A 144179-nucleotide genomic window follows, 5' to 3' on the forward strand; every position below is an offset into this window, starting at 1 on the left:
CTTCTTTCTTTCTTCCATCCTTCCTTCCTTTCTTCCCTTCTTCCTTTCTTTCCCTCTCTCTTTCTTTCTTCTACTAATTCTTTCTTTCTACATTTTCTCCCTGTTATTCTGAGCCGGGTGGATGAAAGGCTCTTGCTGCTGCAGCCAGGAGTCAGTGCTGTGCCTCTGAAGTGGGAGAGCCAACTTCAGGACACGGGGCCACAAGACACCTCCCAGCTCCACATAATATCAAGCAGCGAAAATCTCCCAGAGATCTCCATCTCAACACCAGCACCCAGCTTCAGTCAACGACCAGCAAGCTACAGTGCTGGTCACCCTATTGCCAACCAACTAGCAAGGCAGGAACACAACCCCACCCATTAGCAGAGAGGCTACCTAAAAACATAATAAAGCCATAGGCACCCCAAAACACACCACCAGACGTGGACCTGTCCACCAGAAAGACAAGATCGAGCCTCAACCACCAGAACACAGGCATTAGTCCCCCCCACCAGGAAGCCTACACAACCTACTGAAACAACCTTAGCCACTGGGGACAGACACCAAAAACAATGGGAACTACGAATCTGCAGCCTGCAAAAAGGAGACCCCAAACACAGTAACATAAGCAAAATGAGAAGACAGAAAAACACACAGCAGGTGAAGGAGCAAGATAAAAACCTACCAGACCTAACAAATGGAGAGATAATAGGCAGTCTACCTGAAAAAGAATTCAGAATAATGATAGTAAAGCTGATCCAAGATTCTATTTCCAAGATCCATAATCTTGGAAATAGAAGAGACAAAATGCAAGAAACAGTTAACAAGGACCTAGAAGAACTAAAGATGAATCAAGCATTGATTAAAAACACAATAAATGAAATGAAAAATACTCTAGATGGGATCAATAGCAGAATAACTGAGGCAGAAGAACGGATGAGTGAGGTGGAAGATAAAATAGTGGAAATAACTGATGCAGAGCAAAATAAAGAAAAAAGAATGAAAAGAACAGAGGACAGTCTCAGAGACCTCTGGGACAACATTAAACGCACCAACATTCGAATTATAGGGGTTCCAGAAGAAGAGAAAAAGAAAGGGACTGAGGAAATATTTGAAGAGATTATAGTTGAAAACTTCCCCAATATGGGAAAGGAAATAGTTAATCAAGTCCAGGAGGCACAGAGAGTCCCATACAGAATAAATCCAAGGAGAAATACACCAAGACACATATTAATCAAACTGTCAAAAATTAAACACAAAGAAATCATATTAAAAGCAGCAAGGGAAAAACAACAAATAACACACAAGGGAATCCCCATCAGGTTAACAGCTGATCTCTCAACAGAAACTCTGCAAGCCAGAAGGGAGTGGCAGGACATAATTAAAGTGATGAAGGAGAGAAACCTGCAACCAAGATTACTCTAACCATCAAGGATCTCATTCAGATTTGATGGAGAAATTAAAACCTTTACAGACAAGCAAAAGCTGAGAGAGTTCAGCACCACCAAACCAGCTTTACAACAAATGCTAAAGGAACTTCTCTAGGCAAGAAACACAACAGAAGGAATATACCTACAATAATGAACCCAAAGCAATTAAGGAAATGGGAATAGGAACATACATATCAATAATTACTTTAAATGTAATTGGACTAAATGCTCCCACCAAAAGACACAGAGTGGCTGAATGGATACAAAAACAAGACCCATATATATGCTGTCTACAAGAGACCCACTTCAGACCTAGAGACACATACAGATTGAAAGTAAGGGGATGGAAAAAGATATTCCATGCAAATGGAAATCAAAAGAAAGCTGGAGTAGCAATTCTCATATCAGACAAAATAGACTTTAAAATAAAGACTATTAGAAGAGACAAGGAAGGACACTACATAATGATCAAGGGATCGATCCAAGAAGAAGATATAACAATTGTAAATATTTATGCACCCAACATAGGAGCACCTCAATACATAAGGCAAATACTAACAGCCATAAAAGGGGAAATCGACAGTAACACAATCATAGTAGGGGACTTTAACACCCCACTTTCACCAATGGACAGATCATCCAAAATGAAAATAAATAAGGAAACACAAGCTTTAAATGATACATTAAACAAGATGGACTTAGTTGATATTTATAGGACATTCCATCCAAAAACAACAGAATACACATTTTTCTCAAGTGCTCATGGAACATTCTCCAGGATAGATCATATCTTGGGTCACAAATCAAGCCTTGGTAAATTTAAGAAAATTGAAATTGTATCAAGTATCTTTTCCGACCACAATGCTATGAGACTAGATATCAATTACAGGAAAAGGTCTCTAAAAAATACAAACACATGGAGGCTAAACAATACACTACTCAATAAGGAAGTGATCACTGAAGAAATCAAAGAGGAAATTAAAAAATACCTAGAAACAAATGACAATGGAGACACGATGACCCAAAACCTATGGGACGCAGCAAAAGCAGTTCTAAGGGGCAAGTTTATAGCAATACAATCCCACCTTAAGAAACAGGAAACATCTCGAGTAAACAACCTGACCCTGCATCTAAAGCAATTAGAGAAAGAAGAACAAAAAAACCCCAAAGTTAGCAGAAGGAAAGAAATCATAAAGATCAGATCAGAAATAAATGAAAAAGAAATGAAGGAAACGATAGCAAAGACCAACCAAACTAAAAGCTGGTTCTTTGAGAAGATAAACAAAATTGACAAACCATTAGCCAGACTCACCAAGAAAAGAAGGGAGAAGACACAAATCAATAGCATTAGAAATGAAAACGGAGAAGTAACAACTGACACTGCAGAAATACAAAAGATCATGAGAGATTACTATAAGCAACTCTATGCCAATAAAATGGACAACCTGGAAGAAATGGACACATTCTTAGAAATGCACAACCTGCCAAGACTGACTCAGGAAGAAATAGAAAATATGAATAGACCAATCACAAGCACTGAAATTGAAACTGTGATTAAAAATCTTCCATCAAACAAAAGCCCAGGACCAGATGGCTTCACAGGCGAATTCTATCAAACATTTAGAGAAGAGCTAACACCCATCCTTCTCAAACTCTTCCAAACAATATCAGAGGAAGGAACACTCCCAAACTCATTGTACGAGGCCACCATCACCTTGATACCAAAACCAGGCAAGGATGTCACAAAGAAAGAAAACTACAGGCCAATATCACTGATGAACATAGATGCAAAAATCCTCAACAAAATACTAGCAAACAGAATCCAACAGCACATTAAAAGGATCATACACCATGATCAAGTGGGGTTTATTCCAGGAATGCAAGGATTCTTCAATATACGCAAATCAATCAATGTGATACACCATATTAACAAGTTGAAGGAGAAAAACCATATGATCATCTCAATAGATGCAGAAAAAGCTTTTGACAAAATTCAACACCCATTTATGATAAAAACCCTGCAGAAAGTAGGCATAGAGGAACTTTCCTCAACATAATAAAGGCCATATATGACAAACCCACAGCCAACATTGTCCTCAATGGTGAAAAACTGAAACCATTTCCACTAAGATCAGGAACAAGACAAGGCTGCCCACTCTCACCACTCTTATTCAACCTAGTTTTGGAAGTTTTAGCCACAGCAATCAGAGAAGAAAAGGAAATATAAGGAATCCAAATTGGAAAAGAAAAAGTAAAGCTGTCACTCTTTGCAGATGACATGATACTATACATAGAGAATCCTAAAGATGCTACCGAAAAACTACTAGAGCTAATCAATGAATTTGGTAAAGTAGCAGGATACAAAATTAATGTACAGAAATCTCTGGCATTCCTGTACACTAATGATGAAAAATCTGAAAATGAAATCAAGAAAACACTCCCATTTACCATTGCAACAAAAAGAATAAAATATCTAGGAATAAACCTACCTAAGGAGACAAAAGACCTGTATGCAGAAAACTATAAGACACTGATGAAAGAAATTAAAGATGATACAAATAGATGGAGAGATATACCATGCTCCTGGATTGGAAGAATCAATATTGTGAAAATGACTCTACTACCCAAAGCAATCTACAGATTCAATGCAATCCCTATCAAACTACCACTGGCATTTTTCACAGAACTAGAACAAAAAATTTCAAAATTTGTTTGGAAAAACAAAAGACCCCGAATAGCCAAAGCAATCTTGAGAACGAAAAATGGAGCTGGAGGAATCAGGCTCCCTGGCTTCAGACTACACTACAAAGCTACAGTAATCAAGACAGTATGGTACTGGCACAAAAACAGAAAGATAGATCAATGGAACTGGACAGAAAGCCCAGAGATAAACCCACACACATATGGTCACCTTATCTTTGATAAAGGAGGCAGGAATGTAGAGTGGAGAAAGGACAGCCTCTTCAATAAGTGGTGCTGGGAAAACTGGACAGGGACATGTAAAAGTATGAGATTAGATCATTCCCTAACACCATACACAAAAATAAGCTCAAAATGGATTAACGACCTAAATGTAAGTCCAGACAATATCAAACTCTTAGAGGAAAACATAGGCAGAACACTCTATGACATAAATCACAGCAAGATCCTTTTTGACACACCTCCTAGAGAAATGGAAATAAAGACAAAAATAAACACATGGGACCTAATGAAACTTCAAAGCTTTTGCACAGCAAAGGAAACCATAAACAAGACCAAAAGGCAACCCTCAGAATGGGAGAAAATATTTGCAAATGAAGCAACTGACAAAGGATTAATCTCCAAAATTTATAAACAGCTCATGCAGCTCAATAGCAAAGAAACAAACAACCCAATCCAAAAATGGGCAGAAGACTTAAATAGGCATTTCTCCAAAGAAGATATACAGACTGCCAACAAACACATGCAAGAATGCTCAACATCATTAATCATTAGAGAAATGCAAATCAAAACTACAATGAGATATCATCTCACACCAGTCAGAATGGCCATCATCAAGAAATCTAGAAACAATAAATGCTGGAGAGGGTGTGGAGAAAAGGGAACACTCTTGCACTGCTGGTGGGAATGTAAAATGGTACAGCCACTATGGAGAACAGTATGGAGGTTCCTTAAAAAACTAAAGATAGAACTACCATATGATCCAGCAATCCCACTACTGGGCATATACCCAGAGAAAACCATAATTCAGAAAGAGACATGTACCAAAATGTTCATTGCAGCTCTATTCACAATAGCCCGGAGCTGGAAACAACCTAAGTGTCCATCATCGGATGAATGGATAAAGAAGATGTGGCACATATATACAATGGAATATTACTCAGCCATAAAAAGAAATGAAACTGAGCTATTTGTCATAAGGTGGATAGACCTAGAGTCTGTCATACAGAGTGAAGTAAGTCAGAAAGAGAAAGACAAATACTGTATGCTAACAAATATATACGGAATTTAAAGAAAAATGTCATGAAGAACCTAGGGGTAAAACGGGAATAAAGACACAGACCTACTTGAGAATGGACTTGAGGATATGGGGAGGGGGAAGGGTAAGCTGTGACAAAGCAAAAGAGAGGCATGGACATATATACACTACCAAATGTAAGGTAGATAGATAGTGGGAAGCAGCCGCAGAGCACAGGGAGATCAGCTCGGTGCTTTGTGACCGCCTGGAGGGGTGGGATGGGGAGGGTGGGAGGGAGGGAGATGCATGAGGGGATGTGGGAACAGATGTATATGTATGACTGATTCACTTTGTTATAAAGCAGAAACTAATAAAAAAAAGACACAGGGTTGCTGAATGGATACAAAAACAAGGCCCATATATATGCCGTCGACAAGAGACCCACTTCAGATCTAGTTACACACACAGACTGAAAGTGAGGGGATGGAAAAAGATATTCCATGCAAATGGAAATCAAAAGAAAGTTGAAGTAGGAATAATCATATCAGATAAAATAGACTTTAAAATAAAGAATGTTACAAGAGACAAGGAGGTACACTACATAATGATCAAGGGATCAATCCAAGAAAAAATATAACAATTATAAATATATGTACCCAACATAGGAGCACCTTAATACATATGGCAACTGCTAACAGCTATAAAAGAGGAAATCGACAGTAACACAATTATAGTGGGGGACTTTAACACCTCACTTACACCAATGGACAGATCATCCAAAATGAAAATAAATAAGGAAACATAAGCTTTAAATGACACAATAGACCAGAGAGATTTAACTCATATTTTTAGGACATTCGATCCAAAGACAGCAGACTACACTTTCTTTACAAGTGCGCATGGAATATTTTCCAGGATAGCTCACATCTTGGGTCACAAATCAGGCCTCAGTAAATTTAAGAAAATTGAAATCATATCAAGCATCTTTTTTGACAACAACACTATGAGATTAGAAATGAATTATAGGGAAAAAAACGTAAAAAACGCAAACAAATGGAGACTAAACAATACGTTACTAAACAACCAAGAGATCACTGAAGAAATCAAAAAATACCTAGAGAAATATGACAAGGAAAACATGATGATCCAAAACCTATGGGATGCAGCAAAAGCAGTTCTAAGAGGGAACTTTATAGCTATACAAGCCTACCTCAAGAAACAAGAAACATCTCAAGTAAACAATCTAACCATACACCTAAAGGAACCAGAGAAAGAAGAACAGACAAAACCCAAAGTTAGCAGAAGGAAAGAAATCATAAAGATCAGAGCAGAAATAAATGAAATAGAAACAAGAAAACAATAGCAGGGTTTCCCTGGTGGCGCAGTGGTTGAGAGTCCGCCTGCCGATTCAGGGGACGCGGATTCGTGCCCCAGTCCGGGAAGATCCCACATGCCGCGGAGCGGCTGGGCCCATGAGCCATGGCCACTGAGCCTGCGCGTCCGGAGCCTGTGCTCCGCAACGGGAGAGGCCACAACAGTGAGAGGCCCGCGTACCAAAAAAATAAATAAATAAATAAACCAATAGCAAAGATCAATAAAACTAAAAGCTGGTTCTTTGAGAAGATAAACAAAATTGATAAACCGTTAGCCAGACTCATCAGGAAAAGGAGGGAAGGCTTCCCTGGTGGCGCACTGGTTGAGAGTCCACCTGCCGATGCAGAGGACACGGGTTCATGCCCTGGTTCGGGAAGATCCCACATGCTGTGGAGCGGCTGGGCCCATGAGCCATGGCCGCTGAGCCCGTGCATCTGGAGCCTGTGCTCCACAACGGGAGAGGCCAGAGCAGTGAGAGGCCTGCGTACGGCAAAAAAAAAAAAAAAAAAGAAAAAAGAGGGAGAGGACTCAAATAAATAAAATTAGAAATGAAAAAGGAGAAGTTACAACAGACATCACAGAGATACAAAGCATCCTAAGAGACCACTAGAAGCAACTCTATGCCAATAAAGTGGATAACATGGAAGAAATGGACAATTTCTTAGAAAGGTATAACCTTCCAAGACTGAACCAGAAAGAAACAAAAAATATGAACAGACCAATCACAAGTAATGAAATTGAAACTGTGATTAAAAATCTTCCAACAAACAAAAGTCCAGGACCAGATGGCTTCACAGTTGAATTCTATCAAACGTTTAGAGAAGAGCTAACACCCATCCTTCTCAAACTCTTCCAAAAAATTGCAGAAGAAGGAACACTCCCAAACTCATTCTATGAGGCCACCATCCCCTGATGTCAAAACCAGACAAAGATACTACAAAAAAAGAAAATTACAGACCAATATCACTGATGAATACAGATGCAAAAATCCTCAACAAAATACTAGCAAACAGAATCCAACAACACATTAAAAGGATCATACAACATGATCAAGTGGGGTTTATCCCAGAGGTGCAAGGATTCTTCACTACACGCAAATCAATCAATGTGATACACCATATTATCAAATTGAAGAATAAAAACCATATGATCATCAGTAGATGTAGAAAAAGCTTTTGACAAAATTCAACACCCATTTATGATAAAAACTCTCCAGAAAGTGGGGATAGAGGGAACCTACCTCAACATAATAAAGGCCATATGGGACAAACCCACAGTAAACATCATTCTCAATCGTGAAAAACTGAAAGCATCTCCTCTAAGATCAGGAATGAGACAAGGATGTCCACTCTCACTACTATTATTCAACATAGTTTTGGAAGTCCTAGTCATGGAAATCAGAGAAGAAAAAGAAATAAAAGGAATCCAAATTGGAAAAGAAGTAAAACTGTCACTATTTACAGATGACATGACACTATACATAGAGAACCCTAAAGATGCTACCAGAAAACTACTACAGCTAATCAATGAATTTGGTAAAGTTGCAGGATACAAAATTAATTCACAGAAATCTCTTGCATTCCTATACACTAATGATGAAAAATCTGAAAGAGAAATTATGGAAACACTCCCATTTACCATTGCAACAAAAAGAAAAAAATACCTAGGATTAAACCTACCAAGGGAGACAAAAGATCCGTATGCAGCAAAGTATAAGAAACAATATTGTGAAAATGACTATACTACCCAAAGCAGTCTACAGATTCAACACCATCCCTATCAAATTACCAATGGCATTTTTTACAGAACTAGAACAAATCATCTCAAAATTTGTATGGAGACACAAAAGACCCCGAATAGCCAAAGCAGTCTGAGGGAAAAAAAAGGAGCTGGAGGAATCAGACTCCCTGTCTTCAGGCTATACTACAAAGCTACAGTAATTAAGACAATATGGTACTGGCACAAAAACAGAAACATAGATCAATGGAACAAGAAAGAAAGCCCAGAGATAAATCCATGCACCTATGGTCAACTAATCTATGACAAAGGAGGCAAAGATATACAATGGAGAAAAGACAGTCTCTTCAATAAGTGGTGCTGGGAAAACTGGACAGCTATATGTAAAAGAATGAAACTAGAACACTCCCTAACACCATACACTAAAATAAACTCAAAATGGATTCGAGACCTAAATGTAAGACCAGACACTATAAAACTTAGAAGAAAACATAGGAAGAACACCCTTTGACATAAATCACAGCAAGATCTTTTTTGATCCACCTCCTAGCATAATGGAAATAAAAAATGAATAAATAAACAAATGGGACCTAATGAAACTTCAAAGCTTTCACACAGCAAAGGAAACCATAAACAAGACGAAAAGACAACCCTCAGAATGGCAGAAAATATCCGCAAATTAATCAATGGACAAAGGATTAATCTCCAAAACATATAAACAGCTCATGCAGCTCAATATTAAAGAAACAAACAACCCAATCCAAAAATGGGCAGAAGACCTAAATAGACATTTCTCCAAAGAAGACATACACATGGCCAAGAAGCACATGAAAAGCTGCTCAACATCACTAACTATTAGAGAAATGCAAATCAAAACTACAATGAGGTATCACCTCACACCAGTTAGAATGGGCATCAGAAAATCTACAAACAACAAATGCTGGAGAGGGTGTAGAGAAAAGGGAACCCTATTGCACTGTTGGTGGGAATGTAAATTGATACAGCCACTATAGAGAACAGTATGGAGGTTCCTTAAAAAACTAAAAATAGAATTACCATATGATCCAGCAATCCCACTACTGGGCATATACTCAGAGAAAACCATAACTCAAAAAGACACATGCACCCCAATGTTCACTGCAGCACTATTTACAATAGCCAGGTCATGGAAGCAACCTAAATGCCCATCGACAGATGAATGGATAAAGAAGATGTGGTACATATATACAATGGAATATTACTCAGCCATAAAAAGGGACAAAATTGAGTCACTTGTTGAGACGTGGGTGGCTCTAGAGACTGTGAAACAGAGTGAAGTAAGTCAGAAAGAGAAAAACAAATATTGTATATTAATGCATGTATGTGGAACCTAGAAAAATGGTACAGATGAACCGGTTTGCAGGGCAGAAGTTGAGACACTGATGCAGAGAACAAACGTATGGACACCAACGGGGGAAAACTGCCATGTGGTAGGGAGGGTGGTGTGCTGAATTGGGCGACTGAGATTGACATGTATACACTGATGTGTATAAAACTGATGACTAGTAAGAACCTGCAGTATAAACAAACAAACAAAGAAACAAAAAAAAACAGCCTAAACTAAACTTTCTTTGGGTTATTTGTATGGAAATGTTAATATAAATGTTTCAGAAACTACATGAAATTTCTAAAAATCTTATATGTTCTGGTATAATGTTATAAGTCATAATTCTAGTTATTACTTTAAAATGTGTATCTCAGAAGTAACTAAATTTCCTTGTCAATTACATGATTATGAACTTTCATCAAATCTTTAACTGTGGTCATTTTTAAGTCTTTTGTCATTTACAGACAGTTCTGGGTGTACTCTAATGCCTTTGCAAAAATGTTGCTAGAAAAGGGTTTCATCTTCAAGGAATTCATGGAAAAGACTCTGACAAGTACAGGTTTCTGGTAACTGACTATACTGCTGAACTGAATGAATAAGCATTTTCAGAACTCTAATGGAAAACTGATGAATTCATAAAAGTGCTAACAAAAGATCAAGATGAAAAAAAAATTAATTACATGGGACTGAGTGAACTGATGAGGATGATTATAATTTTTGTGACTTTCTGTTTGAATAAAAAAAAATCCCACAAGGACTCAGAGGCAAAAAATATACAAATCAATTTTCACTGCCAAGTAAAGGAGCTGTTACAGTGGAGGATTACTGGACTGAATGTCAATATTATGACATAGTATGAGTGTGTTTTGTGTTTGGTAATTGCAATCACTGTTGCTTTTGTTGTGGTCATACATTTACAATGCTTGGTGTCAGTTTATTTATCTCTTGTAAAAATAAAATACAAAAAAACAGAAAGAAAAAGAATTCAAGAAGACAACCCCATTTATAATTGCATCAAAGGAATAAAATACCTGGGAATAAACTTAACCACAGAGATGAAAGATCTATACTCTAAAAGCTCTAAGATCATCGATGAAGGAAACTGAAAATGATATAAATAAATGGAAAGATATCGCATGTTCATGGATTGGAAGAATTAATATTGTTAAAATTTCCATACTACACAAAGCAATCTACAAATTTAATACAATCCCTATCAAAATACTAATGACCTATTTCCCAGAAATAATCCTAAACATTATATGGAACCACAAAAGACCCCAAAGAGCCAAAGCAATCTTGAGAAAAAACAACAAAGCTGGAGGATTCATGCTTCCTAACTTCAGACTATACTACAAAGCCACAGCAACCAAAACACTATGGTACTGGCACAAAAACAGACACATAGATCAATGGAACAGAATAGAAAGCCCAGAAATAAACCCATGCACTTATGACCAATCAATCTACAACAAAGGAGGCAAGAATATACAATGGAGAAAAGACAATCTCTTAAATAAGTGGTGCTGGGAAAACCGGACAGCCATATGTAAAAAAATAAAATTAGAACATTCTCTAAAACCAGATAGAAAAGTTAACTCAGAATGGATTAAAGACCTAAATGTAAGATCAGAAATCATATAAATCCTAGAAGAAAACATAGGCAGAGCACTCTGACATAAATCACAGCAATATTTTTTTTGATCAGTCCCTAAGGCAAATGAAACAAAAGCAAAAATAAACAAATGAGACCTAATTAAACGTTAAAGCTTTTGCACAGCAAAGAAAACCGTTGACAAAAGGAAAAGACAACCTACTGAATTGGAGAAAATATTTTCAAATGATATGACTGATAAGGGGTGAATACCCAAAATATGTAACAGCTCATAAAACTCAATATCAGAAAAACAAACCACCCAATCAAAAAAACAGGCAGAAGACCAGAACAGTAATTTTTCCAAAGATATACAGATGGCCAACAGGCACATTAAAAAATGCTTAATATTGCTAATCATCAGAGAAATGCAAATCAAAACCACAAAGAGATATCACCTCACACCTGTCAAAATGGCTATCATCAAAAAGTCTACAAACAACAAATGTTGGTGAGGATGTGGAGAAAAGGGAACCCTAGTACACTGTTGGTCAGATTGTAAATTGGTGCAGCCACTACGGAAAACAGTATGGGGTTTCCTCAAAAAACTAAAAATAGAACTACCATATGATCCAGCAATTCCACTCCTGGGTATATATTGGAAGAAAATGGAAATACTAATTTGAAAAGATACATGCACCCCAATGCTCCTTGCAGCATTATTTACAATAGCCAAGATATGGAAGCAACCTAAGTGTCCATTAACAGATGAATGGATAAAGAAGATGTGTATATGTATGTATGTTATGTGTATACACACACACACACAAAATGGAATACTACTCAGATATAAAAAAGAATGAAATTTTGCCATTTGCAACAACATGGATGGACCTAGAGGGTATTATGCTTAGTAAAATGTCAGACAGAGAAAGAAAAATACTCAATGTTATCACTTAAATGTGGAATCTAAAACATAAAACAAATAAATGAATATAACAAAACAAAAACAAACTCACAGATATAGAGAACAAACTAGTAGTTAACAGTGGGGAGAGGAAAGGAGGCAGTGGCAAGATTGGGGTAAGGGGATTAAGAGGTACAAACTACTATGTATAAAATAAATAAGCTACAAGGATATATTTTATATATAGCACAGGGAATATAGCCAATATTTTATAATAACTTTAAATGGATTACAAGCTATAAAATTTTAAATCACCATTATACACCTGAAGCTAATATAATATTGTAAATCAACTACACTTCAATGAAAAAACTAATCCTAATAACAATACTAATTATTATTCCATCTGATAGAGTGTCATTTTCCAAATAAAACTTTAGAATTAGTTGAATTACAATACTGTAATTAAGCATTACAGTAGTCCATGTGTTGGAAATACTTACTATTTAATAAAACACTTTTTAGCCCTGGGATTGAGTATACCTTGAAACTCAAAAGATGAAGAAATGTTCACTTTTATTGACATCAAACCATTAGGGTAATCAAATAAATGTAATTTTAGCACCTTGACAACTATGAAACACAAATAACAACTAAGCAAGGTGATGAAGGGGTTTACTAAAAAAGTAATCCTCCAGGATCTGTCCTGTGCCAAGGATAGAATTATTTAATATATTTTCATTTCTAACCAAATTACTGGTCAATAATTATCCATGTTAACTATGATGACCCTAAACTCCTAAAATATTCCAAAGTGCCTATTGAATTATTAAAGGAATCAAGGTATGCTTTTTTTAGTTTGGGTTTTATATACTCTTAATTGCATTATTTTTATATCATTTTTTGGTAATCGCTAATGCACATATATGTTTATTTAAGAAATACTGTTGAATGCCTTCTTTATGCAAGATGTGCTCAGAACTGCGGATGAAGTGACAGTGATCAATAATGGTGTTTGAATATTCTGGTTAATTGAGAATAATTTTGAGTGTCATAACACATTTTACTCCATCTCCCTGCCATACTGGATACAATGAAATTTGCTCTACATGGCCAAATATGTTAAATAAAAATGTAAAATTACCAGGATTTCCTTTATATTACAATTTTATTAACTTCGTACCAATTTCTAATCTCTCACCTCAGTGGCTACCTTTGTAACAATCAGCAGAATGTTAGCTATGGCTACTTTGCATAAATATTTGTATTTCTTATTGTTTACTTGATAATGTATTCTGCTTTAGGCTGTCTTTAGGCTTCTGTGATGGCGACAGGAAATTCATCTCTCTCAAATATGATACAATTAAATCAGTTTGGGTTTGAGTTGATAAAGGATAAACTGCTCCAAAAGGTAATACCAAATAGGATGCATTTACTTTTGGTCTCTCAGGGGAAAGAGAATTTGAACATAAGACCTCACCTCATGTTAGTCTGAAAAATGAGAAACCCATCCCATTTCCAGGTGTCATTTTTGTTTCACATACACACGGGTAACTCAAGGGACATGCCAAAATGAATTCAAATTTTTTAAAGCGGGATTTTCAATCATGGGATTTGGGGAAGAATGTGCCAGTGGGACAGTATACCTCTCTTTCTGCCTCATCCTTTACATCTAATCAACACCAGTGTTTTATGAATTGTAACTCCTAAACAACACTGGAACACACCGTTACTCTCCATCCGTATGTCACTTCCCTAAGGGGAAGCCACCCTCACCTCTTACCTGGACCTTCTCCTAACAAGTCCCCTTACACCCAATCTGTCCCCATTCTAAACTACTTTTCAAATCGCAATATCATTAATCTTTCTAAATAAAGCACAAATCTGATCATCCACCTGCCACCGTGCCTTCAGGCTTCCCTTTGCCTGCTAAGTGAAATTCAAATGCCGTAGCAAGGCATGTGAGTACAAGTCTTATCCCTTGTCACTAACCATCCCCATGCCTCTGTAGTTATACTTCATGCTCTAATTATACTAAACTGCTACAGCTCCATACATATTTATTTCCTCTCATCTATCCAGAATTTAGCACATGCTAGTCACTTTGCCCGGTACACCATTGACCGCTTCACCTTCGCTTTTTCTAATGCTCACTCTTACTCATTCTTCAGGTCTCAGCTAAGACAGCCTTCCTCCAGGCAACCTCCTCTGACTCTCAAAGACTGTGCTAAGTATGGCTGCTAGTTTTACCAGAATACTTTATAATTCCTTATTACCACTTAATCCCACTGTATTTTAATTGCCTATTTGTCTAGTTTTGTCACTAGACTGTAAACTCCATGAGAAGAATTTTATCTTGCTAATCATTACATCCTCAACCCCTAGTATAATGGTTCCAAATAATTTTTTGTTGCTAATAGACCTCCTATCTTATATCCACATATTTTTTACTTCAAAGAATCAGTGGCCAAACAGACAATCTGAATACGGGGGCACATTAAAGTTTGGAGGAGGTGGACTGCCACTTGGGTTATCTGTCATATCCAGAAACTCAATCAATAAAACTATATGCTATATAAAGAGCTATTTCTAGGAATTTTTTCCACTTTAGCAGTACAAGGCACCCACAGGAGCTTTAAAATTACAGGGATTTGCCCCTTTTATTACCAGTGTTGTACAAATTAAAAACATCCCGTCAAGGCATAGAATCCTCTCCACAAGATACAGAAAAGAAAGAAAACCATTTTAGTACTGAACAAGCACTAAACCAGATTAAAATGCGTGTCTCACAGGCAACCTGCTGAGATTACAAAGACAGAAAGAGATTCCACCCTATGTATCACCAAGCAGTGACAATGCATTCCATACATGTTCTTAAGATTAACCATAACTTGTCTTCCCATAAGAGGACATTACAACACCATTTCATATGCATTCTTTCATAGTTCATCCCAAATTCATCTGGCATTGAGGTAGCCATTTGTGTTAGCTAGTTGCCTTTGTCTGAAGGAAAAATAAAACTGCTATCACTAGGAGGAGCATTTGGTTACAGCTCAGGGAAAGGCATTCCTACAGTGACAGGGAGATAGAGACACTATATTCCTTGATGTTTACATTTCAAAGAGATGTTTCCCAGATGCTTAAGAAAAACACTCCTGGGTTGTAAAGCTGGCAAGAGGCTTACCTATTCTTTGAAAAGATCTACAGAGATATCAAAGAGAGAGAGAAGGATTCACAAATAATAGGTTTCTCACAGAAATATACTGAGAAAGGGAGAGGGAATTTTGCTCTTGGCAATGGGAAAAACCATTTAAAAAAAAATCTACCATTATACCAGTCAGCTCAAATAGTTAGGTAGGGCTTTGTCCCTCCTTAATAAGCAAGCCTCCCTCAGAGAGTATACTTTCTCTCTCACTATCTATGTATCTCACATTACAGAAAAAATGAATTGAGAAAGCCACACCCATGGTGTTAAAAAACATATACATGCTAATGAGATGTCCAGATTATATTACTAGTCCGGGCCTTTCCCTTGAACTCAAGACTCATACAGAGGAGATATTAAAATATTTAAAGATTGGTATTACCTGGGTATTGACAAATCAGAAAAGACACCAGCCCATGTTCTATGCAGGTGTGCTGTATAAATGCAACTGCCTAATCAAAATTAATAACTTAATTTTACCACTGAATAACTAATTGGTATCTTAAGTATAATGTGTCAAACTTTTATCCCTAAGCTGCTAGTAGCATAGTTTTCCCTGTACCAATAAAATACAACTCTATTGCTTGGGCCCAAAAAGTAGCATATCCAGCTTATCAGGAATCCTGTTTTCTCAAACTTAAAAACGTGTCACCAAATCTAAACGTTTCTTATGTCTCCACTGTTAAGACTCTAGTCAAAACTACCATCATTTCTTGGCCTGGATTACTGTAAAAGCCCACGAACCAGTCACCCTGCTTCACATCTTGTGCTCCTACATTCTCTTCTCCATACAAAAGGCAGAACAATTTTTTGAAAACCCAAGTCAGATCATGCTTCTCTTCAGCTCAAACCTCCAATGACTTCCCATGTCACCTGAGTATAAGTCAAAGTCTATACAATGGCTTACAAGCTCCCACAAGGCCTCCTGTTATTTCCGTCATCTCGTCTGCTATTACTGTCCTTGTTGCTTCCTCCACTATAACCACACTGGCCACTTGCTGTTCCTAAAACTGGCCTTGAGGGCTCTGAACTGGCTATTTCTTCAGTCTTGAACTCTTTCCCCATCTATTAGCATGGCTCTCTCCTCTACTAACATCACCAATTTTTGAAAGTATTTTTAAAATATATTTTTATTGAGACATAATTTACATACCATAATATTTACTATGTTAAAGTGCAAAATTCAGTGGCTTTTAGTATACTCACAGGGCTGTACAATCATCACCATTTTATAATTTGAGAAATTTTTCATCACCTCAAAAGGATACTTCACACTCTTTAAACAGTCACTTCCCTGTTCCTCCCATCTCTTCAGCCCCAGACTACCATTAATTCACTTTGTGTCTCTGTGGACTTGGCTATTCCTGTCATTTTGTACAGATGGAATCATATAATATGTGGCCTTTGTGTCTGGCTTCTTTCACTTAGCATCATGTTTTTGAGGTTCATCCAAGTTGTCGTATGTATCACTCACTACTTCATTCCTTTTTATGGGTAAAGATATTCATTGTATCTTGGATATACAATTGGATATACAATTTGACTGTCTATTCATCTGTTGATGGACAGAAACATTAACTTTTAAGTACTAAAACTGTAAGTTCAACATTAGTGTATCCACAATTGTAACTGGTAATGTCAAGATTGTATATGGTATAAACAGAATGCTGTGGAAAAATGGTATTTAAATTATTTGCCAGCAACTTTTTTTTTATAAAGTCCCTTCTAGCTCTTGTTTTATTAAATATGTGAATACAGTATTTTCATTAATCTCCTACCTCTGAGAACTTGTATTTGGGATGGGTTCAGCCAGATCGCTAGGATAGCAATTGAGTTTTCGGTCCATTCCTGTTAGAGTGGCCCACGGTAGCTGTAACCCTGGATCTGATCTGGAATAAGAGAACACCAAGGCAACACCCTCAGGAATTTCACTATCAGAGAAACAGCTTTGCCACAGTATTTTTTATTTTTATTTTTTATTTTTTTACTGTTCAAGGCCCTATTCAGTGTGGCATTCAACCCTGTGACAGACTTGTGTGCTGTACACAAGGATGGCTGGAACGTTCTGAGAGGTCTTCGTGACATCATGACTCTCAGGGATCCACCTACCTGGCACTGACCAGCACAGTACTCAGGGTATGTGGCCTTTACTGTCAGATGACAGCTTGGGAAACACCCTGGGCTACCTGCCTCCTTCCACTTCCAGAGGCAGTCTGGTTGCCTTTAGAGTTGAAACAACTTCACTCAGCCAAATTTGCTTAGGCTCTGGCCAAATATAATTTTGTCTTGAAGCTTTTTAAATTAATATTATTTACATATCATAAGGTTCACTGTTTTAAAGTGTACAGTTTAGTCGTTTTTAGTATATTTACACGGTTATGCAACTATCACCACGATCTACCTTCAGAATATTTTCATCACCCCAAAAATAAACCCCCTACACAGTAACAGTCATTCTTCACTCCTCTTCCCCAGACCCTAACAACCACTACTCTGCTTTCTATCTCTAAGGATTTTCCTATTTTGTATATTTCCTATAGATGGAACTTACAATCTGTACCCTTTTGTGATGTCTGAAGTTCACTCATGTTGTAGCATGTATCAGAATTCATTCCTTTTCATGGCTCAATAATATCCCATCATAACAGATATACAACATTTTGTTTACCTACATATCCACTGATGAGCATTTGATTTGTTTCAACTTTTTGAATATTATGAATAATACTGCTATGAACACTGATGTACAAGTTTTTGTGTGGACATATTCTTCACTTTTTTTGTTAAATCAAATATCCCCTTCTCAACAAAGCCTGCCCTAAACATCCTATTTAAAAATACCATCTCCTCCCTCTTCATGACATTCTCTATTCCTACTCTCTGGGCTACATTTCTCTAAGACACTTGTGACAATTTACTATTGTTCATCTTTCTCCACTAGAATGCAAACTACATGAAGACAGAGAATCTTATTTCTTTTGTTTAATGCTGTAACCTTGGTGCTAGAAAAGGGTCTTAAGCAGAGTAGATATACAATATGCATTTTTGACACTTTCTGTTCCCTTTGTTCAGGGCAATTAGTGCCCTCACTGCCCCCTCTATGTACATGCTTGAAAAGCCAATCCTGGCAAGGTCTCATCCATCTACTTTCCATACCAAAGGAATTGGAAAGTGTGTGTGGACATCCTCCAGATACTCTGTTTTCTAGACGCCACACCATACTCTCTTCTAAGTAAAATAGAGGACCTAGGAGTACCAACACAGGGGCAGATGAGAGGAGGGCACGTATCCCCCAACTTCCTAAAGAAACCAGTGTGAGAGAACTGTCAACATTACATGAACTGTATAATATGGAAGTTAAACATGTGGACTGTGGAGACAAAAGGCCTGGATTTGCCATACTCTGCTGCTTTTTAGCTGTATGACCTTGAGTAAGTTAGTTTCTTTACCTTAGTTTTCTCACAAGTATCAGGCATTTCAAGTAAAGAATATGAATAATAATGACAATAATTATACCAACTAACATTTAATGAGAGACAGTATAGTATGGTAATTAGGAGCACAGTCTCTGGAGCCACACTGCCTGGGCTCAAATATTACTACACTGCTTACTGGCTGCATGACCTTGGGCAAGTTACTTAGTCTCTCTGTGCCTCAGTGTCTATAAAATGGGGATGATAACAGTACTTAGTTCACTGGATTGTTGTTGAGAATTAAGGAAGTTTATACATGTAATGAGCTTAGTTCAGTGCCTGGCACCTAGTAAGTGCTCACTATACTTTAGCTATTACTACTGTGTACTACATTATACACAAAGACCTCCACCATGATTATATCCAAGTAACCCAAATCACTCTCGAACACTTTACATATGCTGTGCCAATAACAGAATGGTTTAACTCACAGCGAATTTCTATCTTCCTGACTCAACCGTGTCTCCCTAAGGGCCTATCTCCATAGCTCAAGTATCTAGGAAACTGCTTAGACTATAGCATGTGATAGAGCCTGGAATATGGTAAATAATGGATAAATGCTTGTGGATGGAAGGAAAGGAGGGCAGAAGGTAATAGGCTCCAGTCAAGCTAATAGTTGCTGCCCCTCTGTCCCAGAGTCTACCATATAAGCCACTTATTTTATATATGTCTTGTTACTCATGTAACTCTACATGTTCTGACTTCTTGAGCTTCTAGGCTTGAGGGCTAACAAAGGTAGCTGAGAGGTCTCAGAGGCTCCCGCCTCTTTAGCCATATATGTGCCAAGAATAGTTAAGTCTCAATGTGTAAGTTTCCCATCTATCATTTTACATCTCTAACACTGTTTTAATGGATGGGCTAAATGGGCACATCTTCAGTTTTCAATAAACTCATAAATAATGACACTGATCCTAATAAACTACTTCACTAGGAAACAAGAGGATCTGTCTATGAAATTTTAAGATAGATTTTAAATTACCAGGAGAAGGCTGATTTCTGTGATAAAGAAGTATGAAGTGAAACAGGTCATTTTATAATAAGCATGGCCAACATCTGTCAGAGTCATCCCAAGACAGAATGATAGGGCAGCCTTAATTTTCACATGATGGACTCAAAACTACTGGATACTAGAGGTCTTAGATCCTTTATGTGTATTTATTTTACATTTGAAATGAGCTGTCACTATCAAAATCAGATAGTTGACAGTTCCAAAGAAAATTGAACATCAAAAGCCAGGCAAAGAAAATATTCATCATCTTCTGAAGTTTCCCTCCCAAACTTGATTCAGATACTAATTAGCTGATACGCCATCGAAGCTTTTAGTTAATACTAAAAATACACCATCCAGAGAATTAAGTTTCTCATTTCTCATGAAAAAAATATGGCTGTGACAAAATATTAATGATCAGTGAATTGTTAAAATTTCAGGCCTCCAAACAAAATTTTGTTATTTTGAGGGGTTAAGAGGAGCAGGAAAAAAATGATTCTCTAACTTTATCTCCATAAATGATATCTACTGGTCCCCAAGCAATGCCAGGGCATCTACCCTTTTCATATAGCAGCACAAACAAAATATAAAAACAGAAGCATGTATTTTCCCATGTTTGACTATAATTCCCCTAACCTTCAATGAAGAATGAACAGTAGTCCAATAGTTTCAGGGTAGCAAAGAACAGAACTTCTGAGCTCGAAGTGACAAACTACAAACAGGAAATAATGTATATACTCACTGGATACCCTCAGGAACTCTGGGCTCTCCTGAACTTCTGAATTCAGCATTATCTTTGATTTGGGTATTCACCTACTACTCTCTTTGCCTAATCAACCCCTTTGCAACCCTCTTCTCTATGCCAACATTTTCATACATGTTGTAACACTTTTATACACGTTGTTCTCCCTGTGGGGATACTTTATTCCCTCAATTAAGTTAAATTACATCATTGAGCACCTACTCTGTACATAGTAATATGCTAGTCCCTGAGAATTCTGGAATAAATAGGGTATGGTCCTTTCCTAATGGAGACTCCAAATTCACATTGCCTAGTGTATGTCTAAACTACATCTGTCAATGTACTTAAGACATGGCTTTAGACTCCTGTCTCCCAATTAAAAGCTTTCTGCCACCACCTCCAATATCATTTTCACAGTTACACATTATGAATGTCATTTAATTTCTTTTGTTTACTTGCCACTTTGCCCTCATATTGCCTCCATGTGGGTCTATGTAACTGGATGCTACTAAGCTCTTCAAAGTGACTGACTAGTCAAAATACTGATTATATATATATATATAAGGACTGGGTGAATAGCACCAACTGGTTAACTCTACAACTGCTACAGAATTAATAAATCTCATGTAATTTTGGTTCTAAACTCAAGTGCAAATTTTCATATTGAGCAAAATAATAATTTATATCCACAAGAAGACAGCTGGTTTACAGTAAAAGAGTATTACATATGATGAATGAAAACATATTCAAGGGTTTTCTCTGGTTTACTGTATGACTTGGGCAAATCATTTCACATCTCTAAGCTACAATTCCCATCTCCATAAAATTGTATAAAAATATTGGCCTTATCCTCCTGTTATTTGGAATCGTGAGACTAAAATGAGCAATCCTGAAGTATATATAAATGTTCAGTTATTTTTCATTAAATATTATTACTGGCTTTTAATAAAAAATTATTACATTTCAATAATAACATTCCTTCATGGATTCTCTTCTATTGAATAAATTCTATTCTTTAAATATTTCTTATTTTATTGTATTACACCACGTTCCAAAAAATTCCAAATAAATAAGGTGATGATATGCCTATACATGTTTTTGTAATTAATCCAGGATCAAAGATTTCTTTTCCATTATCTTTTTAAAAAAATTCCTCTCTTTAACAAGCAAAAGCAAGCAAGATATTTCAGGTAATCCTATGTGCTGGTAATAAAGCTACCATATGTGACACATCTAAATAATAATTTTCAAAAATATATAATGTAATAAATTACCCTGATAATAATTTAAGTTTTTATGACTAAGAAGGCCATCAAGAATTGACAGTTATCCTTAAATTTATATGGAAATGCAAAGGATCCAAAATAATCAAAACAATCTTGATAAGAACAAAGTTGGAAGACTTACACTTCCTGATTTCAAAACATATTACACAGCTGCAGCAATCAAGACAGTGTAGTACTTGCATAAGGAGAGACATATAGACCAATGGAATAGAATTTAGAGTCCGTAATTAATCCTTGTTGATCTTCAAAAAGGGTGCCAAGATGATTCAATGGGGTAGGAATAGTCCCTTCAACAAATCCTTCTGGGACAAATGGCTATCCACATGCTGAGGAGTCTGGCTCCAGGCCAAAATCCTATATGTTATCTTTCAGGGCAGACCATAAGCAATTATAAAGGTTTTATCTGGCAGGCCTCATGGGGGAAAGCTGCCTTCCCCACACCACATGTGGTACGCAGCCAGTGTATTACAACCTCTGAAGGGAATTGCAGTCAAAGACTCATCCACTTGGCCCCCAACACTGGCCATGCTCCTATGCACATCTGTATTCCTAGCCCATGTGCCTCAATGGGACCTCCTTATCAAGGGTCTTATCTCCATCATTTAGTACTTTTCAACTCCAAGCCCTTCCTCTTCTCCCTCTCCTCAGCCCGTGGGTCCATGAAACAGCAGGAACCTTTTGTTTGACCTCTTGCTTATACTATCACAGTAAGTGAATAAAAAGGCTTTGATGGTTAATCTCAGTTTGGCTTGTTATCATAATTGACCACCTTGACATCTGGCAATTCCCGACACATGTAAAAGAATGAAGTTGAACCTCTAGTTCACACCATTTACAACCATTAACTCAAAATGGATCACAGACCTAAATGTAAGAGCTAAAGATATAAAATTCTTAGAATAAAAAATAGGTGTAAATCACCAGACTTTAGGTTAGACAAAGTCTTCTCAGGACACCAAAAGCAAAAGCAACAAAAGAAAAAAATAGATAAATTTGACTTTGGCAAAATTAAAAACTTTTATGTTTCAGAGGAAACCATGAAGAAAGTGAAAAGACAACCCCCAGAATGAGAGACTATACTTTCCAATCATATATCTTATAAGGGATTTGCATCCAGAATACATAAAAAAATACTTATAACTGAACAATAAAAAGATAAATAACCCAATAAAAAATGTGTAAAGGATCTGAAAACATGTTTCTCCAAGGAAGATATACAAATGGCCAATACGTACATGAAGAGATGCTCAACATCATTAGCCATCAGGTAAAATGCAAATTAAAACCACAGTGAAATACTGCTTCACACCCACTAGATGGACTAAAAATTAAAAAGACAATAACAAATGTTGGCGAGGATGTGGAGAAATTTAAACCCTCATGCACTGCCTGTGGTATTGTAAAATGGTTCAAATACTGTGGGAAACATTTTGGCAGTTCTCCAAAAAGTTAAACATAGAGTTATGATATGATACAGTGATTCAATTTCTGAGTATATAACTAAGAGAAATGAAAATATATTTCTGCACAAAAATTGCCCATGGATGTTCATGTCAGCACTATTGATAATAGCCAAAATGTGGAAACAATCTTAACATCCATCAACTGATTAATGAATAAACAAAATGTGGTATATCCATACAATGGAATATTATTCAGCTGTAAAAGGGGATAAAGTACATTCTACAACATGGATAAACCTTGAAAACATTAGGCTAAGTGAAAAAAAATCATAAAAGACCACATGTTGTACAAGAGTCTCTTTATATGAAATGGCCAGAATAGGCAAATCTAGAGGTATAAAGTAGATTAGTCATTGCCAGGGGTTGGATGGAAAGGGAAAATGAGGAGTGACTGTTAATGAATACAAAGTTTCTTTTTGGAGTGATGAAAATGTTCTAAACTGAGATGTGGTGATGGTTGCATAATGTACAAATGTACAAAAAACCACCGAATTTACTATTTAAAGGGGTGAATTTTATGGTATGTGAATTATCTTATAGGACACTTTGTGATTAGTATTAGCAAAGTCAGTCATTATAACATTTAACCGAACAATAAAATGCAGCTTAAGAGAGCCTAACAACTGACAAAATTCTTAACAAATCCCTCTTACTGTTTCTTTATTCATGTGCACACAAACCTTTTCTCCATAAACAGAAATCACAACTACTTATTGCTCTGTTTCCAAAATAGTATCATCTGAGCAGCAGAATGATATAATAAATAATGGGTTTCTACCAAAAAGACCAGGATAATAGTTCCACTTCTGTTACTTTGTAAGTACATATAAGTAATAAACCTCTCTCATTCCAACATCCATCAGAGAAACTGGAACCCTTGTATATTGCTGGTGGGAATGCAACAGCCACTGTGGAAAACAGTTTGGCGGTTCCTCAAAAAGTTAAACATAGAATTATCACATAATCCAATGATTCCACTCCTAGTTACTGAAAACAGGTACCCAAACAAACATGTAAGAAAGTTTATAACAGCTTATTTGTAATAGCCAAAATGTATAAACAACATGAATATCTGTCAACAGATGAATGGGTAAACAAATTGTGAGATATGTGTGTGTATGCAAACACACACACACGCATAAACCATGGAATATTATTCATCCATAAAATGGAATAAAGTACTGATACATGCTGCAATGTGAAAGGACCTTGAAAAAATTTTGCTAAGCAAAAGAAGCTAGACACAAAATGTAACACATTATTTAATTCTATTTATATGAAATATCTAGCATAGGTAAATTTCACCTCAATGGGAAAAAAACAGTGGGAAATTAGTGTCTGAAAGGATTATTTTGCCTAAAATATTATCTTCAAACACATCTTCTATGAAAATTATCTTCAAACACATGAATCCTTAGCCTCACATACCCTAAGACAGGCTAGATAGCAACTGTTTGAAAAATTGGTATCTTAGAATAAATTCTAAAACTGCTTGTGTGAAAATTTCATCCAAAAGGGAATGGATTCATGGATGAAGGGTGTGCAAAATTGCAAATACTCATTCTCTTTCTTGTACCATCTAAATTAATCTAAAACAACTGAATGGTTGTTGACTTTTTCTTTTTACATCCAGGTATTTTTCCTTTTATAAATTCACCCTTCCTTCTTTCCTTGGGTCCTCTCTCTCTCCCTCTCCTTTTAATATTCAAAGCAAAATCAGGACAAACAGAAACTCCCAGAGCTTCTAGGAAATAGACAAGGTCATCAGCTTCTCATAGTCAGTATAAACTGATCTCAAAAATATCCTCTAAGCAACTGTATATTTTCAGTTTTTAAAGCAATGTAAACCCCAGTGTTATCATTAAGCTAGAGTGGTAAACATACTGCACCACTCAAGTGCCCGTTTTCTCATTGGTCCATGTAAATAATGTATCAATCTATATAAAGAATTTAAGAATTCATATAAAGAAATTAACTTTATAATTTATTATAAATACTTTATATAATAATAATTATAATAAATGATTGTCAGTTTTACAGATACTGCCTTGTTATACCCATCTTCTCTATAAAAGTCTCCCAGTAGTTGTGATAAGAATTGCTCAGAAGCAATATGAAGCCCTTAATATTGCAATATAATATTACTGATATTAAAAATTATGTTGGACCCAGTCCCCTAAATCTGAACCCCTCTCCACTCTGAAAAAGGATGCTAACACCTTAGATCTAGTGAGCCTAACTGCGAACCATTAAATCCGGTACTAGCCAGAATGTATAAGTATGTATGCATGTTTTCATTTGTATATGTATCTACACAGTCCCTGGCCCACACTCTTCTAGCTACCTATTCCTTTCAAAAGCATCTGGTACTGTGAATGAAAGTGGACTAGAATAGTTTCAGCTCTGAGATGTGCTCTACAGTAAGAGCTAACTGAAATCTGCAGAACTGCAAGCTGTATACTAACTACTGGACATGAGCCAAGCTACATAGCGCCTCTCTCTACAAATTACAGGGAGAGAGTAGGCTTAAAGAAAAATTTCCTTCTCTAAAAAGTGTTTTAATGCTTAGATACCAAGGTGACAGGTTCCACAGAAATAGCAATAGGGAGATGATACCAATCCTGAATATGAAAACCCTAAGCGTGCAATTATTCTATCAGCCCACAGAAAAATACCTATTCTAAGTTGTCTCTTCTGTGAAAATATAGGGCAGGACTTGCTATCTGGCACTGCATTTTTATTTCACTTATCTTGGTACTACACTTAATGAAGAGAGAAGATTTGGTTAAGTGTGAAATTACAGTTATCCAACTGAAGAAATGCCTGCTGCTTTCACATATTACCAATTCCTGAAAAATCTGACAAATGTCCAAAGAACTCCCCACTATAATTTAGATAAATGAAAGTATAAACTTCCAACAACAATTAATCATATATATATATATATATATATATATATATGTAAAACATATATATGTAAACATATATGTATGCTTTTCTGGGAGAGAAAAGGTCTTGCTTAATCAACTGAAGGTGAAAAACTCAGGAGCCTACAATCCTCATTCCTTCTAGTAGTCTTCAGTGGAAAGCAGGAACTGTAATGGCTACAACTTGAGGTTTAGAGATACTTTCTTTAGTTCTCATGCCACGATCTTCCACTGATCATATGGCTACTGTTTCAGTTTGTCCAACCTGGTTAATATTATATTTTCAAAAAAGTAGGAAAGGGAAGAAAAGGGAAGTTATGATAATAATACACATCTGACATACACCTCTTTAATGATACATTTGTATCCTTCCTGGATGAATTTGAAGAGAATTATGATGAATGAAAAAGCCAATTCCCAAAAGGTTATATACTGTATGATTTCATTTATATATAACATTCTTTAAATAACAATATTATACAACGAATAACAGATTAATGGTTGTCAGGGAATAAAAAGAGGTGGAGGTGGGAAGGAATGATGGGAATGGATGGGGCTATATAAAAGGGTAACGTGAGGGATCCTTGTAGTGATGGAAATGTTCTATATCTAGACTGTATCAGTATCAGTATCCCAGTTGTGATGTTGTATTATAATTTTGCAACGTATTACCACTGAGACAAACTGGGTTAAGCACACATGGAATTTTTCTGTACTATTTCTTACAGTTGCATGTGAATATACAATTATCTCAAAATAAAAAGTTTAACAAAAACTCAATTGCAATTATCTTATCAATGAACAATAAAAAATTCAATTTAAAAACAATACTCTGGGACTTCCCTGGTGATGCAGTGGTTGAGAATCTTCCTGCCAATGCAGGGGACACGGGTCCAATCCTTGGTCTGGGAAGATCCCACATGCTGCAGAGCAACTAAGCCCATACGCCACAACTACTGAGCCTGTGCTCTAGAGCCCATGAGCCACAACTACTGAGCCTGAGTGCCACAAATACTGAAGCCCGTGTGCCTAGAGCCCATGCTCCGCAAGAAGAGAAGCCACTGCAATGAGAAGCCCGTGCACCACAACAAAGAGTAGCCCCAGATCACCGCAACTAGAGAAAGCCAATACCGAACAACAAAGACCCAGCACAGCCCAAAATAAATAAATAAATTAATTAAAAAAAACAATACTCATAAAGAGCATAAAATATGAAGTACTTTGGGATAAATATGATGTGCAAGACCAATACACTGAATACAACAAAACATTGCTGGATGAATTAAAGAAAAATTCATTAAATGAAGAGAGATCTTGTTCATGGGTTAAATTCAGTATTAAGATGTCAACTCTCTCCAAATTCAACTATACATTTAAAGTATTCCCAATCAAAATCTCTCTAGGATTTTATGTATAAATGGACAAGTTGGATCTAAAATTCATATGAAAATGTAAATGCAAAGGACTTAGAATAGTCAAAACATCAGTATTATGAAGCTATAATAAATAAGGCAGTGTGGTACTGGCATAACGATGAGAAAGATTAAAAGAATGTAATGTAAAGTACAGAAATAGATCCACACATAAACGGGCAACTGATTTTCAACAAAGGCAGTTCAGTGGAGAAAGAAGAGCCTTTCTAACAAACAGTCCTGGAATAACTGGATACTTACATGCAAAAATAATAAACAAGAAAAACCTCACACCATGTATAAAAAGTATCTTAAAATGAATCATAGATCTGAACATAAACCTAAAACTATGAATCTTCTAGAAGAAGACACAGGAGAAAAATTTTGTGACTTTGATTTAGGGAAATATTTCTTAGATACAACACTGTGGTATACAAAATTCTAGGATGCATGCCCAGCACAACTACCACTAAGATTTGTGGCCCCTGTTACACACATACCTTCCCCACTTATTCAATCAAACTCTTCTTCAAATCCCATTTACTTTCTAATCTATTCCAGTGTTGTTTCTATACTTACCCATCACTCTACTGAAACCACTTTTGCTAAGATCACAGACATCCCTGTTGTTGAATCTAATGACTCCTTTTGTAATTCTCATCCTACAACCTTTTGATACTGTTGGCAATCACCTCCTTTTCAAGGTATTCTTCTCCCTTGCTTTACATAAAACCACATTCTCCAGATTTTTCTCCTTTTCAGTCTCTTTTGATGGCTACTTTTACTATGGCCATTCCTTAAATATGAGTGCTCGCTCCTCAGGGTTCTGTTCTAAGCTCTTTTCTTACTGCTCTATATACTCTCCCTGGGTGTTTTCAACTCAAGTGGCTTCAACCACAACCTATACGTTGATGACTCTAAAATTAATATCTTCATCACAAGTTCACTACATTACACTCACATATATCCAACAACTTTGTAAATAATTCCAAAGTGACTTGTCACTGGAAAAACTAAATTATCATCACTCCAATTCCATAATTATTTTCCTACAGTGTTACCTTGCTTAGAAAATGGTTGTCTAAGTCAGAAACCAGGAGTCATTACTGAGTCACTGCCTGATCTCTATACCCCAGCCTTGGCTGATGCATCACCAAGTCTTGTGAACTGTAACATCAAAATCTCCTGAGTCCATCTTCACTGCCATAACACTAGTCCATGTTTCCATTTTCTTTCATAGTGATTGTTGTAACACCTCCTTAAATGATAGTACACCTCTCCTCTTCTCCTTCCACTCCACTCTGCCCTGCTAGCTGCACAGAGCTGTAAGAGTGAACTTTGAAAACATATACCTGGTTGTGCTATTTCCCTAACTTAAAACCATTAAATGGTTTCTCACTGCAAACAGTACTGAGTCTAATATATGGCTTTACAGTCCTTACTGTTTAGCTTCGGCTTCCCTCCTAAGTTTTACCTACTATTACTACTCCTACCTTCAAGCTCTCTGCTCCAAGAGTGAATTTTCAGTTCCTAAAGATCCTGTGCTTGCTCTCACCTCTAAACCTTTTCACTTACTGAACCTTCTACACAATCAAATTCATTCTTCCTTTCTTCTCTTGGCTAATTAGTACTTATCCTTCATGTCTCATCTACATGTTAAGCCTTCCCTGAGATCCAGGCTGAGAGGTTTTTCCTCTCTGTTTACATACTACACTGAACTTCTATCTTAGTACTGATCACAACATATTTGAATTTACTTACTTGTCTATATTCTACTATACACTATAAGCTCCAAGATGGCATGAATCTTGCCCTTGTTCACCATCAAACCACTAGAGTTTGGCAAAAATATCTAACACATAGTAGAGGCTTAATAAATATTTTCTGGTGAAACATAGGAGCACCTCAATACATAAGGCAAAGGCTAACAGTTATAAAAGAGGAAACTGACAGTAATACAGTAATAGTGGGGGACATTAACACCTCACTTACACCAATGGACAGATCACCCAGACAGAAAATTAATAAGGAAACACAAGCTTTAAGTGACACAATAGGCCAGATAGATTTAATTGATATTTACAGGATATTCCATCCACAAACAGCAGGTTACACATTCTTCTCAAGTGCACATGGAACATTCTCCAGGATAGATCACATCTTGGGTCACAAATCAAGCACCGGTAAATTTAAGAAAACTAAAATCATATAAAGCATCTTTTCTGACCACAACTCTATGACATTAGAAATCAGTAAGAGGGAAAAAAATGTAAAAAACACAAACACATGGAGGCTAAACAATACGTTACTAAATAACCAAGAGATCACTGAAGAAATCAAAGAGGAAATCAAAAAATACCTAGAGATAAATGACAATGAAAACACAACGATCCAAAACCTATGGGATGCAGCAAAAGCAGTTCTAAGAGGGAAGTTTATAGCAATACAATGCTACCTCAAGAAACAAGAAAAATCTCAAATAAACAATCTAACCATACACCTAAAGGAACTAGAGAAAGAAGAACAAACAAAACCCAAGGTTAGTAGAAGGAATGAAATCATAAAGAGCAGAGCAGAAATAAATGAAATAGAAATAAAGAAAACAATAGCAAAGATCAATAAAACTAAAAGCTGGTTCTTTCAGAAGATAAACAAAATTGATAAACCCTTAGCCAGACTCATCAAGAAAAAGAGGGAAAGGACTCAAATCAATAAAATTAGAGATGAAAAAGGAGAAGTTAGAATGGACACCGCAGAAATACAAAGCATCATAAGAGACTACTACAAGCAACTCTATGCCAATAATATGGACAACCTGGAAGAAATGGACAGATTCTTAGAAAGGTATAACCTTCCAAGACTGAACCAGGAATAAATAGAAAATATGAACAGACCAATCACAAGTAATGAAATTGAAACTGTGATTAAAAATCTTCCAACAAACAAAAGTCCAGGTCCAGATGGCTTACAGGTGAATTCTATCAAAAGTTTAGAGAAGAGCTAACACCCATCCTTCTCAAACTCTTCCAAAAAGTTGCAGAAGAAGGAACACTCCCAAACTCATTCTATGAGGCCACCTACACCCCAATACCAAAACCAGACAATGATACTACAAAAAAAGAAAATTATAGACCAATACCACTGATGAATATAGATGCAAAAATCCTCAACAAAATACTAGCAAACAGAATCCAACAACACATTAAAAGGATCAGACACCATGATCAAGTGGGATTTATCCCAGGGAAGCAAGGACTCTTCAGTATATGCAAATCAACCAATGATACACCATATTAACAAACTGAAGAATAAAAACCAAATGATCATCTCAGTAGATGCAGAAAAAGCTTTTGACAAAATTCAACACCCATTTATGATAAAAACTCTCCAGAAAGTGGGCACAGAGAGAACCTACCTCAACATCATAAAGGCCATATATGACAAACCCACAGCCAACATTACTCTCAAGGGAGAAAAACTGAAAGCATTTCCTCTAAGATCAGGAACAAGACAAGGATGTCCACTCTCGCCACTATTATTCAACATAGTTTTGGAAGTCCTAACCATGGCAATCAGAGAAGAAAAAGTAATAAAAGGAATACAAATTGGAAAAGAAGAAGTAAAACTGTCACTGTTTGCAGATGACATGATACTATACATAGAAAATCCTAAAGATGCCATCAGAAAATTACTAGAGCTAATCAATGTATTTGGTAAAGATGCAGGATACAAAATTAATGCACAGAAAATTTGCACTCCCATACACTAAAAATGAAAGATCAGAAAGAGAAATTAAGGAAATAATCCAGTTCACCATTGCAACAAAAAGAATAAAATAAATAGGGATAAACCTACCTAAGGAGGTAAAAGAAATGTACTCAGAAAACTGTAAGATACTGATGAAAGAAATCAAAGATGATACAAACAGATGGAGAGATATACCATGCTCCTTGATTGGGAGAATCAATATTGTAAAAATGACTATACTACCTAAAACAATCTACAGATTCAATACACTCCCTGTTAAATTACCAATAGCATTTTTTTTTACAGAACTAGAAAAAAAATCTTAAAACTTTTATGGAGACACAAAAGACCCAGAAAACCCAAAGTGGTCTTGAGGGAAAAAAACAGAGCTGGAGGAATCAGACTCCCTGACTTCAGACCATACTACAAATCTACAGTAATCAAGACAGTATGGTACTGGAACAAAAACAGAAATATAGATCAATGGAACAGGATAGAAAGCCCAGAGATAAACCCATGCACATATGGTCAACTAATCTATGACAAAGGAGGCAAGGATGTACAATGAAGAAAAGACAGTGTCTTCAATAAGTGGTGCTGGGAAAAGTGGACAGCTACATGTAAAAGAATGAAATTAGAAAACTCCCTAACAACATACATAAAAATAAACTCAAAGTGGATTAAAGACCTAAATGTAAGACTGGACACTATAAAACTCTTCAAGGAAAACAGAGGAAGAACACTCTTTGACATAAATCACAGCAAAATCTTTTTTGACCCATCTCCTAGAGAAATGGAGATAAAAACAAAAATAAACACATGGGACCTAATGAAACTTCAAAGCTTTTGCACAGCAAAGGAAACCATAAACAAGAGGAAAAGAAAACCCTCCGAATGGGAGAAAATATTTGCAAATGAAGCAACAAAGGATTAACCTCCAAAATTTATAAGCAACTCATGCAGCTCAATATCAGAAAAAACAAACAACCCAATCCAAAAATGGGCAGAAGACCTAAATAGCCATCTCTCCAAAGAAGGCATACAGATTGGCAAGAGGCACATGAAAAGCTGCTCAACATCACTAATTATTAGAGAAATGCAAATCAAAACTACAACTAGGTATCACCTCACACCGGTTAGAATGGATATCATCAGAAAATCTACAAACAATAAATGTTGGAGAGGGTGTGGAGAAAAGGGAATCCTCTTGCACTGTTGGTGGGAATGTAAATTGATACAGCCACTATGTAGAACAGTATGGAGGTTCCTTAAAAAACTACAAATAGAACTACCATATGACCCAGCAATCCCACTACTGGGCATATACCCTGAGAAAACCATAATTCGAAAAGAGTAATGTACCAAAATGTTCATTTCAGCTCTATTTACAATAGCCCGGAGATGGAAACAACCTAAGTGTCCATCATCTAATGAATGGATAAAGAAGATGTGGCACATATATACAATGGAATATTACTCAGCCATAAAAAGAAACGAAATTGAGCTATTTGTAATGAAGTGGATAGACCTAGAGTCTGTCATACAGAGTGAAGTAAGTCAGAAAGAGAAAGACAAATACCATATGCTAACACATATATATGGAATTTAAGAAAAAAAATGTCATGAAGAACCTAGGGGTAAAACAGGAATAAAGACACAGACCTACTTGAGAATGGACTTGAGGATATGGGGAGGGGGAAGGGTAAGCTGTGACAAAGCAAGAGAGAGGCATGGACATATATACACTACCAAACGTAAGGCAGATAGCTAGTGGGAAGCAGCCGCATAGCACAGGGAGATCAGCTCGGTGTTTTGTGACCGACTAGAGGGGTGGGATAGGGAGGGTGGGAGGGAGGGAGACGCAAGAGGGAAGCGATATGGGAACAGATGTATATGTATAACTGATTCACTTTGTTATAAAGCAGAAACTAATACACCACTGTGAAGCAATTATACTCCAATAAAGTTGTAAAATAAATAAATAAATTTAAAAAAAGACACATGCACCCCAATGTTCAGTGCAGCTCTATTTCCAATAGCCAGGTCATGGAAGCAACCTAAATGCCCGTCGACAGATTAATGGATAAAGAAGACACAGTACATATATACAATGGAGTATTACTCAGCCATAAGAAGGAATGAAATTAGGTCATTTGTAGAGACGTGGATGGACCTAGACACTGTCATACAGAGTGAAGTCAGAAAGAGAAAAACAAATATTGCATATTAATGCATATATGTGGAACTTAGAAAAATGGTACAGATGAACCAGCTTGCAAGGCAGAAATAGAGACACAGATGTAGAGAACAAACGTGTGGACACCAAGGGGGGAAAGTAGTGGGGGTGGGGTGGTGGTGTGGTGGGATGAATTGGGAGATTGGGATTGACATATATACACTAATAAGAACCTGCTGTATAAAAAAATAAAATAAATTAAAATTCAAAAAAAAAGTACTTTTGGCCAGGCACTATTTAAATCATTGAAGATTAGAAACAACTTAGATCATCAATCTATTGGAAAATGGTTAAGAAAATTATGATAATATATATATGAATACTTAACAAAATGGGAAAATACTTATGTTAAGTCATAAAAAAATTGATAATTATAGATAAAACAATTTCGATAACAAGTATATGTGTGGAAAAAGTTTGAACAGAAAAACATAAAATATGCATAGTGGTTACCCCTGAGTAATGATACTTTATTTTCTATGTTTTTGATGATGCGCATTTATAATGGGCATGATAAAATGGGCTTCATAAGTGATAATAATTAATAAAGAATTGTTCAATTCAAATAAATAAATTAGTTAAAATTTTCTGGTGAAAGTAAAGGGGGGAGAAGAGGAGAGGGAAAGGAAGGAAAAGTCTGAAGAGTCAGTCCAGAAGAGTTACTCTCTTGTTGACTGTTCATTGGGTTCAATTAGTTCAGAAGACAATCTGGAATTTGCTTGAAATAAGAAGTTTGTTTTGGGGAAATTCCTGGCAGTCCAGCCGTTAGGACTCTGCACTCTCACTGCCAAGGGCCTGGGTTCAATCCCTGATCAAGGAACTAAGATCCCACAAGCTGCGTGGTGCAGCCAAAAATAAAGAATAAAAACTTTGTTTCTAAACTCTTCCTATTGAGGTAATAAGTAAGAGCTCCACACACCCAAATTCTTACCTCTACAACCCCTAATTCCTGATCACAAAATAAGTTCTGCCATCAGCCTGGCATTTCCCAAGTGTGCCAAATAATGTATTTTAGAATCCTCAATATCAATTAAAAGTTGTGATTTTCTTGGAAGAATGTCAAGAGCTTACTACTAGCAGTACAGTTAATCCCATACTTCATGGAGGCATAGGGAACATCACTAATTCATCAGATATCATATGTTACTTACAGGAGATTTTTTTTAAAGCACAACTCCAATTTTACCCTAATCAACTTATTGCACTTTTCAGATTTTTAAAAAATTTTTGTTTGCCTTTTATAAAATGTGTTTATGAGTCTCACAGGGTAATTTTATGTTGTTTAAAATATTTTCTTCAACCTGTTTTTAAAAGTTAACACCATTAATTCCATTACAAGGATTCTTATTAAAGGCACTAAGTGAAAAACATGTTTATCCCAATTCATAAACTAATAATCAATTTTCCACTCTTCTCTTAAATCATTTTCCAGTGTGTATTGCTAAGCTTTTTCATTATAATCGATTCTGTACAGCCTTTCTTCAGATATTTAATCCAGATTATTTGTGACCTTAGACTCCATTCTCAGTAATGCATTTCATTCCAGAGGTTTCCATTTTCTTGGGTACATGTTGAGATTACTTTTCAGAGTCCAAGCTGGATTATAAACCTGAGTAACTCCAGGCAGGCAAGGCAATACTGTAAGTGTCGCATAGCTCCCCAATTAACATCACAAAACATATATATTGCTGCTCCTTACTATATTATCTCAAAATCCTACAGAGCCTCTACTAAAGACCTGAGGGAAGAATGAAAAAAGCAATATTTGCTACTTCAGGCTCTTAAGAATAAAGCGATATCTACAGAAAGCCAACCCCAAGTGACTGAAAAGGGTGGAAATCCTGTTAAATCACTACTTTGATTTATTAATTTGTCCACAGGACTCAAATAATCAGTTTCACTGAACTCTATAAGTGAATTGACCAATTTTTTACAGAAAATACAGGCAGTAAGACTGCAAGATTTTTTTCAACTACTGTAATGAATTGTTTCTGAGTAATGAAGTAATCTCCAGATAGTTGATCTGATTGAGTAGTCCAGACAATCCAACAATATCCATTGTGAACATATTCTTTTAGGCAGAATTGGGTAGATAGGATTCATATATCTTTTTGTATCCAACTAGATAATACACATACACATTGGTTGTGTCTAGAAGGCTTTCCACTCTTCAAGAAGTAGTCATTGCTGATTTTGCTCTGTCTCATCCCAACCTATCACAGTCACTGCTTTTCTATCTGACCTAGCTTCTTATTTTTGTTTACTGTTTTAAGTTTCCCCCAAAAGAATAATATATTGACTTGGGCACATCAACATATTTCATTAAGAGTGTCCAAGTACTGCTGGGAAATAGTAATTCTAACTGTCCTATGAAATTATGAGGATTTATACATAGGTAATGTGGTGGCGCATTGAGAGTTATACCTAAACTCAAATCTAGATTGGCCACTTAACAACTGTAACATTTTGAGCAAGTTACTTAGTCTTCCCAAAATCCATATTCCTCATCTTTAAAATGAGAATAATAATGATTTCATAGAGTTGCTGTGAGAATTAAATATAAGCATAGGGCATATGGAAAGTGATCAGAAAGTCATGGTTCCTTCCCCTCCTGCTTTTTAAATTTTATTTAGATTTGGAGTTTTCCAAGCACTTTACAAAGTAGCATAAGTCTTTTGTTTTCCTCTAGACAATATAAATATGGTGCTTTCTCACTGTATGTAACTAACACACGGGCTACATTTGATACTGAGTCCTAACACATTGAAGTATACATCCAATGTAGTTTTATTATTTGTTGAGATTCCACTAGTTAGGCATTTCTCTTGCTCCTTGTAGCTCCTGTCATTTCCTTTCACATTGAATGGTTCTGGTAGGATTGATGTTCTCCTGCAGTTCCAATAACCATGAAGGAGCAACTTAGAAAGTCTAATAAATAAACAACCAATCAGCCATGCTCCTTTAGTTTTCATTCCTCTAAATCCAGACAGTAGCAATAACTGAAATCTCCTAAATGCTAGAGCAAGGAAAAATATGAGAATATTTCTGTGGCAATGTACTCAATTCTACAATTGTATAGTCATGAGCAAAAATGTCTAGATCTCACAGCAAACTGGTCTCTATATAAAGGCTTTGACAATTCAATGTTGTGAATGGGCCCACAAAATTACAATTCCTATGCAAGTACAGGAATATAGGACATGCATGGGTTTTGACATCCAAGGGCAGGGATTATTGTTGGGAGGCAATTATCCATGGGTTTCTTACATGTCTGCATATCTTCTGATCAGAATATTGGGAGTTTTTGTTCCAGACTCTCTTCTCAAGGATGTTTGTATAGCAAACAACTTTGGAAGATGGAGAAAGTGTCTTCCTCCAAGGCAAAGGACAGAGTTGTTTGCTGTTCAGGATAATAAAGGTAGTATCTTCTTCCAATGCAAATGGTGGGGAGTTTAAAATATTGGGGTTTCCTAAGCTTGGGTCTTCTCAGCTGTGAGGCATACCCACTACATGTGCAGCATCCCCTTGAGCCATTTCACATTACTCCTATGGTGACTGAAGGGCAATAGGAACAGATATAAATACGATCATGCTGCCATGAATAATAAAGTCCTTTGTCCCTGACCCAGGAATTTCACATTTTCTTTCAGCCTCCATGAAACTGGTAGACTAATTTGTTAGCTTGCAAGTAGGGTGAAACCTCAGACCTTGCACAGATCTTGGCAATTATGACACTGAACATTAATAGAACTTCTACAAACCTCTATTCCTTTATTTGCATAAGATAAATGATAATCATAATACATGCATCTAACTTATGAAGTTATTGATAAGGTTTACATTAGATAATAGTTTTGAAAGTTATATGTAAACTGAACAGCACTGCACGTATTACATAATAATCATCATTGCCATCTCATTTTCACTATTATTAAAAACATTTCAATTTCCTTGGCCCCTGACTCATTTCTCACTCTCCCATAGCCACTGAATAACTTAATTTACTACTGGATTTTTTTTTCTTTTAGTTACTCATTATTACTCTCTTACCTTAATTATTCCAATAGCCTCCAAAATATCTTCCCCGCCTCCATTTTTGAGCCTTCAAATTCATTCTCTACTGTACAATCAGATGAGCTTTACAAAACATGAACCTGATCATGTCCCTTTCCTAAATTTTCAATGGTTTCCCATTACTCTAAGAATAAGGCTGAAACTCACAGATTAGCTTACAAGATCCTTCATGATCTGGTCTCTGCTTCTCTCTGGAGGTTCACATATCCTATTCATGTCAGTGCATTATGCATATTGTATTGAATTCCTGTTGTATTGAACGCCTTTCAGTTCCTTAAAAGTGTCATCTTCTTTTTCACCTCTGGGACTTTGCATATACTGTTGCCTCTGCCCTGAACTATTTCCCATCTTCCCAGCCCCTTTCCACTCATCTAACTCTGCTATTTCTTTAGGCTTCAACCTAGAAGGAGAAAAAAGTGTTGGAGAGTGTACTCTTAAATAAATAACACACATAGACATACACACACACACTCCTCCATACAGAAAGTATTGCTCTGGATGCATGCTATTTGCTCCTTGCTCTCTGATAGTGGTGACTTCAATCTTCACCAACAAATGTTTATTTTTTTTCTGAGCTCATAGATACAGAGGACAGACTGGTGGTTGCCGAAGGCAGGGGGTGAGAGGTGGGCAAAATGGACGAAGGAGGTCAAAAGGTACAAACTTCCAGTTATAAAAGAAATAAGTCATGGGGATGTAATGAACAGCATGGTGACTATAGTTAATAATACTATATTGCATATGTGACAGTTGCTGAGAGAGTAGGTCTTAAAAGTTCTCATAACAAGAAAAAAAATTTGGTGACTATGTAACATGATGGATGTTAACTAGACTTATCGTGGTGAATCATTTCACAACATAAAAATATTGAGTCATTATGCTGCACACCTGAAATTAATATAATGTTATATGTTAAGTATACCTCCCTAAAAAAAAGTTTGATTTTTTTCACAGCTGCATCATTGCTATTTAGTAATTTTACTATGATTGCATAGGACCAAAACTGCTATCAAGGAGTGTCTAATCTGAAATCATGAATTACACCCCCATTTAGGCGTGCTTGTTGCTCTTTGGGAATGAAAGTAAGAAAACGCTATTTTCTTCTTTAAAGCTATTGGTTTTGAAAAGGAAATGCAATAAGCCTATTAGAGTAAGAAAGAGTTACACAACAAGATTTGCTCTTTGCTGACACTTTCCTGGAGTCTTGATATTGTCCTAAAGTACATCACCCATGACCTCAGCAAAAACAAGATTATCTCTCTAGGAATCTTGCCTAAGACCATTCTTATCTAACTCCTGTCCCAACAGATAGGCTTTATTTTCTTTCCTCTGAGCTTTGTACTCAGACCTCAGTTGTTGAGAAAAGACAGAGAAACACTATTCAAAATCTCTGCAGTTCCTGCCAACTCCCCTCCAGCTAAATTCTCACTAAGAGAGGCCCTATCAGTGGGTTCCATCACATAAAATGACCAACATTTCTTCAGCCTGGACTGTGGGCTGAGGTTACAAATTGTTTAATGAACCTGAGGATTCAGCACACAGCAAGGAGAAACGTTTGGCTGGCAGATACTAACGTTTCTTACTGAGCAAAAGAAAAATAAAACTTTTTTTTTTCCCCAGAGAAGCATATTCTCAAATCCTAGAACCACACTTGACTACAGATGTACAGAGAACAAAGAATTTATTTAACTTCTAGGAATGACCACATCCATTTCCAAAGCTGTTATGACTCAAAATAATAACAAAGTGATGGAAGAGGAAGAATAGAATTGCAGAACATTCAAGCTATTGATTATTTGCACTAATGATGGGAAGCACTGGTACAGAAAAAAAAAATAAAAAGAACTACAGATAATACAATAAATATCCTAGTTAATTCAACTCTGCCAAGCTAGGGGTAAATACTAGGTTAACATAAAATAACCACTCAGATAGTTATCACTATGTAAGCTTTTGTTTCCCTTACCAAATGGCCACTGAGAAGGTGAACTGAACAAACTATGAGGCAGAAAACAGTACTCAATTAATGATGGGGGAAAATAAAAACCCTGGAAAATCAGAATGTAATGGACTTCATCTGTTCACCAACTAATGTAACAAATACATCCCGGACTACAGAGGGCTGACCTTGTTTTCAGTTCAAACTTTTTGAACTTCAGACCAAATGCCATGGGTTAAGCTTGATATGCTATCATTAAACTTACAATGTTCTATTTGGAATGTTTAGAATCCTTCCTGTGTCTCAAAATGAAAGGAAGTTCATGCCCCTATGTTTCTGATTCATTTACACTGACTCATCAAAATGTACTTCTTCCTCCTGACACTTTATACACAAAGCGTTACTGGATTACTCTGATGAGCCAAATTAGCATTTCCCCCCTTGTATCAACAGTAAATATCATTTTTCATGAATAAACAAGTCATAGATGATATTATTGAGAGATCTTCTCAGGTTTAAGTGATATAGGTAATTTCAAAGAGTATGATTTGAGGAGTGTGCTACAACTCTGCCTACCCCAATCTATTCCATACCTACCAGCATCCAGTCTCACTCAACACTGCTCACCTTTCCTACTGAGCCAGGTATTCTTATTATCAGTCAATAGATTGCTTCATGAGTTAGACCACAATGGCTCTTACTTATATTCCAAAGGCCACTGTTTAAATGGATGACACAGATCTCTGTACCAAATTAGTATGTTTTTCCTCTTGAGAGGTAAAGAGAGTGCTGCCCTTTGGGAAAGGCAATAGAAGGCTGACTTTTTTTTTTTTTTTTTGCAAGTAAAGTGTTGAAGTGGCCATGAGTATACCAGTAAAAGGAAAGCAAGTAAGATGACAACTATGAAAAACTGGCCAAAGTACTGTGAAGATCAAGGCTTCACAGAGTAAGGTAAACGGCTATGGTTTCAATTTTCCAGTTTTCTCTTATTATATGTAGCTGCCTCAATAGATTTCAAAGGAAATTTGTATGTGTGCAAGCATCAGGGACTCAACTCTTATTCAGATTATTCACAGATTTAATTCTGAAACTGTAGCCTTTATAAACTCCATTTTCATAAATCTGAATGTGTGTGCATGGCATTCATTTACTATAAAATACAGAGTTGAATGGAAACTAACTTCATTACCTCTCAAAGAAATCTCAGCAAAGCTGGCATAATTGACATGATAGTATACTAATGGGTTCACTGCTTTATTATTTTTCCTCAGGACAGAGTAACCTGACAACTGTCTTTTTAAAATTGCTTTCTTTCTTTTTTCTGATCACAAAAGTAAAATAAGCACTTAGTGAATTATTCAAACAACAAAAATACAAATGAATAGGAACTGAAATTTCCTTGTAATTCCACCCTCTGATTTGATAGGGTTCAATTTGAACACTCGTGACCATTTACAATATGGCAGATTTCTACAGGTGCACTATGTCATACATATAATTCCCCCAAAAGCTTTCAAGCATGCACTGTGTACTGGTGATGTCTATTAAATGAAGTGAATACACAGCATTTTTTCATTGCTTGAGTACATGATAAATATAGGTCTATATATACATATCATGTAAGCATATAAACAGAAAATGTTTAAATGTTTATATGTGTATACACACACACTTATATACAAACATGCACCTGTTTGTTATAAATAAGCATTTTTAATGACCCTCAGTCAATCAGACGTTCTCCCAAACTGCTTCTCTCAAGACTATCATGCCTCTATACTGCATAAATATTCCAACCAGAGGAAAGGAATGACTAGTCTCAATGTTATTTTTACAGGGTATTTAAACATATTGGGTCAAAATTCAACAATCATTCAAAATTAAATAAGTTTCTCCTTATTTTCTGGTATCTACATCTCTCTTACACAGGAATAGCACATATGTGTATGTCTGTGTGCATGTATGTGTGTACCTGTGTATAAGGCCAACTGATACAATACAGAGTGAAACATGGTACACTACTTCTTCCAAAAATAGTTCTGTTAGCAGACATATCACGATACATGTGGACTATAAATACACAACCACTGGCACTATTTAATGGATGACGAAAAAAAAATCTTTCCCCGAGTCCATACTGCATTATCCATTTAGATATATTGATTTATAAATGTCTTTTGCATATACTCATGTCCAGTTTCAGGCCCTAGAAATTCTGGACATCCCTTGTCAGTCACCATACCGGTTAGACAAATGCTGCTAATCAACTTGTCAACCACTTACTCTTTTGCTATTTAAATACTGAGCATATAGAAATAAATAAGGTACAATCCCTGCCTTTAAGGAGAATATGGCCTATTGGGAAGTTAGGTAGATATATAGACCATACAGCTTAATAAGTACCAGGACAGAGGAAAAAGTAGGTGCTATGGGATCACAAAGATGTCATATTAACTCAGACTAGAAATGAAGGGGTTCAGTGAAGACTTACAAAAGGAGATGTGATCATTGAACTAATTCTTGAATTCCAGAAGAGATTTACAGACAAAAGAATACGTGCAAAGTACAGACATAAAGAAAATATGACACACTAAAAGTGTACCTTGCTATGGCTGTAGCAAGATCATGGCTGAGGCCAGATCATGTAAGGTCTTATATATAATTCTAAAGTGATTGAATTTCATCCTGAAGACAGCTAAGCTAGGCTCTTCTCCATATGGTCTCAACATTCAACAAGCTAGCCAGGGCTTTCGTGGTTATTCCTGAAGCCATTCCTCACTATGATTCTAGAGATTTCCCAAGGAAACTACAGTCTGGTTTACAGAGACCAAATTCTGTGATACACAGAAGTCATGGAAACTTTGAGGTAACTCTGACAGTAAACCTACCCCACATTACTACTACTGAGCACAACTCCTTACACTGAACACAGTCATTTCAGCGCCATCCTGTGTATACTGAAAATAGATATTCGGACAGAGCAGATTTAGAGCAGATTTTTAATGAAGAACATATAGTCTATCAGGAATATACACCCAACACGTGTTAGTCACTTGGTGACATGGAAAACAGAACTCAGATACAGTCACTTAGAAATCAGAAAAAATCTTCCTTTGTAACGTTCTATGGGTTTCTATTACAGAACTATAGAGTTCAAAGGGATAGTGAGAAAGCAGGGATCAAAGACTTCATTTTGGATTGTAAGAAAACCTGGAAAGGCCCAAAGAAAAAGCCATAAGTGAGAATCTGAGACAGTAAGGAAGAGGAATCTTGGGGAAAGTATTGATATATGTTTTCCTATCAAAATAAGGCAGAAGAGATAAGTGAGAGAGGAGAGATAGTGTTCTGAGCACGCACTATAACATCAAGGAGAAGCTCTGATTCAGAACCTCAGGATCTGAGACTGAACCTCAGATGGTACTTAGACTGTACGTGAAGCAACAGTGGGGTAAGAATATAAAGCCAGAGTGGGTATGAGAATAGTCTTTGGATTAGAAAGTTTGGAATGGTCATTGAGAAGAAGAAATTGGAATCCTAAGCAAGAGAGGAAGATCTTTAAGAGGACACTTATAATCTTAATTGAAGTTAAACTACCAGACCCAAATAAATTATACTCCAGAGAAATAATAATAATAATGCTAGTAACAACAACAAAAGAATTTCTTAATATGTACTATGAACCAGGTATGTTACATGTAGCATTTCCAAGCATCACAACGCTTCTTGCCAAGTAGATTGCATTACTTACATTTTACAAAGGGAAATATTGAGGTTGAGATCTTAAGTAATCTGCTATACAAGTAAATTGTGGAGTCAAAAGTTGAACACACATCTGATTCTATGGTTACTCTCTTTCTGCTGTATACCAGGCTATCCTATTTGTACATGAGAATGGTGATATTTGAAGAATCCTGGGAAGGATATTGGAAGAATAGAGGTATATCAATGTTTCCCAATTTTTCTTAAAGGAGTAAGATGGGTGAGACATAAGTTCATCTTTATTATTTAAGTGATGATTTTATAAACACATTTCTAGGATTCCACATTGATGCATGAAGAACAAGTTATACCAAAATAATCTCATTTCCCTTTCTGGTAGAGTTTATGTGACTGGTAAATCAGGGAAAATATTGTAGCATACTGCATCTAGCCTTCACCAGGGCATGTGAAAAAGCCCGTCTCAATAGCCTTAACGTAAAAAAGATAGCAAAATATGGCTGGGTGCTGATAGAGTTAGATTTATTTTTATTTGAAAGATCTTGTAAGAATTCAGTTGAGTGAAGCAGTATCAGCTTAGAACTTCAGTGGCATTCTGTGGTCATTCTCATTCAAAATTTTTATTAATTATTTGGAAGAAAACTGTGAAGTTTGGCTTATCAGTTTTGTCGATAGGGAACTCAAATGAGAGTGAACATGTTGGATGACAAAGAACCAAAAATATTAACAAGATGAATTATTCCTACGATTATCACAGAATCTTGCCCTTGGGTCTAAATAACAAAGTATTCAAGTAAAGACTCGGGAAATCATGATTCAAATATCAACAAATTAAGCTTTGGGTGAACTAACTACACATTTACCATGAGTCAGCTGTGGACTTCCCTGGTGGTCCTGTAGTCAAGCCTCCATGCTTCCATTGCAGGGGGCATGGATTCGGTTCTGCACGCCGCATGGTGCAGCCAAAAAAAAACAGCCATTACTATGAGTCAGTTGTGCAATACAGCTGTTTAAAAACAGATGTGATCCTGGGATGAAACCCAATAAATATGATTAGTAAAACAAAGAAGATGATAGGCCTATTCTACTCTGGGATAGCCAGACAAACCACTAAACTATCTGTGTTAGGTCCTTTCTGGACTCCACAGTGGCAAACCACATATCCAAAGGACCCTAAGCAAGATGTGAGGGGGGCAAAAACCATACCATGTGAAGAACAGTTGAAGGAAGTGGGGTGACTGAGCCTAGAAAAGGATTATGAATGGCTTCAAATATCTGCTGAACTGCTATATAGAAGAGGAAATTACATTTGTTCCAGTTTCCCTTTATAATTGATGGATGCAGTTACGAGAATGCAGATTCCGGTCCTGTATATGGATACTATTTTCTAACAAATAGAGGTGTTCATGATAGAAATCAGGTAGTTGCATAGATAATGAGTTCCTTACCACCACAGGTGACCAAGTGGAGACAGATTAACAATTAAAATGTTAGAGTCCGAGTCTTGCGAGTTAAAAAGAATGTGAGAGTCCGAGTCTTGCGAGTTAAAAAGAATCTTAGAGATGATCTTCTAGCCCAATACTTTCATTTTACATGTATAGAAACTAACCTAGAAAAAAGAAGTGACCTGTCCATGGTGTCACAGGCAATACTTAAATCCAGGTTTTTTGACTCTAAGTGCTCTTTTTACTACATATGTGGCAAATCATGGGGATATCATTATCTGATAGGGGTTCAGTACATGTCTACTGAAGCCTCTTAAATTGTGAAGATTCTTTTGGGCTTAGTACGAACCTTACTAGAAAGAGAAGTGGTGGAAACAAAGGTCACCACATAAGATCAACTCCAGGATAAGCCTGATTTTGCTGCCTGTAACATACTAAAAAAATATTCTTCCAGGGGATATGGGGATATATGTATACATATAGCTGATTCGCTCTGTTATACAGCAGAAACTAACACAACATTGTAAGGCAATTATACTCCAACAAAGATGTTAAAAATATATATATTCTTCCTCCTTCCCTCAAATGTGGTCCACTATGTTGCACAGATTTCTTTGGCAAATGGTAATGGAAGTTATTTCTTTGCCTCTATCACTGTTTCTCACGTTCATTCACACAATTTATGTAACCCAAATCATCTGCTTTGTATGGGCAAAGAACTTCTTGTCCAAGCTCTGCCATGAACTTCACTGTGAGACTTTGATTACATCCTTTTTCTTTTTGGACCTCAGTTACCGCATCTATTAAGTGAGAAGATTGGACTAAATAAACTCTAATGGCTCTTCCAGCCCTGACATCTGAAAATTCTACATTAAATGGTATTCCATTCTATTGAAAAACTTAAGTCACATAACAACTTACTGCAGTTCAAAGTCATCTAATCTTTAATATATATATATATAATTTATTTTAAATAAAATATATGTATTTATTTTAAGGTAACTTAATATTTCACTGACATATTTATTCTCAGTTGCAGTTCTCTTCTGTCTAGTGTCACCTATCCTAATAATCAGATTGATAAGTACTTTTTATAAAAATGATATAGAAAATAGGACTAATATTTATACTAACCATATTATAACTGTCTTCTAAATTGGATGGAGTAGTTACTATTCCTGTGACATGATTTGACCCAAAATACATCTGGGTCTATGTAATAGTAAGCAATGTTACCCTAAGGCTCTATTGTCCTTGACTTAGGCTTGACTTTGGAACACTACATCTTTTAAAAGTCAGCATCTATATAAAAATTAGTCCTGACATTCCTCCCTGAGGGTTACATTTGCTAAGCCTGTGTTCAACTTTCAATTTTATTTCTGCCACTTTAAAGTGAAAATTGCCAAAGCAAACACTTTGTTTCAAGGAAAGTTATCTCTCTACCAAGACAGCCAGACACCAAACACACTATGTACTTGTTTTAGTGAAATACACTTTTCCATCAAGAAATTAATCCAGTTCTCTAGAACTTACCTTTACCATACTCTAGTTTCTCAGCACAAGAATCTTTGACACCAAGAGTCATTTCTCTTGTTCATTCATCTGTGTTTCTGAGCGGAGCGTGAAAGGCAGAGGTTTAGCATCTTCTATTAAACAATTAATCTCCATGAACGCCATAGCCTTAGCTAGACATCATCTCTGAAAAAAAAATTTCGGAGAGTTACAAAGGAATGGTGGCACACAATGATAGACTAAAAAATAAAATGATAACATGATAAACACTTGGGTAAATTCTCAAAAATTATGCTGTGTATGATAGCAGTGTGATACTGTACAGGGGCCAGTAAACTTTTCCTGAAAAGGGCCAGATAGTAAATACTAGGCTTTGTGGACCACATGATCTCTATTACAACTACTCAACTTGTCATTGTAGCATGAAATCGGCCATAGGCAGTTAGGCAATATATAACAAAATGTGCATGGCTATGTTTCAACAAAACAGGTGATAGATCAGACTTGGCCTATGGACTGTAGTTTGGAACCCCTGGTCTGATGAAATGATTCTGAGAGATGGGGGCTCAAATAAGAGTCATATCACTTATTAGCCCAGTAACCCTAGGCCATTTACTTAACACTTTTCAGATTTAATTTCATCATCTCTTAAATAGGGAGTATAATATCTGGTAGGGCTGTCATGTGCATTAACTATGATTGCTACAAAGTGAATTGCATCCCATAGAAAATTCGTAAGTTCAAGCCCTAATTCGCGATGTGAAAAAATTTGGAGATAGAGTATTTAGCAGGTAATTAAGGTTAAATGAGGTGAAAGGTGGGGCCCTAATTCAATAGGAGTAGTGGCCTTTTATGATGAGAAGGGGAGGCAGAGAGGAACCAAGATGGCAGAGTAGAAGGATGTGCTCTCACTCCCTCTTGCGAGAAGACCAGAATCACTACTAGCTGCTGGACAATCATCAATACGAAGACACTGGAACTCACCCAAAAAGATACCCCACATCCAAAGACAAAGCAGAAGCCACAATGAGATGGTAGGAGAGGCGGAATCACAGTAAAATCAATCCCATAAATGGTGGAAGGGTGACAATAAGACTGGAGAACACTCATACCACAGAAGTCCCCAAACTGGAGTGAAGGTTCTGAACCCCATGTCAGGCTTCCCAACCTGGGAGTCCAGCAATGGGAGGAAGAATTCCTAGAGAATCAGATTTTGAACCCTAGTGGGAACTGACTGCAGGACTTTGACAGGACTGGGGGAAACAAAGACTCCACTCTTGGAGGGCACACACAAAGTAGTGTGTTCATCGGGACCCAGGGGAAGGAGCAGTGACCCCAGGGTAGACTGAACCAGACCTACCTGCTAGTGTTGGAGGGTCTCCTGCAGAGGCGGGGGGTGGCTCTGTTTCACCGTGGGGACAAGGATACTGGCAGCAGAAGTTCTGGGAAGTACTCCTAGGCATGAGCCCTCCCAGAGTCTGTCATTAGCCCCAACAAAGAGCCCAGGTAGGCTCCAGTGTTGGGTTGCCTCAGGCCAAACAACCAAGAGGGAGGGGGCCAAGCCCAACCCATGAACAGTCAAGTGGATAAAAGTTTTACTAAGCTCTGCCCACCAGAGAAACACACAGCTCTAGCCACCACGAGTCCCTCCCACTAAGCCTCTTAAATAGCCTCATCCACCAGATGGCAGACAGCAAAAGCAAGAAGAACTACAATCCTGCAGCCTGTGGAACAAAGTCCATATTCACAGAAAGATAGACAAGATGAAAAGGCAGAGGGCTATGTACCAGATGAATGAACAAGATAAAACCCCAGAAAAACAGCTAAATGAAGTGGAGATAGGCAACGTTCCAGAAAAAGAATTCAGAACAATGATAGTGAAGATGATCCAGGACCTCGGAAAAAGAATGGAGGGAAAGATTGAGAAGATGCAAGAAGTGTTTAACAAAGACCTAGAAGAATTAAAGAACAAAAGAACAGAGATGAACAATACAATACCTGAAATGAAGAATACACTAGAAGGAATCAAGAGCAGAATAACTGAGGCAGAAGAACAGATAAGTGACCTGGAAGGCAGAATGGTGGAATTCACTGCTGAGAACAGAATAAAGAAAAAAAGAATGAAAAGAAATGAAGACAGCCTAAGAGACCTCTGGGACAACATTAAACACAAAAACATTCGCATTATAGGGGTCCCAGAAGGAGAAGAGAGAGAGAGAAAGGAGCAGAGAAAATATTTGAAGAGATTATATTTGAAAACTTCCCTAACATGGGAAAGGAAATAGCCACCCAAGTCCAGGAAGATCAGAGAGTCCCATACAGGATAAACCCAAGGAGAAACACGCCGAAACACACAGTAATCAAATTGGCAAAAATTAAAGACAAAGAAAAATTATTGAAAGCAGGAAGGCAAAAATGACAAATAACATACAAGGGAACTCCCATAAGTTTAACAGCTGATTTCTCAGCAGAAACTCTACAAGCCAGAAGGGAGTGGCATGATATACTTAAAGTGATGAAAGGGAAGAACCTACAACCAAGATTACTCTACCCTGCAAGGATCTCATTCAGATTCAATGGAGAAATCAAAAGCTTTACAGACAAGGAAAAGCTAAGAGAAATCAGCACCACCAAACCAGCTTTACAACAAATGCTAAAGGAACTTCTCTAGGCAGGAAACACAAGAGAAGGAAAAGACCTACAAAAACAAACCCAAAACAATTAAGAAAATGATCACAGAAACAAACATGTTGATAATTACCTTAAACGTGAATGGATTAAATGCTCCAAACAAAAGACAGAGGCTTGCTGAATGGATACAAAAACAAGGCCCATATATATGCTGTCTACAAGAGACCCACTTCAGACCTAGAGACACATACAGACTGAAAGTGATGGGATGGAAAAAGATACTCCATGCAAATGGAAATCAACAGAAAGCTGGAGGAGCAATTCTCATCTCAGACAAAATAGACTTTAAAATAAAGACTATTACAAGAGACAAAGAAGTACACTACACAGTGATCAAGGGATCAATCCAAGAAGAAGATATAACAAATGTAAATATTTATCCACCCAACATAGGAGCACCTCAATACATAAGGCAAATACTAACAGCCATAAAAAGGGAAATGGACAGTAACACAATCATAGTAGGGGACTTTAACACCTCACTCTCATCAATGGACAGATCATCCAAAGCTAAAATAAATAAGGAAACACAAGCTTTAAATGATACATTAAACAAGATGGACTTAACTGATATTTATAGGACATTCCATCCAAAACCAACAGAATAAACTTTCTTCTCAAGTGCTCATGGAACATTCTCCAGGATAGATCATATCTTGGGGCACAAATCAAGCCTTGGTAAATTTAAGAAAACTGAAATTGTATCAAGCATCTTTTCTGACCACAACACTATGAGACTAGATAACAATTACAGGAAAAAAATCAGTAAAAAATACAAATCCATGGGGCTTCCCTGGTGGCGCAGTGGCTGAGAGTCCAACTGCCGGTGCAGGGGACACGCGTTCGTGCCCCGGTATGGGAAGATCCCACATGCCACGGAGCGGCTGGGCCCGTGAGCCATGGCCGCTGAGCCTGCACGTCCGGAGCCTGTGCTCCACAACGGGAGAGGCCACAACAGTGAGAGGCCCGCGCAACGCAAAAAAAAAAAAAAAAAAAACAAAACAAATCCACGGAGGCTAAACAGTACAATACTGAACAGCCAAGAGATCACTGAAGAAATCAAAGAGGAAATAAAAAAATACCTAGAATCTAATGACGATGGAAACATGACGACCCCAAACCTATGGTATGCAGAAAAAGCAGTTCTAAGAGGGAAGTTTAGGGCTTCCCTGGTGGCGCAGTGGTTGAGAGTCTGCCTGCCGAGGCAGGGGACGCGGGTTCGTGCCCCAGGTCTGGGAAGGTCCCCCATGCCGCGGAGCGGCTAAGCTCGTGAGCCATGGCCACTGAGCCTGTGCGTCCGGAGCCTGGGCTCCGCAACGGGAGAGGCCACAACAGTGAGAGGCCCGCGTACCGAAAAAACAAAAACAAAAACAAACAAACAAAAAAAACCCACAGGATAAGAGGGAAGTTTATAGCAATACAATCCTACCTTAAGAAACAAGAAACATCTCAAATAAACAACCTAACATTATAACTAAAGCAATTAGAGAAAGAAGAACAAAAAAAAAACCCAAAATTAGCAGAAGGAAACAAATCATAAAGATCAGATCAGAAATAAGTGAAAAAGAAATGAAGGAAACAATAGCAAAGATCAATAAAACTAAAAGCTAGTTTTTGAGAAGATAAACAAAATTAATAAACCATTAGCCTGACTCATAAAGAAAAAAAGAGAGAAGACACAATCAATAGAATTAGAAATGAAAAAGGAGAAGTAACAACTGACACGGCAGAAATACAAAGGATCAGAGAGATTAATACAAGCAAATACATTCCAATAAAATGGACAACCTGGAAGAAATGGACACATTCTACAAAGCAGAAAGCTAGAAAACACAACCTTCCGAGACTGAACCAGGAAAAAATAGAAAATATAAACAGACTAATCACAAGCACTGAAATTGAAACTGTGATTAAACATCTTCCAACAAATAAAAGCCTACGACCAGATGGCATCAGAGGCGAATTCTATCAAACTTTTAGAGAAGAACTAACACCTACCCTTGCCATACTCTTCCAAAATATGGCAGAGGGAGTAACACTCCCAAACTCATTCTACGAGGCCACCGTCACCCTGATACCAAAACCAGACAAAGATGTCACAAAGAAAGAAAAGTACAGGCCAGTATCCCTGATGAACATAGATGCAAAAATCCTCACCAAAATACTAGCAAACAGAATTCAACAGCACATAAAAGGATCATACATCATGATATAGTGGGGTTTATACCAGAAATGCAAGGATTCTTCAATATATGCAAATCAATCAATGTGATTGCACCACATTAACATACTGAAAGATTAAAAGCCATGTGATATTCTCAACGGATGCAGAAAAAGCTTTCAACAAAATTCAACACCCATTTATGATAAAAACTCTCCAGAAGATGGGCACAGAGGGGAACTGCCTCAACATAATAAAGCCCATATATGACAAACCACAGTGAGCATCATACTCAATGGTGATAATCTGAAAGCATTTCCACTAGGGTCAGGAACAAGACAAGGATGTACATCCTTGCCACTCTTATTCAGCACAGTTTTGGAAGTCCTAAGCACAGCAATCAGAGAAGAATAAGATATAAAAGGAATACAAATTGGAAAAGAAGAAAAACTGTCACTCTTTGCAGATGACATCATACTACACATAGAAAATCCTAACGATGCCACCAGAAAAGTACTAGAACTAATCAATGAATTTGGCAAGGTTGCAGGATACAAATTAATGCACAGAAATCTCAGGCATTCGTATACACCAACAACGAACAGTCACAAAGAGAAATTAAGGAAACAATCCCATTTACCACTGCAACAAAAAGAATAAAATACCTAAGAATACACCTGCCTAAGGAGGCAAAAGACTTCTACTCAGAAAGCTATAAAACACTTATTAAAGAAATCAAAGATGACATAAACAGGTGGAGAAATATACCATGTTCTTGGACTGGAGTAATCAATATTTTGATAATGACTCTACTACCCAAAGCAATCTACAGATTCAATGAAATTCCTATCAAACTACCACTGTCATTTTTCACAGAAATAGAACAAATAGTTTCACAATTTGCATGGAAACACAAAAGACCCCGAATAGCCAAAGCAATCTTGAGAAAGAAAAACGGAGCTGGAGGAAATAGGGTCCCAGACTTCAGACTATAGAACAAAGCTACAGTCATCAAGACAGTATGGTACTGGCATAAAAACAGAAATATAGATCAATGGAACAGGATACAAATACCAGAGAGAAACCCATGCACATATGGTCACCTTATTTTCGATAAAGGAGGCAAGAATATACAATGGAGAAAAGACAGCCTCTTCAACAATTGGTGCTGGGAACAGTGGACAGCTACTTGTAAAGAATGAAACTAGAAAACTCTCTAACACAATACACAAAAATAAACTCAAAACGGATTAAAGATTTAAATGTAAGGTCAGACAATATAAAAGTCTTAGAGGAAAACATAGGCAGAACACTCCATAGCATAAATCACAGCAAGATCCTTTTGACCCACCTCCTAGAGAAATGGAAATAAAAACAAAAATAGACAGAATGGACCTAATGAGACTTCAAAGTTTTTGCACAGCAAAGGAAACCATAAACAAGACGAAAAGACAGCCCTCAGAATGAGAGAAAATATTTGCAAACAAAGCAACTGAGAAAGGCTTAATCTCCACAATACATAAACAGCACATGCAGCTCAATTTTAAAAAAACAAACAACCCAATCAAAAAATGGGCAGAAGACCTAAATAGACATTTCTGCAAAGAAGATATACAGATTGACAACAAACACATGAAACGATGCTCAACATCACTAATCATCAGAGAAATGCAAATCAAAACTACAATGAGGTATCACCTCACACCAGTCAGAATGGCCATCATCAAAAAATCTGCAAACAATAATTGCTGGAGAGGGTGTTGAGAAAAGGGAACACTCTTGCACTGTTGGTGGGAATGTAAGTTGATACAGCCACTATGGAGAAAAGTATGGAGCTTCCTTAAAAAGCTAAAAATAGAACTACCATATGACCCAGCAATCCCACTACTGGGCATATACCCTGAGAAAACCATAATTCAAAAACAGTCATGTACCAAAATGTTCATTGCAGCTCTATTTACAACAGCCAGGACATGGAAGCAACCTAAGTGTCCAACCTAAGTGTCCATCGACAGATGAATGGATAAAGAAGATGTGGCACATATATACAACGAAATATTACTGAGACATAAAAAGAAACGAAATTGAGTCATTTGTAGTGAGGTGGATGGACCTAGAGTCTGTCATACAGAGTGAAGTAAGTCAGAAAGACAAAAACAAATACCATATGCTAACACATATATAGGGAATCTAAAAAAAAAAATGGTCATGAAGAACCTAGGGGCAAGATGGCAGTAAAGACACAGACCTACTAGAGAATGGACTTGAGGATACGAGGAGGGGGAAGGGTAAGCTGGGACAAAGTGAGAGAGTGGCATGGACATATATACACTACCAAAGGTAAAATAGATAGCTAGTGGGAAGCAGTCGCATAGCACAGGGAGGTCAGCTCGGTGCTTTGTGACCACCTAGAGGGGTGGAATAGGGAGCGTGGGAGGGAGGGAAATGCAAGAGGGAAGAGATATGGGGACATATGTATATGTATAACTGATTCACTTTGTTATAAAGCAGAAACTAACAGACCATTGTAAAGCAATTATATTCCAATAAAGATGTTAAAAATAAATAAATAAATTCAATAAGAAACATAAAAAATATCTATAAACAATAAATGCTGGAGAGGGCGTGGAGAAAAGGGAACCCTCATACACCATTGGTGGGAATGTAAATTGATACAGCCACTATGGAGAATAGTATGGAGGTTCCTTAAAAATCTAAAAATAGAACTACCATATGACCCAGCCATCCCACTACTGGGCATACACTGTGAGAAAACCGTAATTCAAAGGGAGTCATGTACCACAATGTTCATTGCAGCTCTGTTTGCAGTGGCCGGGACATGGAGGCAGCATAGGTATCCATCGACAGATGAATTGATGGAGAGGATGTGGCACATGTGTAGAGTGGAATATTGCTCAGCCATAAGGAGAAATGAAGTTGAGTTGTTTGCAGTGAGGTGGATGGACGTAGAGTCTGTCATGCAGAGTGAAGTGGGTCGGAAAGAGAAAAGCAAATACCGTGTGTTGACGCACATATATGGAATGTTTAAAAAAATGGTCATGAAGAACCTAGGGGCAGGACGGGAATAAAGATGCAGACCTACTGGAGAATGGACTTGAGGACTCAGGGAGCAGGAGGGGGAGGCTGGGACAGGGTGAGAGAGTGGCATGGATATGTATACACTGCCAGGTGTAGAACCGATGGCTGGTGGGGGGCAGCCGCGTGGCGCAGGGAGATCAGCTCGGTGCTTTGTGACCGCCTGAGGGGGTGGGATAGGGAGGGTGGGAGGGAGGGACACGCAAGAGGGTGGAGATGTGGGGATGTGTGTGTGCGTGTAGCTGATTCACTTTGTTGTAAAGCAGAAGCTAACACACCATTGTCGAGCAATTGTACTCCAATAAAGATGTTAAAAAAAAAGAGGATGAAAAGATAAGCTTCATTCTGAGGGAAAATAGTTGCAAATCATATATCTGTCAAAGGATTATATCCAGAATATATAAAGAACTCTTAGCGATTAAAAACAAGAAAACCTAATTTTAAAAATAAGTAAAACACATGAAGAAACACTTCACCAAAGAAGTTATATGGATGGCAAATAAGCACACAAATAGGTATTCAGTCTAACTAATCATTAGGGAAAAAAGCACAAATAACGATCTTGATGAGATACTACTATGCATCTATTAGAATGACAATGCCAAATGCTGGAGAGTATACAGAGCAACTGGAGCTCTCATGCATTGCAGGTGGGAATGGAAAATGGTACAGCCACTTTAGAAAACAATCAGGTAGTTTCTGGTAATGTTAAATATATACTTCCCATGTGACCCAGCCATCCAACTCCTAGGTATCCATCAACAGGTGAATTTATAAACAAACTGTAGTAAATTCATACAATGGGATACTAATCAGCAATAAAAAGGAATGGGTTACTGATAAATATAACATCGTGAATGAATTTCAAATGCATTATATGTTAAGTGAAAGCAGCCAGATTGAAAAGGCAATATACTCTAGGTATGACTTGATTTATATGACATTCTGGAAAAGGCAAAACTATAGGGACAGAGAATGGATTGACAGGGGTTAAGAATAGGAGGAAGAGTTTGACTACAAAGGGGCAGCATGAAGCAGTTTTCTAGGGGTATAGAAACTATTCTGTATCTTGATCTTGGCAATGGTTTCACAACTCTATGATTTGTCAAAACTAACATAACTCTATACCATAAAAAGTACCTGTAAATTTAGTGTACACAAATTTTATTAAAAATTAGGGTGGAGGGACTTCCCTGGTGGTACAGAGGTTAAGAATCCACCTGCCATTGTAGGGGACATGGGTTCCAGCCCTGGTCCAGGAAGATCCCACATGCTGCGGAACAACTAAGCTCGTGAGTTACAACTACTGAGCCTGCGCTCTAGAGCCCGAGCTCCGCAACTATTGAGCCCACGTGCTGCAACTACTGAAGCCTGCGGCCCTAGAGCCCATGCTCGGCAACAAGAAAAGCCACTGCAATGAGAAGCCCACGGACCGCAAAAAAGAGTAGCCCCTGCTCGCCGCAACAAGAGAAAGCCCGCATGCAGCAATGAAGACCCAACACAGCCATAAATAAATAAATAAATAAATAAATTTATATATTAAAAAAAAGTAGGGTGGAAAAAAAAAAGGGGATCATCATCATGCCTACATTTACATTCCAGAAGAACAACATCCATGGACAACTTTGGGTCCTATATAATTGTATGTTTTGGTTTTACTGCTTTTATTTTCATTCTGGATGTACTGCTATACTTTCTATGCTGCAAAATCTTAGTGGTGCTCATCATTAACTAGATCTCTGGCCTTTATTATTTCTGTCCTACTGCCCTGAGTAGATAATGCACTGCCGTGTCTGATACAGTACAACGGCCTTTACTTCAACCTATAAGACAAAACACCTTCTACAAAGAGGGGGGCAGCACAGCTATAAATGTTTTCAACTCTTTGTGAACAAGTATTACATAGAGTCAGTACACAGTCTATTTATTAAGAATAAAAGAAGCAGTCCTAAAGTCACCTGACAATTGGCCATTCTATCTCCTGCATAATAAAATGAGAATATCTGTCATTCCCAGTTTTATTATAAACTCTTAAAATACTTTCAACTACTGTGATAATTTTCAGATGAGACTCTTAAGGAACTTGCTGCTTAAGTACTAAAGCAGACTTTTTCAGAGCCTGAGATACTCTCAAGTAAAAATTCCTTACATTTGTATATTGCTGAACAAGTTTAAAATGCTCTCATGTTTAATATCATTAGATTCTCCTAACACAACCCCAAATGTCAGGCTGGGCCAGTGTGAGCATCCTTTTTTTATAGATGGAAATTACAGCTCCAGAAAGTTATGTGACGTGTACATGATCACACAGTTCAGAAGTAATGCAGCCGGGCCCAACATTCAGTTCCTGGGACCCTGATGGAGTTCTCAGAATATTTTAATATAAAGTGGAAACTAATTTTAGATTCACTTCTTCTTGAAGGTTTGTTTCTCTTACTTTGGGAAGAAAAATATATTGAAAAGAATTTTAATCATTCTTGGATGATTAAAGACCTTACAGTGCTTCAGGGTCTTCAGGGTCAGGGTCCTCAATTCCCTGACCATCAACTTTCATGATACCTATGGTTATTTATTATCAGGGGCAAGATAAGAGTGGGCAGCTCAGAAGTTAAACTAGGGGTCCTGGAGATTGATTCCCTGGCTGGAAGACCTTCAGCTTGCCTCTCATCTCAGGTGACTGCAGGTTCTTTGACTTCTGCCTCAACCTCCTGGTTTAGAGGACTTTTGCTTAATTCCAGGTATGTCTAACTCCCCAGACTCTACCTTAAGTGCCAGTTTCCCAGTTTTTGCATAATATTCTTCCCAAGGTAGAACAGCAGCACCCCCATCAATTATTTATTAAGGGGCCAGAACCCCTACCTGCTACATTCTCAGTCTAAGGCCTAGCCTATTTCCTAAAAAGCTCAGTGGTACATAAGTTGTTTTTTATTTTTTTTCTGAGGCATAACTGACATGTAGAAGTACTTTGAAGCCCATTATATCTCAAGTGACTACTAGAGTGCTGAGTATATTATAAAAGTTAAATATAGATTTGTTGAGTAAATAAGTGAATGAATCAATGAATGAATCAATGAAGTATAAAAGGTTCTTTATTTGAGGTCAGCAAGTTGGTACTTAAAGGCATTTTGGTAATTACTTGCTGCTTAGGAGAAGGAAGTGGTGATCACAATCTCAAGGACAGTGAGAAATATTCATAGGTGGTCAGGTAATTAAAGACAAACAAAAGCAACTATAGCTACAATTGTGTTCTGATCCAGACTAGAAGGGAGGTCAGCAACCTAGGATCCTGGTTCGGTAAATGTATTTTAATGAACATAAGCATTGAATAACTTTACATTTTCCCTATTTTGGTTTTTAAGAATGACACTCACATTCTAATTTTCCCTTTAAAATCCTCTTGGAAACTTAAACTCACAAATGTTGTCAGTCTAAACAAACATCCCTGATTGAAATTTTCCTTCCTGAATACTCACTGAGGATTATGCCTTTAAGGGCTTTTTATAACTTAATCTGCATAACCTTGAAGAGTCTCTTCATCTTTTAGCTGATTAAAAATATTTTTCACAGCCTGTAAAGCAAGATATAATGCCATGCTATGTGTATTTAATACAGAAAATATGCTTTATGTGCTCCATTAAGTCGTTTGTGAAATTACATTAGTTCCATGCCATTAGTACATCTCTTTCAGAGACATCTGTGGCCCTCTCTTGACAGGTAAATTAACAGTTTTATCAATCTATTCAGAGATTTGTAATGACCTTCTAATACAAAAAAAAAAACAAAAAAACACCTTATCAGGAGTTACAAAAGATCAGACATACTCTTCAATAGAATATCAGAGAAATGAATGGGACAAGATAATATCATACTCCTTGATGGATAATGGCATATTTTAGAGATATTATTAAATTATATCCACTTATGGGGCTAAAAAAATCAAAATATAATATGGGGCAAATACAGATGATTGCAACAGTGATGTTTAAAATGTTGTGAATTTTTAAGATGCCAAAAAATTATTAGTATAAAAATACTGTTTCCATAACATGAAAACTGTTAAATCATAAGCATATTGTTAAACTTTGACAGTATCCACTCAGCTAGTGTTCCTTTTTAAAAAATATACCACTACTAATTCTAATCTTTTACTATTTATGAAAGCATAGTATTGTAGCAAAATGCTATCATCTTTAACTATCCTGCTCAAAGCTTTTAGTATGATTGATTATTTAATGTTTTGGAGATAAATTTCAAATGTCACTGCCCTCTCTCCTTCAGTCTTTGGTTCTTTTTTTTTTTAAAACATTTACTGTTAGTGTATATTGTTTCCATAACAATAAATTACAGCAGAAGCAACCCTTTCCAATGTGCCATTGTCTTAAATCATCTAGCATAGCTCCAGTATTTTTGCCATTCACATCCCACTCCCACTTTGCAACTTGTGCTTTGCTAATTTTGGACTGACTGGTATAAAAATTAACATCACCATCACCTCCTCTGTGTCTACCGCAGCTCAAAGTGCTCTCTCCTTCCAATGAATTTTCACAGCACTTAATGTCTATTCATCTCATAAATGCCATTGGGTACTATTAGTAATAATTTCCCTTATTTTCCCAACTAGACTGTAAATTGTTTGGGGGCAGTATGTAAGATGGTTAAAGCTTGGGCTCTAGCATCAGACAGGCTTAGGGTCAAATCCTGGGTCTGCCATTTGACTAGCTATGTGACCTTGGACAAGCTGCTGTATCTCCCCAAATCTGAGTTTCCTCATTTGTAAAATGAGGATGACATTATAACATCATGGCATTCCCCCAACCACAGTGTTTATCACTCTGTTTTATAGGTAACTGAAACACTATAGAAATTTGTGGATGGCCAGAAAAAAATTGTCTTACTTCAGTATATCTTTCAAAATATATTGATAAAAATAATATGGCAGGAAATATGCTAGCCTTATTTTTTAATTCTATAAAACTGAGTTTCAATCTCAGCTACCTGAGACCACTAATGAATCAGAGCCTACTAGAAAAGGTATTGTACGAGTATAGGTTCCAGAGCCAGACTACCTGTGCTTACATCTCACCTCTGCCACTCACTATCTATGAGATATAGGATAATCTGCCTATACTTTTTAAGCCTCAGTTTCCTCTTCTATAAAATGGGGGTAATAACAACATTAGATACATCATAAGGTTATTGTAAGGATTAAATAAGTTAATGAATGTGAGTCATTTGGAACATTACCTGGCATAACGAAGTCGTTAGCAATTATTGTTATATTTGTACTCATCTTTCAAATATGCTGAATTTTCAATGTTGAATCCTTATGAAATAAACAAATGGTTTGTATACAGAAAAAATATACTGTGGGACATCTCATAGAAGGGGTAATAACCAAAGAGTGCCATACACATTCGTAGGTCCAAGAAACTCACTGAGTGCCCAAAGTTTTAAAAGCCTATTCCTAAATTCTGTTTTCAGTTATTTACATTCAGTAGTCCATGCATTTTTCAGAGTGACACACTGAGCAACATTTTTATCAGTTGCTCTAAGAAGATAAGAATTACCATTCCAAATTATATTTATGGTCCATTGATTCTCTAAGACACAGATCAAGACCCACCTTTTACAATAAACTCAGCATGCCACTAGTATCTTTCTTGAGATCCTACAGAACTTTATCATCTAAAGCAGGGGTTGGCGAAATACGGTCTCTGGTTAAATCCAGCTGCAAACCTGCTCTTGTACAGCCTGTGAGTTAAGAGTAGCTTTTATATTTTTAAAGAATTATAAACAAAAATAATGAATATGTGACGGGGATCATCTAGAGTCTGCAAATTCTAATGTATTTACTATGTGTTCTTTCACACACAAAAAAAGAAAAATGTGCTGACCTCTCATCTATAGTCCTCATTTGGCACTTAATCATACATGGTTTAAAGACATATCTTGTATTCACTGTTATTGGTGGGTAATAACCAGAATATTCATATCCTCATTATTAGTTGCTTACAGTGTTTCAGGCACTATGCTAAGTATTTAACTACATTACCTTATTTTACACTATAGCCCTATGAGGTAGATAATATTTTAATTTCCTCATTTTATAAATGAGGAAGCTGAGATTTAGAGTAGTATGTATCATGCCAAGGTTACATGGCTAGCCAGTATTTGAACTTAAATCTTATTCAAAAACTCACGGTCTTTTTCCCACTGTGGCCCACTGTTGTTGTTTTTGTTCTCTCAAGTCATTTAAATTATGTGCATGTGTGTTTAAGCCTAGATTATAAATTCCTTAAAGGCAAAAGCCACGTGTCTCCCACAACAGAGAACGCTACATACACAGTAGCTGTCCAATAAATATTTACTAAATGCAAAAATAATGTAGGTCAATATTTAATCTTTCATAGGCCTACTGAGGGATATGTGATTAAAGAATATAATCATACATTCATAAATTAGGGATGTACCTAATATTTCAAAACTTTCTCCAAATCTTTAAATAGATCTTTCTACTTGAACCTTTGCTTTCCTATGCTAAAATGAAGCTGTGTTTGGAATTATGTTATCCATAAGTTTCCTTCCTTCCTCCTTTCCTCCCTTCTTCTTCCTCCCTTCCTCCCTTCTTCTTCCTCCTTCCCTTCTTTCCTTTTATTTCTTCCTTAAAAAAATATTTAGCATGCTGCTTAATATATGTAAGATAAAGTGGTGGACAAAATAAGCCTGGCCCATGTTGTCATGTAAACTGAAATCTAGGTTTTTTGCTTCTTGTTTTTATATATATATATATCTTAGACGGATCACTTTCAAGTTTTAAAGCATGTAAAATACTTCTCATTAACACTTAGACATCAAATGCAATTATCTTCCACTTATGGTCCAGGTAAATTTCGCTTGAAAGGCCAGTTGCCATGTGAGTCTAATATACTCCTCTAATATTTCTGCATAGCCTGGGAATTTAAGTTTTTTATAATGCTCTCTGGTTCTGATTTATGGCTTTTGCTGTATTTTCTTTTCTACTATGCATTCTACTGCTGCTCCTTTATCACTGCCCAGTCTCCAACCAGTTATCAGATATCACTTCTTCTCCTTCATCCTAATCCAACTTCTCCTTATTCACCTCACACAGTGGCACTTGTGCAAGGCAAGTGAGTAGAATAGACTTTAACTGGAGATCTAGAGGCAGTGACAGTTGAACCTCTAATAAACAAATAAACAAAATATAGCTCATACTCTCACGGAACCCTCAGTCATTTTAGAGAACACAGATATATACTGCAGCATCATCTGTAAAATAACAAAATGGTATAAATAAATTTCTAACATTAATGATTAGTTTAAAATTTTTATGCTACACCCATAGAATGAAATATTAAAGCAATCATTTAAAAACTGTGTGTGTTGGTTGGTAGGGTGGGTAGATATGTGTATATCATGAAAAGATACTTCATGACAGGTTACTTTTGTATACCTTGAACAACATTCTAAAAATTATACACCAAACTGTCATCAGCAGTGATTTTAGGAGAGTGGAATTGGGCAGAGGAGTAGAGGTAAATAATATCCTTTCACTTTTAATATCTACACATTTCTGTATTTAAATGTTTATAATGAACACAATTCTATAGTTAAAACAAAAATAAAACCAGGCCAAAGGCCCATCTGGTTGATATAAACTGTTTGTAAAAGTACATTTTCATTTAGTGGATCTTCACATAGTGATTATATTTGTGAACAACAAGGCACTTTTGCAATTTGGGGATGGTTTTACCATTTTAGAGAAACGTCCACCTCATCCACCATATTTCATATCATCTACTCTACTAAAAATTACAGATTTGGGAACTTTTATTAGATATTCTATTTCAAGATGGCAAATTAATCCAGAAGTCAAATATTTCAGTTTCAGGACAAATCTGGTCTTAAAAACGCTCTTCAAAATCCTCCATGTAAGAAACAAAATATTGTGAAAAGTAATAGCACTGAAATGAAAAAGAAGTCTCAAATGTTCTGTCAACAAAGGATAAGGGACTAATAGTAACCTACCCTGTTCTGAAATAAGAATGCTAGTATGTACCTTGGCTAATGTTTAGAACAAATAGAACAAAGCATTATAAATAGTTTAGGCCAATAAATCTTCATGTCAGTAAAAATGTTTTTGAGTTACAAAAGGTACTGCTGTTTTGCAACACCACGGATGATCCCCTGCTGTCCAAGAGAAGTTATTAAAATGAGTAATTGTAGAAATCAATGGAATATGACAGTTTGGGATCATTGCTTGAATTCTAAAAACCCAGCTTACAAACAAATAAGGAAAACATTTCATGTAATAGTTTCAGCTTCCTTGGATGAAATGGTTGAAAAGTTAAAGAAACCGCCAAGAACTAGACAGATTCAAGACCAAAATAACATTAGGATAGTAGTGTCAATGGGGGCAGCTGTATTGTGTTATTTTCCATTTTTATTCTCCATACGAACAAACAGAAGTAAATTCTAACAAAACTCAGAAAATCAACACACATGCACAGAAACACTCATACATGCAGACAGCTTATATCGCACAGCTAAGCTGGGGCACCAAATAAACAGAAAACCCATCAAAAAATATATTTGAATAGAATTACATTTGTATCTATTTAGAACTTTTTTCCAGACACATCTGAGAATGCCCGAAAGTCAGAAATTCCTCCAAGGCTTGCCTGATGACACTATTCTTCATTTGAAAGTAGTCCCTGAATATATATCATGACCTAAGGAACACATGGAATTTATCCTCACTCTATTTTATGAACTACTCTAACCACAGGGAAAGTGTAAACAATAGTCTTAACTTTCAGAGGAGGGAAAAAAAGAGATAGCACAACTTTAGAAATATGAGGTGGAGAGGATGACAGTAAGACACTATTATGAGTTTATCTATATGTGGGAAATATAGCCTAAGTGGAGTATGTTTTAACTCTCTTAACTATTTTCTTTCTGTCAATGCCTTCAGTCAGTGGTCCTCAACTAGCCAAGTTCACTCTCTTACACAAACAGACATTTGTCAATGTCTGGAGACATTTTTGGTTTATAGGAACTCAGTGGGGTGGGGGCATTGGCATCTAGTAGGTAGAGGCCAGGGATGCTGCTAGACATCCTACAGTGCATAGGGCAATGCCCCACAACCAAGAATTATCTGGTCCATAATGACACTAATGCTGAGGTTGAGAAACCCTGATTTAAATTATCCTCAACATGACTACATCAGAAATCTCTAGAACAAAACAAAGAATTTCCATATCTCTCTAGGCTTCAAGTCATAAATTACTCCAAGTTCATCTTCCTTTCACTGCTTTGCACTTCCTCACTTTTCTACTCCAGTTCATTCCTGTCTTATTTTACTTTGCATCTTGGCTCTCAATTTCTATAACTCTATTCAGATTTGAAATCTGACTTCAAACTGCTTCCTTTGGGAGGGAAAAATACTTAGAGTGTGTTTTTCTGATACCTATCCTTGTGTTCTATATCTTAATCTCAAGCAGAATATATTCTGCTTCCATATATTCTAGACCTCCAGATGAGTCTATCCCTGTCATAGTTGCAATCAACAGTAGAATCTGGGATATTGTCTGTCAGTTAGAAAGACACTATAAACAACCAACACTTCATAGTAACTCCAGAAGTTACATTTCATTGCAGTGGAAAGGAAAGAGACAGAATTAAGGCACATATCTTTAATCAGCACAACACATCAATTAAACCAATACAGCAGAACTCCTTTATAACGCTGGTATTGGGATGTAGGAGTACGACCTCCTGCCAGGTTAACCATATTATATCAGGCTTCTACTATACAAAGTCATCTTATTTTGGGACTAGGTCTTGACCCATGCTATATCTAATAGTATGATGGCAAGCTGTTAAAATAGGTTTTCATTATATTACTAGAGGGCAGTGCACTATCATTGAAGCCCAAATAAAGATAGTCATGATTCATATAGGTGTCGGCAAAATACCACACCAGCAAAGAAACAAGCTGGGTCTTTTGGAAAGAGGCAGAAGAAGATAGTATTTAAGTTAAAGTCTTTATTGATGAATCTTGATATCTTTTCAGAAATGTTAAGTTCTGTAGGAGGGCCATTGACAAAGTTGTTCTAAGAAAGATAATAGGTGTTTTAGTGGAAAAATATGTCTCCTACAGCCATGAATTTCCTAACTCCTAGTTTGGAATCAAAGTTTAATTGAGGGTTGCTATGGGGACTCTTTATATGTAAATGTCAATTCACATTAGACCCAACAAAGATATTGATCATGCCTCTACTATAGAACTTATCACACTGTATTATCTAACCTTGATGTCCGCTTCCTAACATCTTCCAACCTTCCAAGATTACTTCTCTAGTGTATTTCTAGTAAAAAGCAGGAGTTTGTCAAATGGCCACTCTTTAGTTTAAACAGGTTAAAATTACTTTTCGTCTGTATTACTTAGTCTCTTTGACCTCTGTTCCCTTTTTTTTTCTTTTGCAGTCACTTCTTGGAACTGCTAGACCACTTCTCTCCTGATTGAATGCTCTAATCTCCACAAAGCATCAGCAAAGTTGTTATAGGGCAAAACTACATTTCCCTTTAGACCTACAGCAATTCATTCCTTGTAAACTGAACTACAAGATTAAAGAGGTATAACAGACATTATTGGAGGTTTGAGAAGGGGAAAATATTTTATATTGTAGCTACATAAAAAAAATGAAGCATTAAATATTATTGACTTTTGTTTTTAAAGGTCCTCTACCCTACCACTGATGTTATGTCACTGGACACATCCTTAAGGTTCTGGCCTTCTCACATGTTGCCTAACTTCTTCCTCTCTCTCTCCTATCCTGTTATTTCTTTTGCTGCCCACCCCACCTCTACCTCCAGCCCTATATTCCAATTTCTTGTACAAAGGAGTTAAGCAATATTTTCACGCCAGGTTTGCTCCCAACTTGCATTCTCAGACATTCAACCCTCCACTTTCAAGATTCTTACCAAGGAATTTCCCAAAAAAACGTATCTTTCTGTAAGTGGAATCTGGAGTCAGCTGTTTAACTATAGACTATACTTAAATCCTTCACTAGAATTCTTTTTACACAAAATGCCTATTCATTAAAATACAATTCGTTGAAACCATAAACAAAACGAAAAGACAATCTACTGACGGGGAGAAAATATTTGCAAATGATGTGACAGACCAGGGCTTAATCTCCAAAATGTACAAACAGCTCATGCAGCTCAATAACAAAAAAACAAACAACCCAATAAAAAATGGGCAGAAGACCTAAGTAGACATTTCTCCAAAGAAGGCATACAGATGGCCAATAGGCACATGAGAAGATGCTCAACATCGCTAATTATTAGAGAAATGCAAATCAAAACTACAATGAGGTACCACCTCACACCGGTCAGAATGGCCATCATGAAAAAGTCTACAGATAACAAATGCTGGAGAGGGTGTGGAGAAAAGGGAACCCTCTTGCACTGTTGGTGGGAATGTAAATTGATACAGCCACTATGGAGAACAGTATGGAGGTTCCTTAAAAAACTAAAAATAGAACTACCATATGACACAGCAATCCCCCTACTGGACATATACTCAGAGAAAACCATAATTCAAAAAGACACATGCACCCCAATGTTCATTGCAACACTATTTACAAGAGCCAAGACATGGAAGCAACCTATATCTCCATCAATAGATGAATGGATAAAGAAGATGTGGTATATATTATATATACAATGGAGTACTACTCAGCCACAGAAAAGAATGAAATAATGTCATTCATTTGCAGCAACACAGATGAACCTAGAGATTGTCATACTAAGTGAAGTAAGTCAGAAAGAGAAAAACAAATACCATATGCTATCACTTATATGTTGAATCTAAAATATGACACAAATGTACTTATTTTCAAAACAGACTCACAGACATAGAAAACAAACTTATGGTTACCAAAGGGGAAAGGGGGTTGGGGAGGGATAAATTAGGAGTTTGGGGTTAGCAGATACAAACTACTACAAACAACAAGTAGATAAACAACAAGGACCTACTGTATAGCACAGGGAACTATATTCAATATCCTGTAATAAACCATAATGGAAAAGAATATGTATATATATATGTATTACTGGATCACTTTGCCACACACCAGAAACTAACATAATGTTGTAAATAAACTATACTTCAATTTAAAAAAAGCATAATGCCTGGCACATAGCAGTCACATGACAGAAAAAGAAACTTCTATAAAATGTAACATTATATAACCAATAAATTTAACTTATATTGAAGAATAATTATTAATAAGAAGAGATATTCATAATATATTATTGAGGGGAAAAAGCAGACTGCAGAATTAAAGATTATGGAATTATTCTACTATTACTCCACCTCAAAATTAAAGTAATATATCTGAAAGTTGAGTAGTTATTTCTGGGTATGTGCTATTATGGTGATTCTTATCTTCTTTCCTTCATATTCTGTATCTTTAAAATTTACCACAATTTTCTTGAAAAACATTTGCTATAAATAAAAATATTTTTGATAAAATGAAAAGAAAAGAGGGTGTTCCTTAGAGGGAGTTTTCCTAAAAATGAGGCATAGGTTTAGATGAAGGTAAACCTGATTAGAAAGACATAAAGTAGAGGAAAAACTTAAGCTAATGGCTCAAATATGCAAATCTTTATGCAACTGAATGCAACAAAGACAAAAAGTAAACTTCCTATAAGAAGGAATTCTTAACTTACACACAGTGAGGGCTAATGAAGCACCAGACTTTACTAATTGCATCTCCTCTTCTAGGGTTAGAACAGGAGCAAGAAATAACTTTCTCAAGTTAGGGAGGCAGCAGGTACCAGTATCCAGGATCCAGAGTGAGGTAGGGTTGATCACCATGGACACAACAAAGGCACTTTTTTTTAAGAAAAGAGCACTAAACTTTGCATGACCAGGTCTACCCTAGGCTTCATGGTTTTAAATAAGTGAATTTACCTCTATGAGTTTCAGTTTTCTCATGCTGTAATCCCCCCAAACACAATTATTGTCTTATTTGTCTTTGCATCTTCTGTGGACAAAGTACCTGGTACAGAGTAGTCACATTATAATTGTCTGTTGAATTAATGAAATATAAAATGAAGAGGTTGAATTATGTAATTCCTAGGGCCCTTCCAGTGCCTAATTTCTGTTATTCAATGAAATATTTGTTGAATATTTACTGTTTATAATGCACTGTGTTTCATATAAGTACAAGTTATGACCATTATTTTCAAGAACCTGATAATTTAATTGGAGAGAAAAGACACCTTGGTGGTTCTCTAGCATTTACTGATACTGCATCTGTCTAATTGTTTATGATAAAATCACATCTAGAAAGAGCAGCCTAAAAGGCGCTCCACCCAAATGAGTCTCTTTGGATGGACAGAGCTTCTGCCCTGCTTCCTACCTCCTCTCCCACTTGCAGAAACTAGGCTGATCATTTAAAGGGAAACTGAAAAACTCCCAGCTCTACTCACCTCACTCTGAAGTGTAAGATGGACTCTGAAACAAAACCTCTGCATCTAAGGTATCTTTGAAGCAAAATCACCTCAGTCCTAAACTGCTCATCTCCAAATCTGACAGCCCAAACTGCTGTTCTTAGGAAAGAGAAAGAAAAGAGATGAAGAGAGTTTTTAGTGACCATGTGTGTCACCAAAAAACTCCTCTATATATTGTTGCGTTGTCCTGACTTTCAGTGGGTATAAGAGGAGAGGGGCTATGTATGCCATTTCTTCTGTCTCCCAGGCCAGGGCAATTTTTAACCTCCTTCTAGGTATATATTATCTATGATGCCTTGTTATTTTCCCTTTTGAATTATTTCTCAACTTTTAAAATGAATGCTTCCTTTTGCTATACATAAAAATCTCATGAACTTTCTGTACTTTGTATAACAAAACAAGTACGTTTTAAGTTCTTTAAACATAAGTTTATTGATATAATTTCTTCAAAGCAGGCATGTTTTTCTCCAAGTCACCACTCTCCCAAATCACTGATAATGAGGGGTGAGAATGGGCAGGGTATGAAGAGAATAACAGATCCTCACATGACCAAATTACTGTCAAACCAGGCAGTAACTAAGTGATGAGAACACTGCATGGGACACATAGTAAGTGTTCTAGGAGTTTAAAAGAGAAACTTTACCTTGACCAGTCATGAAAGGGTTCAGGAAGAGGAAGGACTATGAATTGGGTTTTGAAATATGGGTGGGATAGCAACTGATAGAAGACAGGAGCATGAGCAAGGATGCAAATGAAAAGAAGTCCAAAATGTACATGGAGAACAGCAAGCAGAGTGGTTTGGCTTGAGTGCAAGTTTCATGCAAAAGCATAGTGGAGATAAGGCTGACCAGGGAAGCAGGAATCATTAGAACCTAGAGTAGTTGTATTCAAACTTTGTTTTGGTGCAAAATTCCTGAGGGAGATGATAGATATCCATCAGAAACAGTAATTCTGACTCGGGAGTGTATGTGTGGTGGGCAAGTGTATACCACCCTAGGGCACATAAGAGTATCTACTGTGAAGAAGCTGAGTCACTTGTAAAAAGAATAGTCCTTCCCACCCATGATAAAGCATGCCCGCCCCTCCACACACAGTGTAATTTTCCTAGTCTGAAGTATCTTGAATACTTGTTTCAAGAGTTTACATACCATCCTTGAAATTGGTATTCAGGTGGTATCCATTCATTCACTCATTCATCATTCAATAAATGTTTATGGAGCAACTGCTATATGACAGACATTTTGCTAGATACTGAGGACACAGAGTGAAAGAGACAGACTGGATTCTGACCTCATGGAGCTTATGGTATTGTAAGGGAGAGAGAAATTAACTCCACAAGTAAGTATTTTAGGTTGGACCATAAGAAACTGCCAATACTTGACCATTTTTGACTAACATAAACAGCAACTGCATACGGGTCAACCTACTATAATGACATAATGTGATAACCACTATGAAGGAAAAGTAGAGGGAACAATTAGAGCTTATGCTAAGGGAACTCCATCTATTCTGTGTGTCAGAAAATGTTTCCTGGAGAAAATGATGCTTAGTCTGAGATTTGAATAATGAGTGGCCCTTGACTAGTAGAAGTGGGTATGAGTGCCCCAGACCAAGTGAAGAAGTCAGCGTGGTAGGAAGGGCACTCACTCCCCAGTCTTCCTTTCCCTTTGGCAAGGCTGGTCAGTCAACAGTCCTCTTGGTAGAGTCAAGAAAGCAAGCCAGGTTGATAGGCTCAAGGATCCTGAGGAAAACATCTGATGGCAAAAGATAGTTAGCAGTGGCCCCTGAAGATCAAGAGCAATGAGAACCTTGATTCAAAACAAAGTATAATTCCTGCACACCACTTTAAGCAGCAAGTATTATTGAAACCCTCAGGTCTCATGAAAAGACGTGCTCCAGAATTGACAGTTAGATCATTCCAATGTCTTTGAGAGTGGGACTTTCCTTCTTTTCAGTGACTACAAAGAAATCAGATTAAATTCCAGCAAATCCCATATACAACATGCTGTTCACATAAGAAGAGTCTGAAGCTAGTTTTGTATTTTTTTTTATCAGCTCACATTAGATTCATTTGTTATTTTGACAGCTGTTTTGTACTGAAGATCTACCTCTAAAAAAGGGTAGGGGGCAACATTTAATTGTCAAGAATTCCCTGGCAAATGCTTGCTTGTGAAAGCGTGCAGAGGCTGTATTTCATGAGAAAAAAAAAAAAAAACTATTATTTTGGTGTGACTTTTTTTCCTCTTCCATCTCCTTTTCAAGCTGTAGGATTTATTTTTCTCTGGTAAAGAGAATCACTTTACTTATAACAAACAAGAATTCAGCATTAGATAGGGCCAACTTAGGTATCACAGAAAAGATTTAAAAGTCGAAATACCAAAAAGACCTTGCTACAAAGCAGTCTCCAACACAGTGTAGTTGCACAAGAGAGCTACAGTGTGGTCCCAGTGCCAATGGTGATTCCACACAAAAATACTGGTGAAGAGAGCATTTCTTAACATGTCCATGTTGACTTAACTTCTTAATAGCTATTAAGAGCAGCCATATCTAAGCTCTTGACAGTTTAAAACTTCTAGTGGCACATATACTCAGATGTAGACTGTATATTACTTTTGACCATATTCCACATATTGTCTTCAACAGAGAATTTTTAAAATACACACACACATATAAGTGATTATAGAAACACTTATTATGTGTATTATATACCAGGGATTTGGGTTTTGTATTGCATTTAATCCTCAAAATAACCTTTTGAGGTAGATGTTTTTATCCACCTTTTATAGATGATAATAATGATGTTCAGAGAAGTTAAGACACTTGCCCAAGATCACACAGCCAGTAAGTGTCTGAGCCAGGATATGAATCCAGGTCTGGCTTCTTCTAATATGCTATACTGCTTAAAATATACTGCTCCAGTCCGATATAGAGAGGTATTATTTTAAGTCCAAGCAACTTCTATGACGCTTCAGAGCACAGAGATTTAAACAGTCAAAAGTCACTACAGAATAAACTAACCTGTAAGCACATTCCCCCAAAACTAAAAAGCTTTTTCCTGGTGTGTGATCAGAGACCTTAAAGGTACCATCAAACAATGCAACTACTTAAAATATATGCGCTGAAGCTAAATCCTCTGCTTGTTGAGGATAACAACAATTGTACCACTGGAGAAATCCTATTGTTCTTTAGTAGCAGAATCCATTTTTTGGCAAGAGACCTGCTTATTGGATGGTAGGTGGGAGGACAGGGAGTGGGGTGGAGATGGATGGACCAAAAAAGCAACACAAGGTCACGCTTGAATGTCTGCTGAGCTGCTTTCTAAGAAGGCCAGATTAGGTGATCTATAAGGCCTTCATTTTGCTAACTGGGAAAACATTTTGGAAAGAACTGAATTATTCAGGTAACAGGGAAGATTTAAGAGTCTTTGTGAGAGAGGAGGACAAAAAAGGGAAGTGAGGCAGGGGACTGCCAAGTAGAACATTTAAAAAGAGAACAGAAGGATCACACAGGTAATTTTGAATTAAATTTGCTGTGTGGTATGAAATATAATTTTATTCTTCATCAACACATGGAACAACATCAGTAACATTCAATAATAACAATTTACTGATTGCTTACATTGTGTCCAGCTCTTAGCATGCATTATGTCATTTCATCTTTATTACAGTCCTACACGAGAAGCACTTTTATTGTCCTCACTTGACTGTGAGGAAACTGAGGCTTAAAGAGGCAATAACTTTGGCCCAAATCACAGCTAGGAAGTAGTTGAGTCAGGATGCGTACTCTAATCTGCTTGCTTCCAAAGCCCACTCTACTAGGGAAAAGAAGCCAAGTAACGGAAAGCAGGAAGAGGCAGGAGGGGACTAATAATTCCTTTCTGCGTTCTCCTCTTTCCCGTAGTCTCTAATTCTGTTCAAGAAAACCCTGTATTGCATTGGACTAGAGATCAATTTGTTTTCCATTAAACAAAAAGCAACCAATTTCACTTCTGAAACGTTTGTTTAGGGGCCCCTTCTCAATCTTCACATTTTATGAAAAATTCCACAAATGAAGCAAATTCCCTTTAAGGAAAACCATAAATTAAAAAAACTAAACTGAAATTCAAAAACACACTCATACCTCCACATACAGAGTTCATTAGCATGTTTTCCCCTCTGCACAAAAACAACTAGCCATTGAGGTCCTGTTATTTCTGCAACAGTGAACTGGAAAACACTGACTCTGAAACGGACAAGAAACAAATCCCAGCCCTTCAGAGTCAGTAAGCGTTTACACACGTCAAAGCTGCAAGACTTTCAATTTTAGCTAACACGAATGGATCACTATATAAGTCACCAGAACGAATGAACACAGTTTAGCTAAAGATGGTATTCAAAATGATCATGGAAATTTACTTATTAATAAACACATTCAAACTTTGTGGATTCTAAACTTTAAATTGAATTCTAATCTTTGATTTTTAGAGTTTTTTGACTCTTTGTAAATAGGTTAGTCTTTTTCCTTTTCAAAGCTTTTAAAATTGGTGAGATCAGACACAGTTCTGAACTACGAGCACTTAAATAATTAGTATACAAAAGAAAAACATACACTGAAATTCCTTATTAATCTCAAAGTACGAAAAAGAAAAACTTAAGACATTTTCCTCTTCCAAGGACATAGTTAAAACTTACATACAGGACCACTTATTGGGGATACATATAAAGGATCCAGAAAGCTAAATATATCAGAGTGGAAAACTTGATAACCCAAGAATCGGGATCATAGATTTTTTAAGGACTGGCAGGTACATAGGGATATTCTAGTCTAACCTCATCGTTTTGCAGTTGAGTAAACAGTGGATCAGAGAGTAAGATGATCCTTCATAGATGATAAGCTAGATAGTGTGGGTAATATGTCAGATATAAGTGGGAAAGTGGCAAGAGGTGTGTATGAAAAAATTAGGCAAGTGTGGGAATGGCAAGAGTATCTGAAAAATCAGAAAAACCTTTTGCTCATGCAGGGCTTTGGAGGCTGTTTTAAAGAGTTTAGATTTTAACTGAAAAACTTTGGGAAACTAATGTTTTTAATCAGGGAAGCAAAATATTAGGTTTATATTTCAGAAAAACCGCCCTGGAGGAAGCTGGAAAACATGTCTCAAAGGAGTAAACTCAAGGAAAGAAATTAGTTAAAATACTATACCAATTTGCCACGTGAAAAAAGAAAAAAAAAAGCAAGGAAAGAACTCATGAAGAAGGAACCAAGGATGGAGGAATGGAATGACAACAGTGGACAGAGAGATGGAAAAGAGGAAGTACAGTTGCAATTTATTAATGAGCTAGAAGTTACACTCAACAACAGTATGTGAAAAAATTAGATGGATCAGGAAGGAGGTGTCAAAGAATAAGCACAGTGTATGGCATGAGATGGTTAAGCACATGGACACTGGGTCTAGACAGCCTGGGTTCAAATCCTGGGATTTTCTACTTAACTGACTATGTGGCCATGCGCAAATTACTCAACCACTCCATGCTTCAGTTTCCTCATATGTAAAATATACATAATTCTAGTACCAACCTCATAGGTTGTTGTGAGGATTGATGAATTAAAATTTGTAAAATAGTAAAAACAGTATCTGGTAAATAATAAGCTATATAAGGGTTCAGTAAGGTTATGAAAAGACATTTCTTTCATGATTACTGTTTTCCACTGAGTTTAAAAAACATCTTCTTAAAGGCAGGAATATGGGGAAAATATTATGTAAAATATAATATCATATGTACAGTAGATATGTTAATTTTGTGTGTCGGCATTCTTTCCTTGGAAGAGTTATTTCACCCACAACATAAATTGTTCTAGTGGAACTGTTTACCATAGTGCCTGACCCTTGAACCATACTGATGGGCATGTGACCCAGACCCTACAAATCAATCATGACAACTTATTTCTTATTCAAGGGATAAGCCCATGACTCAAGCATGAGTAATCAGAATTCTTATAAAAAATTTGCTATATGCACATTGGGAGTGAGAAAAACTCTTTAGGAGTTACAAGCTGTAAAAGTGTAGGCTTATGAATGTTTTTAATAACATCTTTATTGCAGTATAATTGCTTTACAATGTTGTGTTAGTTGCTGCTGTATAACAAAGTGAATCAACTATATGTATGCATAAATTCTCATATACCCTCCTTCTTGCGTCTCCATCCCACCCTCCTTAACCCACCCCCGTAGGTGGTCACAAACCACCAAGCTGATCTCCCTGTGCTATGTGGCTGCTTCCCACTAGCTATCTATTTTACATTTGGTAGTTTATTTATGTCCATGCCACCTTCTCACTCCGTCCCAGCTTACCCTTTCCCCTCCCCGTGTCCTCAAGTCGATTCCCTACATCTGCATCTTTCTCCTGTCCTAACCCCTAGGTTCTTCAGTACCATTTTTTTTTTAGATTCCATATATGTTAGCATACAGTATTCGTTTTTCTCTTTCTGACTTACTTCACTCTGTATGACAGTCTCTAGGTCCATCCATATCACTACAAATAACTCAATTTCGTTTCTTTTTATGGCTGAGTAATATTCGATTGTATATATGTGCTACATCTTCTTTATCCATTCATCTCTCAATGGACACTTAGGTTGCTTCCATGTCCTGGCTATTGTAAATAGAGCTGCAATGAACATTGTGGTACATGACTCTTTTTGAATTACAGTTTCCTCAGGGTATAGGCCCAGTAGTGGGATAGCTGGGTCGTATGGTAGTTCTACTTTTAGTTTTTTAAGGAACCTCCATATAGTTCTCCATAGTGGCTGTATCAATTTACATTCCCTCCAACAGTGCAAGAGGGTTCCCTTTTCTCCACACCCTTTCCAGCATTTAATGTTTGTAGATTTTTTTTCATGATGGCCACTCTGACAGATGAGAGGTGATACCTCATTATAGTTCTTATTTGCATTTCTCTAATGATTAGTGATGTTGAGCATTATTTCATGTGTTTGTTGGCAATCTGTATATCTTCTTTGGATAAATGTCTCTTTAGGTCTTCTGCCCATGTTTGCATGGGGGTGTTTCTTTTTTTTGATATTGAGCTGCACGAGCTGCTTGTATATCTTGGATATTAACCCTTTGTCAGTAGCTTCGTTTGCAAACATGTTCTCCCATTCTGAGGGTTGTCTTTTCATCTTGTTTATGGTTTCCTTTGCTGTGCAAAAGTTTTTAAGTTTCATTTGGTTCCATTTCTTTATTTCTGTTTTTATTTCCATTTTTTAGGAGGTGGGTCAAAAGGATCTTGTTGTGATTTATGTCATAGAGTGTTCTGCCTATGTTTTCCTCTAAGAGTTTGATAGTGTCTGGCCTTACATTTAGGTCTTTAATCCATTTTGAGCTTATTTTTGTGTATGGTGTTAGGGAGTGATCTAATCTCATACTTTTACATGTCCCTATCCAGTTTTCCCAGCACCACTTATTGAAGAGACTGTCCTTTCTCCACTGTACATCCCTGCCTCCTTTATCAAAGATAAGGTGACCATATGTCCGTGGGTTTATCTCTGGGCTTTCTATCCTGTTCCATTGATCTATATTTCTGTTTCTGTGCCAGTACCATACTGTCCTGATTACTGCAGCATTGTAGTATAGTCTGAAGTCAGGGAGTCTGATTCCTCCAGCTCTGTTTTTCTTTCTCAAGATTACTTTGGCTATTCGGGGTCTTTTGTGTTTCCATACAAATTGTGAAATTATTTGCTCTAGTTCTGTGAAAAATGCCATTGGTAGTTTGATACGGATTGCACTGAATCTGTAGAGTGCTTTGAGTAATATAGTCATTTTCACAATGTTGATTCTTCCAATCCAAGCACATGGTATATCTCCCATCTGTTGGTATCATCTTTAATTTCTTTCATCAGTGTCTTATAGTTTTCTACATACAGGTATTTTATTTCCTTACGTACGTTTATTCCTCAGTATTTTATTCTTTTTGTTGCAATGGTAAATGGGAGTGTTTTCTTAATTTCACTTTCAGATTGTTCTTCATTAGTGTATAGGAATGTAAGAGATATCTGTGCATTAATTTTGTATCCTGCTACTTTACCAAATTCATGGATTAGCTCTAGTAGTTTTCTGGTAGCATCTTTAGGATTCTCTATGTATAGTATCATGTCATCTGCCAACAGTGACAGTTTTAATTCTTCTTCTACGATTTGGATTCCCTTTATTTCTTTTCTTTTCTTTTTTTTTTTTTTTTTTTGCTGTACGCAGGCCTCTCACTGTTGTGGCCTCTCCCGTTGCGGAGCACAGGCTCCGGACCCACAGGCTCAGTGGCCATGGCTCACGGGCCCAGCTGCTCCGCGGCATGTGGGATCTTCCCGGACCAGGGCATGAACCCTTGTCCCCTGCATCAGCAGGTGGACTCTCAACCACTGTGCCACCAGGGAAGCCCCCCTTTATTTCTTTTTATTCTCTGATTGCTGTGGCTAAAACTTCCAAAACTATGTTGAAAAATAGTGAGACTGGGCAACCTTCTCTTGCTCCTGATCTTAGTGGAAATGGTTTCTGTTTTTCACCATTGAGAACAATGTTGGCTGTGGGTTTGTCATACATGGTGTTTATTATGTTGAGGTAAGTTCCTTCTATGCCTACTTTCGGGAGACTATTTGTCATAAATGGGTGTTGAATTTTTCAAAAGCTTTTTCTGCATCTATTGAGATGATCATATGGTTTTTCTCCTTCAATTTGTTAATATGGTGTATCACATTGATTGACTGGACTATAACGAAGAATTCTTGCAATCCTGAGAAAAACCCCAGTTGATCATGGTGTATGATCATTTTAATGTGCTGTTGGATTCGTTTGCTAGTATTCTGGTGAGGATTTTTGCATCTATGTTCATCAGTGACACTGGCCTGTAGTTTTCTTTTTCTGTGACATCTTTGGTTTTGGTATCAGGGTGAAGGTGGCCTCGCAGAATGAGAGTGAGAGTGATCCACCCTCTGCTATATTTTGGAAGAGTTTGAGAAGGATAGGTGTTAGCTGTTCTCTAAATGTTTGATAGAATTCACCTGTGAAGCCATCTGGTCCTGGGATTTTGTTTGTTGGAAGATTTTTTTTTTTTTTTTTTTTTTGTGGTACGCGGGCCTCTCACTGTTGTGGCCTCTCCCGTCGCGGAGCACAGGCGCCGGACATGCAGGCTCAGCGGCCATGGCTCACGGGCCCAGCCGCTCCGCAGCATGTGGGATCTTCCCGCACCAGGGCACGAACCTGTGTCCCCTGCATTGGCAGGCGGATTCTCAACCACTGTGTCACCAGGGAAGCCCTGTTGGTAGATTTTTAATCACACTTTCAATTACAGTGCTTGTGATTAGTCTGTTTACATTTTCTAATTTTTCCTGGTTCAGGCTCGGAAGGTTGTGCTTTTCTAAGAATTTGTCCATTTCTTCCAGTTTATCCATTTTATTGTCATATAGTTGCTTGTAGTAATATCTCATGATCTTTTGTATTTTTGCAGTGTCAGTTATTACTTTCCATTTTTAATTTCTAATTCTTTTGATTTGAGTCTTCTCCCTTTTTTTCTTGATGAGTCTGGCTAATGGTTTATCAATTTTGTTTATCTTCTCAAAGAATCAGCTTTTAGTTTTATTGATCTTTGCTATTGTTCCCTTCATCTTTTTCATTTATTTCTGATCTTATTTTTATGATTTCTTTCCTTCTGCTAACTTTGGGTTTTTTTGTTCTTCTTTCTCTAATGGCTTTAGGTCTAACATGAGGTTGTTTATTTGAGATGAGGTAGGATTGTATTGCTATAAACTTCCCTCTTAAAACTGCTTTTGCTGCATCCCATAGGTTTTGTGTTGTCGTTTTTTCATTGTCATTTGTTTCTAGGGATTTTTTGACTTCCTCTTTGATTTCTTCAGTGATCTCTTGGTTATTTAGTAGTGTATTGTTTAGCCTCCATGTGTTTGTATTTTTAACAGTTTTTCTTCCTGTAATTGATATCTAGTCTCATAGCATTGTGGTAGGGAAAAACACTTGATATGATTTCAATTTTCTTAAATTTACCAAGGCTTGATTTGTGACCCAAGATATGATCTATCCTGGAGAATATTCCATGAGCACTTGAGAAGAAAGTGTAATCTGTTGTTTTTGGATGGAATGTCCTATAAGTATCAATTAAGTCCATCTTATTTAATGTAGCATTTAAAGCATCAGTTGTCTTATTTATTTTCAATTTTGGATGATGTGTCCATTGGTGAAAGTAGGGTGTTAAAGTCCCTCACTATTATTGTGTTACTGTCGATTCCCCCTTTTATGGCTGTTAGCATTTGCCTTACATAATGAGGTGCTTCTATACTGGATGCATAAATATTTACATTTGTTGTATCTTCTTCTTGGATTGATCCCTTGATCATTATGTATGTCCTTCTTTGTCTCTTGTAATAGTCTTTATTTTAAAGTCTATTTTGTCTGATATGAGAATTGCTACTCCAGCTTTCTTTTGATTTCCATTTGCATGGAATATCTTTTTCCACCCCCTTACTTTCAGTCTGTATGTGTCCCTAGGTCTGAAGTGGGTCTCTGGTAGACAGCATATATATGGGTCTTGTTTTTGTTTCCATTCATGCAGTCTATGTCTTTCAGTGGGAGCATTTAATCCATTTACATTTAAGATAATTATCGATATGTATGTTCCTATTACTGTTTTCTTAATTGTTTTGGGTTTGTTATTGTAGGTCTTTTCCTTCTTTTGTGTTTCCTGCATAAGGAAGTTCCTTTAGCATTTGTTGTAAAGCTGGTTTGGTGGTGCTGAATTCTCTTAGCTTTTGCTTGTCTGTAAATATTTTAATTTCTCCATCGAATCTGAATGAGAACCTTCCTGGGTAGAGTTATCTTGATTGTAGGTTTTTCCCTTTCATCACTTTTAACGTGTCCTGCCACTCCCTTCTGTCTTCCATAATTTCTGCTGAAAGATCAGCTGTTAACCTTATGGGGATTCCCTTGTAAGTTATTTGTTGTTTGTCCCTTGCTGCTTTTAATATTTTTTCTTTGCATTTAATTTTTGAGAGTTTGATTAATATGTGTCTTGGCGTGTTTCTCCTTGGATTTATCCTGTATGGGACTCTCTGCGCTTCCTGGAATTATTTCCTTTCCCATATTAGGGAAGTTTTCAACTATCATCTCTTCAAATATCTTTGCAGACCCTTTCTTTTTCTCTTCTTATTCTGGAACCCTTATAATTCAAACGTTGGTGCATTTAATGTTGTCCCCAAAAGTCTCTGAGACTGTCCTCAATTCTTTTCATTCTTTTTTTTTTTTTATTCTCCTCTGCGGTAGTTATTTCCACTATTTTATCTTGCCGGTCACTTATCCATTCTTCTGCCTCAGTTATTCTGGTATTGATTCTTTGTAGAGAATTTTTTTTTTTTGCGGTCCACGGACCTCTCACTGCCGTGGCCTCTCCCACTGTGGAGCACAGGCTCTGGACGCACAGGCTCAGTGGCCATGGCCCACGGACCCAGACGCTCCGCAGCACGTGGGATCCTCCCAGACTGGGGCACGAACCTGCATCCCCCGCATCAGCAGGCGGACTCCCAACCACTGCGCCACCAGGGAAGCCCTTTCTAGAGAATTTTTAATTTCATTTATTGTGTTGTTCATCATTGTTTGTTTGCACTTTAGTTCTTCTAGGTCCTTGTTAAATGTTTCTTGTATTTTCTCCATTCTATTTCCAAGATTTTGGATATCTTTACTATCATTATTCTGAATTCTTTTGCAGGTAGACTGCCTGTTTCCTCTTCATTTGTTTGGTCTGATTAGTTTTTAACTTGCTCCTTCATCTGCTGTGTATATCTCTGTGTTCTCATTTTGCTTAACTTACTGTGTTTTGGGTCTCCTTTTCACAGGCTGCAGGTTCTTAGCTCCCACTGATGTGTTTGCCCCCACTGGGTAAGGTTGGTTCAGTGGTTTGTGTAGGCTTCCTGGTGGAGGGGACTGGTGCCTATGTTCTGGTGGGTGAGGCTGGATCATGCCTTTCTAGTGGGCAGGACCGTGTCCATTGGTGTGTTTTGGGGTCTCTGTGAACCTAGTATGATTTTAAGCAGCCTCTCTGCTAATGAATGGGGTTGTGTTCCTGTGTTGCTAGTTGTTTGGCATAGGGTGTCCAGCACTGTAGCTTGCTCATCATTGAGTAAAGCTAAGTCTTAGCACTGAGATGGAGATCTCTGGGAGAGCTTTAGCCATTTGGTATTACGTGAGGCCGGTAGGTCTCTGGTGGACCAGTGTCCTGAACTCGGCTCTCCCGCCTCAGGGGCTCAGGCCTGGCACCCGGCCGGAGCACCGAGACCCTGTCAGCCACACAGCTCAGAAGAAAAGGGAGATAGATAAATAAATAAATAAATAAATAAATAAATAAATAAAATAAGTAAAGTTATTAAAATAAAGATGTTTTTAAATGATTGAAAATAAAAAAATTAAAATTAATTAAAAAACAAGAAAGGAAGAAGAGAGCAACCAAACCAAAAAACAAATCCACCTATGATAACAAGCACTAAAACGTATACAAAAAAAAAAAAGATAGAGCCCTAGAACAAAGGATAAAAAAGAAAGCTATGCCAACAGAATCACAAAAAGAAGCATACACATTCACACTCAGAAATAGAGAAAAATGAAAAATATATATATTAAAAAAAAGGAAGAGAGCAACCAAATCAATAAACAAATCTACCAATGATAATGAGCTCTAAGTACTAAACTAAGATAAACATAAAATCAGAAACAAATTAAATGCAGAAAGCAAACCCCAAGTCTATAGGTGCACCCAAAATCCACCATCTCAGTTTTGGGAAATTCATTATCTATTCAGGTATTCCACAGATGCTGTGTACATCAAGTTGATTGTGCATTTAATCTGCTGCTCCTGAGGCTGCTGGGAGAGATTTCCATTTCTCTTCTTTGTTCTCACAGCTCCTGGGGTTCAGCTTTGGATTTGGCCCCGCCTCTGCATGTAGGTTGCCTGAGGGCATCTGTTCCCAGTCCAGACAGGACGGGGTTAAAGTAGCAGTTGATTAGGGGGCTCTGGTTCACTCAGGCTGGTGGGAGGGAGGGGCACGGCATGCAGGGAGTGCCTGTGGTGGCAGAGGCCAGCGTGATGCTGCAACAGCCTGAGGCATGCTATGTGTTCTCTTGGAGAAGTTGTCCCTGGATCATGGGACCCTGGCAGTGGTGGGCTGCACAGGCTCCCGGGAGGGGAGGTGTGGATAGTGACCTGGGCTTGCACACAGGATTCTTGGTGGCTGCAGCAGCAGCCTTAGCATTTCATGCCCATCTTGGGTGTCTGCACTGATAGCTGTGGTTCGTGCCCGTCTCTGGAGCTCACTTAGGTGGTGCTCTGAATCCTCTCTCCTCACGCACCCCGAAACAATGGTCTCTTGCCTCTTAGGCAGGTCCAGACTTTTTACCGGACTCCCTCCCGGCTAGCTGTGGCGCACTAGCCCCCTTCAGGCTGTGTTCACACAGCCAACCCCAGTCCTCTCCCTGGGATCTGACCTCTGAAGCCTGAGCCTCAGCTCCCAGCCCCCACTTGCCCCCGCGTGTAAGCAGACAAGCTTCTCAGGCTGGTGAGTGCTGGTCAGCACTGATCCTCCGTGTGGGAATCTCTCCGCTTTGCCCTCTGCAGCCCTGTTGCTGTGCTCTCCTCCATGGCTCCAAAGCTTCTCCCCCATCCACCACCCGTCTCTGCCAGTGAAGGGGCTTCCTAGTGTGTGGAAACTTTTCCTCCTTCACAGCTCCCTCCCAGAGGTGCAGGTCCCGTTCCTATTCTTTTGTCTCTGTTTTTTCTTTTTTCTTTTGCCCTACTGAGGTACGTGGGGAGTTTCTTGGCTTTTGGGAAGTCTGAGGTCTTCTGCCAGCGTTCAGCATGTGTTCTGTAGGAGTAGTTGCACATGTAGACGTATTTTTGATGTATTTGTGGAGAGGAAGGTGATCTCCACACCTTACTCCTCCGCCATCTTGAAGGTCTGTCCTTAGGGATGATTATAGCCATTTTCCTTGCCACATGGAGAGAGTTTCTCCAAAAATGATATTGATGCACAGAGAGAAATGGAGTCCCAGATACTGACATCTACCTTTAGGCTTCCCAATCATGTGACCCAATTCCTTTTTTGTTTAAAGTAACTTGAATGGATTTATTTATTTATTTATTTATTTATTTTAACCACAGAGTAATGAGAAGTACAATTTGCTTAAGATAAATGTTCAGGGGGATTTCTAAAAGATTCTTGACTTTAATTAATTAGCATAATTTTACATATGACACAGATATCTACGGAATACAGAGAGGAAAAACATATCAAAATAGGATGGTCATTCAAAAATGTGGTAGCAGAAAAAATTAGATAAATTTGATAATATACAAAAGCTATCTAAATTTAGATGTAAGGAGAACAAATAAGGGAAGACTAAATGGAAAGAAATGGAGAGAATAAAAGAAGTTAATGGAAGATGGAATTTAGCAACAGTTTCTGGACACAATCTTGGCTTACGGATTGTTTGAAAAGAATAGAGTAAGGTAGGATTTAGACATTATTATACTGTCTTAAGGAACCAGAGTTATTCCAGGCTTGACTGTCCACTTAATGATTTGCTGGAGCTAAAATTAAAATGCAGTTGAGAATAGTTGTGGTATCATCACAGTATATCCCTAAACTAGACACTATAGAAAAGAGTTAAACAATATCTAAGGTGGGTGCATAGATGTACTTTTGAGAACATCAGAAATGCCTCCTAGCAGTAAAAAAAAAATGATTATCCACCTGGGATTCTCTCTCTAACAGAGGCACCAAGGGAAACAGACATACAGAAACAAGCTGATAACATGTCACCTGCAAAAGGTTACAGAGGTGCCAATGCATTTAATGTCCTTTCACATGCCTGCTATGGAGCTAGGACTTCAAAATGGCCTGTTAAGAGCCTGTTCACTTGAGGGGAAAAAAAAAACCCTTCAGAAAAGGTTTCAAATGGTATCTGGCTTGCTGCTCCTAATGCAACCTCTCACAGGTTAGTCAGAAAATAAACAAACAAACAAACAAACAATGCCATGCAATGTTAAGACTAAAATACACTTATTAGTAGATTTTGGGAAGTACTGCTCTTCAACCATAGATTTAAGAAGACATGGATAGTGCTTAATGACATTAAGCTAAATGAATTTATTCAGACAGAGAAAGACAAATACTGTATGATCTCACTTATATGTGGAACCTAAACAAACCAAATTTGTAAAAACAGAGAGTAGAATGGTGGTTACCAGGAGCTAGGGGTGGGGTGGGGGTTCAGAAGCGGGGAGAGAACAGTAGAGATATTGTTTAAGGGTGGAACTTGCAACTAGTAGACAAATAAGTCTTGGAGATCTAACTTACAGTATAGTGAATAGAGACAACAACATTGCATTATAATTGTCAAACTTGTTAAGAGACTAGATCTTTTTAATACAATTTTTAAAGATTACACTCCATTTACAGTTATTACGAAATATTGGCTATATTCCCCGTGTTGTACAATATACCCTTGTAGCCTATCTTACACCCAATTGTTTGTCCCTCCCACACCTCCACCCCTGTATTGCCCATCTCCTCCCCTCCTCACTGGTAACCACTAGTTTGTTCTCTATATCTATGAGACTATTTCTTTTTTGTTATATTCACTAGTTTGTTTTATTTTGGGGGGATTCCACATGTGAGTGATATCATATACTATTTGTCTTTCTCTGTCTGACTTATTTCACTTAGTATAATGCCTCCAAGTCCATCCATGTTGCTGCAAATGGCAAAATTCTGTTCTTTTTTATGGCTGGGTAGTATTCCATTGTGTGTGTGTGTGTGTGTGTACCCCGCCCCCACATCTTCTTTATCCATTTATCTGTTGATGGGCACTTAGGTTGCTTCCATATCTTGGCAACTGTAAACAATACTGCCATGAACATTGGCGTGCATGTATCTTTTCAAATTAGTGTTTTGTTTCTTCCAGATATATACCCAAGAATGGAATTTCTCGGTCATATGGTAGTTCTTGTTTTAGTTTTTTGAGAAACCTCCATACTGTTTTACACAGTGGCTGAACCAATTTACATTCCCACCAGCAGTATATGAGGGTTCCCTTTTCTCCATTCCACACTCCACTCCACAGCCAAGAGACTAGATCTTAGTTATTCCAGCCACACACACAAAAAAAGAAATTATAATTATGTGACATGATAGAGGTGCTAAGTATTGCTAAAATGGAAATTATAACATAAATGTATCAAATCAACATGTCATATACCTTAAATTTACACAGTGTGTATGTCAAATCTGTTTCAATTTTTAAAAAAGACAAGTCAAGAGGTAATCAAGTAGAAAAAGTATAGGGCCAAAGACAGAACTGTCCTAGGCTAGTGCTTGCTCTTGTTCTTTTGTGCTTTCTCTCTCATTACTGATCCCACTACACCACCATTTGTTCTCAGGAGGCTAACTTGCCTCCCACGTCACAGAAAATAGAAACCAATAGGAATAGGATGGAGACTGTTATTTTCCAATGACTGTTTTTGCAATTTTTCTTCCATTCAACCCATCCTTTTCTTCTACCTTCCCACTAGAACAAAAGAGGTACTTTTTCTGCCTAAGGCTAATATTTTCATTTATTCCTTGTATCCCATCTTCTTTCAAAAAACACATTAAGGTGACTGTCCTCTTTCTCTCTTTTATCTTCAACCTCTATCTACTAGATCCTTTTCATCAGCATTCAAGTAAGCTCAATTTCTCCTATCTTAAAAACATAACTCCCCAAGCCTCTTCTGCTGCTTTGTTATTTCTCTCTTCCAGGCCACAAACAAACTTCTTGGAAGAACTATTTACAACTGCTATCTCCATTCCTAATCTATACTCAGTACCCGTCTCAATATAATTTGGTTTCTACCTACAGTAATTCACCACAGCATCTTTCACCAAGAACACCTAGGAGTTCCTTATATTAAATCCAATGGATATTTCTCAGTCGTTATCTACTTGTCCCATCAAAAGCATTTGATATTGTTGAAAAGTCCTTGCTCCTAGAAATACTCTCTTCCTTTGGTTTTCCTGCTACTCATCTTCACCAGGATTCTTTTCCTTTTTCATCTCTTGGTATTCTGCAGGATTCTGTACTGGGTTCTCTTTTTTTTCCCTACTACATTTTCAGCTGGTGGGACATCTTGTCCACTCCCATGGTTTCAATTGCCATGATATGCTGAAGATTCAAAAATCTGTATCTCTATCCAAGTTCTTTCTCCTTAGTTTCAAACACATATTCAACTTCCTACTAGGCATCACTATTTGGATATAGAATAGGCATCTCATTTACCACATATCCAGAAACACATAGCCTATTTTTATCTCCTGCCAAATCTCAGCACTGAACTCATATCATTAACTGTTTACTTAGAACTTCCACAGGTTAGAGTACCCAACAGGCATCTCAAACTCAACATACCAAAAACAGAACTTTTGATTCTCTCTCCCAAGCGTGATACTCTCTCTGAGTTTTACATAGCTTCATAAATTTTTCCATCTACTCAGTAGCCCAGATCAAAAACATAGATTTCATCTTTAAAGCCTTGCTTTCCAACATTCCCTCATGGGAGTCAACTTAACCTTACAATTATTCTTTTGGCAAATATTTTGCTTAAAATCACACTTCTATATTTTTTAATTAAAACATCTATCCTAAACTTGCTAGTCAAACTTATTGTCAATCCTGGCTAATCATAAACAATTGCCTGACCACTTGGCCAAAAAAGTACCCCTGTCTTCATTTAATCAAAGAAATGGTCTTTGCAGCAAAATATCCGTAATATTCCACATATTCATGGGATATATGACATTGAGAAAGGTGAAGTTGTTTGTATAAAGTGCACTGCAAGATCAAAGACAAAAGACCTAGCATCAGGTTCAACACAATCATCTGTGCTACTATAGCAATAAAGATTTTGCTTGCATGGGCTTCCCTGGTGGCGCAGTGGTTGAGAGTCTGCCTGCCGATGCAGGGGACATGAGTTCATGCCCCGGTCCGGGAGGATCCCACATGCCACGGAGCGGCTGGGTCCGTGAGCCATGGCCGCTGAGCCTGTGCGTCTGGAGCCTGTGCTCCGCAAGGGGAGAGGCCACAACAGTGAGAGGCCCGTGTAACAAAAAAAAAAAAAAAAAGATTTTGCTTGCAGACTCATTATTAGCTAATCTCATCACCTCTACTTCCAACCTTCCCAAATCTGTCCTCTTCTCTTCATCCCCACAGCCATCAACCTAACCCAAACCACCATATTTTCTTTTGCTTGGACTACTGTATAAGTCTCTCAAAGATTCCTGTCTTTAATTTTGCCTCCTAAAGTTTACTCTCTACAAAATAGCCAGAGTAAATCTTTTCAAAGAACAAGTCAGATCACACTGCTTCCCTGCTTAAAACCTTTTAATAGCTTACCATTGCACTTGGAAAAATATTCAAAGTTCTTGCCATGGACTATGTAACCTCTGTCTACCCTTCAGCTTCATCTCTTGTCATTGGTTTCCACCCCCTACATATAAACTATGAAGGGAATCAAGATATATTTAGGAATTATAACCAGAGTGTTCTCTATGATAAGGATACCAATTGTCCTGATATCAGTCACAAAGTTTTGGTACAGTAATAATACCTAATAAATGCACATTACTTTAGGGGTTATAAAGTATTTTCACATACATTAACTTATTTGAACCTCACAGTGTATGAAATAGGTGGAACAAGTTTCATTATCCCCATTTTACACTTTATAAGGCTGAGACAATGGAGACAAGACTAGAACTAGTTTTCCTGACTCCCAGCCAAGTGCTATACTACACTGCATTATAGGCCCATGGAAATGTATTATTTATATCACATATCACTCTTATTTATATTACATATCACTCTTATTTAGAAGTGTCTTCTGTTAACAAATAATATATTCTGTCTTTTTGAGACTTTCATTGCTATGGAGACTTGTAAGAAAATACAAGCATTATTGCTTTAAAAAAATGCAATTCCTCCAAGGACAAAGGGAAACATGAACACTTATTTAGCTAGAACTGTATACCAGCAGTAGAAATTTCTCCCCCCAACCCACCCCCGTCAAAAGTTTTCTGTGTTATACTATTTTACTTTTGGAAACCAGAAAAAAAATGCCCATGTACAACATTCTGGGATTATCCAACACCATATATCCTTGTTGTATTATAACCATCTCCAGGTCAATAGCCATGTGTTACTCACCATGGCATCTCCAGTACAGTGCCTGACACAAAGAAAGTTCCTAATATATTAGCATTGAATAAATATAAACATGTACCAGCAGTTCATCCAGGTTAAGTGTGCCTACGAATATAAAAGAGAAAGAGAAATCATTGTGTCTTACCTATTCGGTAAATATATTTGCCCATATCTCTATCATTGTGCTCATCGAATGACCAAATGATTTCTTTTTTCTATAGACATTCATTGAATTTTAGCTGAACTACTTACCTAGAAGTTTTCTCTTGTACATTTTAATATGTTGTACCATGACCAGAAACGTTTCCTAGGTATAACAGAGACTGCTAAATGTCCCCTAGTATTCATTCTTTCCTTCTTCTCAGTTTCTGCTGGGAACCTACCTACTCAGCTAGAAACTATATTCCCCAGTCTCCCTGCAGTTAGGCGTGCCCACATTACTAAGTTCTAGACAATGGGATGTGGGCAGAAATGCAGTGTGCAGCTCCTGGGTCATCTTCTTAAGGACAAAGCTACTTGCTCTGGATAGTCTTGAACTGTTCTGTGAGAGAGAAAAAATCTTCTCTTGTATTGGAACAACTGTTTTGGACTCTTTATTATAACAGCTTAGCCCACTCCCTAACCAATGGACTAGATCACTTTAGCTGATGAGAAACATTACAAAGCCAAAACGTGTCACCTTGTATGAGGGCTAATTCCAACTTGAAAGCATCTACTTTGAATGGACTTTGAGATACTTAAAAATTGACAGCCCAAATAGTTAGTGTTTCAGAATATGGATATTCAGAGCCTATTAAATAGCATCTAAAAGAAGTACACTTTACTCAATTGTTGACTGCTTGGCTTTTATGATTGTTTTAAGTAGGTTTCTCTAAGTATAGTATTTACTAAACTGCTTTCCACAGATCACTAAAATCCCACAAGAAGTAAATAAGCATTGTGTATTAGCCAAACACACATGCTTAGATGCACACGCATAAAGGGGGTGGAATAATGATATAAAGAAAGGAGGATCCTGTTGTCACATTTGAGAAACGATTGGCTAAGCGGGTTTATTGACTATAGTACTTCTCAGACCCTTTAATATGCTTTAATATCCTACTAGCTTGGTTCTTTATTACCATACTATAGTGAGCTGCCATGTGGGGATAGATATGATGTAAAATCCATTAAGCAGTATCACAAGCTCATTTGAGTTTAGTTAAAAGTGGGATACACTCTCCAGTTCAACTACAGACCATACCATTACTTAAAATCCCACTTCCAGACTCTACAAAATTGTGAACTTCTTAGTTCCTAAAGGCATTTGTAATCGCTGGTTTAAACAAACAATTCCAGATTTAAATCTATACTCCTTGACCTGGCTTGAGCCCCAGGCCCATTTACTACCTAGGAAAACGTCCATTAAAGCTTATGAAACCAACATGGGTGCTCCTCTTTGAATGCCACTTGATAAAATGTGGAGAATTCTAACTTTGGGCACGAATGCTCTCCCTTATTTGGTCATTTCACTAACTAAACCAAAAAGGGTATACTCTGAATAAAGTTTCTTAGCATGGAAAGATCATAACTCTACTTTGTTTTGTTACCAAGAAATAAAGGGAAGAGCTTCTTGCTATAGTTTTCCATACCACCAAATTTGCTTTAGATTGTTATTGCTTCAAAATCATAAACTCCAATGAAGCAAGCTAGCTAGAATTTGCTAATACAATAAAGTTGCCTTTGGGGAATAACAGAAGGAGACTGAAAGAAAAAACTGTTCAGCCTAGTCATTGAAGCAGCAAGGATCTTAGATATTTGTGATTTCCATCCCACTTAATAAACTTTAAACAAAGATATGATGGTATTGGTTATCATTTATATTAAGCAGGCTAGAGAATCGCATGTTCCAAGTATATGCCTCAGAGCAGAGTGACTGCTATGAATCTATGCTCTTAGCCAATATTGATCAGCAACAATTTGCAAAAACACAAGAAAATCAAAAACGCTCCATCCATGAGACAGTTTACATGAGGTGAGAAAATGATACCACTTGTGTCACTCTCTCTATGGTCATTGAGGATGTTCCTACTTCTCCCCTGCCTTTCATCTTCACATTTTATAAAAATAAAAATGAAATGCGTTTTCAAACTAGTTGAGAGAAAAAAGCCTTTGGGGTACAGTCCTTAAGTATATTTTGGAGCTCATTATGGTTAGTAAAGAAATGAAAAGGCACTGTAATAAATCGATGATCCACTGCTATGAACTTCCTAGCACTCAGACAATCATAGGCTGATTGCTAACCAAACCTACTGATCTGTACTTTTCAACTAATCTCCATACTTTGGAAACTTCATTTGGGGCACAAATGGTTAGCAACTCACTTTCAGGAAATGTCTAGATTTCTCCCAAAACGGTTAACTAGAAAAGTATAGTATTTGACTTATATGACACATAAACAATATGCTTTCTCATGGCAATCCTGACGGTATTTCTCTTCAAGTTCTTTTTAACTTAATTTTCAAAACGTCTGTATAAACACAGCCTGAACAAAGTTTTCAATGTCCATGAAGAACACATACTATCCACTGTGGTCCACCCCTTTCAGTCAAAAAGTTTGTTAAGTGAAATTATAGAAAGAATCTAGTTTCTTTTCAGAGTCTATTCTTAGACCTCCTGAAAACCATTCCCAAATATAGTGCATGTATATGAATTATCAAAGACAAAATTAGTCTAGATTTGTTTCACTTGTCTGAAGTTATAATTGCAAAACAGCACTCTTACTGAAATTTAATGTAATGAGAAAAATAAATATTGTGAGCTACCAAGGTTGCATATGTGTATATATGCTCTCAAATGAACAGAGCGAAAATCAGAACCTTGACAACTAGCTATTTCATGTACCCTTGAGTTTTGTGATTTTGTCATTCTAACAACTTGACTTTTCCTGTGCAATTCTGATGTTTAAAAAGATTGCATTTGTAACCACTGGCAGTAGTATTTAAACAGCAGGCATTAATAGGTGGTCCAAGAAGGCAGAAAATTAAAGTCAAGGAGGTCTGGTAATAAAGACTAGGCAAATTTCCATGACATAGGTGAAACAAGGTGTTACAAAAGGCAGAAAGGGAGGGTAGTCTGTCAGCACAGAATAAGTAAAGATCTAGTTATGGCAGCCTCGTTGCACAAATCCAGGGGCACCATTCACATTATAGTTCGCACAATGGTGTCCCCTGGAGTTGTGCAGTGTACAGCTTGCAAGGCCATATGTGACAGTCCTGAGGCCTAGGTAGATAAACAGGCAGTGTCAGAGAAATCAGGTTGCATTTTTCAAGGGTCGAAACATAGGAAATGAAATTCTGGGTCTGGATTCTAATCTCTGGGAATATATAATGATAAAGATAACATAAGAACAGAATTTCAAAGGAACCAGAATACTTGGCAAAGGATCAAGCACAGGAGAAAATACGGGCCTAGTTATGGGTATTGAAGAGGAGGCAGAGACTTACCTGGTCATGGGAAACAAGGCAAGAAAGACCTCAGTTATTGTACACAGTCAAAATAATATCCTTAGCAAAAGTACCTTGGTGTTGAACTACTGGTCAATGGCTACTTAAATTCCCTTTACTAGAGATTAGGACTATTGCCAGAATTTGTGGTAATTTAAAACTGATAGTAAGTAAATGACCTCTCTTTTGGAGTTCAGATGTATTCAAGGGCAGAATTGAGTCAAACTTTTAACATACTAGCTCCCCTGTTTGATTCCTTGCTCTGTAAACAATGCTAAAATATAAAGATTGCCTAAATCTAAGACCAAACTATCTGCACAAAAATGAAAAAGTCATCCAAGTACAGAAATGGTTGATCTGCCCTATGCCAAAGACCTATGTGTTTCCCAACATGGTGAGAGAGAAGAACATCTGGATGATTAAAATATTATTTGTCATATGAATTATTTTAAGTTTCTTAGCTATAACAACTCTCTGTCCCCATGTTTAACCTGTTATCTAGTTCACCCCAGAGATATTTTAAGTTAAAGCACTATTAAATCATACTACTTTTTATCTGGAAAAACAAGATGTTTGGAGCCTTTTTCTTCATACAAGTTACTAGAATTTTTAAATGTCTGACGAAGCACTAAGGAATCACTAAAAAAGGGGCATAGGCAAAGGAATTTTTGCCAAATATCACACACACTGGCTAAGTATTTAAAATTCAAGTTTATCTGCAAGACAGCATTAAAATAAATCTATAATATTTAAGAATTACAAATTCATGTTCACAGGCCTATGTATATGATGGTATATCAAAGTAAGCACATTCAGCATTAAAAGTTGTGTAGTTTTTAATGAACAAACATTCTCATGCATTGATGAATCAGAACCCTGAAAGCTTATTTTGTATTATGCATGCTTAAAGATGATGATGTTGTGACTTGGGAAAACAGTGATTTCATTAAAGAAGTGGAGAAAGTGAAGAAACTTGTTTAGGGATAGGGATAGGGATTTAGGAGTTGAATTTTAGATATGCTGAATTTGAAGTGGCATGGCCTACAGAAAGCTAGCTTGCAGATGGTCAAGCACTTAGAGTACCCAAGTTCAAATCCTAGCTCCACAACTTACTAGTTTATGTGAACTTAGGGAAGTTATGAATCCTCTCTGAACTTGTTACTTCAACTTTATAATAAGGATAATGAAAGCACCTACCTCACAGAGTCATTGAGAGAATTAAATGAGTCAGCACATGGAGAACACTTGGAACAGTGCCAGGCAGTGTTCAATAAATAATCTGTCTTACTGTTATTGGTGTTGCCTTTGCTGTTTTTGCCTCTGCTGTTTCAGTTGTTGCTGTTATATTTAGGGGGAAATTCCAGCAGGTATTTAAAAAAGCAGAAACAGACTGGGAAAGAGATTTGGACCTGGAAGTAAAGGTTTGATGTGGCACTGATGAGCTTTAGCAGTACAGATTTAGTAGAATGGTGGGAAGAAGTTTCAGCTGAAATGTATCTAAGTTGGGGGTTAAGGAGAGACAGGGCGGTAAGGGTAGAAAGTCAACTTGTAAAGAGAAGTTTAGTTGCAAAAGGAAGGAAAGAAATAAGTAGGAATCTAGAAAGGGCAGTGGGGTCAAGTAAAGATGATTTTCAGAAGAAGGGAAACCTATGGGAGAAGCCATGATCTGTTAGTCACTATTTCAGCAAGTTCCATCTGCTCTCTTAGCTCACGTAACAGATTTTCTCTCTCCTTCCCTTTCCTCAGCTTATACAATCCTAATGACTCAGCAGTTTTCAAACTCGCTTATTTTCCTAACTCCCCCTCCCTATTTTGTGTCCCAATATCTCCCCCCTAACTTGTTTTGTTAATGGCCTTCTCTCCCCCTCAAACAGTGTAAGGAGGGGCTGTGTAATTTTTACAGAGGGCACAACTGTCCTCAAAGAAAGAACAAGGTTCTAATTTCCTCTGCATCTGGACTCAGCATGCTCTTTTTGATGACCTACTCTCAGAAGTAAATCTTCCACTGTGGCCTTTAATTTTGTGCATAAAACTCTTCTCAAGGTTACAATCTGGTTGCAGGTGCAAAAAAAAAAACTGCATATGAGGGAAAATATTCTAAGTGGAATCTATGGCTCATCAAGCTGTCTCCGACCTTTCTTATTTATTTAAACACTGATTCTCTTCACATCATAAAATACATAATATGACAGCACGGTAGCTCTATAGTCATGACAACGGCAAAGCTGTCTGAAAGTTTCAGGGTGGCTTTCATGAGGTCAATATACTTTAGTGGAATCTTTCTTGGTCCAGGTTATCACCCTCGACTCAGCAGGTTACAAAACGATGATTCACTAAAATCTAAATAACAGGAGAATAATTTATGAATAGAAATTTGACTGTATAATATTATAACAGGATATATACTTATTGCCAGTGACATCCCCATCTCAGCAGCCAGGTACCTTGAATATCAAATTTGAAAATCCTGGTGAACACAGATCAGGAAAAACAAAAGTCTTTTCATTTGGAGTATGATAGAGGCTAACCAATTTTCCTTCTCTAAAACAGAATCATGCTAGTACTAAATGGGAATATCTGTGCAGACTGATTTAGGGTCTACACTGCACAACTTTAGGGGGTGCCATTCACATTTTAATCTATGTGAATGATGCCCTGTGGAGTTGTGCAGTACCCAATTTGTGACGCTGTACACCCAGAAACTCTGAAAATGCTGTGCCTCTCCTTTCTACGTGTGGGGTTGGTTAATGCCTGATAATCTGTGCCTTTATATTCCAAGTCATTACAACAAGCTTTCCATATTAAAATATTGTTCCTATTCTGTACTTTCCATCCACAACATTTTAGTGCAATGTCCTGATAATATAAAACAGTAGTTCCCAAAAGTTATTACATAAAAGGAAAGAAAAAAAGCCCTTGTTTAAAATGCAGATCTCATGTACCCATATCCAGGGACTCTGTTTCAGTAGGTCTGGGGTAAAACCTAGACATCTGCATTTTAAAAAGCATTCCTGGTGGTTCTGTAGCAAGTGGTCCTTGAGAAACAACCTCTAAAATGCAGATTACCCTTTTCCAAAGCACTCTCTAAGATGTGGAATTGCTGGTCAGGTTTTCTTTACATAACTAATTTCACCTATGGCATAGAGATTTTTGTCCACTTCCCAGATTTGGAACTCTGTCTGATCATGAGATCTCTAGAGTCTGTGACCCTTTGTCCATGAACTACACTAATACTTAGAACAACACTTCAAAGTAAAATGTATTTTTTTAGAGAGAAGTTAGAAATTCAGTGTGAATCTACTTTATTTAGGCTAATTCTATTCTGGTGACTGCCAAATGCTCACAGCATGGCTGATTTCCAGTCAGTACTCTCCTTAGACTAAAATATCTTATTTTTGATAATTTTCCCCACATGATGGCTTCTATTTGATAGGTTAAAATCTGGCTTTCTTGTCTGCTTACATCCTTAACCTCTCCAGGAGAGGTTACTGTTTGGATTCTCAGTAATGTTCACAACACTTTCTCCTTTACTATGGCTTCAAATTTAATTAACATGCCATTTAAATTCTTTTCAAAGCCATTAATGAAGACATTAGCCAACCACAGACATAATACCATCCCTCTGCAACTGGAAATCATATCACCTAGCAAACAAGGCCCATGTTTCAATTGCTTCAGCTCCATTTCAAGGCTTCTACAAGTACAGGGCCATTCACTGGTAATGAATATTTATAGAAAAAATATTTATTCAAACCCAAACTCCATAAATGTGGAGAACACCCAACCAGTAGTCAAAAAAGTAAAACTTCAAACAAAAACCTAACACAAAATCAAATAATTAAGGTTTGTGGTAGTTTTGGACGGATGTGATATAATGATCCAACTTGCTCCCTTTCACTGGGTCCTACAATTCCCATAATTAGGGACATTTGAATAGAGAGGTTAAATCTTCTCCAGACTATGAGAAAAATTTTGTCCTATGCCTTATGAATTTTAGGAGTCCTAATTAGTTAGTGGATTCAATATCTGACCGTCTTTGTTAGACTCTCTCAGATCTTGTGCTCCAGTTTAACTACTCATCTTTTTCCCCCTGGAATTAAGATTTATAATAACGGGAATTTGCATTATTTCCACATCTCAATCTTCAGGGTAACCCAATTTCACCAAGACTAGGATTCTGACTTCCTCTTTCTTAACAGACCTCTAAGGGCAACAGTCCAACACTTGAAATTAAGCCCAAATGCGAAGGCTGGATGATCTCCCCAATGTTTAACACCTTCCTGTGTCCCAGATCTCAGACTTCTGTTGTGCAGAAGTCCACAATACTTGCAAGAAGAATTAATTACAAAAGAATGTAATGGGATATACAACAGAAGTAACTTAGGCTGGCACAGTCAGGGAAGGTTCCCCTGAGAGAGTGACATTTAAGCTAACCTCTGAAGTTAGCCAGAAAAAAAAAGGGAGAGAGGAAGAAACATAGGATAATTAAAACCTACCCAATACCTACCTTGCATGTCTAATAGGCATATCATATTTTAAATCTTCCAGAAACAGAACTTTTTATTCTTCACCCCCTACCTCCACCATTACCAAAACTGTGCCTCTTCCACGTGTATAATCTTTAATATCCTATGGTTCAGGAGTTCATCTTTTCAATATTTCTTTTTAGGTTTTTTTAAACCTTAATTTTGAGAGATCCTTACATTGTCATATATGTTGCATATCCCTTCCCCACTTTTGTGTCTTTCATTCAACTTTAATTATGATAATTTTTACTGCACCAACTTTTTATTTTTTATATGTCATATGTACCATATTTTCTTTATGCTCTCTAACTGCCTCATATTTGTAAATATGTTCCACAAACCATGATCATATTTTTATTCATCTATATTTTTATTCCTGTTTTCTCTACTTTTTACACATGTAAATCTTTGATCCATTTGCAATTTATTTTGATGCAAGGAGTGAGACAGGGATACATAAACTACCATTTATTGAGGATTTACTGTGTGCCAGGCACATTCATTATTTCATTATGATGTAAGTATTACTCTCCCATTAAACAGATGATAAAACTAATGCTCAGAGATGTTAAGTAACTTGCTGAAAGTCACACAGCTGGATAACGGCACAGCAGGGGTTTCAACTCAGGATCACCTGACTCCAAAACCCACGCTTAATCATTCTTCCAAACTGTAGAGTTGTGATGGTAAATTTCACTGGATACTGAATTTTTTATGTACTTAATAACATGTCTGAAGTCTCTAATCTGTTCCATTTCTAGGCCAGCACCATACTGTTTTCATTTCTATTTAGCTTTATAAAAGGTTTTAAAATCTGATAAGGCAATGCTCTTCATTGCTTCCTCTTTCAGAAGTCAGCTGGCTATTGTAATATATTTACTCTTACAGGTAAACATTAAATCCCTTTGCAAGGTACAAAAATACTGCATTGGAATTTTGATTGAGATTGCATTTATATATTCATTATTTTAGGGGGAATTAATATATTTACAATCTTAGAAAAAAATACACATCTCCCCATCTATTCAAGTCTTTTATATGTCCCTCAGGTAAATTTTTTAGTTTATTCTTAGAGATTCTATTTATTTGTTCTATCTTCCATGTTTTGTTAATGTTTTTGATACTATTGTGAATGGAATCTGATGATGATGATGATATGTGTGTGTGTGTGTGCATATAGAACTCTTTCCTCCTTTTAGATTTTACTTGCATACAATCTTTATATACAATTGTAATGAAAAATTATAGTAATTTGGGACTTCCCTGGTGGTGCAGTGGTTAAGAATCTGCCTGCCAATGCAGGGGACACGAGTTCGAGCTCTGGTCTGGGAAGATCCCACATGCCGCAGAGCAACTAAGTCCACATGCCACAACTACTGAGCCTATGCTCTAGAGCCTGTGAGCCACGACTACTGAGCCCACATGCTGCAATTACTGAAGCCCGCGTGCCTAGAGCCTGTGCTCCGCAACAAGAGAAGCCACCGCAATGAGAAGCCCCCGCACCACCCACACACCACAACGAAGAGTAGCCTTCGCTCGCTGCAACTAGAGCAAGCCCGTGTGCAGCAATGAAGACCCAATGCAGCCAAAAATAAATACATAAAATGAATAAATTTATTTTAAAAATTATAGTAATTTATAATCTGATTTTATTCAATAGTTTCACAAGTATTTGTCCAACCTACCTCACCTAATTTTTAAAATATTTAACAAAGCATTTCAGAGATACGAAATCATATACACGTATATATATAAAACATATAAAGGATGAGGGCAGATATAACATACAAGCAAATACTTACAATATGAGAATCTTACCAATTTTGTCTACTGAAATTGGTAGCTGTATTAGTCAGTTTGGGCTGCCATAGCAAATACCATAGGTTGGGTGGCTTAAACAACAGAAATTTATTTTTCAAAGTTCTGGAGATGGGGAAGTCCAAGATCTAGGTACTAACAAGATAGATTTCATTCTAAGACTTCCTCTCTTGGCTTGGAGGAGACCACCATCTCACTGTGTTCACATGACCAGATATGCACAAAGAAGGAGAGACCAAGAGAGCATGCAAGCTCTATGGTGTCTCTTCTTAATAAGGAAAATAATCCTATCATATCAGGTTCCCAACCTTATGACCTCATTTAACCTTAATTACTTCCTTACAAGCCCTAAATCCAAATACAGTCACATTGGTAGTTAGGTCTTCAATATATGGGTTTTTGAGGGACACAATTCACTCCATAGCCAACTATTTTACTGAATAGTCATATTGCTCTACTTAAACTTTTTTTTTACCAGATCCTACTGATTTTTCTAGATATATAATCATGAGTAAGTAATGGTAATTTTGCCACTTTATTTTACATAGCTATAATTCAGTGGTTGAGACAATACTGGTGATTTCTGGGATCACTGTCTTGTCCCTGATTATAAAAGAAATGGTTGTAGTATCTGACAATCAAATATGATGCTGGCTGCTACTTTAATGAAGCATCTTTTTTTTTTTCTTTTTTTTTTTTGTGGTACGTGGGTCTCTCACTGTTGTGGCCTCTCCCATTGCGGAGCACAGGCTCCAGACGTGCAGGCTCAGCGGCCATGGCTCACGGGCCCAGCCGCTCCGCCGCATGCGGGATCTTCCCGGACCAGGGCACGAACCCACGTCCCCTGCATCGGCAGGTGGACTCTCAACCACTGCGCCACCAGGGAAGCCCTGAAGCATCTTTTTATCTGTATTTTATTCGTTACATTTTTTATCAGTAATAGATGTTGAATTTTATCACTTTTGGCATGTGTCAACATAATCATATGCTTTATTTTTCTTTTATGAAACTATTATTACTACTGTAAATATCATCAGATTTGAACTACCTCACATCCCTGAAATAAAATCTACTTGTTTCATGTTCTATTATTCTTTCATTATACTCTTGGGTTCTATTTATTAATATTGTATTTCAGATGTTCACATCTGTGTTCAGAAGTGAAAATTGGCACTATTTCTATTTTTGAACTCTGTCAGGCTTTGTCATTAAGCTAATCCTGGCTCCATAAAATAAACTTCCCTTCTTTCTCTATTGTCTGATACAATATAAATAATATCAGAACTATTTTCTAATTGAATGTCTTTAACAATTTTCCAGTGAAAATCACTGGGCTCAATATTTTTTAATGGCTTTCTCTCCCCGCTCCCCATGGGTAAGGTTTTCCTCTCTTACTGAGCCAACTTTGGAAATTAACATTTGCATATAAAATCATTTATTCCACCCAGATTTTAAAATTTATTAGCAAAATTACACACAATATACAATTTTTAAACATTTATCTGTGGTTATTTCCTCTTTCTTATTCTTAATGTTATATATTTGATTTCTTTTGCCCTTCCTCATTTATTATCAAAACTATTGCTTTGTGGTTCATTGCCCAGCAAGAGCACACCAGCTCTGCCTGTTCCATGCCACAGCTTAGCACTAGATCTGGGGCAGAGAGGTCCTGGGAGGACTCCGCCACAGAGGCAGCCCAGATCTCAGGCAGCAAGCAGCACAGCCACCTCAATTCCTGTAGCCACAATGCCCCGACTCCCAGCCCCAACCTAATTCACACCAGAGCCTCGCACTAAATCTGGGACAAACACAACAGAGAAAGGGATGCAACCTTGGGCTGCTTCTGAGTGAAACTGCAGATGCCTACACAGGTGGTGCATAGGTCCTCTGTGACTGCATGGGCCTCACTTACTTCAGCAATCACCTCCTTTGGGGAAGGGCACACACTCAAGGGCAACAGAGTCTCATCAAATCTGACCCCCAGAGATTCTACTCCAACAACTGGGGAGCAGACCCAGTCCCTGACAGGGTGGTGGCAGCCAGGGAGCAGAGAGGAAGCTCCATCTCACATCCACCACAGGCTCTGGATACTAAAACAACACCCCCATGAATGGCCAGCACACCCTAAGGAAAGCAAAAAATAAAAGAATTCAGCAACACTAAACCTACTCTAAAAGAAACACTGAAGGGTCTTCTCTAAAGAGAAAAGAAGCAAAAATCTATAGGACAGGGAAAGTCACAACAGGAAAGGCAAATATAAAACTATTTAAGCTATCAGTTTAAAGCAAGTAGATATAGTTACGGGTCAACATACTTGAACTCCATGGTAACCACAAATCAAAAATATACAATAGATTCACAAAAACCAAAAAGAAAGGAACTCAAGCATACTACAAAAGAAAATCATCAAACTACAAAAGGAAAAACAAAAAGAAGAAATGAAAAAAAGAATTTAAAAAAGAACAGGGGGCTTCCCTGGTGGCGCAGTGGTTGGGAGTCCGCCTGCCAATGCAGGGGACGTGGGTTCGTGCCCCAGTCCGGGAGGATCCCGCATGCCGCGGAGCGGCTGGGCCTGTGGGCTATGGCCGCTGAGCCTGCACGTCTGGGGCCTGTGATCCACAGTGGGAGAGGCCACAGTGGTGAGAGGCCCGTGTACCGCAAAAAAGAAGAAAGAAAAAAAAAACAGGAAACAAGGATTAAAAGGCAATAAGTACATACCTATCAATAATTACTTTTAATGGCAATGGACTAAATGCTCTGATCAAAAGACACAGAGGGGCAGATTGGATAAAAAAACAAGAACCTACAATAGGCTGCCTACAAGAGACTCACTTTTTGATGAAAGACACACTCAGACTGAAAGTGAGAGGATGGAAAATTATATTTCATACAAATAACAAGAAAGCTAGGAGTAGCAATACTCATATCAGACAAAACAGACTTTAAAACAAAGGTCATAAAGTAAAACACACAAGGGCACTATATAATGATAAAGGGATCAGTACAAGAAGGGGATATTACACTCATTAACATATATGTAACCAATATAGGAGCACCTAAATATATAAAACAAACACTAACAGAAAGAAAGGGTGAAACTGACAGGAATACAATAACATTAAGACTTCAACACCCCACTGACATCAAAGGACAGATCATCCAGACAGAAAATCAACAAGGCAATAGAGGTCCTAAGTGACAAAATAGACCAGCTGGACTTAGTTAATATCTATACAACACCACATCCAAAAAAAACAGAATACACATTCTTTTCAAGCACACACAGAGTGTTTTCTAGAACAGATCACATAGTAGGTCACAAAACAAGTCTTGGCAAAATTAAGAGGATAGAAATTATTTCAAGCATGTTTTCTGACACAACGATATGAAACTAGAAACCAACCACAGAAAGAAAAACAGGAAAAGAACAAACACATGGAGACTAAACAACATGCTACCAGAAAACCAATGGGTCAATGATATAATCAAAGAAGAAGTCAGAAAATACCTTGAGACAAATGAAAATGAAAACACAACTTTATAAAATTTATGGGATGCAGGAAAAGCAGTTCTAAGAAGGAAGTTCATAATGATATAGTCCTTCCTCAAGAAGGAAAATCTCAAACAACCTGTCACTTAAAAGAATGAGAAAAACAAACCAACAAACAAACCCCAAAGTCAGCAGAAGGAAAGAAATAATAAAGACTGGAGAGGACATATTAATTAAAACACAAGAGAAAAGGTCAATATAACCAAGAGCTGGTTTTTTTGAAAAGATAAAATCAACAAACCTCTAGCCAGGCTCACCAAGAAGACAAGAGAGGAGACCCAAATAAACAAAATAAATGAAAGAGGAGACATAACAACTGATAACACAGAAATGCAAAAAATCATAAGAGAATACTATGAACAACAAATTGGACAACCTAGAAGAAATGGAAAAGTTTCTAGAAACATAAAGCCTGCCAAAACTGAGTCAAGAAGAAACTGAAAATTTGAACAGACTGGTTACTAGAAGTGAAATAGAATCTGTAATTGAAAATCTCCCTGCAAACAAAAGTCCAGGACTGGATGGTATCACTGGGGAATTCTACCAAATGTAAAAGGAAGAACTTATACCTATCCTTCTCAAACTATTCCTAAAGACTGAAGAGGAGGGAACACTCCCAAATTAATTTTATGAGTCCACCATCACCCTGATCCAACACCAAAGAGTCACTACAAAAAAAAAAAGAAAATTACAGGCCAATAACTGATGAATATACATGCAAAAATTCTCAACAAAGTATTAGCAAACCAAATCCAGCAATACATAAAAAGAATTAGACAACAGGATCAAGTTGGATTCATTCCAGGGTCACAAGGATGGTCCAACAAATGCAAATCAATGTGATACACCACATTAACAAAATGAAAGACAAAAACATAATCATCTCCACAGACACAGAAAAAGCATTTGACAAAATTCAACATCCAGTCACGATAAAAATTCTCACCAAAGTGGGTATAGAGGGAACATATCTCAACGTAATAAAAGGCATTTACCACAAACCCACAGTCAGCATAATACTCAGTGGTGAAAAGCTGAAAGCCTTCACATTAAATTCAGGAACTAGACAAGGATACCCACTCAGTTCTCACACCTCAGAGGCTCAGGCAGGACACCTGGCCAGAGCACCAAGACCCTGTCAGCCACACGGCTCAGAAGAAAAGGGAGAAAGGAAAAGAAAGAAAGAAAAAAAGGTATTAAAATAAAAAAATATATATATATCATTAAAATAAAAAAAGAATAAAAAAAGAAGAGAGCAACCAAACCAATAAACAAATCCACCAATGATAACAAGCGCTAAAATCTATACTAAGATAAACATATAAATCAGAAACTAGCTGGTCGCATACAGCAAACCCCAAGTCTACAGTTGCTCCCAAAGTCCACTGCTTCAATTTTGGGATGATTCATTGTCTATTCAGGTATTCCACACATTCAGGGTGCATCAAGTTGATTGTGGAGATTTAATCCGCTGCTCCTGAGGCTGCATGGAGTAATTTCCCTTTCTCTTCTTTGTTCGCACAGCCCCTGGGGTTCAGCTTTGGATTTGGACCCGCCTCTGCATGTAGGTCACCCTCTGGCGTCTGTTCTTCATCCAGACAGGAGGGGGGTTAAAGGAGCGGCTGATTAGGGGGCTCTGGCTTACTCAGGCTGGGGGGGAGGGAGAGGTACAGATGCGGGGCGAGCCTGCGGCGGCAGAGGCCAGCGTGACGTTGCAACAGCCTGAAGCACGCCGTGTATTCTCCCAGGGAAGTTGCCCCTGGAACCCGGGACCCTGGCAGTGGCGGGCTGCACAGGCTCACGGGAGGGGAGGTGTGGATAGTGACCTGTGCTCGCACACAGGCTTCTTGGTGGCTGCACCAGCAGCCTTAGTGCTTCATGCCCGTCTCTGGGGTCCGCGCTGATAGCTGCGGCTCGCACCCATCTCTGGAGCTCGTTTAGGTGGTGCTCTGAAATTCCTCTCCTTGTGCACCCCTAAACAATGGTCTCTTGACTCTCAGGCAGCTTCAGACTTTTTCCCGGACTCCCTCCTGGTTAGCTGTGGTGCACTAGCCCCCTTCAGGCTGTGTTCACGCAGCCGACCCCAGTCCTCTTCCTAGGATCTGACCTCTGAAACCCGAGCCTCAGCTCCTAGTCCCCACCAGTCCCAGCTGGAGGGTGAGCAGACAAGCCTCTCAGGCTGGTGAGTGCTGGTCGGCACCGATCCTCTGTGCGGGAATCTCCCCGCTTTGCCCTCTGCACCCATGTTGCTGCGCTCTCCTCCGTGGCTCTGAAGCTTCTCCCACAGCCACCCCCCCACACGTCTCCACCAGTGAAGGGGTTTCCTAGTGTGTGGAAACTTTTCCTCCTTCACAGCTCCCTCCCCGAGGTGCAGGTCCCATTCTTATTTTTTTGTCTCTGTTTTTTCTTTTTTCTTTTGCCCTACCCAGGCACGTGGGGAGTTTCTTGCCTTTCGGGAAGTCTGAGGTCTTCTGCCAACATTCAGTAGGTGTTCTGTAGGAGTTGCTCCACATGTAGATGTATTTCTGATATATTTGTGGGGAGGAGGGTGATCTCCACGTATTACTCCTCCGCCATCTTGAAGGTCCTCCCTATCTATATATTTTACAAAAGTTTTTTTAAGAGATTGTCCATTGTGTAATATTACCAATGATCCTTTATGTAAGGACCCAGGCAGTGAATTATTTGTACAATTTTAATTTTAGGGTGAAAAAATTTCCTTCTTCAGACAGTTTTGTATTTCATACAATAATTTTTTTGTAATAATGAAATATAACTCAATTTACTTCAATTTCTCCCTTGGCTCCCAGGTGCTCAGAACCAAATTTCATATTCAAACTGTGGTAGTAACTCATCCAAAAGCTCTGAAATATATCTCTCTTTCTTCTGATGGTTTCTGTGCTTTCCTTTCTAAAATTTTAATTGCCCTATTTTAAAGATAGTGTAGTATTTCAAACCTCTTTGAATATATTTTAAAGTCAATGAAACTTGATATATTTATCGAAAATGAATTCCAAGTTTCTTTTTATCTCTGGAACTCTCAATAATGTATTGCAAACACATACACAGTCTCATTTTGACCCGTAATTCCTTTGACTAAGCAAGAACCACAGAATGCTATATGTAAAAGGAACTTTAGAGGTCATCTGTTCTAGATAAATCTCTTTACTTTGCCTGTGAAGATGAAAATATTTGCTCAAGGCTACATAGCTAGTTACAAGTAGATCAGGGATCAGCACCCATATTATCTGAATCCCAATTTCCAATCCACTATTCTTTTTATCTACTCTATCATATCCAAAATCAAAAAAAGTTTAATAGCTAATCCCAGTCAGGAAACCTATTTCCTCTCTTGGGCTCTTATCAATAAATACTGCTCTCCCTAGCAATGAAGCTCTATTTACTTTCCAAATTGCTTATGACTTGCTTCATGTCTATAATATACAAATATATTCTAAACAAAAATTCAATAGTTTAGGCCATCATATTGTACCAGTATCCTCTTTAAATAATGGAGTTCCTTCTTTTTGTGTATTTATATCCCTTTACCCCCATGGCGAAAATTAATTCATGTTTTTTCAGCTGCCCTTATCTTTCTATTGCAAGCCCACACTGAATCAGAGAATCTTGTTCAAGCATATTAGTATGCCCCTACCTCAGAGAGCTCTGACTACTGCTCAGCATACTGAGGAGTGGGGTGTCTGGTTCTTGAGAGTTAATTGGAGTTGGCTGACCTAAATTTTGAAGCTTTATTACCTGACCTTTTCTTAAATGAACACACATCACAAGCCTACAGAGGAAAGGCGGGGGTTGGGGGAAGGGAGTGCAAAAACCGGCTGCCGAGCTGCTGGCTGTTTTCTGAGTGTAATTCCACCTGCTTTCACCTGGTACAGGATTTCCAAGGCTCAGCTGGTTATTTTATCCCTGCTACATTCTATAAACTTAAGTCGAAATAATAGACTCTACATTTTGATGATAAAGAAACTGAGGCACAGAGCTTGGAGGGAAAAAGGCAATAGGCAGAAAAAGGCAAAAGGCTTCTGAGTCCATGTCCTTTGTGAACAACTTTTCCTTCAGCTATTATGCTGGCCGTTACCAAGAGCTGAAAGGCAGGATCAGCCCTCAGTAACACAGTAATCACTTATTTCTGGGCTCTTTACTCCCTCTTTCAGCACCCTCACACAGCTCTCAGCCTTCCTGTCATAGAAGGCAAGAAAGAAAATATGACTAGTGTTTATTGAGCACTTACTGTAGATGCACCTTCATATACATCATTTCATTAATTCTCTCATGAACCTTAACTTGTAGGCATGATCAACTTTCTTCTAAAAGACAGAAACTGACTTCTCAGAGAGAATAAGTAAAATGACTAAGAATTACAAAGTAGATGGCAGTTGTAGTGTACAAAAACCCACGTGGTCTTAACTTAAGTCCCTCACTCTTTCCACTTTTATCATGTTCCCTCTCTTAACTGCTTTGATGAATTAATTCATGTTAGGGATTTCAGTGTCACTATTCCAAAGAAAAATGGTGTAAAAGAAGGAATGGCTAAAGTTGAATTTTAAGGTACTGGAACACTCTGGTGGAACAGGTTACGTACTTTGGAAGAGGAGTTATTCTTCCCCTCTTCAAATCACACACCAATTACTCTGTTTATAGGGAACTCTACTCAATACTCTGTAATAACCTTTATGGGAAAAGAATCTGAAAAAGAATGGAGATATGTATAACTGGATCATTCTGCTGTACACCTTGTAAATCAACTATACTCTAACAAAAAATAAAATTTTTAAAAATTACTCTGTTTATGCATAAGAAAGGAGCATCTTGTTAAGGATTTGAAATATCAAAAGATAGCCAAGAATACACTGCTGAGATTTCTGCTCCTATTGGACCTTGAATAATAAAATATACCGTGAATGACAATTTGAGTATTTCAAGCATGTATGTCCTGGGTCTGCCTTTTACCTTTTAAAATGTAGACACAGGTCCATGCATGCATGCATGCCTGCAAGTGTGCGTGCACACACACATCCCATGATCATATACACTCTGAAGGTCTGTTAATTATCAGGAAATCAGACACTGGGTCTTAATGCTACGACGGAGGCTATTCAGATGCCTGGCTCTAATAGCTGTGTCAAGATGACTTCAAGGCTGTGGAAGGTAAAGGCAAATGTGTGCTGCATATGCTGCCAGGAAAATACCAAGCTACTGACGTGCTGACAGGAGGTTCTCCCTACCCCCAATCCTCCAGCTCCAATTCTAACTGCCTGCTTACTTGATTCTTAATATCTTCACATATATTCCAATACATTCTAACTCTGAACCTAATCAGTTTCACATTTGCAATCTGAAAAGGAGACATTACAGACTTTGAATATACCATACACATACACACACAAACACACACAAGGTCTGAGTAACCATTTTCGTTCCATTGTCCTGTAATGGTGGTTATTTTACATTAAGTCATGAACCCTTTCTTGTCAGATAATCATGGAAATGAACATTTCCTTGACAGCAAGACTTTTCACTTTTTTATCTCTAGGTCTTCAGAATACTGCCAGGTATCTGGAACATAATAGGAGCTCAACTAATATTTGTAGGAAGATAATTAATATGGTAGGATAATATCAGAAAACATGTGGAGTGAAATCTTATCTGTGGAACAGTTTGTCTCTATACATAGAATCATGGTTTAGAACACAAGATTTAGAATTCTGTAACAGATGCCTCTGCTGCTCCATGTCATAGCCTCTTGGAACAGCTCTGATTTCAGCTGGTGGACAGGTCCAGGGGAGATCAGACAACTTCCCATTGACAGCTGTTCCACCTCAAGCCTATATAGCATATGGTCTTTCTGCTTTTTACTCCCAAGGCCTTCCCTCATGCCTCTTGTGTTCCAATAAGTGCAACCCAGAAGGGCAGTTGAATTAATACGCCCAGGGACAACCCTCAGCCATTGGAGGATGGGAGTCAGTGAATAAATCTTTCATTATCTTCTCAGGTGAATGATTCTGGGAGGTATTTTATATACTTCCAGGAAGTCCCAGTAATATTGAGCCCCTGTTACCCACAGTAGTGACTTAAAATGCACTCTTGTATCAGCTTTTCCTTCCTTCCTGACTTAGTCTCCCTACCCTCTCACTTTGCTTTCTGAGATCACATCCAAATAAACTACCTTGACCCAAGTCTTTGTCACAGGCTCTGCTTTCAGGGGAACCTAAATTAAGACAAGTTCATAAGAGCACAGCTAAAATTATGGTTCTGCCACTTATTAGCTGTGTGGCCTTGGACAAATTACTAAAATTCTCTGAGTATCAGTTTCTTTAACTATTAATGGGCATAATAATAGAATCTAACTCAAATGGTTGTTGAAAATTACTAGATACAATAATGTATGTAAAATGCTTATTAGCACAGTGCCTAGCCTATCATAAGGTGTCAACAAAATGATGATTGTAAATACCACTATGCATCTGACTAAGGTGTTCATATATAGATTGAATCTGTGATAGTTTCATAGTACTCACATAGGTAGCTAGCTGCTACCTAGCCTAGGATGGATGATGCTCCCATTCCCCCACATTCCTTCCAACCCTGCCTCCCCAAGGATGCATAGCACAGAAGATAACTTGGCACCTATTTAAGTGTTTCTTATAAATCTGACAAGGATGCCTAATGAACACACAGTCAACAGCAGAGCATGCCATACTGAAATCTGACTGGAAGTCAGCTGCCACACTGATTATGGTAGCATCCATGAGGGGAATCAGATCGGATAGGAAGATTGGACTGTAGCAATTTCCTACATCACACTAATCAGGAAGACTCCTCAAGTGTTGAGATTGGTATTTCTAGCCTAATGAGCAGTGAAACATAATGAGCAACTAACTCTTTCATTCAGATGCATTGTCACTGAACAGCACACAAGTGCCAGGCATCAAAATCTCAAGAGGGAACCCTTCCCACACTCTTTTGTCATAGGAGATATTTTTGTCATTCGGCCATGTGAGTTTTAAAAAAAAGGTTCTGTGTTCTCCTCATGAGCTACTTACTCAGATTTTGATCCAGGACATCAGCAATAAAAGAAAAAGTTATCGATTCATTGAACAAACTGTGTTCTAGATAAGAACACAGAAGTTTAAAATCAGAAGGAATTAGCAAAGCAGATGAGACAGCATTTGAACAATTTACAGAATACCACAGGTATTCACAGAGGGAACAGCAGCTTTTCAGTCTGTGGTACATGGAAGCACATGTGGGACCAGATGCAGATTAAGGCAGCACATCCCAACTATCTTCACATGATGGCACACATAAGAATGCTAACATGTGTATGGCATGCTGCGGGTAATGAATGAGATTGATCTTTCCTCCCTCTTACCCAGGAAGTCCCCCATGAAAAAGTAATCAAACCAAAGCAAAACAATGAAATGAAAATCCACTAAATCCTCAAACATGTTCTTCTCTTCTAAATATACCTGCTTAAAGTTTACAAAAGCAATCCTTCCATTTCCCTATTTATGCTTGACCAGAACACAAGCATACTTACAAACACATTGATAAGAATCCTTTTCGTTGGAGATTTCTTACGCCATTTTCAAATAGGCACATACAGGGTTGAAAAGGAGGTTTTCCTATAATCTCAGAAAGAGGAGGTCAGCTTCAATGTACGCGGTGGGCAGAATAATGGCGTTCCAAAGATGGCCAGGCCCTAATCCCCAGAAACTGTGAATGTCAAATTACATGGCAGAGGAGAATTAAGGTATCAGATGAAATTAAGGTCACTAATCAGCTGCTATCCTTAAAGAGATTATCCTAGATTATCTGGGTGGGCACAACATAATTGTAAGGGTCCTTAAATGTGAAAGAGGAAGGCAGAAGGGTCAGTGTCAGAGTGATGCAATGTGAGAAAGACGACCAACCACTGCTGGCTTTGAGAAAGAAAGGGGCCACAGAGCTAAAGAATGTAGGAAGCTTTCAGAAACCGGAAAAGACAAGAACAGATGCTTCCCTAGAGCCTCCAAAAAGGAATTTGACCTGCTCGCAACTTGATTTTACCCCAGTGAGAGCCATTTCAGACTTCTGACCTTCAGAACTTTAAAATAATACATTTGAATTGTGTTAAGCCACTAAGTTTGTGGTAATTTGTTACAGCAGCAACAGAAAACTAACATAATACACTTCACCAAAAAAGATACAGGCATAAAATAATTCACTCTTTAAGACTAATTGAAGGAGACATATTCTGTGGTTACTTTCTAGTTATTGCCAACCAATAATTAGCATGTTTCCAAGTATAGGTCCTCCCAGGGCTTATAATAACACGTATATAGTGCTATCATTGAGGTATGAAAGACCCTCTTGCACAAAATTATTTTTTAACAGCTTGTCACATTTTTAATATTACCTATATAAAGTTTTTCGAGAAGAAGGCGGCCTGTACTCAAACACACAAACAGGTCATCTGAAGAAATACAAATTAACTCCACGCTTTTCAAATTCTAGGTGTCAGGAAAACCACACATTTAAAAAAAAAACCCACAATAAAAACATACTACAGCTTTCTGGAGTGTCCATTTTACTCTAAGATTGGGGAGCAGGCAAGAGTATCATTTCTCTACTAAAACACACTTAAGCAGATTTGGAAATAAATTAGATTTTTGCATGAGTTTTAGGACAAAACAAGAAGCATTTCACGTGTAAAACTGTTCTTTATTTTTAAGAAAAGCTCCAACTGACTCCCTGGTGTGTGAGTTCATGTTTTGTTTCCTGTAGACAACTTTGAGAAGTACTGCATTAAATCATTATCTGCCATTTTCAATTTTTCTCATTGTGTATACTTGATGTTGCCAGATAGGTTGCAAGCTCCTCAAGAGCAGGGGCTGTGTCTTCTACTTCTTTTGTATTTGCACTAAAGTTTCATGTGTGAAAGCTCCAGGTCAGAGTTGCTTTCTGAGCTATGAACTCTTCTCAATAGGTCCAGGTTTTTAAGGTGAGACCTACTCCTAATGGATAAATAATAAGCCACAAACAGACTTAGCCATGTTTATTTCATTATAAATAATAAAATGCAAATACTGCAAGAATGCATGGATATTTACACACTGTCACTGCGTTATGCAAAATCTGCTTCTAGCAAATCTTAGCTAACCCACTGCCCTGACACGAACTGGGACAGGAAAGCATACGTCATGACAGGATGTTCCACAAGACTGTATGACAGTTTCCTAAAGAACAGGAAATATTGTTTGTGGCTTTTCCTTTTGCCTTCTGTCTTTCCTCATTCCAGAATGGTCTCAGAATTCAAAGGGAAAAGCAAAAATAATCAGGAAGTCTTTGAAAGAATACTAGAGCCCTCTAATTTGTTGACAGTGGAAGGTTTTCCATTTGTTAGCACATTGCAATTTTCATATCCTGTGCCTTACCCTGCATTTTTACTGAATGCTGCTGACACCGCCTCTCAGCAGAATGAAACTTAATTATTTTCCCTGCTACCTAGTCAGAAAAACTTCCCTCTTCCGAGGTTTATAACATGAAGACAAAACAAACACCTGGTGGAAAAGTAACATATCAGCCAATCAACCGGTTGTTCTGTCAACATGATGGACAAACAATGTATGTATGGATATGGATACAGATACATACACACCTACATATAAGCTATATAATTACATATACTAAATGTTTCATTGATTTAGCATCATGTAGGTATAGCCTTAAACCCTACTTTGGTAGGCCAGGGTGGTTATCTCTCAAAAAATTTGTGAAATATGCAACTTGTCCTGTTTCCCATCAATCTTTTAGCGCTGCACTGACTAGTTGTGCTCTGTGTACCCAGCTCCTGATCTTCCCTACTGTCTTTCTTCTCATCCCCTGTCCTCTCATTCCTTCTCATCTCCTAGCCTATGCTTTCAGTTGCAAATAGGGTTCTCTGACAAGCAAACTCTGAGATTAGCATGCAGGAAGTATACAGGAGAACACTCTTTGAATTAATACCTGTGGAGGGAAGGGAATGGAAGGAAGCAGGATTAGACAGAGAAAAGTTGAGCTGTCATACAGGGTCAGCAAAGATCTCAGCGAATCCCACCAAGATGGACTTTGAGTCAGCCTAGAGTGGAGGGGCACAAGCCTTGATACCCCTTTGTCAATCAGTCCTTAGTAGGAGCTACCCCTTGGGTGAGGCATTTTTCTTCCCTCCTCCTAGCAGCTAAGAGAATAAGTCCTTCATTCCTGACACCGTTCTAAGGGGGCATAGCACAGTATCTACCACATTCTCTAACAGGGACCACATTACTGAACAATTTAATTAAAACAGATTCCTGCTAAATATTACCATGACCAGAAAAAGTTAAAAACAGAAGTTTCCTTGGGAGAACCATTAAGCAATACTGGGACATTTTTGACCCCATGACAAAGCAGCAGAAGAAATGATTTTTCAAGTCCTTTCAAATTGTTCCATAAAAGCAAATGATCACTTTATTGACACGTCAAGCACTAAAAGTGAGTTGCTGAGTGGAAGCAGCATGAACTTTGAAATCATATAAATTTGGATGAGAATTTTGCCTAATTTCTGTAACTTAGTCAAGCAAGTTACTTCTCTGAACTTCAGTTTTCTCAGCTTTAAAATCTGGCTAATAATAAGCACCTACTTCATAAGGGTTTTATGATCACTCAATGAGATAATCCAGGTAGAATACTTAGTACAGTGCTTGGCTGGTAAGAAGTATGGCAATGTAGTGAAGAGCTTTGGAGTCATTAAATACTAGGGGGTTACCTTCTAGCTTTGTTTCTTACTATCTGTGTAATCTTGGGCAAGTTACTTAACCTAAGTAAGCCTTAGTTTAGCTCTATTTATTATAGTAGATCCTACTATTATTTCCATTTTAGCCTCAATAAAGCTGGGGAAAAAAAAGATCAGGAAAGGAAAAAAAAATTTCCAAAGTTAATCTGTTGTTAATATCTCTTTGTACCTCACCTACTGACCTTAGTTCTAGCTCTTGAAATTAGTCAGGAGCAATTTAATGCCTCTACTCTATGACAGCCCTCTTGTCAGTACTTTGGCAGCCACATCACACTACTCCCTCTTATTGAACTTACTGTTAATTAAAACCCTTTAACCATTCATTCAGGCCACTATTCATATATCCACATTTCCCCTCCTTCCTTCCTTCTTTCCATTAATCCATTAATCCATTTATTCACCAAACTGCTTAGTATGTACCAGCCATGAACTAGGTGTTCTCAATAATGCAGAGGGAAAAAAGAGCAGTTTCTCTGATCAAGCAGTTAAGAGTCTAATCAGGGGAAGAAAGACAATAAACAAATAAATGGCCAATAAAATTTGTAAAAATTGTTATAAAGCAGAAAAGCTAGCTGTGATGGAGAATAAGGGGAGGGGGCTCATTAGGTAAAGTTTTCAGGGAAGACCCTTTTGAAGAGTTGACATTTAGCTGAATCTTTTTTTTCCCTATATGCTCAAATTAAAGATATATTATTTGAAAGACCAGAAAATCATAAATTAACCACATTTTTCATGAAAACTATAACGTAAATAGGAGAAAAGAATTTGATTTATAAAAAAAGAAAGATTTACAGAAGGAACATATTATTCAAAAAATATTTCCCACTGGAAAGTCAATTCTCCTGCTGTTCTGAGGAAATTAGAATCACTAAGAATAGTTAAGCTCTTGAGGAGAAGAGTAAGCTAGAACGGCAATCAAGTTCTGGAGACAGCGGAAACAGGGGAAGAGATTTATAATGAACAATGATGGAATTTACATTTGATTTATATTAGCAACAAATGTTCTATAGGATTCTATCACAACAAGATATTAACCATAAGTGGCCTTGTGAAGTTCATCAGACTGTGACATTTCCTGGGTCTCTAGCATATCAATCAACCAAAAGGGGTTTTATTTCTCCTAAATCAGTGATAATAGGGATTTTTCTTTTCACCAGCAAAAGTAGAACTGGCCTTGTGGGACATTTACGGATTAAAAGATTCTTATCCTAAGACCAAATATGTCCCAATACATTATACATTATCCTCAACAGACATCAATTAATGAAAAAGGTATGAAACAAACAGCTAGTCAAAAGCCATGGATTTGAATAAGAGTCTCAAGAATAAAGTTTGTTGGAGGCTATCTATCACCAAAACTGAAACTCTTTCCCATTTCACTAAAATCAAAAACCCAGCCATTCTGACTGACATACGGTAATTATGATCTATCTTTACAGGAAGATGTGTACCTGTGTGAGTAATAATAAAATTTTGTAATTGATACCTTTTAGAAGATTATAATTCTATGTTCACTTGGATTTTATCCTAATTCTTCCGCACTAAGCCCCCACATGCATAAAATAATGTTCCATTTTGCCTGAACCAATCTATAAATTAATTGACTGCTATGGACCCCATAAGGATTCAGTAGATATTCACAGTGCATAGCACAAAATCTGGCATACAGTAGGTATTCAGTAAATTTTATTAATTAATAATGCTGATTATAATGCTGTTTTGGCTTAAGAGTCACCTCATGAAAGGCCAGAAAAATTGAAAAGAGGGATGGCATACATAATCTCCAAAACTTGAAAATGAAACACATTTTTGTACTTGATTTTACAATTAATTAAGCTAAATCAAATTAAAATTTCATAGCATTTTGTAGTTCATGAAATAATTTAATATGTAATATTTTATTTACTCTTCCTAACAATGCTGCTAAAATTACTAAGGGAAATTTTATTATCTCCATTTCTCAGGTAAGGAAACAAGTTAAGAAAGATTAGAATTGCATTAAATCTGTAGGTGGATGGATGGATGGATAGATGGATAAAAGGAAGGAAAGAAAGAAGGAAGGAAGGGAGGGAGGAAGGGAGGAAGATAGATTCATTCCTCGAGACCACATAGTTAAAAGTGAAAGAGCTGAAGCAGCTCTAAAATTATAAATGTCAAACCCAGATCACTTTCTAGTGGAGAAAAGTTTAATATTGTTACTATTATATTATTGTCAACATTATTACTAAGTATATCAGGTTGCCTAACATTGGTAGAGTGCTTGTATTTTTCACATTCTAAATATATCTTATTACATGTGCCTCACACAATCTGTAAGATAAGTAGTTTAGGTAGTTTTAAGCCCCTTTCACTAATGAACAGAATAAGTAGCTTATCTAAGGATCCTTAATGTTCAGTTTAATAATTTTCCTATTTGATGTTGATTATTTAAATTAAAACTAAAATTCAATTCATTGATTCAACAAATTTGCTGGAGTATGTAGTGTTCAGAATGAACTTGTGACAAAATAAATAGTAAGGTGAGCTGGACAAGATATTACAGAGATATAAAAGCCCTATTAAGAAGTTTACATTTTATCCTAAGAGGAATCACAAGCCAAAGAATGGTTTTAAAGAGGAGAGTGCTATGATCTGGCTTACACTGAAGAAAGATCTTTCTGGGTTATACGTGGAGATTGAATTGCTTAGGAAAACCATTTATAATATTACTGTAAGACTCTGATAGGATTGTGAGAGTGGCCTTAACAAGAATAATAGCAAGAAGGAGAGAAATTTATAGATTTGTGTGATATTTAGCCACAGTAGGCTCAGTGATACTTGGGCACAGAGGGAGTAAACAAGAACTATGATTGAAACACTTACATGAGGGAGACTTCCCTGATGATCCAGTGGCTAAGACTCTGTGCTCCCAATGCAGGGGGCCCGGGTTTGATCCCTGGTCAGGGAGCGAGATCCCACATGCCACAACTAAAGATCCCACATGCTGCAACTAAAAAAGAAGATCCCGCATGCTGCAACTAATACCTGGCACAGCCAAATAAATAAATAATTTTTTTAAAAAAAGAAATACTTACATGAACAATTGGGTAAATGTTGAAAAAGTTACCATGATTTAGGGGACCCAGAACTTGGAAGAGGTTGGAAGTTCAGAGGAAAAAATGGATTCAATTGGAATATATTGAATTTGAGATGCCTGTGTTATATCCTACACACACACACACACACACACACACGCACGCACACACACACACACACGTTGGAATTATTCAAGGGAGAGATAAGGAACTGGATATAAATTCAGGAATCTGCATTATGTTGATAGTTAAAGCACTGAGTGGATAACATCTCCCCAAAAATGCTTATGATCTGAGGAGATAAGGATGAATACTTAAAGAATACTAAAATTCAAGGAATGTCCAAGGAAGAATAGCCCACAAAGGAGCATAATCGGGAACATCCAGAGGAGAAGGAGCAAATCCAGAATAGTGTGGTGTCGATGTTTCCAGAAAGACTGCATGGTCAACATTTTTAGAGAGAATGAAACAAAGTCAGCCTTGGTTTTAACAAGGATGTACTTGGTCACCTGGATAAGAGTAGTCCCATCTGTCTCTCATAGACATCAATCACCTAGGTGGTAAAGGCTAGCATTGAACTTATTACTCTAAATGTCATCTTATCAGGATCTCCTCAAACACTCTCAAGTTTTCACTAAAATGTCCTAAAATAAAGCTTATTTGGTAACTCCTTCTCCCAAGAAAGATAAAGATAATAGCACATTTTATCCTCAACAATATACTAGCAAGTTGAATCCATGACATATAAAAAGGAATATACACTATGACCAAGCGGGATTTATCCCAGGAATGCAATGTTGGTTTAACAATCTACAACTCAATCAATGTAATATGTCATACTAATAAATAAAGGACTAAAACCAAATGATCATCTCAGTAGATGCAGAAAGCATTTGACAAAACCCAATACCTTTTCATGATAAAAATAATTAACCAACTAGGAATAGAAATAAATTTCCTTAAGCTGAAAAAAGGCATCTATGAGAAAGTTCACAGTTAACATCATACATGATGATGAAAGATTGAATGCTTTCTAAGATCGAAAACAAGACAAGGACATTTGCTCTCACTACTTCTATTCAACTTTACATGAGAGGTTCTAGGTAGGAACATTAGGCAAGAAAGATAAATCAAAGTATCCAAACTGGAAAGAAAGAAGGCAAATAAACTTTATTTTCAGATGACATAATCTTGTACAGAGAAAACACTAAGGAATCCTCTAAAAACCTTCTAGAGCTAATAAATGAGTTTGACAGGGTTGAGGGATATAAGATCATTATATAAAAATCCATTGTATTCCTATACACAAGCAGTGAAAAATCTGAAAATGAAATTAAGGAAATGATTCCATTTAAAACATCAGAAAGACTAAACAATTAAGTAGAAATCTAACTGAAGAAGTATAAGCTTGTACACTGAAAACTACAAAACATTTCTGAAGGAAATTAAAGAAAACCAAAATAAATGAAAAGACACCCCGTACTCATGCACTTATGGCAATACACCCCAAAACGCTGTCATCTAACTTCCTACCAAAAAACTCTACTGTGCTTTTTTTTTTTGCAGAAATTTACAAGCTGATCCTAAAATTCAGATGGAATTGCAAGAGACCCAGAATAATGAAAACAATCTTGAAAAAGAACAAAGTTGGATGACTCACATTTCCTGACTACAAAAGTCAGTATGAGGGTACAGTAATCAAAACAATGTGCCACTGTGATAAGGACACATATACAGATCAATAATATAGAATTGAGAGTCAATAAATAAAACCGCACGTTTATGATCAATTGATTTTTGACAAGGCTGCCAAGACAATTCAATGGGGAAAGAACAGTCTTTTTAACAAAGTGTGCTGAGACAACTGGATATCCACACGCCAAAGAATGAAGTTCAACCCCTTCCTTAACCATATATAAAACTTGACTGAAATGTATCATAAGCCTACATATAAGAGCAAAAACTAGAAAACTCTTACAAGAAAATATAGATGAAAATGTGCATGACATTAGACTAGTCAACTTCTTTTAGACACAAACAAAAAACAGATAAATTGAATTTCATCAAAATTTAAAAGCTTTTGTGCATCAAGGCATATTGCAAGAAAGTATAAAGATAATCAACATAATGGGAGAAAATATGTGGAAATAATTTATCTGATAAAAGACTAGAGATGTGTATCTGGAATACATAAACAACTACTATACCTCTATAAAAAAAGGATGATAACCCAATGCAAAAATAGTCAAAGGATTTGAATACACATTTCTCCAAATAATATATACAAATGTCCACTAAGTAGAAAAAGAGGCTTAATATCATTAGCTATTAGGAAAGTGCAAATAAAAGCCACAATGAGATACCAATTCACACTCACTAAAATGACTAGAATTTTAAAGGACAATAACATGTGAAAAACTGGAATTGTCATAAACTGCTGATGGGAATGTAAAATAGTACAGGTACTTTGTTTCTTTTTCTTAAATTTTTAATTTTTTAACACCTTTGTTGGAGTATAATTGCTTTACAATGTTGTGCTACTTTCTGCTGTAAAACAAAGTGAATCAGCTATACGTATACATATATCCCCATATCCCCTCCCTCTTGCATCTCCCTCCCACCCTCCCTATCCCTCCACTCTAGGTGGTCACAAAGCACCAAGCTGATCTCCCTGTGCTATGCAGCTGCTTCCCACTAGCTATCTATTTTACATTTGGCAGTGTATATATGTCCATGCCACTCTCGCACTTTGTCCCAGCTTACCCTTCCCCCTCCCCATGTCCTCAAATCCATTCTCTATGTCTGCATCTCTATTCCTGTCCTGCCCCTAGGTTCTTCTTCAGAACCTTTTTTTTTAGATTCCATATATATGTGTTAGCATACAGTATTTGTTTTTCTCTTTCTGACTTACTTCACTCTGTATGACAGACTCTAGGTCCATCCACCTCATTATAAATAACTCAATTTCATTTCTTTTTATGGCTGAGTAATATTCCACTGTATATATGTGCCACATCTTCTTTATCCATTCATCTGTCGATGGACACTATACCGTATCATAAAGACCTACTGTCCCTAGGTTTCCCCTTCCCCAAGCCTCTTGAAATTAGTGGCATTAAAAGGCCACTCTAAAGCAAGAGTCCCCAACCCCTGGGCCACAGACCAGTACTGGGCCACACAGCAGGAGGTGAGTGGCAGGCGAGTGAAGCATCATCTGTATTTACAGCCACTCCCCGTTGCTCACATTACTGCCTGAGCTCCGCCTCCTGTCAGATCACCAGCGTCATTAGATTCCCATAGGAGCATGAACCCTACTGTGAACTGCACATGTGAGGGATCTAGGGTGCACACTCCTTATGAGAATCTAATGCCTGATGATCTGAGGTGGAGCTGAGGCCGTGATGCTAGCACTGGGGAGCGGCTTCAAATACAGATTATCATTAGCAGAGAGGTTTGACTGCACAGAGACCATAATAAATCAATTGCTTGCAGACTCATATCAAAACCCTACCAGTGAGTGGCAAGAGAAAACAAGCTCAGGGCTCCCACTGATTCTGCATTAAGGTGAGCTGTATAATTATTTCATTATATATTAAAATGTAATAATAATAGAAATAAAGTACACAATAAATGTAATGTGCTTGGGACTTCCCCCGTGGTGCAGTGGTTAAGGATCCGCCTGCCAATGCAGGGGAGGCGGGTTTGATCCCTTGTCCAGGAAGATCCCACATGCTGCAGAGCAACTAAGTCTGTGTGCCACAACTACTGAGCCTGTGCTCTAGAGCCCGTGAGCCACAACTACTGAGTCCACGAGCTGCAACTACTGAAGCCCGCACGCCTAGAGGCTGTGCTCCTCAACAAGAGAAGACACCACAATGAGAAGCCTGTGCACCACAACAAAGAGTAGCCCCTGCTCACCACAACTAGAGAAAGCTCACGCGCAGCAACAAAGACCTGATGCAGCCAAAAAAAAAAAAGTAATGTGCTTGAATCACCCCAAAACCATCCCCCCCCAACCCGCCAGTCTGTGGAAAAATTGTCTTCCACGAAACTGGTCCCTGGTGCCAGAAAGGTTGGGAACCACTGCTCTAAAGCACGGCTAATTTCTCTGCTTTATAGTCCCATGTTTAATCTCACTCAGGCTGGTAGTAGCAGGTGAAGTTTTTAAAAACACAAAAACGAAAACCAGGAACAGTCAACTTATCACACCAGACTCCTAGATCTAATACCAATATTTTCTGAAGAGCCTAAAACATTTATAATTGGCTTTTGTTTGCTTATAACTCCCATCCTTTGCCTTAATTACCAAAAACTGAAAACAACTTTTCTGCTGCACATTATCTCAAATTCAATAGATGCACAAATGGTGAAGTCTGAAATCAAGAGTCATAGATGAGGAATTTTGATATAATTGAATGTGAAGCATTTCATCTCAGGAAAATGGCTTTACTTTAACATACATAAATTTAATAGCACAGGGTATTTTGAATTGCAAAAAGCAATCATAGTAAGTATATGCAAAATTAGTTACATTCTGTCAACATACAGTAACTTTTTCCACTCAAGAGAGATTTTTTTCATTTATTTCTTGGTCTAGGTGATATAATTTACATTCAAGAAAGCTTATTCCAATGCAGAGTCAATGCCTTGAAATAAGCTTGGCCTTGGCTATGTAACACCCACCACTTATCAAACGAAAGTGCGGTATTCAGAAAAGTGGCAAAAGGAAGTTATAAGAGAAAGGGCAAACCACATAAAGAAATATAAAGTTGCTCACATGTTTGGGAAAGCAGGATAGGTTTAAAAAAAAAGACAGCACACACAGAGAGATGAAAAAAATGAAATCAAAAGAGTATTAATCAATACATAACAGGTTTCTTCCCCAAAGCAGACTGACTTAATATCTAGGAATTTGAGTCAATACATATAGGGTTGAGTTTCTACTCACAGGTTGAGGCTCACTTATTTTACCATATTTTGGAATCACTCATTACATCCCCTGGCAAGTGTCTAATTTAGTTCCAGGTAAGTCCAACTATAGCAGGCCTTTTAGTATATAAAAATTTATAATGTTAGAGTTCACACTTAATCACCAATGATAACACTTTCAAAAATAAGTACTTTTACACTCTTATTATATAATACTAATCATAAGTGATACAGAAGAATTTTAACCTAAAGCCCAAACATATCCGTGACCTATATTTCTCCTTCCCTCCTAGACCAATTCCAAAACAGAATTCTTATTTGAAGGAAAAAGAATTATTCTGAAATTTAATATTCCTAGATGTTCGTAAAATAAATAGATTTTTCTTTAATATTCCAAATTACTCTTATCTCAACATAGGGTAAAGAAATCTGGATTCTAAAACCACATTGCTCTGATTACCATCATATTTTGCCCTTAATTCTAACTCCATTTCAAGTTGAACTTATGAGGTGCTATACCTCAAACCACACATGCCAAATACCACTTTGGCATCTGTTCATTTCAACTTATAGAAATGATAAGGACAAATGGACATGATAACTACCCAGTAAAAGATCATACCCAGAGATAAACCCACGAACATACGGTCACCTTATTTTTGATAAAGGAGGCAGGAATGTACAGTGGAGAAAGGACAGCCTCTTCAATAAGTGGTGCTGGGAAAACTGGACAGGTACATGTAAAAGTCTGAGATTAGAACACTCCTTAACACCATACACAAAAATAAGCTCAAAATGGATTAAAGACCTAAATGTAAGGCCAGACACTATCAAACTCTTAGGGGAAAACATAGGCAGAACACTCTATGACATAAATCACAGCAAGATCCTTTTTGACCCATCTCCTAGACAAATGGAAAGAAAAACAAAAATAAACAAATGGGACCTAATGAAACTTCGAAGCTCTTGCACAGCAAAGAAAACCATGAACAAGACAAAAAGACAACCCTCAGAATGGGAGAATATATTTGCAAATGAAGCAACTGACAAAGGATTAACGTCCAAAACATACAAGCAGCTCATGCAGCTCAATATCAAAAAAACAAACAACCGAATTCAAAAATGGGCAGAAGACCTAAATAGACATTTCTCCAAAGAAGATATACAGACTACCAACAAACACATGAAAGAATGCTCAGCATCACGAATCATTAGAGAAATGCAAATCAAAAGTACAATGAGGTATCATCTCACACCGGTCAGAATGGCCATCATCAAAAAATCTACAAACAATAAATGCTGCAGAGAGTGTGGAGAAAAGGGAACCCTCTTGCACTGTTGGTGGGAATGTAAATTGATACAGCCACTATGGAGAACAGTACGGAGGTTTCTTAAAAAACTACAAATAGAACTACCATACGACCCAGCAATCCAACTACTGGGCATATGCCCTGAGAAAACCATAATTCAAAAAGAGTCATGTACCAAAATGTTCATTGCAGCTCTATTTACAATAGCCAGGACATGGAAGCAATCTAAGTGTCCATCGACAGATGAATGGATAAAGAAGATGTGGCACATATATACAATGGAATATTACTCAGCCATAAAAATAAACGAAAATGAATTATTAGTAGTGAGGTGGATGGACCTAGAGTCTGTCATACAGAGTGAAGTAAGTCAGAAAGAGAAAAACAAATACTGTATGCTAACACATATATGGAATCTAAAAAAAATGGTTATGAAATGCCTATGGGCAGGACGGGAATAAAGACGCAGACCTACTAGAGAATGGACTTGAAGACACGGGGAGGAGGAAGGGTAAGCTGGGACAAAGTGAGAGAGTGGCATGGACATATATAAACTACCAAATATAAAATAGCTAGTGGGAAGCAGCCGCATAGCACAGGGAGATCAGCTCGGTTCTCTGTGTCCACCTAGAGGGGTGGGATAGGGAGGGTGGGAGGGAGACACAAGAGGGAGAAGATATGGGAACATATGTATATGTATAGCTGATTCACTTTGTTATAAAGCAGAAACTAACACACCATTGTAAAGGAGTTATACTCCAATAAAGATGTTTACAAAAAAAAAAAGCTCGCAGCACATGGTTTTTTTGCTTTTGTTGTTGTTTAGTTTTATTTATGATATCCCCTTGCCTAAATAAATAAATAAATAATGAAAAGAAAACGAAAATAAGTTGTCAACTGTGTGCAGGGGAGGCGGGAACTCCAAAAATAGGCCATAGCAGAAATAAATATTTCAAACATTTGTTTTGTCCAAATACCTGTTAGTTGTTCTGGCATAGTCTCAAATGAGTATTACTTTGCAAGTGCATAATTTTCAGAGTGCAATTACCTACATTGTATAATGGAGCCTTCCAACAAATCTTTTGATAGGTAGGAGATACCAGAAAGACCTGAGCTGCCTCCTGTAAGTTTTTATAAGTGAGGCCATATTCCACTGTTTTGATTACATTTCAGTCATATCCATTTTTGTCATATTTACACAGACCTAATTATAGGTTGTTCTTAAATAAATTATCTTGATGCTTCGAAGTTGTGGCTATCTGGCTTGCCCATTCATCCTACAAGATATACGTGACAGAAAGGCAGGCCACAAATATAAATATCTGAATTCACCTGGACTATCCGTTATGACCAGAGCTGGTAAAATAATTTTAAAACATTTTTCCCCTTTCAGGTTTGTTACTGTATAGCTCAGTATAAAACACAAAGAGAAGATATATATTTCTTTAATTTATTTATTTTATTTTTGGCTGTGTTGGGTCTTCGTTGCTGTGAGCGGGCTTTCTCTAGTTGCGGTAAGTGGGCTTCTCATGGTGGTGGCTTCTCTTGTTGCGGAGCATGGGCTCTAGGCACACGGGCTTCAGTAGTTGTGGCTCGCAGGCTCCAGAGCACAGGCTCAGTAGTTGTAGCACACGGGCTTAGTTGCTCCGCAGCATGTGGGATCTTCCTGGACCAGGGATCGAACCCATGTCCCCTGCATTGGCAGGTGGATTCTTAACCACTGCGCCACCAGGGAAGCCCACAAGGAGAAGATATTGATTAGACTCCTGGGAGAATTACACTGAGTGTACACACTCTAGGTGTACAAATGAGAGAATTCATTTTACCACATCCCAAACTCCAAAGGCAATTTCATCATTATTATCTTCCAAACAATTTATGTTTCTCTGTCAAGGCAGTCCCAGAGAACATTTGGTCAGTTACAACTGATCCTTACAGCACAGACTATGAAACTCCTAAGAAGTGGTCAGAAATAAAGATTGCATTCAAATGCTGAGAAGCACTGACATTTCCTGAGGAATGGCACTGGCAAACACAACATCCTCTTCCCTGTCTCTGGAACATGGATTTTAGCTCTGATGCCACTTTTTTCCCTGGGAAGCCTTTCCAGGCTTTCTCATCCCTCTCTCTGTGATAGGGGCCTCTCCACTGACTTCCCAGGCTATCCTCTGTTTTTCTCTGTAGTAGCAATTATTTATTTTTATTCACAGAAATAGCTCCCAAGATATTAGAAGCTCTGCATAAAGGTAGCTATGTTTGTCTTATTCACCACTGTATCAGTCTTCATCAAAGGAATGGACAAATAAATGACTGAATGACTGTGCCTGATATCCAATACTTTAAGAAAGTAGCTTCATTATTTTTCCATCTGAGAATCTTGTCAAAGTCAATATTATGTGCTAGACATGAAGCATTATTCAGGGTTGACTAAAGAATGGAACTGGCATTTACTGAGTAGTACCTATGTGCTAAGCACTGTGTAACTCCCTTTACTGGTGAAATTTAATTTATCCTAATCCTTACATCACCTCTACTAGGTAATTAATATTATTTTACAGATGGAAAATAAACTAGGAAATATAAGAGGTTTTGTACATTTTATCTGGTTCTGTAATTCACTTACTATTTTTATACTTGTACAATGAGAATGGAAATAACTGGGTTCAGTTATCTTCAAAACATGAGGACGGGCACATTAGGAAAAGAATACATCAATATAATAATGGTGCCAAGCATCCTGTTAAGCACCTTAGATGTATTACTTTCATGTAGTACTCCAAGTGGCCATGAGAAACACTTTTGTCCCCCACCCCTCAAAGAAACCCCATATCGATTAGCAATTCCAAGCATCTTTTAATCTTATTCTGTGACAAGTCATTGGGCCATAACTGACTCAGAAAACAAATGGCTTTGTAATATTTATGGTAGAGATTGACAAAAAAAAATATTGGAATAAATGTTTTCTATACCCCACTATTGTACTGTCACCTGCCCTGGGTATGCCTCATAGGTCTCTTATTACTCTCCCAGAGAAAGAATAATTATGGGACAATAAATCCATATTCTAACACATACTTAAATAACTCCTAGTATAACACATACTGCTAGGCCAACAGTTTTGATGTAGCATAGTATCTTAGTGGAAGAGTGAGAAATGCTTTTATCCCTTCTCAAATCATGGCCCATGTTTTCTCAGTATACAAGGATATAACCAGCTCTCTTACTTTACTGACAGACAATAGAATACCAGAGAAGAAAGTTCTGATGATGAAAGTTTGGGGCAGGGACAGTGCAGAGGGGATAGATTGAAGAATCCATCTAAAACATAGAGCACTGCATATAAAAGAAGAAGACCTTTGGGCAAGTAAGGAGCAAGTCATGGGCACCGGACATATGAAAAAGTGAGAAGAAGTAAAGGAGTAGTGAGAGAGTACCAAAAGGAAGCTTTGGTGACTTGACTAGCACTAGACAGAACGACCAATTAGGAAAACGAACTTCCCTTCACTCTACTGATAAATGTGGTCCACAAACTACATTTTAAGAAACACTGATCTAGAGGGTCTCATCTAAGGAAAGTCATGTTCTTATTTATTTTTCTCCTGCCTCCACTTAATTGGGGTAAACAAGATTGATACTGTGTTGCAATTAAATAAGTACTACTTATTGCTTATCACACACTTGTAAACCACAAAGGCACACAAACAGTAGAACAGAACCTGTTAGGGAATTGCTTATTCATCAGATGGAGTCCATTTTCTCAATGTTATTACTGCCAGCCCTTCTTAGTTTATAATCTCAGTCCTTGGGACAATGTTGATAAATCTGCTTCAATATTTTCACTGTAACATTATATGCTTCCCCAGCCTCTCAAAGTGCAGAGAATCTTCAAAAGAAAAATGGGCCTAGAGTTATGAAATTCTGGCAATAGCCCATTAAAAGAAAAGAGAGTAACAAGTTTTTCATTAACTAAGATCAATAACATACGCCACTGCAGTTTGCCATTGTTGCAAAAACACATTGCATTCCAATCAGAGAGAGTACAAAAGGTTGTAAGTTCTACAAAGTCACAGAGGTAACCAAAATTAGGGCAGTAAACTAGTCAGTGGTATGAAATCAATAGAATCACTGAGCTCCAAATCCTATGTAGAAGTCTTTAAAGCAAAAGTATGACATACAAGGAGAACGTGTAACACAAATTAATAATGACCACTCTTAACCTGACAATAGAAGTTGTGAAACGTATTCTGTTTGCTGTTTGATACCCATGAAAATTAATGAATCATGTTTATTTCATGATTTAGTTTCCTTTTGGTTTAAATAATATTTTCATTCTCTGCTATTCTTTAATTCCAATACTTTTTAAAAGCATGTATGTCTGGCTACAGTCAGAGCTGGTTCAACTGGGTTTTGCTTATTGTTTGTTTTGCTTCTCAAAATGTTTTAAATTTTTATATAACTAATAATTAATGCAGTATTTCAGAACACTTTAGTGGTCCGTAAATGAACCAGGTTCTTAGTTTGCTTTCAATCCAAATCCATATATCAGTTTTATAGATTTTTGCTATTGGGCAGGACCAGAATTAGGTTGAAGTGAGTGAAGTGCCTGGGGTACAGATTTACGGAGGCACATACTGAAGAAGGCACAGCTCTGAGAATAAATGTCCTCTTAAATTCTGTGCCCCAGGCACCTCACTCACCTCACCCTAGTCCTGGTCCTGCAAGTAGGTAATTACAGTTTAAGATTCCTGGTGACTCTTGGTGACTAACAAAGGGATGTGATCCCACCCGTTTTTTTTTTTTAAACAAACCAATAAGCATCATAGCTGTAGATATTTTCACTAACTCACCAAGGTAAAACTGTGCTTTGAATATTGGAATAGCGAAGAGGATTTCAGGAAGACATTTCATATTCTGTTCACTTAGTCTTGAAATCTAAAAGAAGGCTGGTGCAGGAACTCCAGTAAGTGTTCAGCTGTCTTTGGAACAGAGATTTTTCCCCCCTCACATGACACCCAATAAATGTTTGTTGAAACAGAGCTACAACTTTAATTTCATGAACAATTAATACTATGTTCCCACCAACTGAGGTGAGTAACTAGCTCAAACTGGTTTCAGGTCTGTCCCAGAAGATAAACAGTCTCCAACATAATAACATCAGCAGAATTTAATAGTGTTTAGCATTTTCTGCTTATCACAGCAGAATTAAATCACAAAGTAACTGAATTACAGAGTTCCTTACTCTATCAGAAAAGGTTCCCACATGATCATGGTCAAGGTCAGCAGTAGTGTGTTAAATGTGCCTACACTTCATTAGTTGGCGAATCTAGTTTCCAATTCAATTTCTTACTTTCATGAATACAGGTATCAAAACTACTTACAAAAATCAATTTTAAAACATGAAATTAGGAGATAGCATTACAAAGCATTCTTGACCTTTCTAGGATACCCATTTATGAATTTATCTGTAAAAGGCTGAGCACAGGGAGTTAAAGATCCCTTGAAATGTATATAACCAGCTCAAAGAAATAATGCTAGTAGATACAAAATACATGTCATTAAAATAAGTAAACTCAAATATGCATCTCTTTGCACTTGGGCACATACTGGCACGTGATACAGAAATTACGTACCTGAGAATTTCTAATCTGTTTTGACCTCAAATTGGAATGAAAAGACTCAAAATTCATGTCAAGAAGAGCTCTGTAGGTGTCACTGAAGCCATTCAAATGGTGGGATAAATTTTATGATAAAAACTATCCAGATAACTTCAGATCGTAGGAAATATTTTAAATATAAAGCCCATTCCTTTAAATTTAGATGCTAAAAATCTGCTTAATATGTCCTTCTATCTTATCAAGTAGAGTCAAGTGAACATGATTAAATCTTTAAATTTCAAAGATTTTTCTGAATTTCATGATCACCTGAAAGTCATTTTTTCACATTACTCAAATTACAGGTACAAATGGAGGTAACATGATGTTTTGAAATGAACAGGTACCTGGCTGCAAGATACAATAGATTTGTTTTTTTTTTTATTTTGAGCATGGCTCTCCTGTTATTTTATTTCTCCTAAAGCTAACAGCAAGGTCAAAATAAAAGTAGATTCAGTGTCCTAGTTAGTTGAGTTCCCATTAAAGTTTTTATGTAAACAATTTAGTGTATTCATGCTAAAATGGAATCTTAAGTAAATAACCTTAATCACAACTATGTAATTGTCCCTTTTATGTTTTCTATGTGCTTCTCTAGGATATCAGAAAGAGTTACTTTCCTTTATAGATGACAAAGTACTGAGTTATAACTATCAGTTTTAGAACACGAGAATATTAGGGTCAAAAAAGTTCCTAAAGATTGTATAGCCGAACTGCCTCATTTTATAGAGGAAACATGGGCCCATAAAGAAAAAAAAAATTATACAAATAAGCGGGACTAATTTCAGTAGAAGTAAAACTGACAATATGTCATGTCGCTATCATGATCATGTACTATCACATCCCACACTCAGAAAAAACAATGAGAACACTGAAATAGACAAAGAAAAAAGATGGTTCATCTATCGAGATCGGACCTCCAAGATATATGAAACCTTGAACATTTCCTCTGAGTTACTGATTCCCTCAGAAGAACAACTTTTTCCCCACATTTCAACGCTGACACTTGAAGTTTTGCCTTGATTTTGTGGCCCTGATAGTCATGTGAGAAAGCTTCTATTCCTCCATCACATGGAGAAAAACTGTAAGTTTGATAAACTGGTAATCTTGTATTTTCCCTTTAAATACCTTTTTAGGTTTTAAAATTTATTTATTACAAAATAAATGAGCAGACAGTACAGAGTTGCCATACACCACCACTCACAATTTGCCCTATTATTATTTCCTTTTTTTTTTTTTTTTTTTTTTTTGCGGTACGCGGGCCTCTCACTGCTGTGGCCTCTCCCGTTGTGGAGCGCAAGCTCCAGACACACAGGCTCAGCGGCCATGGCTCACGGGCCCAGCCGCTCCATGGCACGTGGGATCCTCCCGGATGGGGGCACGAACCCGTGTTCCCTGCATCGGCAGGCGGACTCCCAACCACTGCACCACCAGGGAAGCCCTTGCCCTATTATTAACATCTTGTGTTAGAGTGGTACATTTGTTATAATTAATCAACCAATACTAATAGATTATTATGAACTAAGAATGTAGTTTACATTTACATTAAGCTTGATTCTGCATTGCACAGTTTTATGGGTTTTGACAAATGCATAAATCAAGTGTCCATCATTACAATATCACACAGAATAGTTTCACCTCTGTCAAAACTCTTCTGTGTGCTACATCTAATCAAACCACTCCTGTCCCCTTGATCTCTGGAAACCACTGATCTTTTTATTGTCCCTCTAGTTTTGCCTCTTCCAGAAAGTCATATAGTTGGAATTATATAGTAAGTCACTTTTTCAGAATTACTTCTTTTGCTCAGCAATATGCAGTTAAGATCCATCTCTGTCTTCTTGTGGCTTAATAGCTCTCTTTATCACTGAATGGTATTCCATTATATAAATATATCACTGTTTGCTCACCCATTCACCTGTTGAAGGACGTCTTGGCTGCTTTTATTTTTGCCAGTATTGAATAAAGCTGCTACAAAACATATATTTACAGGTTTTTGTATGAACATAAGTTTTCAACTCAATAGGGTAAATATCTAGCAGAGCAATTGCTGGATCATATGGTAAGATTATTCTTAGATTTGTAAGAAACTATCAAACTTTTATAAAGTGGCTATGTCATTTTGTATTCCCACCAGCAATGAAATGAGAGAGGTGAGGAAGCTGCAGAAGAAAAGTCTGAAGATAGAAGAGATTGGTTCATGAGGTTTAAGGAAAGAATCTGTCTTCATAACATAAAAGTACAAGGTGAAATAGCAAGTGCTAATGTTCAAGCTACAGCAAGTTATCCAGAATACATAGCTAGGATAATTAATGAAGGTGGGTACACTAAACAACAGATTTTCAAGGTAGACAAAATAGCCTTATATTGGAAGAAGATGACATCTAGGACTTTCATAGCAAGAGAGGAGAAGTCAATGCTTAGCTTCAAAGGACAGGCTGACACTCTTGTTAGGGGTAACGCAGCTGGTGACTTGAAGTTGAAGCCAATGCTTATTTACCATTCTGAAAATCCTAGGGCACTTAAGAATTATGCTAATTCAACTCTGCCTGTGCTCTATAAAAGGAACAACAAAGCCTGGATGACAGACATCTGTTTATGACATTGTTGATTGAATATTTTAAGCCCACCTTTGAGACCTATAGCTCAGAAAAAAAGATTCCTTTCAAAATATTCCTGCTCATGGACAATGCACCCAGTCACCAAAGAGCTCTGGTGGAGATGTACAATAAGATTAATGTTGTGTTCATGCCTACTAATACAATATCTGTTCAGCAGCCCATGGATCAAGGAGTCATTTCGAATTTTAAGACATAATTTAAGAAATACATTTCATAAGACTATAGCTGCCATAGATAGTGATTCCTCTGTCCTCTGGGCAGAACATTCATAATTCAAGGGAAGAGCTCAGAACATCAACATTCACAGGAGTTGAGAAGAAGTTGATTCCAACCCTCATGGATGACTTTGAGGGGGTTCAAGACTTCAGTGGAGGAAGTCACTGCAGATGTGGTGGAAATAACAAAAGAACTAGAATTAGAAGAGGAGCCTGAAGATGTGACTGAATTGCTGCAATCTCAGGTTAATACTTTAACAGAAGAGGAGTTGCTTCTTATGGATGAGCAAGGAAAGTGGTTTCCTGACACTGATTCTACTTCTTGTGAAGACGTGAAGATTGTTGAAATGGCAACAAAGGATTCAGAATATTACAGAATCTTAGTTGATAAAACAGCAATAGGGTTTCAGAGGATTGACTCCAATTTTGTATGAAGTTCTACTGTGGGTAAAATGTTATCAAGCAACATTGCATGCTTACAGAGAAACCATTCATAAAAGGAAGAGTCAACTGATGCAGGAAACCTCACTGTTGTCTTATTTTAAGAAATTACTACAGACACTCTAGGCTTCAGCATGCACCACCCTTGGTCAGTATGCAGCCATCAACATCAAGGCAAGACCCTCCACCAGCAATGAGATTACCACTCACTGAAGGCTCAGATGATGGTTAACATATTTTAGCAATAAAGTGTTTTTAAATACGTATGTACATTTTTTAGACATCATGCTATTGAAAAATTAATAGACTACAGTATAGTGTAAACATAACTTTTCTAGGCACTGGGAAACCAAAAAATTCTTGTGACCCACTTTATTGAAATATTCACTTCACTGTGGTGGTCTGGAACTGAAACCATAATATCTCCGTGCTGTGCCTCTTTATCAATAATACATTTAGATTATTTTGTCATGGTCTGCATTCCAATATGGAATCAACTGACTTCCTAAATGATTTTTTTAACTTGCATACATTAAGGTTCAATTTTTGTGCTATAAAGTTCTGAGTTTTGACAAATGCACACCGTCATGTAGCCACCAACCCAATGTCATACAAAATAGTTTAACTGCCCTAAAAGTTTCCCTGTGCTTCAACTATTCAAATCCCTTCCACCTTGAACTCAGGGCAACTACTAATCTGTTTATCATCTATAAAATTTTGCCTTTTGCAAAATGTCACATAAATGGAATCATATCATATATAGCCTTTTCAGACTGATTTCTTTAACTTAGCAATATTCATTTAAGATTTATCCATGCCTTTGCATAGCTTCATAACTCATTCCTTTTTACTGCTGACAGTATTCCTTTGTATGGCTATATGACAGTTCAATTACCATTCACCCACTGAAGGACATCTTGGTTGCTTCCAGTGTTTCATGTTTGTGAATTAAGTGGCTATAAACATTCATAGGCAGGTTTTATATGGTCCTAAGTTTTCATATCATTTGAGTAAATACCTAGGAACATGACTGATAGATCACATGGTAAGACTATGCTTAGCTTTGTGAGAAACTGCCAAACTGAGGGAGCTTCAAGATGGTGGAAGCGTAAGATGCAGAGATCACCTTCCTCTCCACAAATCCATCACAAATACATTACATGTGGAACAGCTCCTACAGAACACCTACTAAACGCTGGCAGAAGACCTCAGACCTCCCAAAAGGCAAGAAAATCCCCACGTACCTGGGTAAGGCAAAAGAAAAAAGAAAAAACAGAGAAAAAGAACAGGGACGGGACCAGCACCAGTGGGAGGGAGATGGGAAGGAGGAAAGGTTTCCACACACTAGGAAGCCCCTTTTTGGGCAGAGACTGCGGGTGGCAGAGGGGGAAGTTTCGGGGCCGTGGAGGAGAGTGCAGCAACAGGGGTGCAGAGGGCCTAGCAGAGAGATTCCTGCACAGAGGATTGGTGCCGACCGGCACTCACCAGTCTGAGAGGTTTGTCTGCTCAACTGCGGTGGGGCAGGGCTGAGGGTCGGGCTTCGGTTGGACCACAGGGAGAGGACTGGGGTTGGCGGCGAGAACACAGCCTGAAGGGACAACTGCACCACAGCTAGCTGGGAGGGAGTCAGGGAAAAACTCTGGACAGGCCGAAGAGGAAAGAGACTTTCTCTTGCCTCTTTGTTTCCTGGTGCGTGAGGAGATCAGATGAAAAGCACCGCTTACAGGAGCTCAAGAGACGGGTGCGAGCCACGGCTATCAGGCCACCAAGAAGCCTGTGTGCAAGCACAGGTCACTACCCACACCTGCCCTCCCGGGAGCCTGTGCAGCACAACACTGCCAGGGTCCCGTGATCCAGGGACAATTTCCCCGGGAGAATGCACGGCACCTCAGGCTGCTGCAACGTCATGCTGACCTCTGCCACCGCAGGCTCACCCCACATACTTACCCCTCACTCCCCCCAGCCAGAGTGAGCCAGAGCCACCGAATCAGCTGCTTTTTTTTTTTTTTTTTTTTGCAGTACGTGGGCCTCCCACTCTTGTGGCCTCTTCCATTGTGGAGCATAGGCTCCGGACACACAGGCCCAGCCGCTCCGGGGCATGTGGGATCCTCCCACACCGGGGCACGAACCTGCGTCCCCTGCATCGGCGGGCGGACTCTCAACCACTGCGCCACCAGGGAAGCCCTCAGCTGCTCTTTTAACCCCATCTTGCCTGAACTAAAAACAGACGCCCTCAGGCGACCTACACGCAGAGGCGGGGCCAAATCCAAAGCTGAAAACCAAGAGCTGTGCGAACAAAGAAGAGAAAGGGAAATCTCCACCAGCAGCCTCAGGAGCAGAGGATTAAATCTCCACAATCAACCTGATGTACCTTACATCTGTGGAATACATGAATAGACAACGAATTATCCCAAATGGAGGAGGTGGACATTGGGAGCGAAGATATATACATTTTTTTCCCTTTTTCTCTTTTTGAGTGTGTGTGTGTATGCTTCTATGTGTGATTTTGTCTGTATAGCTTTGCTTTTACCATTTGCCCTAGGGTTCTCTCTTTCTCATTCTTTTTGTTTTGTTTTTTTTTTCACTTTTTAAAAATCTTTCTTAATAAATATTTTTTACTTTTTATTTTAATAACTTCATTTTAATTTATCTTACTTTATTTTATTTTATTTTACTTTATCTTCCTTCTTTCTATTTTTTCTCCCTTTCATTCTGATCCGTAGGGATGAAAGGCTCATAGCACTCTAGCCAGGTGTCAGGGCTGTTCCTCTGAGGTGGGAGAGCGAACTTCAGGACACTGGTCCACAAGAGACCTCCCAGCTCCATGTGCTATCAAACAGTGAAAATCTCCCAGAGATCTCCATCTCAACGCCAACACCCAGCTTCACTCAACGACCAGCAAGCTACAGTGCTGGACACCCTATGCCAAACAACTAGCAAGACAGGAACACAACCCCATCCATTAGCAGAGAGGCTGCCTAAAATCATAATAAGGCCACAGACACCCCAAAACACACCACCAAACGTGGACCTGCCCACCAGGAAGACAAGATCCAGCCTCATCCACCGGAACACAGGCACTAGTCCCCTTCACCAGGAAGCCTACACAACCCACTGAACCAACCTTAGCCACTGGGGACAGACACCAAAAACAACGGGAATTAAGAACCTGCAGCCTGTGAAAAGAAGACTCCAAACACAGTAAGGTAAGCAAAATGAGAAGACAGAGAAACACACAGCAGATGAAGGAGCAAGGCAAACAGCCACCAGACCTAGCAAACGAAGAGGAAATAGGGAGACTACCTGAAAAATAATTCAGAATAATGATACTAAAGATGATCCAAAATCTTGGAAATAGAATAGAGAAAATACAAGAAACGTTTAACAAGGACCTAGAAGAAGTGAAGAGCAAACAAACAGTGATGAACAACACAATAAATGAAATAAAAAATTCTCTAGAAGGGATCAACAGCAGAATAGCTGAGGCAGAAAGGATAAGTAAACTGGAAGACAAACAGTGGAAATAACTACTGCAGAGAAGAACAAAGAATAAAGAATGCAAAGAATTGAGGACAGTCTCAGACACCTCTTAGACAATATTAAACGCACCAACATTCGAATTATAGGAGTTCCAGAAGAAGAAGAGAAAAAGAAAGGGACTGAAAAATATTTAAAGAGATTATAGTTGAAAACGTCCCTAATATGGGAAAGGAAATAGTTAATCAAGTACAGGAAGGGCAGAGAGTCCCATACAGGATAAATCAAAGGAGAAACATGTCAAGACACACACTAATCAAACTATCAAAAATTAAATACAAAGAAAAACTATTAAAAGCAGCAAGGGAAAGACGACAAACAACACACAAGGGAATCACCATGGAGTTAACAGCTGATCTTTCAGCAGAAACTCTGCAAGCCAGAAGGGAGTGGCAGGACATATTTAAAGCGATGACGGAGAAAAACCTACAACCAAGATTACTCTACCCAGCAAGGATCTAATTCAGATTTCAGGGAGAAATTAAAACGTTTACAGACAAGCAAAAGCTAAGAGAATTCAGCACCACAAAACCAGCTTTACAACAAATGCTAAAGGAACTTCACTAGGCAGGAAACACAAGAGAAGGAAAAGACCTACAATATCAAACCAAAAACAATTAAGAAAATGGGAATAGGAACACACACATTGATGAGTACCTAAAATGTAAATGGATTAAATGCTCCAACCAAAAGACACAGACTGGCTGAATGGATACAAAAACAAGAGATGTTTTTGTTGTATTTTTCTTGTCTGCTTATGTTGTCTACAAGAGACCCTAGGGACACATACACACTGAAAGTGAGGGGATGGAAAAAGATATTCCATGGAAATGGAAATCAAAAGAAAGCTGAAGTAGCAATTCTGATATCAGACAAAATAGACTTTTATTAAAATAAAGACTATAACAAGAGACAAAGAAGGAAACTACATAATGATCAAGGGATCAATCAAAGAAGAAGATACAACAATTGTAAATATTTATGCACCCAAAATACGAGCACCACAATACATAGGGCAAATACTAACAGCCATAAAAGGGGAAATCGACAGTAACACAATCAGAGTAGGGGACTTTAACACCCAACTTTCACCAATGGACAGATCATCCAAAATGAAAACCAAATAAGGAAACACAAACTTTAAATAATACATTCAACAAGATGGACTTAATTGATATTTATAGGACATTCCAACTAAGCACAACAGAATACACATTCTTCTCAAGTGCTCATGGAACATTTTCCAGGATACATCATATCTTGGGTCACAAATCAGGCCTTGGTAAATTTAAGAAAATTGAAACCGTATCAAGTATCTTTTCCGACTAGAATTCTATGAGACTAGATATCAATTACAGGAAAAAAAATCTGTAAAAAATACAAACACATGGAGGGTAAACAATACACTACTTACTAAACAAGAGATGACTGAAGAAATCTAAGAGGAAATCAAAAAATACCTAGAAACAAATGACAATGAAAACACGACGTCCCAAAACTTATGGGATGCAGGAAAAGAAGTTCTAAGAGGGAAGTTTACAGCAATTCAATCCTACCTTAAGAAACAAGAAACATCTCACATAAACAACCTAACCTTACACCTAAAGCAATTAGAGAAAGAAGAACAAAAAAAGACCCAAAGCTAGCAGAAGGAAAGAAATCATAAAGATCAGATCAGAAATAAATGAGAAAGAAATGAAGGAAATGATAGCAAAGATCAATAAAACTAAACGCTGGTTCTATGCGATCATAAACAAAATTAATAAACCATTAGCCAGACTCATCAAGAAAAAAAGGGAGAAGACTCAAATTAATAGAATTAGAAACGAAAAAGGAGAAGTAACAAGTGACACTGCAGAAATACAAAGGATCATGAGAGATTACGACAAGCCAAGAAAATGGACAACCTGGAAGAAATGGACAAATTCTTAGAAATGCACAACTTCCAAGAATGAACAAGGAAGAAATAGAAAATATGAACAGACCAATCACAAGCACTGAAATTGAAACTGTGATTTAAAATCTTCCAACAGACAAAAGCCCAGGATCAGATGGCTTCACAGAATTCTATCAAACATTTGTATTAGAGCTAACACCTATCCTTCTCAAACTCTTCCAAATATAGCAGAGGGAGGGACACTCCCAAACTCATGTTATGAGGCCACCATCACCCTGACACCAAAACCAGACAAAGATGTCACAAAGAAAGAAAACTACAGGCCAATATCACTGATGAACATACATGCAAATATCCTCAGCAAAAGACTAGCAAACAGAATCCAACAACACATTAAAAGGATCATACACCATGATCAAGTGGGGTTAATCCCAGGAATGCAAGGATTCTTCAATATATGCCAATCAATCAACATGATACACCATATTAACAAATTGAAGGAAAAAAACCTATGATCACCTCAATAGATGCAGAGAAAGCTTTCGACAAAATTCAACACCCATTTATGATAAAAACCCTGCAGAAAGTAGGCTTAGAGGGAACTTTCCTCAACATAGTAAAGGTCATATATAACAAACCCACAGTCAACATCGTCCTCAATGGTGAAGAAATGAAACCATTTCCACTAAGATCAGGAACAAGACAAGGCTGGCTGCCCACTCTCACGAGTATTATTCACCATAGTCTTGGAAGTTTTAGCCACAGCAATCAGAGAAGAAAAAGAAATAAAAGGAATCCAAATCGGAAAAGAAGTAAAGCTGTCACTGTTTGCAGATGACATGATACTATACATAGAGAATCCTAAAGATGCTACCAGAAAACTACTAGAGCTAATCAATGAATTTGGTAAAGTAGCAGGATACAAAATTAATGCACAGAAATCTCTGGCATTCCTATACACTAATGATGAAAAATCTGAAAGTGAAATTAAGAAAACACTCCCATTTACCATTGCAACAAAAAGAATAAAATATCTAGGAATAAACCTACCTAAGGAGACAAAAGACGTGTATGCAGAAAATTATAAGACACTGATGAAAGAAATTAAAGATGACACAAATAGATGGAGAGATATACCATGTTCTTGAATTGGAAGAATCAACATTGTGAAAATGACTATACTACCCAAAGAAATCTACAGATTGAATGCAATCCCTATCAAACTACCACTGGAATTTTTACAGAACTAGAAGAAAAAATTCCACCATTTCTATGAAAACACAAAATATCTCGAATAGCCAAAGAAATCTTGAGAAAGAAAAACAGAGCTGGAGGAATCAGGCTCCCTGACTTCAGACTATACTACCAAGCTACAGTAATCAAGAGAGTATGGTACTGGCACAAAAACAGAAATATAGATCAGTGGAACAGGATAGAAAGCCCAGAGATAAACCCATGCAAATATGGTCACCTTATCTTTCATAAAGGAGAAAAGAATATACAGTGGAGAAAAGATAGCCTCTTCAATAAGTGGTGCTGGGAAAACTGGACAGCTACATGTAAAAGAATGAAATTAGAACACTCCCTAACACCATACACAAAAATAAACTCAAAATGGATTAAAGACCTAAATGGAAGGCCAGACACCATCAAACTCTTAGAGGAAAACATAGGCAGAACACTCTATGACATAAATCACAGCAAGATCCTTTTGGACCCACCTCCTAGAGGAATGGAAATAAAAACAAAAATAAACAAATGGGACCTAATGACACTTAAAAGCTTTTGCACAGCAAAGGAAACCATAAACAAGACAAAAAGACAACCCTCAGAATGGGAGAAAATATTTGGAAATGAAGCAACGGACACAGGATTAATCTCCAAAACATACAAACAACTCATGCCGCTCAATATCAAAAAAACAAACAGCCCAATCGAATAATGGACAGAAGAGCTAAACAGACATTTCTCCAAAGAAGATATACAGATTGCAGGCAAACATGAAAGAATGATCAACATCATTATCATTAGAGAAATGTAAATCAAAACGACAATGAGATATCATCTCACACAGGTCAGAATGGCCATCATCAAAAAATCTACAAACAATAAATGCTGGAGAGGGTGTGGAGAAAAGGGAAGCCTCTTACACTTGGTGGGAATGTAAATTGATACAGCCACTATGGAGAACAGTATAGAGTTTCCTTAAAAAACTAAAAATAGAACAACCATATGACCCAGCAATCCCCCTTCTGGGTATATACCCTGAGAAAACCATCATTCAAAAAGAATCATGTACCAAAATATTCATTGCAGCTCTATTTACAATAGCCAGGACATGTAAGCACCCTAAAGTGTTCATCAACAGACGAATTGATAAAGAAGATGTGGCGCATATATACAATGGAATATTACTTAGTCATAAAAAGAAACGTAATTGAGTTATTTGTAGTGAGGTGGATGAACCTAGAGACTGTCATACTGAGTGAAGTAAGTCAGAAAGAAAAAAACAAATACCGTATTCTAACACATATATGTGGAATCTAATAAAAAAAGAAAAAAAAGAAAAAAATATGGTCAGAAGAACCCAGGGGCAAGACAGGAATAAAGATGCAGTCCTACTAGAGAATGCACTTGAGGATATGAGGAGGGGGAAGGGTAAGCTGGGACAAAGCGAGAGAGAGGCATGGACATATATACAGTACCAAACGTAAGGTAGATAGATAGTGGGAAGCAGCCGCATAGCACAGGGAGATCAGCTTGGTGCTCTGTGACCACCTAGAGGGGTGGGATACAGAGGGTGGGAGGGTGGCAGATGCAAGACGGAAGAGATATGGGGACATATGTATATGTATAACTGATTCACTTTGTTATAAAGCAGAAGCTGACACACCATTGTAAAGCAATTATACTCTATTAAAGATGTTAAAAAAGACAAATAAAACCAAATATTGATACAAAGATGGTCTACAAGTAATAGGATGTATATATATATATACTATTATAATACCAAAAGGAAGCTAGAATAGGTCTATTTGTATAATACAAAGTAAATTTTAATACAAAGATTACTTTGTACATTATATTAAAACATAAATAAATAAACTATATATATTAGTAATATTATAAAATATGACTAGGGATAAAGAAGCTCATTTTGTTACAATAAAGGGGTCAACTTAACAAGAGGACATAACACTCATAACAGCTTATGCGATTAATATATAGAGCTGCAAAATACATGAAATAAAAATTGATAGAGCTACAAGGAGAAATAGAAAAATACACAATTATGATTGGATACTTAAATATAATTCTCTCAATAATGTATTGAACAAGTAGACAGAAAATCAATAAAGATACAGAATACTTGAAACACCATATCAATCAAATTGACCTAATTGACATTAATAGAACCCTCTACCCAGCAATAGCAGAATAAATAGTCTTTCCACGTACACACAGAATACTTACCAAGATAGATCATATTCTGGGCCAAGGAAACAAGTACCAATAAATTTTAAAAGATTAAAATCATATAAATTATCTTGTATATCCACAATAGTATTAAATTAGAAATCAATAACAAAGATACACTGTTTTATCATTTATCTTTTCCATTAAGATTAAAATATTAAACCTGTCCCTATTTAGATTATATGACTGTCTATGTAGATAGTCACAAAGAATCTAAAAATGCTCCTAGAAGTAACAATAGGAATCTAAAAATGCTCCTAGAAGTAATAAGTTCTTGCTAAGTCGCAAGAAACAAGGTCAATGTACAAAACATTAATTTTATTTCTATATACTAGCAATGAACAGTTGAAAACCAAAATTTTCTTAAGTACAATTTACAACAGCCTAAAAAAGGGAAATACTAGGAATAAATCTAAGTAAATATGTGCTGGAACAGTATGTAGGTAAGTACAAAATACTGATGAAAGAAATTAAAGAAAACCTAAACAGATATATTATGTTCTTATGATATGAAAACTCATATGTAAAGACTCAGTGTATATGTTGATTATATTCTCTCTAAATTGATAGATTTAATCCAATTCTAACAAGATTACTTTGTAGCTGAAAACAAGCTTATTCTAAAATTTACATGAAATTTATATGAAAGGAGGTAGACTGACCAAAAATTATTTTTAATATTACAAAGCTGGAGGACTTACATTACACTAAGATTTAAAGCTACAGTATTTAAGACAGTTCGGTATAGGCAAAATAGTTGAAATACATACTAAAGAAACAGAAGAGACAGTCCAGAATGAGAAAACACATATGTTTAATGAATTTTTGACAAATTGTAAAGACAATTAAATGAATAAAAGGTCGTAGTCTCAACAAATGATGCTGAGGGACTTCCCTAGTGGCGTAGGAGATAAGACTCTGTGCCCCCAGTGCAGGGGGCCTGGGTGTGATCACTGGACATGGAACTAGATCCCACATGTGTGCTGAAACTAAGAGTTCACATGCCACAACTAAGGAGCCCACATTCCGCAACTAAGGAGCCAGTGAGCCAAAACTAAGGAGCCGGCAAGCTGAAACTAAGGAGCCCTGGAGCCACAACTATGGAGTCAGCCTGCTGCAACTAAGGAGCCCACATGCTACAACTAAGGAGCCAGCAAGCCACAACTAAGGAGCCCGTGAGCCACAAGGAGCCACCTGCCACAACTAAAACCCAGAGCAACCAGATAAATAAATATTTTTAAAAAAACAAAAACAAATGATGCTGAAACAACCCTACAGCAAATCACTAAACTGCTCTTTTTCACTGTTGTTCTTAGGTATTATACAAAAAGCATGACCCATAAAAGAATCAATAAATGACAATTCACCAAATTAAAAAAAAAACTTTAGATGTACAAAATACACTTAAAAAAGGGGCAAAAAAATAAGCTACAGACTGGGGAAAATATTTGCAATTACTTATCTGATCAAGTACATTTTCACATAGTATAGAAAGAGCTCTTAAAACTCAAAACTAACAAGTTCAATTTTATTTATTTCTTTATAGGTTTTAAAGAAATAACTCACTTATTAACATGACTTACAAACCATAAAATTCCCTCTTTTAAATCGTATAATGCAGTGGGTTTTAGTATATTCACTGAATTGTGCAATTATCACCTCTATCTAACGAGCTCTATTTTATTTAAAAATTTTTTTAAACATCTTTATTGGAGTATAATTGCTTTACAATGTTCTGTCAGTTTCTGCTGTATAACAAAGTGAATCAGCTATATGTATACATATATTCCCATATTCCCTCCCTCTTGCATCTCCCTCCCACCCTCCCTATCCCACCCCTCTAGGTGGTCACAAAGCACCGAGCTGATCTCCCTGTGCAATGCAGCTGCTTACCACTAGCTATCTATTTTATATTTGGTAGTGTATATATGTCCATGCTACTCTCTTAGTTCGTCCCAGTTTACCTCTGCCCCTCCCCATGTCCTCAAGTCCATTCTCTATGCCTGCGTCTTTATTCCTGTCCTGCCCCTAGGTTCATCAGAACCATTGTTTTTTTTAGATTCCATATATATGTGTTAGCATACAGCATTTGCTTTTCTCTTTCTGACTTACTTCACTCTGTATGACAGAGTCTACGTCCATCCACCTCACTACAAATAACTCAATTTTGTTTCTTTTTAAGGACAAGCTCTATTTTAAAATGAGAGAAAAACTGAATAGATGCTTCTCCAAAGACCATATCACTCTTTGAATCTATGCTTCAATATTCTCCATCAGTTTTGGAAAATTCTTGGCCATTAGCTCTTCAGATATTGTTTTTGTCCTATTCTCTATCCTCCCCTTCTGGAACTCAATTATATACATATATACATATATATATATATATATATATATATATATATATATATATATATATATATAAAATTATATATACACACATTTTTTTTCACAGTGTTATATATATATATCTCACATGCTATGCTTTATTTGTTCTCTGTGCTTTATCCCAATTGTTTTCCACTGGGCTACTTTCCAGTACAGCAACTGTCTCTTTTTCAGTTGTCTAATCTGCCCTTAACCACATCTGTTGATCTCTCAATTTCAATTACTGCATTTTTAAAAATTTCAGAGTGCCAATAAAATTTCTACACATTCCTTTATTTTTTAGAAATATAAATCAGAGCTATTTTAAGGTCCATGTATGATAAATTCACTACAAGTATTTTCTGTTTTTTTAAATATTGTCTGTTTCTTCACTGTTGTGTGTTTTGGTATACGTGCTAAGGTTTTGCTTGATGTCAGTCACTTTGTGGAAATAATCAATGAGGCTCTCGATGTTATCTCACGCTTTCAAGTTGCCTGAGAGGGCACAGATTACCTTAAACCAGTCAAGAGACAAATTCACCTTAGCCTGATGTTGTCCCTTTAAGTCCTGAACTACCTAAGTTTTGCTGTTTTTTCTTTTTCACAGCTTTTCGCACTTAATTGCTTTTTCTCACTTTTCCATATGTATTATTTTAAATTGAAATAAGTGACATTTTTATGATATTGAGTCCTCTGTCCAAGAAAGAAAATGCCTCTTTTACCATCTTTATTAAGGTTCAACTGACATAGAAAAATTAATAAGGTTTGGAGACCGTCAAGATGGCAGAGGAGTGAGACATGGAGATCACCTTCCTCCCCACACATACATTAGAAATACATCTACACATGGAACAACCCCTACAGAACACCTACTGAACACTGGCAGAAGCCCTCACACTTCCCAAAAGGCAAGAAACTCCCACATACCTGGGTAGGGCAAAAGAAAAAAGAAAAAACAGAGACAAAAGAATAGGGATGGGATCTTCACCAGTGGGAGGGAGCTGTCAAGGGGGAAAAGTTTCCACACACTAGGAAACCCCTTCCCTGGCAGAGACGGCAGTGGTGGGTGGGGCAGCGGGAAGCTTCGGAGCCACAGAGGAGAGCGCAGCAACAGGGGTGCAGAGAGCAAAGTGGAGACATTCCTCACACAGGATTGGTGCCAACCAGCATTCATCAGCCTGAGAGGCTTGTCTGCTCACCTGCCAGGTAGGATGGCCAGGGCTGGGAGCAGAGGCTCTGGCTTCGGAGGTCAGATCCCAGGGAGAGGACTGAAATTCACTGCGTGAACACAGCCCAAAGGGGGCTAGTGCGCCACAGCTAGACGGGAGGGAGTCTGGGAAAAAGTCTGGAACTGCTGAGGAGGAAAGAAACCATTGTTTCAGGATGCACGAGGAGAGGGGATTCAGAGGACTGCCTAAACAAGTTCCAGAGATGGGCATGAACCACGGATATCAGTGTGGACACCAGAAATGGGCATGAAACGCAGAGGCTGCTACTGCAGCCACCAAGAAGCCCATGTGCAAGCACAGGTCAATATCCACACCTTCCCTCCTGGGAGCCTGTGCGGCCTGCCACTGCCAGGGCTCCGAGATCCAGGGACAACTTCCCTGGGAGAACACACTGCATGCCTCGGGGCTGTTGCAACTTCACGCTGGCATCTGCAGCTGCAGACTTACCCTGCATTCCTTACCCCTCCCTCCTCCCAGCCTGAGTGAGCCAGAGCCCCTTCATCAGCTGCTACTTTAACCCCATTCTCCCTGAGCAAAGAACAGATGCTCTCAGGTGACCTACACACAGAGGCGGGGCCAAGTCCAAAGCTGAAGCCCAGGCGCTGTGAGAACAAAGAAGAGAAAGGGAAATCTCTCCCAGCAGCCTCAGGAGCAGGGCATTAAATGTCCACAATGAACTTGATTTATGCTACATCTGTGGAATACCTGAATAGACAACAAATCGTCCCAAAATTGAGGCACTGGACATTGGGAGCAATGACATATATAATTTTCTCCTTTTTCTCTTTTTGTGAGTGTGTTTGCATATGCTTCATTGTGTGATTTTGTCTGCATAGCTTACCATTTGTCCTAGGGTTCTGTCTCTCCGTTTTTTGTTTGTTTGTTTCATTTTTTTTTAGTATAGTTTTTAGCACTTCTTATCATTGGTGGATTTGTTTTTTGGTTTGGTTGCTCTCTTCTTTCATTTTACTATGTTTTTTATTTTTTTATTTTTAAGTTTTTCAAATTTTTATTTTAATAACTTTTTCTTTTCTTTCCTCCTTCCTTCCTTTCTTTCTTTCCTTTCCTCCCTACCTCCCTCTCCCTCTCCCTCTCTCTCTCTCTCTCTATCTCTCTTTCTTTCTTCCTTCCTTTCTTTCTTTGTTCTTTTCTCCCTTTTCTTCTCAGCCGTGTGGCTGACAGGTTCTTGGTGCTACAGCCAGGTGTCAGGCCTGTGCCTCTAAGGTGGGAGAGCCGAGTTCAGGACATTGGTCCACCAGAGCCCCCGAAGCTCCACGTTATATTAAACGGCAAAAGCTCTCCCAGACACCTCTATCTCAAGGCTAAGACCCAGCTCCACTAAACAACCAGCAAGCTACAGTGCTGAACACCCTATGCCAAGCAACTAGCAAGACAGGAACACAACCCCATCCATTAGCAGACAGGCTGCCTAAAATCATAATAAGGTTACAGACACCCCAAAACACACCACCGAACACAGTCCTGCCCACCAGAAAGACAAGATCCAGCTTCATCCTCCAGAACACAGGCACCAGTCCCCTCCACCAGGAAGGCTGCACAACCCATTTAACCGACCTTACCCACTGGGGGAACACACCAAAAACAACGAGAACTATGAACCTGCAGCCTGTGAAAAGGACACCCCAAAACATTAAGTTAAGCAGAATGAGAAAACAGAGAAACACACAGCAGATGAAGGAGCAAGGTAAAAACCAGACCAGACACATGAAGAGGAAATAGGCAGTCTACCTGAAAAACAGCTGAGAGGAATGATAGTAAAGATGGTCCAATACCGAGGAAATACAATGGAGAAAATACAAGAAAAGTTTAACAAGGACGTAGAAGAACTAAAGAGGAAGAAAGCAACAATGAACAACACAATAAATGAAATGAAAAATTCTCTACAAGGAATCAATAGCAGAATAACTGAGGCAGAAGAACAGATAAGTGACCTGGAAGATAAAACAGTGAAAATAACTACCATAGAGCAGAATAAAGAAAAAAGAATGAAAA

This window comes from Mesoplodon bidens (assembly GCF_964165515.1).
Source record: "Mesoplodon bidens genome assembly, chromosome: X".
In the NCBI taxonomy this organism is placed as follows: Eukaryota; Metazoa; Chordata; class Mammalia; order Artiodactyla; family Ziphiidae; genus Mesoplodon; species Mesoplodon bidens.